Genomic DNA, 121896 nt, shown 5'->3' on the forward strand with positions numbered 1-121896 from the left:
CACTATCCCACTTTTCCATCCTACCATCTGTTTTTCTCCTTCCAATGCTCTCCTCATTTTCTACATTGTTATATGCTTCTCCAAACAGAGGAATATCCCTCCCACTCCACTCTCACCACTCCATCGTTATTTTTAAAGTCTTCTCACCTCACTTTTTTAATATTTTCCACCCCTCCTCATCCAGTTGCACATAGCCTTTCAAAGTGCTCATTTCATCCTTCCTCACGATGTATTTCCACGAAGCTCACCGACAAAACAGTAATTTTTCATTTCATTCTTGCCTTTCTTGCTTGCCAACCTCAAATGAGCAGTATACGTAAACATCTGCCCACTCTTCAGCTCTGAAACGTGAATTGGCTCCCCAAAGACCATTACCTGTTAACGCTAACAAATAATGAGGCCATGGTATTTAGAACGTGCTTAATTATGGAAATACATAAACCTCTAGCTCCTCACCGTTACTTCATACAAATATTATATTATCGCATCAAGGCGGACTCTTTCTCACAGATAAACTCAAGTATAAAGTTTGAAGCCTTTCTCTCTCATTCATTCCAAATATGAGAGCTTGGAATAAAATTATCTTCTTGTTTTACTATCAAATAAAACTTGTCAAAAAAGGATATAAAATGGTTCATTGAACATTTGGTATCATATTCGCCCGTTCCATACGGAAATTCATCTGAAATTGCTATTGGAATCAAAAATCCAACAATAAATTCATTATGTCTCCAAGCACCTTTTCCTTCCCACCCCCAAATTATAATAAATCAACATAAGTCAACTGAAGGCTTCAATGAAACTTGTTACAAGGACAGTCAATATTTCTGTTAAAATAAGTATGAGTATGTTGGAAAATGCTGATAATTTTCCAAATGGAGAATATTACACATGTCATTCACATTACACATCCATTATATTGATTCACACTCAATAATTATTCAGATTCAACACTGCTGTTCCAAAATCAATTTATTTTAATTATGATTAAATTTTGATATGATTGACTGAATCTTTATGGATCATGATTTGATACATTGAGATTACAATGAGAATATCAGAAGGAAAATGAAAGGGAAGATGATAGTAATCTTGGAAGAATACATAATTTTGAATGGAGCAAAGAAAATTATTGTGGTACACAGAGAATTCCCTTTCTCATCAATTGCAGCTGAGCTCAAATTTAACGGGTGAAGATGCAGAAAGCATTGCTTATTGTTTTGGCTGTCATTAGTGTCTTTATGGTAAATCACGAGTCACAAGCTACAGGGTGAAACCAGGTGTGGCTTTTTCAATGAGTCGTTGTTTATTTTGGAAAAGGGAATGAAGTTTGTAAGGGGCTGGGCCGGGCTCTGGATTAGAGACATCCGTGGGCTGTTTCCGGTGCAGGAAAAAGCTTTGGCAGAACCAACTGGCCCGCTCACGAGAATTACGTGTCACTTATAGTACTTCTTTCTTTTGTATCTCTTTTTCCTCTTTCATCCAATCTGATCAGATCATGCCTTTCCCCGGTTTTATTTCGAAATATTCATTATATTCCCATCATATTGTGCTCTTTCTCTTAAATAATGGCATGTTCTTTGTTGCATCTGCCAGCTCGAAAATATAACAAAATCCCTTGATCTCTTTAACATTGTTCCTATCAATGTAAATTTACATTGCTAATTGAAATTGGATTACTTATCAGTCATTATTAACTTCATAATAAATGGATCAGAATACATTTTTTAGGAAACAGATAAACTGTCAAACAAGATTCCTCCATATTCCATAAAATCAACGATATAGGAACAAATACACTCTTAGTGCCTCCATTACTTACATATTACCTTTCCTAGTTAACTTTAATACATTAAAGTAATGATAGAAATCATTTCTTGGTCCAAAATTTCCCTACTTCCTTATTGAAAAATAGTTTCCCTTGTATACATGCCTTGGATATTATTACCAATAATAATATTATTATTTATCAACTATACTCCGTACAAAATTACTTCTGACTTGGGAGGGACATATGCGCAGCAGAGAAGGAATACAGAGGTAGGGATACAACAGCAGTGATGTTATCGTTCTGAACAGGTACAGCATTCTTTAATTTCTAGTGACTATTCAAGCGCTCATGTTAAACTTATGGAGTTCTCTCTCTGAAACCCTCCAGTCGACTGACTCTAATCGACAAATTTAATTTGTATTTAACAATATTATTGGCAACTGCGCTTCTACCTATGACTATTTATCACTGTAATTGGCTGATATTATAGATATATGCTCAGCGCCGCATATTCGTCCAGGCCAAAAGCTATTTTGTACAGAGTATATGAGTTATTTTTAGGCTCATATCAATGGTCACAGGCATTGTATTGGAATGCAAGAGCGATTTTAAACACATACTCTTCAAACTAAAGGCTACTATTACAGTATGAGTTCTATGAATAATAATATTCTATAATTTCTAATTTTCTCGTTCAGGTGGTTTAGAATCCACCTGAAAGGTGGTTTGGAATCCACCTGAAATTCACTGATCGCATTATCATTAACCAGGCTCAAGACTTATGAGGATAACTTCATCAGCAAAAAATAATAGAAATAGCCAAACCAAAACCAATTGAATTATTCGTTCAGGTTAATAATCAACAACAAAAAGTCATGAGACGTGAGTGATAAGAAATGTAACTTCCAAAAATGTGTTAGGAAATATTATAAAATACAAGAGTTAGCTCCCATAGATATCAGCTGTTATCGATTCTCATGAGTAAATTGAGCAAGAATTCTCCCACACTTTACACTCTTCCTAATCACAAAAGCATACAAAGTGGAATGTATTTCAATGAGAGAAGTGAATTTATTTACTGATTATTACCCACTTTCATAGCTATTTACTGATAGCAAGTCGCTCGGGGCTTGGTGTCAGCGATATATTACTGAGTTTGAGGATGTAACTAACCAGTCCTCCCACGAGATCTAGATGTTTCATGTTTTCTCCATCTTGGTGGCCTCTTTACTTAGAGCTAAGCTCAAACCTGAACCACATTATAGTGAAAACAACATTGAGATCACCTGTTTTTTCCAATCCACAAGCTTGGATTTTATATATAATGTTCCTTGTTACTATCTGATACTATTACTGATCTATTGATATATCTATTGATATATATGATCTATCTGATACTATTACTGTTACTATTCCTGATCTATCTTATTCTTGGAGGTATCAGTCCTTATCTTGTCAGTTTTTTCACCGGATTTTGTTAGAATGAAAAGATCAAGATGAATTAAAAACATGATTTTGGAACGGAATGATGGTTGGATGATTATCGATACGAATAATAAAGAGCAGCAGGACACACGTGGCGGGGTGGGGTGGATTAGTGTGTTAATGGTGCACGCCAAAAGAGACCCATTAGGATGGTTCAAATAGTAAGAGGATACCGCACATCCATTTTTCATCTTTTTGCGTAAGAGATTATTATATTCATAATTAACAATAAGCAAACGTTTCGAGAGGTTACATACTCAGTCTACAATGATCAGATTAATGATAGTGATTTTTTAAAAAGCAATTATCCTTTTTCAGCATTTCACTGTTCTTAACATTCTAATTCTCCTGAATCCTAATGATCTCGTCATGAGCTACTAGTTTAACAGAGATCTTAGATCTCTAGTATTCTTAGATTGAGCAATAGATATTTTTTGATTATTATGTATGTTTTGAATAATTCCCACAGAAATAGTATCAAAAAAAAATTGCATATGATATATATATGAATACGAAATAATAATATGGGAAAGTGCATGAAAAGAGAGTTCCCAAATTGAGTAGAAACTAGGGGGAAAACCGTTTTCAACCCGAATACGCGTTATGTAATAGATTCCAAAATAACAAATTGATTTGAGAAATCAGATAGCATGTTATTGTCAGCTCGATACTATCATAAACACAATAGAATTTATGGATAAGCAATGTTTAAATTTTGTCCAAACGACAAATTAATAGTGATCGATAAGAACTTGCCTATCACATTCTTTTTCTAGCACCTTATGTCTCTTGATACGTTTTTCCTTCATTGTCTGTCTTTTGAATAGACTATTGAGCTTTCTCTCTCTCTCTCTCTTTCCCCATCTTCTTAAATATTCTGATAAGTCTCCTACTTTATAACTTACAAGCTTTCTCGCGCACACCCATGTGCTGTACTCTCCACATCTTACAGGTTCCACTTGAAATGGTGCCGTCTCAGATTGTATCAGCAGTGGCGAACCACCCAATATTTCAATCTTTCGGGAGTTTAAAAAGCGGGGAATTTAAATAAGAAACAAATACGACAGAGAACCTTCCAAACATTCTTACTGGACGGCCGAGTCAATAGTTGTCGAGATCAAACCTCCCAGATAATAGAGTAATTTCAAAGCAAGATACTAAGACCGAGAAGGCCACCAGGTTTTAATGGCCGCTAGGCTGTATGGCAATTTGTCGATCAGGCTGGGATTGAATTATCAAACTTTTCGAATATTTTTATTACCTTAATAATATTCTCAGGTATTTGAAGCCGACCGTCAATTATAATGCATGTCTAACAACTGCCAAGACCAGATTACGAGTTTATTCAATCCTCTTCCCAGCTTGAAAATCATTACAGAAACGGCCTACCACAAACAAGAGGAGGTTATTCATTTATTATTTACCTTTAGGATAGCAGGAGGAAGAAATTGATTCGTCTTACCTGCAAAAATGAAAAGATTTTGTTACTATGAGTATAAGACATCAATTTAATTTCTTTAAAAGTTCAATTGCAGACAACATATATGTTACAAGTTTAACAAATTATACCAACACTAACCAATCACAATAAATGTATCCTTTACATCTACAACTATTAATCATATCAATAATCTCTCACGAAACATAGTTTTGCGTTTATTAGTTTGGAACGTTACTACAAACAACAGACTCCACAATGAAATTGGGGATGATTCATTGTGAACAGCTAATTGGCTCCATTCATTGATTATCTAATTTCATTAGGGGCGTAGTGGGAAGAATACTGTAGTTGAACGTGTGAGGTCTTCTCTGTTTAGTCGGCTGGTGGTAGCTTTACTACTTCGACTGAAAATGATTTGAAACATCATTAACGCCATCGCGTGCGTGGGAGGAGATTAAGCCACGTGATTTCGGCTGAGAACAATCACAAAACCTTTGACGAGAGAACAATTCCATCTAGGGAGCGATTCCATCAACTTTGATCACATTTCACCATCACCAATAACAGATACTCAAAGACAGTGGATGAGAGAGTTTCAGACGAGGTAATTGGAATTTGACTGAGATATGTCATGTAATACTTTGAACATCAGGGACATGCAGTTCAGGGATAAGCTCAGTGTTCTTATTGAAAGACGTTAATTTTTTCTGTTGGGTGCTCTACTACAAAAATGTTAGTGAATAGTTATGATTATTCAGTTCTATCCTTATGTTTCATTATCAAGAAATTCATCCCCAAACTACTCTTTACAAATTCCCTAATACTTAATTTCTTCCACGCAATAATAAATCCGGAGACCTGTAAATGTCAACAACATTTGAATGGAAGGTCTTCAAATATTGGGGGTGATTGTTTTTTTCTGCTTCCAATCATTCAACGATTATTTGTGAATGTCGTTGATAAATGAATGAATAATTAATATTCAAAAAACTCCTTTTGTGGAAGAGTTCTCTATAATTCACATGTTAAGATACAAACAACGGGTGCACTGTGACTGTCCTTGAATTCATCGTGCAAATGTGGAGCTGTTTTTATAGAATATGCTTATATTCAATATATTGATATTAATACATATATTTTTCTATTGAAACTTGTATGTGAATGGGAATATGGATAGGAGAATCGTGAATAATGACATTTAATGGAACATTTCTCTTTCAAAATAAATAATAGCCAAATAAATTATTCCTCTTTAATGATTTCAAAAGAGTAGGTAGTGACGAATTCAATTCCTATCACTGTGCCCATACAATATTCAATGAATGAAAATTGATTTTATAATTTCATGAGCAAGATAAGAGAGTCACAGAGAGTGGCTCTGAAAAGTTATAGCAGTAATACGGGCTGAGCGTTAATACTCGTATAGATCAACTCCTCTTACATTTCCGCATTCAAGTGTTATTTTGAAGAAAGAGAGATGAGACCAGTTAAATAAACAGTAATTGTTAAACCAGTTAAATAACAGTAACCTATTTATTGTGAAAAAATATGCTCTTCTTATAGAAGACACGCATAAATATGAGACTTTTTAGAGGGAACTGTCGCTTGTAAAAGAAATGTGGATATTAGAGGTAACCTCGTAAAAGATGTTCAATCGTCACCTGTTTTTCGGTCAATAGATTGTGGATGATTACAAGGTAGGAAGGACACAACTAGTGATTGGTTTCATTCCAACACACTCCACCTAGGTGTAAAAAATTAAAAATCATGACTAGGCTTTTTGAATGCCGGGACAAGATTTCACCACACTGGCTGCTCGGTAAAATGGAATCGAAGGCTCACGCGCCAAGCTGAGAAGGAGAATAAACAATAAAGAATATTCCGACCAGGATTTGTTTACTGTCAGAGAAACGGATCATCTTCATCAGCAGCATCAGCATCGTCGCCGTCGTCGTCATCAGGTGAAACATGCATCTGATTCGTTTACCTCTTTTTTCAGGACACACAACAGATGGCCGACTCTACTGCGCTAGCTTCCGTGGGCGTACGATGATATTCCAAGAATGTCCGGCGCTCTGCACTCACTCCTTTACTCTCCAACTCCTATCTTCAACTCACTTCCACCCCTTCACTTGCTACTCCTCACTCTCATTATGTGAGTGAACCAAATCTCCAAACAACACTGCATTTGTACAACGAGTGTATTGTACGACCAGCTTTACCGTTGCCAAGGAAACTCACACATCACACCAAACAAATAATAACGAAGAGAACAATGTATTGAGACATGCTGTTGTTTCCTAGATGAAACGAGGTAGATAACTCCGCTACTCTCGAGAAAATAGAACAAATAACAGACACTATTCTTATCGAGAAAAGTTCTTGTTTCCCAGTTGTAACAAGAGTGGAAACGGAATGATACAAGAATGTTGAGGGATATATGAATGTGTTTATTTAAATGCAATTCTCAAGCTTTTCGGTGACCAACATACTGATATTTGAGACTCAAGCTACAATATCTGGTATAAAAACGAACGGGAAACTCATTTATCCATTTAACGCTTTAGAACAGTAAAATTAATGACTTGACTCTGCATTTATGAGATTTCTCATGTATAATTGAAATGCATCAATATAATACAGTAATGATAATAATAGTAGCGTAATAAATTACACCTTGATAGCAGTATCCTTGAAGTTATTGGAAAAAAATTAAAAAATACTCACTCAACGATCATTTCAATGATAAATCTCATAATTTTAGAACCGATTTCTTGTTCTTGGGAATCGTTAATATAAACACACAATCAGGATTTGTTAGCAAAAGACCACTTTTATCGTCCTCACACATTCTCAAATATTGTCTGTTAATAAATTTCACCCATAAATATATTATATTTTTTGCCACATTTGGAGAGGAGTTGTAAATTTGTTTTTAGCGAACCTGTCACACTTCTCATTCAATTTTATAGTTGCAGCCTGCCGGTTTCAGTGTTTTTCAATCAATCGCCTTTGGCTTATTTATCACACTGTCCTGTGAGCTGATCAATTCATTGATAATGAGTTCAGCTATATAAAATTTGCATTCAGTCTTGAATGTTTGAAGAATGTAGGTCTGTGAATGTGCTCTTTCTATGAGGTGGTTGAACAACTTGACTAATAAATTGAACCTGTAAATGCATGCTAATTGAGTTTTACTGTTCTATTTTTCACAAAACATTTTATCACTTTCGGGCCACCTTCGAGAACCTGTTCAACAATAAACTTGCCACGTTCATCCAACTCACGAAACATATATTATATGTCAGCATTGTGGAAGCCTCTCTTTGAAAATTCAAATCATAATTATTTTTCTTGTAACTTAGATCGTTACGAAGTTATACTTTCCAAGCAGTAGACTATATTGAAATTTTTGTTTATAGCGTGAAGAGCAACTGAACCTGTCAAATCCCTTGAGCTCGGTAGCCCTTTTTACAGTCCAGTAAAAGAGATTCTCCAATAATTCTGTTTGTATGTTTTTGTGATTGTGTCCGGGGCTATTAAATGTTCCACATAATAAATAAATAAATAAATAGATAAATGAATAATATATTTATTACCATTTGGTTTACAATAAACATTGGTCATTGTCACGAGTATACAATCAACAATACAAAAGTCTACACAGCTAAAACACAATTACATCTAAAATTTACTTCTTAAACAAGATATAGATTGAACATATGTAGATTCTGAATTTGAATTTACTGCTTTTATGTGCTCATTGTACCTTATTTTGAAGCTACAGCCGGTCCGTCCAATATAGAATTTTGGGCATGTATTACATTTTAGTTTATAAATTCCTGTTTTTTCAAATTGTGAGCTGTCTATTTTTCGTGTTTTTAGGGTTTCAAGTTGTTGTTGGTTCTAAATGCTGTTTTGTAGCCTAATTTTTTGAATATGTTTGCTATGGATTGTGATTTTTGATTGAAATAGGTTAGTGTGACGTGTTTGTTGGGATTTGGGGGTTTCTGTTTCTTGTTTTTCATTTTATGAAGTATTTTGTCTATTACATTGGATGAGTAGCCATTGTTTTGTGCCAGATATTTTATACTGTTCAATTCTGTCTGGTAATCTTCTTTTGTAAATGGAATGCTTATCAGTCTATGAATCATGGAGTTAAAGGCGGCAAGTTTATGTTGTGGTGGATGATTTGATGTTTCATGTATGAGTGTATCAGTCATTGTGGGCTTTCTGAAAATACTAAATCTTGGTTTGTTGTCCTGTTTTGATATTGAGAGGTCCAGAAAGTTTAGGGCATTGTTGGTTTCATATTCTGCAGTGAAATGTATGTTTTTGTGTATTTTGTTCAATTCAGAGAGGAGTTGATCACGTTGTCTGACATTTCCTTTGTAGAGTAGTATTATGTCATCAACATATCTTTTCCAATAAATGATTTTTTCTGCATGTTTATTTTTGAATATTTTTGTTTCTTCCATGTGTTGCAGGAAAATTTCAGCTAGTATACAGGAGATTGGGCTTCCCATTGGAAGGCCCTCTTTTGACTAAAGTATTTTTGATCATGAGTGAAGTAATTTTGTGATGTAATGATTTTTAATATTTCTATTGGCTCTCTGGTGTGCTCTGGTTTTTTGGTGTGTTCGGGATTTTTCCAATAATAGCTATGGTTTCTTTTACTGGGATGTTGGTGTAGAGGTTCTTGATATCAAATGATGCTGGAGTGGAATTATATGGAATGTGAATGCCTTTAATTTTATCTACTAGGTCCAAGTTGTTTTTAAATATGCAGGATGCTGGTCTACTGGTATTAGTTTCCTTAGCTGTGAATCCATTTGTTTAGCTAATTTGTATGCTGGAGCTTTTTTGTAGTCTATGATAGGTCTTACTGGTGTGTTCTCTTTGTGGAGTTTGGGAAGTGCTTGAAGAGTAGGTGCAGAAGGGTGAATTTCTTTTAAATATTCAAGCACTTCCCAAACTCCACAAAGAGAACACACCAGTAAGACCTGTCATAGACTACAAGATAGAAAACTGGGTCTTAGAGATTGAAGATATGAATTTCTTTTGAAGCTTTTAAATAATTATTAGATGATATCCAAGATATATCAGTGAATCTCCACCTATTGAGAAATACTCATGTCTTTCTTCTATTTTTTGGGATTCGGGATGAATGATGAGTAGCCTAGTCTCGGAGTTTGGTCAAGCTTATCTAAAAAAGGAGTCTCACTATTATAAAACCGAACTAATGTTTGAAGAAGCGTGAAGAGGGCCGTTTTGTAGGAATATCATCTCCTAATTGATAGTAAGAGTCTTGGAGCTAGTAAAGTATACATTCCGATAGGAAAGGGGTAAAAGGGTTTATACTATGTTGAATTAGCCCTCCAATAAATTCCATCCCCATGCCAACAGATGAAGGCTCTTTAGCTGACTAAATCTAATCTAAAAGTTTTGATAGCTGTTTTCGAATCGTCGATAAAATGGCCGTACGCCGTACATGGCTTCTACATCTTTTATCGGCACCCATAAATACAGATAACACGTTGAACCTATAACAGGCTTTGTGACAGACCTTTGCGGGGAGGGCCGGCTGTCCCATTGTCGCTTACAGCACCAGATCACGGCGGGAGACAAAGAAACATTTTTCCAACCGTGAGAAATTTATCGAGCTCCCACCAGCTATTATCCCCAATATATCGCCCCCTCTCAGGCTTTACTCGATCCTGGAAGATTTTATCGCTGTCACCTCTAGGAAAAAGTCCAGGCTTTCTCCGATCCTACGATCGCTTTTTAATACAAATTCTCGAAGATCTTATCATAACTGAAAACTTGGAAAGATAACGTCAGGATTGCTTGCAGCTTGTATCTGTGCACTGTGCAACTCCTGCGAACAGAATCATTGCCAGCTGTATTGTTTACGACACTTGTCGCCAACAAATTTCTGGATGTGTACCAGGCTATGTATGTTCATAATGTTCAGATATTTATCTTATAAGTGCCGCTGGAGAGCAAAGGATATGAGGCAATTACAACATTCTATTATCATATAGCATCATGGTAGCATGTAGCAAATTGAGACTTATTTAAAGTACTGCAATACTGAACTAGAATATACTCCAATGAAGTGATGTATCATGATCCTTATCTTTTCAAGTCTGACTATCTGATAAGTTCATTCTACGAAAATCATATAGTTTCAAGACCATTGAATACTACTAGAGATGATAAGGCGATAGTAAGATTAAATTCGATTTCCTACATTCCTATACTAACTTAAAAAATAATTATTAATTAGAAGAGAACCTGAGAAATATATTAGTAACAAGTATACAAGTAACAGTTTTAAAGAGTGAAATAGATAATTGAGTTATTGCCAAAAATTGAAAAAAAAATAGTTTTTCCTCCAAAATGATCTATAAACAGAGGCTGTTTCCCTGCAAAGTGCAAACTGTGCTAAGTTCCAATTTTGATTCATTTAGTTGCCATGAGTTCCGTAAGATGACGTGGTCTGTATCTCCAAGTATGATGGTCATGCTAGTTACTTTCCTTACCCTATTACCATAGGTAAGGAAAGTATTGCTTTCCGAAAAAAATTAAGGTACCCCAATTTCTAAATTTCTATATGTTTCAAGGTCCCCTGAGTCCAAAAAAGTGGTTTTTGGGTATTGGTCTGTATGTATGTGTGTGTGTGTGTGTGTGTGTGTGTATCAGTGTATGTGCGTCTGTGTACACGATATCTCATCTCCCAATTAATGGAATGACTTGAAATTTTGAACTTAAGGTCCTTACAATATAAGGATCCGACACGAACAATTTTGATCAAATGCAATTCAAGATGGCGGCTGAAATGGCGAAAATGTTGTCAAAAACAGGGTTTTTCGCGATTTTCTCGAAAACGGCTCCAACGATTTTGATCAAATCTATACCTGAAATGTTCATCGATAAGCTCTATCAACTGCCACAAGTCCCATATCTATAAAAATTCCAGGAGCTCCGCCCCATCTATGCAGAGATTGATTTTAGATTCTCAATTATAAGGCTTCAGATACAATTTAAACAAAAAATCTCGAGTGGAATAGATTGAACATGAAAATCTCTACAATTAATGTTCAGTAACATTTTCACCTAAAATTAAAAATAAGCTCGTAATTCGAGAAAATGTGATTATCCAATCGCAATCTGTTGGCAACTGTTGATTCTAATGATTCACTATGAAGAGATAGCAATGTTATAGCAGTAAAATGTTTTCAAGACACTTTGAGATCTGCACTTGTTCTTGCGATACACGAAACTGCTATAATCAATTCAATTTCTTCCGAGAAACCAAAACCACCAATATACTATTTTTAACAACTCACTGTAATCAAGTTGCTCAAACTTCTAGAATTCCAAACAAGAATATTATAGAGTTCAAATTTTATTGACAAAAAAACATCTTCTTGAATACATTTTATCCATGCTAGCGGGATTTTTCGATCTGGAGGCGTCAGATACCCCTTGAACTTGATCAACATAAAAACAAAACAATTGGAAATTATCCTCTCATGATATACTTAACGTATAACATTGTCATCCACTACAAAGCGTTTCTTTATAATAATTGCTGATTACCGTGGAAACAATGCTGGAGCCGAGGAAGAATCAAACCTATTACGAGGGTATTTATAATCTATTTACCCAGTTGTGGGCGTTCAACACCATTATGACAACTGAATTAATTCCGAGGATGAGCCAAGAAGCTCACAAAATCGGCTTTGTTGAAGTTCTAGCCGCGCTGGAGCTTAGGAGAAATTTGAAAGTAAATGAAGGCCATCGAAGAGGGCGTGGATCGTTACTATTCAGAAAATAGTTGAGATCTTGGCGCCTATTCCAATAAAAAACTGTGTGTAGGAATACCTGGAACGACATTACTAATCCGACAAGCTTATTTACACCTAAAGACTTTGTACTGAGTCATTCTCCCACTCTATATTTCTTCATATATTATTTACTAGCAGATGGAACTTGGAGCATGTATGGTGTTGATCTGAATGTTTTTGTTTACCATTATAAAACAAGGATTCTCTCTTCATATATTTCTTTAAATATTATTTACTAGCAGATGGAACATGGAGCATGTATGATCTTGATTTTTCGTTCACCATCATAGAAAAGGATTTTTCTGGGTTATCTGTTGATGATCATTAAAAAAACTTAGAAACATTAGGTAATAATTTCAGGAAAAAGTTACCAGATTTGAAATGGTTTTCATGAATGCTAGTCTTCTCGAACATATATCAAGTTGTTAAAGATTAGAGATAAATTTACCTCTGAAAGGAATAACATGATGTTGAGATTTTGAAAAAAGAGAAAAATTTGTTCAATTCTCTAATCTAAACATTCTTCTACATAAAGAAGTGAAAATACGTTTATGCGATCCATTTAATGTCTTCATCTACTCTTATGTGGAAGTTTTGAAAATATAGTCTCTCAAGTGTCTATTATATTGTTGTTTCGATCGGTTATCAGTTTTCTACTCTATATCAGAACTTTAGTATTTTGCTATTCAAGGAAAGAAGTGATATTGGTTGGCTCACTCAGAAATTTGGTTATATCCTTTAATTGCTTCTAGTTTCGAAAGTATAGAATGAGAGAGTACAATCGTTCGAAGATAAGTTATGTAGCTAGGCACCTCGAATCTACATGTAAAAAATTCTATCATAGGTGTGTCATACAAACCATTAGAAATATGTTATACGTTTTAACAAGCTCATAAATGAATGAGTCCATTAGCAAGCGAAGGATTCTGAATCCATCAGGTCTGTTTGAGGAGATTGTAGCTGCCTAACTATCAATTGCATTGAACGCGCCTCTTTTGAAAAGTTACTCAAGCCAGGTGAGAGAGCCCAACAACTTCACTTTGAACTGAGCTTTTCAAATGAGCCTGTTACGAAATTCCATCACAATTAACGGTACAGTTTACTGCTGTGGGATTACTGGTAGCCGAAAGCCGTCCGCCCCATTATTAACCGATTTTGTTTCAGGAATATTTAAAAAACCCGGTTGATCAGTGTAGAAACGATGATAGCCTCTCATTTTACATGCACCTTGGGTGTAGCCGCTTGTCTGATTTGGATGATTGATTTCTCAGCTCGAACTGGATAAACCTAGTAGCCGATCAATTCAAATTAGGCAACGCTCATAACACAATATTATTACATGATATAAACACTAAACAGTAGCGTAGTGTTAATGTGGGATGCTACTCAGGTTCAAGACTGGATGCGACATACATATTAAACTAAACAAGGAAAGAGTGAATGTTGACTTGTTAACCGTTTCAAGTTCTTAAAGCTTCAACCCTTTCTATAGTTACCAAGTTAGTCTACTATAGTCTGTCTATAGGAAAACTTACTAGGATATATACTATTTCAATCGAAAAAATCCAATCCATTCCTCCGTTGAACTGAAAGCTGATAAAAATTGTTTTGCTTCAAGGCATTGCCAACTTTCTTATTGACAATTGAATTCCCATGATTATAGTTTTATGATCCATGATTACTACTCTTCAGTTGCTCCCGATTGACATGAATAGTCTCAAAAGCTCTCAGTTCAGATCCTGGACTGACCAAAATAACAGTCAGCCACATCGATGGAAGATGTGACTTTCTCTTATAATAAGTAGAGTGGAATTTTCTTGTTAAATTCACATTTCTCATTTCTGAACTTCTTACTTCGTATAATAGAGTGAGTATTTTTGTTTTCCATAATCTGTATTCTAGAGTCTAGTAATTCTGCTACAATTTCCGGGTTTTCAGAAATTACCAGCATACCATACCTCCATGTAGCATTCAAGTCCATAATGATTGGAGATTAACTTACTTTTTTTTTACTTGATGGTGAATTTAACGTTACCTACAGTGGATCAGATTAACTTTCAATAGTCGATATCAATAACTAAGCTTCAGACTGATTTTATTAGATTTTTACTTTCCTTGCCCTATTACCATAGGTAAGGAAAGTATTGCTTTCCGAAAAAAATTAAGGTACCCCAATTTCTAAATTTCTATACGTTTCAAGGTCCCCTGAGTCCAAAAAACTGGTTTTTGGGTATTGGTCTATATGTGTGTGTGTGTGTGTGTTGTGTGTGTGTGTGTGTGTGTGTGTGGTGTGTGTGTGTGTGTATGAGTGTATGTGCGTCTGTGTACACGATATCTCATCTCCCAATTAACGGAATGACTTGAAATTTGGAACTTAAAATCCTTTCACTATAAGGATCCGACACGAACAATTTCGATCAAATGCAATTCAAGATGGCGGCTAAAATGGCCAAAATGTTGTCAAAAACAGGGTTTTTCGTGATTTTCTAGGAAACGGCACCAACGATTTTGATCAAATTCATACCTAAAATAGTCATCGATAAGCTCTATCAACTGCCGCAAGTCCCATATCTGTAAAAATTTCAGGAGCTCCGCCCCATCAATGCAGATAGATTTCCAATTATCAGGCTTCAGATACAATTGAAACAAAAAAAATCAAGTGGAGTAGATTTAGCATGTAAATCTCTACAATTAATGTTCAGTAACATTTTCACCTAAAATTGAAAATAAGCTTTAAATTCGAGAAAAAGTGATTATTCAATTGCAAATTATTGTTGATTCTATTAAATCATTCACTATGAAGAGATAGCAGACCTCATGTGTGTCTCCAGCGTTATTACCCTGTCACCAGCTGGCTCAAATCTTTGAATAGTGGACTTGAGATGCGCGGGAACACTAGCGTCAGGTGATCAATTTTCATAACGGCAAAGAAAGTTGTGTGAGTGCGCCACACCAGATTTTTTCAATCGTAATAAGGAATCAGCTATTAGCGTGTAGATCGATGTTGAATATCTGTTATCATTTTTATCAGGCAGCAATATCAGATGAATCAATCCTAATGACTAGAACTCTTACTAGAAAACTTATATCAGTATATCAAAAATGATCAGCTGTGCTGAATAGTGAGTTGTGTTTTTTCTGGCTCTAAATTTTGTAAAAAAACTCAAAAGTTTCTCAATTAATGATGATTTGAGTGTGATATTTTTGTTTTTTATTCTGTCTTCAACCGTCAAAATTTAAAAATCTTAGTTTTCGTTGTTTTTGAGTGAAAATGGATTAAATTTTAGTAAAGTGAAATCATAACTCGATCTATTTTGGACTTTTAGTGTTATCTAAATTTGGGAAAGAAATAGTACAAGGAGTATCCTTAGTTTTTCTCTCCCAATCAGTGCTTCTTTGTAAAAAATATTAATAAGTATTTTACCTTTTACAGCAGCAGAAATCCTGTCGAGATTAGCCAATGTGACAGGAAAAGGGTCGCACTGGAGTCGGTGATTGGGCAGAAAGTCATTCCAGTTGTTGGACAGTTTGGGTGAGTATTCAACCAGCGGAGCAAGAAAGAAAAGCTTTGTGTCGAGAACTGTGGGCGCTGGGAGCTGTGTGAAGATGCCGAAGCAAGCCAACAGTTCTTCGGATGAGTTGGACGCCGGATACTTCAGTTGGACGCGGATCAAAGCACCGCGCTGGACGTCCATGGTGTCCAGACTGCGGAAAACTCGCTTCACCCGGACTTCGGCAATTCCGGAGTCGCAATCCGTCATTGAAACTATTTTGCCCGTGAAAACTACTCCGGAACTTTTCATGGCACCCGATATAAGTTCACTGCAGTCTTCTGACGCTCCAAGCGCCAGTAGCGCCAGTACAATAAATCTTTGTACCAGAGGCCGAGCCATTTTATATATTTCAACTTCACAAAATTCTCTAATAATGAAGGATTCACTTACAGCCTACATTTTTATTGGCTCTGCACATTTGTCTATACAGAAAGTACTGTATTCAATAATCAAACTGACACTAGATGTACATGATACTTTAGGATCAATGGTATTCTATAATACGTTCATAATTGGTTTTATTCTCATCAAATTCATAGAATAACAGAAAATTCTTCAAAATTACTATATAGATCATCTAAGTATATTATAGTGATATTATAATTATTAAGATCATTTCAAGACCTGTTCAACGCGAACGAATATGAAGAGGGAGTAAATCAAAACCTAGACCACTTAACCATATTGAGTAGTTAACCAGTACAGCGGAAATTCATCTCTGTTACTGTTTTAGGGAGTATTACTGTTTTGAGAATAACGAGTTCTGAAAATTGCATGAAATCATTGAAAGACGAGAATAATTTTGTTTAAGAACAATGATATTGTCAACTCAGACTCATGACCATAATTAGAAAGAATAGAAAATAATATAATAAAAACGTTTTATTTGAGCATTTGAAATGATTAATTGCCATTGATTTTTCATTCAAGAAATTTTATTGGAAAAATTTTCATAAAGAAACATTTGATCAACAAAATCTTGATCAAAAGAGTATCGAGTACCATACGTATAACCTTTACAAAAGTAAAGAGTACCATGTACATCCAGCTACCTTACTACTACTAGTAAGTTTTAGTAGAATAAAATCATATACAACATAGGCTCTATTATAAACACTTGAATACTTTCAAATTAAGAGGCAAACACTCTTTCACAAAAGCACACGCGCACGATTTGAATGGAGAACAAAGTTGAACACGTAACGACGAAGCGTCCGTTAACATCGAGGAGCGACGCGATATGCGTTTCACCGATTTCCCGCGGTTTGCGACACGCGATCTGAGAGACGTTCGGTCAGGAGGCGATTTGTCGATTATCGAGTCGATAATTATTCGGTTGATTGATTTGAGTCGGTTTTGACGGTGGTATCGAGCGGTTTGTGGTCCATCTGCGATCGGCGTCTGTGTGTAAACAGCAAGAGTCTGTCTGGACCGACCAGAAGAGAGGACATTGAGCGCCCACGTGGGTTGGCAGGCCGGCTCGCGCCCACACGTGTTCTTTATAACCTTACTTTTCAAGGGTGGGGGAGTGTCGTTCTCATACTCGTACTCGAATCATTTCTTTTTCTTTTCTCCGTCCTGTCTTCTGCCCTTTATTAGGACACCTTACTTACGTTACAGCCGTTGGCGGTATAGGCCTACATGGGAAGATAGGTAACGTTGTGAGGCTAGCTGACATGTGATCCACGACTGTATCTAATTGAACTGATTGGATTAATCAAACAGAAACGCATTACGATGTAACCATGATTTATGGTATGACTGTTCTTGTTCTATCAGAATTTCAGACCTAAGATACGTATAGTTGCCTCCAGAAACAAAAAGAATCTATCTGAGATGAGTTTTTAGCTCCAATAACAGCCTAACTTACCTACAATCCATCATCCATGGACTGTCCTTGCAGTTTATCAGAATTTTAGGTCGCACACATATTAAAGTAGAACATTCAATGAACTGTAATCCATCTGAAAAAAAGTTTCCATCAGCTACAAAAAGAAAAGCTATGCAAGATTCGCCAATAAGTGAACGTGATTGCATTTTATTGGCAATGGGAAGCTCTTTTTTTGGTATGCACTCAGCTCAACATCACTAAAAACCGCAAGCAATATCAATCATATAGGCCTAAGCACACCCAGCCTGTACACCGCGTCCCACGGAGAGGTTTACACGTTTGATTTTATATTACGTGCACCGTATCATTCACCGAACTTTTTTAATTCTACACAGTTTACAAAGTAGGTTCTAGAAATATTCTGGGAAAATTTCAACTCCTTAGAAACTTCGTAGAAAAAAAAGGCGGCATATTGAAAAACGACACTTCAAGAACATTAAATAGGTGTTTTTGGTTTTATAAAATATTTTTATTGTTGCACTTTGGGACAATATTTTTCCAAATAAAAAAACTAGAGCATAGCCTTATGAAAAACCTTCAAGTCCAAAATTATTCAAATTAAATTCCATCCACAGCAACACATTGATAACAGCGCTTAAGAGATGATTCGTAAGCTCTTACAAAGAAACTCGGAGACTTACAGGAAACTCAAAGCGGTATCCGGAGAAGTTCCTCTTCTATTGATCGTTTTGGTTTTAGTTCCGCATCATTATATTGAACCTATGGGTATAAACTTTTTATTTCAAGTAACCTTATGAAAAAAAAGTCACAAACGGTTAAAGCTGATGATCGGGGTGGCCAATCTGAAGAATCACTTCCACGACCAATCCTACTTTGTAAACTGTGTAAAATTTGAAAAAAGTTCGGTACATGAAAGGACACATAATATAAAATTTAACGTGTAAACCTCTTCGTGGGACACGGTGTGTATATGATTGATCAGATTATGAATTTTTTATTCAATAGTTGTTTCATATTTCATACAATCAATACCGTATGCCCACTGCATGAGCACTCATTACCAAAAGTTTTTTAACCAGATCATCCACATAACCAGATCTTATCGGATGGGCACCTTAAACTGTCAGTTTCGGCTCAAGTATGACAGTCCTAAGGCCCATTGACGGCTTAAATAATTTAAGCAATTATTATATTCAGGCGGTGGGACCTCCCCGCAAGGGACTCCCCACCAACAAAAGCCATTCGAATTTACTTTTTCACTGCATGAACAGAAGCCAAGGTAGGCTTGGCTACTAATAATATCATTGATTAAAAATATTGATTGATCAAATAATAAATTATTATATCTATCAAAATACAATGTGAAAATTAATGTATGAATAACACTTTATATGCATCATCGTGTAATGATGGTGGATATTTTAGTCATGAATACTGAAAAAGAGCGCTGGTAATAAACTTGCTATAACCAGTGAAACATGGATGTAACAAGAATGGCTCGTTGCCGATTATGCAGCAAATGCATCATCGATGCATTTGTAACATCAGGATGTTACAGGCCAGTGGGTTCGGTTTCAGTCTTCATGAAGATTCTTGAGCATTTCATAGGTGCACAATTGCAACAACATCTAAACATACATAGAATAATAAATGAGAGTCAATTTGGTTTTATCCCCGGAAAATCAACAATTGATTTATTAGAGAATATGACAGGTGACATCAATAGAACTTTAAATGAAAATAAATCTGTTATAGCTGTAACAACCGACCTGACAAGAGCTTTGAACCTTGAAAATTATGAAAGCATGATTCAGAAATTAATAAGAATAGGTGTTGGAAGCAAACTACTAAGGTTATTCAGTAATTATTTCGTGGATAGAACTCTGCAAATTGGAATAGGTACCTACATTACTAGCAGTTATGAACAATCATGCGGATTGATTCAGGGTAGCATACTATCACCGATTTCATTCAATATTTGTGTAAATGATTTCGCAAGCCTGAAATTTAAAAGTAAAGTTATGCAATATGCTGATGATAATATTTTATATATAATACATAAAGATTCAGGAGAAGGGTTAGGTTTAATGCAGAAAGATCTGGACTTGGCAATTAAATATTTCTTTAATAATAGTTTAAAAATAAATTCACAAAAGACTAAAGTAATAGTATTCAGAAATCAGAGACTTAATGTCAATGAGAATGAATATGTTAAGTTAATTGGTCATGAAGCAGAATGTCTAGATAATCCACACATGAACGGATGTGATTGTCAAAAACTTGATTTTTGTGACAGCTTAAAACATTTAGGAATAATGTTTGATGATGATATGAGATTCAGATCCCATAATAAATCACTTTTGAAAATAATGAGAGCTGCTCTTTATAAATGTTCAAGAATTAGCTATCACTTTCCCATTACTACTAAAAGAATGATCTACTACTCAATGGTGCAGAGCATTCTCTTCTACGGAATCACCATCCATTATTTAGCACCCAAATATATAAAACAGCCACTGCATAGGGCCGTAGAAAGATTAATAAAAACACTTTTTAATGGTGTTGAACGTCACTTGTTCGGAATTATGTCGGTGGAAGCTTTAGCCAGGTTCACAGATTTGTCACGAAACTACTATAAGAACGAATATAGAGAAATGAACGAAATAGAATATACATTGAGACATAGGAATTATAGAACCCAGAGATATAGTAATGCCTATGGTAAAAGAGCTCCAGAATTCAGAATACCATTTCTGTTAAATTCATTGCCATTAGAGCTGACAATGTTACAGAGTAAGAATGAGATTCAAACAAAACTCAAAGTGCACTTCATAAGGATAAATCATTTTGATTAGTTTCAGGAAATGAGTTGTGTTTTGTTTGTTGTGTTTATTCGAGTTTATGTATTTTTTATTAACTATCTATCATATTTTTTGAGTTAAGAATAATTTTAGTTTTTCAATGAAGATATATTATGATTTAATAAATATTTATGTTCAGAGTGAGTAACATTAGGTAATATCCCAGAGTGCTTATCTTGTTAATTGTCGCTTACCAAGTAAAGTCTTTTTCTATAAGTCTTATTTCGTTTAGTTAACTCAGTTTAAGTTAAGTTAATTTATGGTGCAATGGACAAAAGAGAACAATCAGTTACAAAAATGAAGAAATATAATCAGGTTAATTAAGAAATATAATTATTGTTATTGATTGTTTTTATTGTATGTAAAGGATTATTTTTATATATCCCTCAAATAGCTTACAGCTAGAGGGATACTATCGCACTATTGTAATACTCAAATAAATAAATAAAATAAAATAGAATATTATGTATTTCTCTGAGTGCCGGTTGCACAAAAGCCGGCACATCGTGATCAATTTCACAAGATTGTGAAATTAATCTCGACTGGAATTCAACCGGCTTTTGTGCAACCACGATCTTGTGAAATTGATCACGATTAAAATTTAACCGGCTTTTGTGCAGCCGGACCTGAATGTGTCAAAAATGCTCCTCTCCCAATGCTGAATTTAGTCATGTATTTTTCTAAGAAATGTGCATCCGTATCGAAATCATAATATATTTCGCATGACCACCTTAAAAACTAAGTTGCATTCAAAATGGCGGACCAGATTTTTAAAGTTATAGTAAAGTAGTATTTTCAATTTGATTAGAATCCTCAATGACACCCACCTTGAAATCACATTTTTTTATGAGATACTAAGCCGTTCTCATACTTTTTCTTTACTTTCTGCTTCAAATAGTATTGATTAATAATGTGAATATGTTCGGAACGGTTTGAGATATCGATATGCGGTTTTCGTCATCCATTTTTTCTTGAAATTCCGTACTGAAATTATGTATTGCATGACCACCTTCCCATTTAAAAAATAAAGTTGCATTCAAAATTACGGATCCAAGATGGCGGACCAGATTTTTAAAGTCATAGTAAAGTAGTATTTTCAATTTGAGTAGGATCCCCAAACACATCCACCGTCAAATTATCTTTTTGTATGATTAGCCGATCTCGGACTTTTCACCCACTCTGTATATTTGGCACTATACACAAATAATCAAAACGTTATACAATCCACGATGAATTCAACTCCGCATTACCACAATCACGATACAAATATCGACAGCTTCTCCGGGTCTCGGGTCCGAACGAAGCCTACTGAGCCCCGGGGATTTCCAGGCTGAAGAAAGAATAGAATAAATAAAATAGTTTGTGGAGAATAGGAAATGAAAAGTCAGTGGAATATGGATAATCAACACCCTCCTCCCCACACTCAAAGATAGGCTGTGTCCCAATTCCTAGAACTAGCAATTCCTATTGATTGAAATACGTTCAAATAGTTATTTTCAAGATTTGTAGAGAAATATTGTTCTGATATAAATATTTGTTTAAAGTGATGTACAATAATTTTCTATATGCAGAAGTCATTATAATTCAATGTATTTAAGGTTTCGGCATTCAATTTATTTGGAGAAATGGTATTAATATTAATATTATAGACAGATGTTCACTGAATTCTTCCTACCTGAATTAAGAAGGAAACGTATTCCTTTCTATCGGGCAAGTATGGTTTCAGCAGGACGGGGCGACAGCTCACACAGCAAGAAATTCAATTATTATTATTGTTATTTGTTACATGAAGCCACAAATCTGAGCAGAGCTCAAGTGGCATGTAACATGTCATGAACATTTTCCTATGCAAATTGTATGCATCTGTATCAACTCAAAGTGTAAAGGCACCACAACATTCCTCCATTGTATAGGGACACGCTTCCACAAGTGCATTAGTAATTGAAGACAAGAAAAGCCTATGACTACCACACAACCGTATTCCTTCAGGTAGACAATTGAAGAGCTTGAGTCCCGAATAATATGGTCCTTTTTCCAAAAGTGTCAGTCTGTGAGCGGGGTAATGATATACAGCTGAACTCTTTGCTCTTGTGCTATAGCCTTGGCAAACTACATTTCCTTCAAATCTCTCTGAATTTCTGAAGACAAAATTTACAGTCTCAAGGAAGTGCAATGCTGGGACCGTGAGAAACCTGTATTTTCTAAAAATGGGCCTACATGAATTGGATGGCCGCAAGCCCTCCAAAACACGAACAGCTTTCTTTTGCATCTTGAATATTGTATATAAGTTATTTTTAATATTCCCCCAAAAGAAGATGCTGTAGCGTATTAGGGCTGAAAAATATCCATGATACACCTTCTGAGCTGTCTTTATAGTGGATGCAGTCCTCACAGTTCTCAGCGCAAAAAGTGCAGGATAGAGCTGTTTTATAAGTTTTTCCAAGTGTTTATCCCATTTCATATTTTTTTGCAATTCCACTCCAAGAAAACTAGTCACTTCAACAGACAAGCATTCCCTCTCATTTGAAGCATTCAGGTTTGAAGGTTCAGCATGATGTCCCGTCACGACAAACCTGATATAGTGTTGGATTTAGTCATATTCAACTTTAATGCATTATGACCAAACCAATTGTTGAGTTGATGCATAGCCGTTTCAGCCCTAATCATAACTTCGCTATCATCCTTACCAGTAACCAGAACCGTTGTATCGTCAGCATATTAAATGAGCTTGCCATCTACATTATTCGGCAGGTCGTTTATAAATAAATTGAAAAGAGTCGGTCTAAGCACAGAGCCCTGTGGCACACCTTGCTTTACTCTTTCGCATGCTGAAAATACCAGTGAATTCCCATTACTCAATTTAACTGGCTGGTATCTATTTTCCAAATAGGACACGAAAAATTTCCCTGCACTACCAACAAATCCATAGAATCCAACTTATCCAACAACAGCTCATGGTCTACCATATCAAACGCCCTGGATAAATCGCAGAAAAGCCCTAAAGCCTTCCGCGATCCATCCAGAGCATCCAACACATCTGATACAAATTCAAATATAGCAGACTTAGTTGACAACCCCCTCCTAAATCCAGATTGTTTGTTATGAAAAATGTTATTCTCATCCAAGTGAACCATCATCTGCTCAAACACAATCTTCTCAAATATCTTGGAGAATACAGTTAAGAGGGCAATCGGTCGATAATTTTTAAGATCCTTCCTATCTCCCTTCTTGTGAATTGGTTTGATTAGAGCATACTTCGATTTTTGGGGAAAGATTCCTTCCTTCAAACACCTATTGATAATAAATGTTAGAGGCTCCAAGATAATGGGACTAACCTTCGTTATCACTCGTGATGAAATCTCGTCCCACCCAGTTGAGCCAGAATTTTTCAAGCTATTTATTCCTAACTACACTTATTGAGACACTTCTGAACTTGAAAGGAGGATACTGCCTATTTATTTGCTTGAGGTACTCTCTGCTCTCACATGTTCTTGCAGAGCCGGACATTTCAGATGCACATTCAACAAAATACTCATTGAACAAGGAAGCTATGAATTGTGTATTAGAGTACCTCCTATTGTCAGCTGTAGTCAACTCTATCTTCTGCTCATCCCTATTTGATAGCCCAGTTCATTTCTGACGATTGTCCAAGTGCCTCTATTAATATTGTTGGACTGTGCAATGAACATTTCATTGGTTTTTTTCTTAGCTAATAGCATTGTCTTCTTTAAAGTTTTCTTATATTTGGCAAAATAGGACAGAAATTCAGGATGTCTGTTAGTCTTACTCTCAATGTGTAACTCTCTTTTCCTTCTACACGAAATCTTGATGCCAGTGGTTTAACTGTTTTTCAACGAATCATTCTCTGTAACCTTAAACTTTCTCAGGGGGAAGCAAATGGAGAAACAATTGTAAAACAATGAGTGAAAAGTATTAAATAATTTCTCGCCACCATCATTAGTCATACATAGGGACCAATCCACAGATCTCAATGTGTCATAAAATAATTTCAAGGACTCTTCATTAATACATCTTCCTAATCTGCAACTATTATTGTGTTCAACGTTGAGGATTAATAGAAAACGACGAGTACCGTGGATGACTGAAGACATACTTAAGATGATGGGACATAGAGACAAAGCACATAGAAAATTTAAAAAGACATTTGACTTGGACAGTTTGATAGAGTATAGGAGCCTTAGAAATAGGGTTAAACAGGAATTATGGAACTCAAAGATTAGGTACTTGAATTCGTTATGACAGACAATAGACAAGACTCTAAATCACTTTGGCAGGGAATAAAAGAATTCGGGCTTGGCAAACAGAAATCGAATCCACAAATTGACTTACCATTGAATAATATAAATGACCATTTCGTTTCACACTCTAACCAACGCGACGAAGTTGTCATTGCTAATCATATAGATGATCTTGAAGAGCAGGTTACAAACTTAGATTTACCAATCACTGATCAATTTCATTTCCATCCAATCTCAGAAGAAGACACTTTCAGAGCAATTCAACGTATTCATAGTAATGCTACGGGTGTAGACAAAATTCCTATTAAATTTATCAAGAATATGTTATTTGCTGTTTTACCAACCATTACATACATTTTCAACAAGTCACTTGAAGAAGGCATTTTCCCTGAAAACTGGAAGTTTGCTCTGGTTCGCCCTCTAAATAAAGTTCCATCACCCAATAAAGTTGAGGATTTCAGACCAATCAGTATTTTACCTGCATTGTCCAAAGTGCTAGAAAGACTCATTCATGCTCAAGTTGTAAAATTTCTAGACAACAATAGTAAGCTTCATAACTTTCAATCAGGCTTTAGAAAATTCCATTCAACTGAGACAGCTCTGCTTTGTGTCACTGATGATATAAGGTTAGCTATGGACCAAAGAAAATGCACCATCCTCACCCTATTTGATTTTTCCAAAGCATTCGATACTGTTGATCATACAGTCCTTCTGAATAAGTTGGCTATTCTTGGTTTCAGTCGCAACTCGTTAGTTTGGTTTAAATCCTATCTATTAGGTAGGAAACAATGTGTATCTGTCGGTGACAAAAAGTCAACTTGGAAAAACGTTATGCATGGAGTACCACAAGGTTCAATTTTAGGCCCTCTCCTCTTCACTTTGTATGCTAATGACCTTTCTTCCATTATCAAATTCTCCAGTTTCCATACTTATGCAGACGACCTTCAAATCTATTTAAGCTGTCCCATAACAAAAATTAATGAAACAGTTGGAATAATGAATCAGGATATCAATTCGATAGTGGAATGGACAAAGAAAAATGGCCTTAAGCTTAATCCCATCAAAACACAACCCATTATAATTGGATATCTCGTCTTATAAACAATATTGACCTTGAATCGATTCACAAAATTAGTGTAGACGGTAACGACATTCCTTACTGTAGCTTAGTTAAAAATTTAGGCATTATTATGAATAATACTCTTGACTGGTCAGAACAAGTGAACAAAACTTGTAAAAAGGTATTCTCAGCCATGCATGCATTGAAGAAAATGCACGATATCCTCACTAGAAACATTAAATTATTATTGGTTCAATCTCTCATCTTCCCACATTTAATGTATTGTAATTCTGTTCTTAACGATATGCAAGTCACTCTGAATGATAAACTACAGCGTTGCCAAAATTATTGTCTACGTTTCGTCTACTCTCTCCAACGCCATGATCATATCACCTCAGCCCACATTGCTAGTTCAACATTGAAGCTTCCCGATCAGAGGCTTTTTCGAATAGTCAAGCTTGTTAGAGATATCTTGAAATACGGTAATCCGAACTATTTTAAAGATGATTTCAAATTTGTCTCTGAAGGTAGGAGGATAGATGCTTCACATACTAGAACCGGAGGAAGTACTTTAAGGATACCCAATCATCGAACTACTATTTTCACAAAATCCTTCTTGTCAGTGCCTGTCGTGCATGGAATACACTTCCTGTTTCTATCAGGTCTATCGAGAGCCGAGCGAGCTTCAACCTGACTTTAAAAAACATATTTGGAGCAAATGACTGAAACTGTCCGGCCCTAGAACGATCACATGACAACCATCCCTCACCCATTCCACCAATATAAACCTTTAAACCATGTTATAGAACGAATTGTATATATATATATATATATATATATATATATATTATTAAACTCATGTTATTTCAATTATCCACTGCATACTGCTGTATATTACTGAAATTTGATAACCCTGATCTACTTTCAGCCTACTTCATTTTATTAATCAATTATTTGATCTTATCTACCTATATAATTATTTTACTTTATCAATTTTCTGTTTTTTTTCTCTTCAATATTCATATTGATTAAAACTTTTACAATATTTCCATTAATAAATAAATCCTTAGTTTAAATAACGAAATTAACGTTTTGGTAGAGAGTTAGTGGGGAGGATATTTTTATTATTCTTCCCAAAGAATGGACATTGATATGTCCAAAGCTCCGCCAATTTATGTAGATGCATAACAATATGATTATTATCTATAGTTATTATATTACAAATTGCTTTTTCATATCATATACAGTTCTATAGTTATTTTCCTAGTCTTATTATGTAAATTCATCTATAATTTTGCTGTATTGTAAGCTATTGTATATAAGTGTAGAAGCCAGTATATATTGTAATCTACATAAATAAAGTACTCAATCAATCAATCAATCAATCAATCCCTATTTGATAGCCCCAGTTCATTTCTGACGATTGTCCAAGTGCCTCTATTAATATTGTTGGACTGTGCAATGAGCATTTCATTGGTTTTTTGCTTAGCTAATAGCATTGTCTTCTTTAAAGTTTTCTTATATTTGGCAAAATAGGACAGAAATTCAGGATGTCTGTTAGTCTTACTCTCAATGTGTAACTCTCTTTTCCTTCTACACGAAATCTTGATGCCAGTGGTTTAACTGTTTTTCAACGAATCATTCTCTGTAACCTTAAACTTTCTCAGGGGGAAGCAAATGGAGAAACAATTGTAAAACAATGAGTGAAAAGTATTAAAATAATAATTTCTCGCCACCATCATTAGTCATACATAGGGACCAATCCACAGAGCTCAATGTGTCATAAAAGAATTTCAAGGACATTTTAATACATCTTCAAGAATTAATACATCTTCCTAATCTGCAACTATTATTGTGTTCAACGTTGGGATTATTGGCTAATTCTATTGTTAGAGCCTAGTGATCTGATAATCCTGGGTCAAAAATCTGTGCAAGAATACTATCCACATTATAATAATTGGTCACAATATTGTCAATGCAGGTTGACGACAATGAGGTTATTCTAGTTGGCCTGTCAAAGATAAATGAAAAACAGCTGGATTCAATGATATTCCGGAAAGTACTGCTATTAGAGTTCCTCTTAAGAAGATCAATATTATAATCATCACATAGAAATATAACTTTTCTCCTATAATCTCGTTTAAGCAGACATAAGAGCTTGTCAAAAATATTGAAAAAATCTTCTATCTCTTCACAGTGAATGATTTAATAGAATCAACAGTTGCCAACAGTTTGCAATTGAAATAATAACATTTTCTCGAATTTCGAGGTTATTTAAAATTTTAGGTGAAAATGTTACTGGACATTAATTGTAGAGATTTTCATGTTCAATCTTTTCCACTTAGAATTTTTTGTTTAAATTGTATCTGCAGCCTTATAATTGAGAATCTAAAATCAAACTTTGCATAGATGGGGCGGAGCTCCTGGAGTTTTTATAGATATGGGACTTGTGGCAGTTGATAGAGCTTATCGATGACCATTTCAGGTACAGATTTGATCAAATCGTTGGAGCCGTTTCGAGAAAATCGCGAAAAACCCTGTTTTGACAACATTTTCGCCATTTCAGCTGCCATCTTGAATTGCATTCGATCGAAATTGTTCGTGTCGGATCCTTATATTGTGGGGACCTTACGTTCCAAATTTCAAGCCATTCCGTTCATTGGGAGATGAGATATCGTGTACACAGACGCACATCCACTCATACCACACACACACACACACACACACACACACACACACACACACACACACACACACACACACACACACACACACACACAAAACCACACTTTTTTGGACTCAGGGGACCTTGAAACGTATAGAAATTTAGAAATTGGGGTACCTTAATTTTTTTCGGAAAGCAATACTTTCCTTACCTATGGTATAGGGCAAGGAAAGTAAAAACTAACTAATCCGGTAGATAGTTATTTTGAATCATTTGTAAGCCTATGTAACACCAATGATTGAAAAGCTTGCTAGTTTCTAGCAAAACAGTGTTGATGTCATACTCGAAAAAATTGAAGGGATTTCAAACTAGCAAGTAATAATAATTTATTGATCGTTGGATGTGACATAAGCTTTGATGATCAAAATATGAAGACTTCTTTTATATAAAGCAATTGCAATACATATTAAAACAAGGTACATCATTTGTTAAAGTAGTAAAAAAATCTCAAAATCCAAGTCATTTTGGGTGGCCCAAAAATATGTTTGCGGGGGGGCCCGAAAAAAACTGTTATGCCACTGGGTATGCCATACTTACTAAGCTCAAGTAGTTCATTTTATTATCTACCCTTACCTTAGTAGAGTAAAATTTAATAGCAATCTTTAGTAGGACAATGTAACAGTAATTTCCCATTCAATACACAGTTCACAAACAAAAATATAAATTACATTTATTGAAAAAAAATGTAGGTACCTAGTTCAATGCTCTAGTAGTGAAAATGTGTAGTAAAATGTTTTATATTTATAGTAAATTAGTTCTGCTAGAAAAAAATAACAATGCGGGAAGCAAAGTTAATATTTTTCTTTATCAAACTTCAAAGAAAATATTATTTTCATAGAACTCAATAATGAAATAAATTCATTTTTTATTCATTTTTTGTAGTTTATTACATAGTGGTAGTTTACTATAGTAAATTATCAGACTACTTCTGATAATGTCTTGAATCTTATTGAGGGAGTCATCAGTAGCTTAGAGCACAAGAGACTTGTGAACCTCAGAGCATTTGACTTTTCTAAAGCTTTTGAGTCAGTGAAGCATAATATTCTATCTGAAAAGCTTTCTTTTTATGGCCTTGACAAGTTAGCTGTGGATCTAATTGGTTCATACTTGGGTCGCAGAATGCAATTTGTCTATAGAAACGGCAAATTCTCAAGTGGTAAGCTGGTTAGATATGGTGTCCCCCAGGGTTCAATACTTGGTCCACTGTTGTTTATCATTTACATAAATGATTTGTCAGGTGTGATAAGGAACTGCTGTGATCAAACCCAACCCTATCTTTTTGCCGATGACCTGGGCTTATTGGTGAATGGGACGGGAAAACAAAATGTTGACACAGTTGTTGAATTGAGCACATCAAATATAATCACTTTTTGCTTTTGGAAAAAACGCTTTTCAAATATAATGGATTGGTGTGCTTCAAACAATTTGTGTCTAAACCTCCTGAAAACCTGTGACCTACAGTTTAGCTTTAACCCTAGGTTTACTGGAACAGATTCCCTCAAATTGCTGGGTATCATGCTTGACTCGAATTTAAATTGGAAAAAGCACATTGATTATACAGCTGGTAAACTAAGTAAGGGTTTGTTTGCCCTACGTAGATTAACTCACATAGTTAATCATGAAGTTTTAATGAGTGTCTTTTATGCTCTCATCCATAGCCATTTAGCCTATGGAATTCAGCTCTGGGGAAATTGTTCGGCATCTGTTAAACTTTTCAGACTCCAGAAGAAGGCCATTCGAATAATTTGTCAGGCACCACCCCTAGCAACATGTAGGCCGCTTTTTCGTAAACTAGGCGTCTTGACTCTCCCATCTTTATATGTTTTTATTTGTCTGATGTACATGAAAAAAACCCTTAATGAATATAGTCGAAATGGTACATAATTATCAAACCAGAAGAAGGTTGAATCTCAGAATTGATTCTCACCAATATGCGAGTACCCATAGGAATTGGAGAAACATGTCCATTAAGTTATTCAATGAGCTTGCCTCTGAAGTAAGACTGTTTGAGTACCTCACTATTCAAGTCACACATAAAAGGCTTACTTACAGAAAGATGTATTTTTTCTGTTGGAGAATTTTTTGAATAGCTTCAGTGTTCATCTGTTTAACTGTAACAGCTTTGTTGTGACTTGTGTTGAATCCCGTTTTAATACCTGCTATTTATCAATTGCTGTTGTTTATTACTATTTGCCAATTTAGTTGTAATTTTTTTTTACAAAAATACTACTTTGACTATATTATTATAATTTTTAAAATATTTTGACTGTTTTTAATTTTATTCTATATTGACGTTTGTCACAACACTTTGTGTTTTATGACAAAGGATTATTGATTGATTGATTGAGGTCCACGTTATAATGACAGTGGATGAAGATAGAAGAATAGCGATGCCGATTCTCTGCATTAATTAATCATATTTATACACTGTCAAAAACATAATTGGCACTGTTGTGGACCTAGAAAAGGATAGTACCACCGGCTTTGTCAAATGATAGACAAGGATAGCAAAACCAAAGTTGATCAAATACTGTCATTATACTGTGGACCTCACTATAGATAGGTAGATTTTTAACTTAGACGATATGCAAATATAGTTACTATAATAATAGTAAACGTGGGCGGTGGTTGGATTATATGTAAATTACCTATATTATAATATAATATTATATCAAAATAATGCCAATATTTTGATAATTTAACTCCTACGTGTGTTTGAACTAGCATGCAAAAACATGGTACCTATTTTAAATACAGTTGATTTTGAAATAATTTTCCAACTACCGCCCAAGTTATACCATGTTACCAACTCAACAGTGAAACTTGATTGAATGTGAGCCAAAATAATGGTTCATAGAGCAATTTTTCAAATAGTTCATAGTTTTTTGATCAATAATATATTTACTACAATTATAATTTAATATAATATTCTACAACATTATTTTTAAATTATAAGCATTGGAATCAGCTGTGGGATGCGTAGTGTGGACTCAGTGAACTCTATACTAACTGGAACGGGCTGTCCAATGCTAAGCTACAGCTGAAAGTGTGTAAGGCGGAGTGAGTGAGACAGGCATACCGTGTGGGATTCCTTTCTCTCTCTCGTACTCATGCATTTAAGCAGGTTGTTGCAGCTCTTGAGTACGATTTTTCATTTTTAAAGTTGAAAAATGGATTTGAATGAGTATTAGGGCTATCAGTATTAGATTACAACCTTTTCTCTTAAATATTGTGATGTATTTGTTGTAAAATGCGTAGAATTGAATGAAAATAATTTTCATTCAATTTACAATAATATTATAATAATTATTTAGCATATTCTACTGTTTGCTTATCATATGGTCATAATAAATTATAATACAATTAATATAAATGTTTCTTCATAGATTTCTTTGCATCATTTCTGAAACTCTCACACTTACATGATTTGAAATGTTATCAGAATACCTAATGCATTGCTATCATTATATATTTAATAATCCTGTGTTAATAATCATCATATTTGATAATCATCATGAGTCAACATAATTCATTTTATTTACCTACTTCTATTGTGAAAAATATGAGATTGTTATCAGCTGAATTGTAATTGATTTTTGAAACCTTTCAATTTCAAATTGTTCATTTTACTCTGGTAATTATGTAGCATATTTTACTGTTTGCTTATCATAGTCATATAATGTAATAAAGTGTTTCTTCGTTATTTGCTTCATTCCTGAGACTCCCACTCTTACATGATTTGAAATTACACCAATGCACACCTACATAATTCTTCATTTATAGCCTGCTGTAAGTAGGCCTATATTATTAAATTGAGATATTTCCTTGAACAATAAATCATAAATCTTCCCTTTAATAATAACAATAAATAATATAATCCAAAAAAACAATAGTATATCCTATCAAAATAAACATAAGACTGTGTTCAATAGTTACAATTAAACACAGCCCTCCTTTGGACTGTGTACAAACAAAATTCGGGATTGGAATAATAAGGACTATGAGCCTGTTTTTTCATTCCCAATCATTTCATGACAGTTGATATTTGTCCTTGTTAAATAAATAAAAATAAATAGATGATACGCTTCTCTGAAATCTGGCCCAAAGTTATTCCCTTGCTTGTGAAAAGTTGACAATACTAAAACTACTGCAGTCAGAAATGAAAAAATATTTTCTTTATTCATATTCAACCTATTTCATTACTTTTGCTCTCAAAAAGTTAACAATGAACTGCTTAATAAAGGAAAAATAACGCTTCCATGGAATAAGACATACAATATTAGTTATTTGTATATCTAGAGTGAAAAGTACGACTTTTTCTCCGTGAGGGAAAAGTTTGAAGCCCGAGGGGAAGCCGAGGGCAACAATTTTCCTGAGGGAGAAAAAGTATTTTTCACTCGTGATGTACACAACATTTTTCCTCCATCTACAATTTTCATAGAAACTGCAAATAAAATCATTTTAATAACTTATGCATTGGTGACAATGTTTCCTAACAACATAACCTAAAATCTAAAACTTTAAAACCGGCCATCTGATTGGCACTGCCGATTGCGCTATCTATCGGCTAAAGTTGTAACAATCAGCTGGGTGTTTACCAAAAATGGCTGACTCCAGATCACGCGGTTCAGATTTGAATTGCAGATCAAAAATATTTGTTGGCTGGTATTTTGAATAGAATAAGATATTTTTAAAATTGTATAAATTTCTATCGTCTACTTATATTAAGAATATAATATCATACAAACATATATTTCATGAGTTGATCAAATTTCTGGTTGTGGTATTGAATTCAGTTGACTCAATGACAGACACCTCTTTATGCTTTCTCATCTGAGCTTAGACCTTCTAACCTATTATAATGTAAGTTTTTGAAATAGAGATGCTTCCCATGTTATTTAAATGGAGTCACTTTTACTCCCTAGGGAGTTTTTCTGTTTTTTACTACCGAGGGCGAAAAAGTGACACTTTAGTATTATGTTTCAGGGAGTAAAGTAAGTACTTTAGCCAGTAGGTGGAGGAAAAAAAATTGCATGGCTGCCTGTAAAGTCGGTATACGGGCGAAAGTTTTACGTGACAACGACTTTGAGTGGTAAAATAATTTTAATGTGAATATTCATTTGTATAGTAGGAAGAAGGATGAAATAATAGTAACAATTTAAAACATTTATTTATACAAAGAATTATATTGAAATCATTTATTTATACAAAGAATCTCGCACTGAACCACAACATTGTGATTACTACAACATAACCTATTCACTTATGCATGATTATGTGATTATGCATTATTTTGATTACTACAACATAACCTATTCACTTATTCACCTAAGCAGTCGCAGGAGATTGCTTGCAGCGCCTGCGCAGGTTGACTGCTCTGTTTCACTCTCTCTACAGGTGAATGCCTTCGGGTTGCTCGCCACTGCTCCTATTCGTGCTCTTTCCAGACGACCGTGAACCGAAACGAACGCTCTCACTCATTCTCATTGTGAGCGCATAACGTGGGAACGTAACGCAGTTTCTTGAAGTGTCACCCGGCAAACCAATTTATAAGACGTTGTCACGTCAAAAATAAAATAGAAATTGAAACTGTGCAATGTATTTTTCCATAAGAGCCAATGTGTTACAAAATGACGAATCCCACAGCAATGCGGGTTGCCTATCTTTACCAGCTGCCTCACTTTCTTTGTGTTGCTAGTCCATTCCAGTTAGTATAGACACGGAATAAGCATAAAGTGTTTCTTTCCTCTGTGGTATAGAGTTCAGTGTGTGGGCTGACAAACCACTCTCTGTCTCAGACAGCACCGTATCGCGCATGCGTTAGCAACGGGTTTTTCCCGTTCCATTCAGTCAGTTCTTTGAATGTAACGTTCTTTGTGATGATTGTTATCAGCTGAATTGTGATTAATGTTCGAAACATTTCCATTTCAAATAAATAATCGTTCAATTTACAATAATATTATAATAATTATTTAGCATATTCTACTGTTTGCTTATCATAATGGTCATAACAAATTATAATACAATTAATATAAACGTTTCTTCATAGATTTCTTTGCATCATTTCTGAAACTCCCACACTTACATGATTTGAAATGTTATCAGAATACCTAACTTAATGCATTGCTATCATTATATATTTAATAATCCTGTGTTAATAATCATCATATTTAATAATCATCATGAGTCAACATATTCATTTTATTTACGGTACCTACTTCTATTGTGAAAAATATGAGATTGTTATCAGCTGAATTGTAATTGATTTTTGAAACCTTTCAATTTCAAATTGTTCATTTTACTCTGGTAATTATGTAGCATATTTTACTGTTTGCTTATCATAGTCATATAATGTAATAAAATGTTTCTTCGTTATTTGCTTCATTTCTGAAACTCCCACTCTTACATGATTTGAAATTACACCAATGCACACCTACATAATTCTACATTATTATAGCCTGCTGTAAGTAGGCCTATATTATTAAATTGAGATATTTCCTTGGACAATAAATCATAAATCTTTCCTTTAATAATAACAATAAATCATATAATCCAAAAAAACAATAGTATATCCTATCAAAATAAACATAAGACTGTGTTCAATAGTTACAATTAAACACAGCCCTCCTTTGGACTGTGTACAAACAAAATTCGGGATTGGAATAATAAGGACTAGGAGCCTGTTTTTTCATTCCCAATCATTTCATGACAGTTGATATTTGTCTTTGTTGAATAAATAAAAATAAATAGATGATACGCTTCTCTGAAATCTGACCCAAAGTTATTCCCTTGCTTGTGAAAAGTTGACAATACTAAAACTACTGCAGTCAGAAATGAAAAAAATATTTTCATTATTCATATTCAACCTATTTCATTACTTTTGCTCTCAAAAAGTTAACAATGAACTGCTTAATAAAGGAAAAATAACGCTTCCATGGAATAAGACATACAATATAAAAATAAAATAGAAATTGAAACTGTGCAATGTATTTTTCCATAAGAGCCAATGTGTTACAAAATGACGAATCCCACAGCAATGCGGGTTGCCTATCTTTAACAGCCTCACTTTCTTTGTGTTGCTAGTCCATTCCAGTTGGTATAAAGTTTAGTGTGTGGACTGCGGAGATTTTGTTTTGATAAGAGGTTAGGTTAATAGGTTTACTTTTAGAGGTTAGCTCGTTAGCTGCCTGCAGGTTTTCATATATATATATATATATATATATATATATATATATATATATATATATATATATATATATATATATATATATATATATATATATATATATATATATATATATATATATATATATATATATATATATATATATATATATATATATATATATATATATATATATATATATATATATATATATATATATATATATATATATATATATATATATATATATATATATATATATATATATATATATATATATATATATATATATATATATATATATATATATATATATATATATATATATATATATATATATATATATATATATATATATATATATATATATATATATATATATATATATATATATATATATATATATATATATATATATATATATATATATATATATATATATATATATATATATATATATATATATATATATATATATATATATATATATATATATATATATATATATATATATATATATATATATATATATATATATATATATATATATATATATATATATATATATATATATATATATATATATATATATATATATATATATATATATATATATATATATATATATATATATATATATATATATATATATATATATATATATATATATATATATATATATATATATATATATATATATATATATATATATATATATATATATATATATATATATATATATATATATATATATATATATATATATATATATATATATATATATATATATATATATATATATATATATATATATATATATATATATATATATATATATATATATATATATATATATATATATATATATATATATATATATATATATATATATATATATATATATATATATATATATATATATATATATATATATATATATATATATATATATATATATATATATATATATATATATATATATATATATATATATATATATATATATATATATATATATATATATATATATATATATATATATATATATATATATATATAATGGCCAAGTCGGGTACACACTTTACAAGTGTAGGCTACACTGGAATTTTTGACAGTAACAATCACTATAAAAATCATATAGGTATAGCCTATGTTCCTGTGCACTCCTTGTACCTGACTAGACCATGCTCAAGGCCCCAAATATACGGGTATCTTAGAGAAAACACACTGATTTTTTTCACTCGTTAACCGGATGTATTGTTTCTTATGAGGTAAGGTATAGCGTGATAGATGCTCTACATAAGAGGCCATGCATTCTGAAGATGCACGAAATAAAGTCAGCGCCTCTCAGACGCCCATATAGCCTAGTTGGGATCTAATTGTCTTGACTGAGCTTTACCGGGAAAAGGCCTATGTGGCGCATAACTGAGTCAAATAAATGATTATATATCTAATCGTAGGTTTCATGATAGATATTTTTATTTTTTTCATAGTCATCATCCCATTATGATATGCACAAAAGCCTGTTGAATTTTGATCAAGATTAAATACGGTACCGCGAACACCAATCAATGAAATCTTTTTTCTCAGTTTGTTTTTCGTGGCATTTAATCATGGTTAAAATTGGACAGGCTTTCGTACAACATAGCCATAAACCATTTTATTGCTTCAACACAGGTATGTATGTTCATAATGAGTTATACTATTTGACTATTATAATCATAGATAATTACATAAGATATACTACAAAGAAGAGTTTGATCAGGAAGACACTGCAAGGGTAGAGGAGGAAGGACAAGATCAAGTGGTCCAGCCTGAGCAAGAGGTGAAACCTCCATCCTATGAAGAGATCATGAATACCATAGGTAAACTTAAAAATAATAAAGCAGCAGGAGCAGACAATATTCCAGCAGAAATGATCAAACATGGTGGTGAGAGCCTCTGGATAAGTATAGCCCACCTAATCAAAAAGATGTGGAGGTAAGAAATTTTACCAGTAGAATGGAAGGAGGGACTTATATGTCCTATCTACAAAAAAGGAGACAAGTTTGAGTGCCACAATTATAGAACAATTAATTACCTTAGTAAATATTGTATATAAAGTTATGGCTCAAGTTATTGGTGAAAGATTAAAACCCTATGTAGAGGAAATAATAGGAGATTATCAATGCGGGTTCCGTTTTCAGCGATCCACAATAGATCAAATATTTGTCCTGCGCCAAATGCTTGAAAAGTGTGTAGAGCATCAGATAGAGACATACCACCTGTTTATTGACTTTACAAGCGCCTATTATAGTGTGGATAGACGGAAGCTGTTGGAGGCAATATATGAGTTAGGAGTTCCAGCTAAATATGTTCGCCTTGTGAAGGCTACTCTTGCTGGGACATATTGTAAAGTAAAGCTAAGGGGTGAAGTACACGAGTCTTTCGATGTAAAAAAAGGCCTAAGGCAAGTAGATCCATTGTCCCCTATCCTGTTCAATTTTGTACTGCAAAAAGTTATAAAGGATTCAGAAGTAAATGAAAGAGGCAAAATTTTCAATAGGATGCATCAAGTATTGGCTTTTGCAGATGACATTGATCTGGTCACGCGAAGGAAAGAGGATATGAAAAGGCTTTTTCTGAAAGTAGAGGGGAATGCCAAAAGAATGGGGCTTCCAATCAGTCAGGACAAAACAAAAATAATGGTTGTGGCACCACGGAGAACATAGGCAGGAGATTTTATGGTGAATGACTATGTTTTTGAAAAAGTAGACGAGTTCGTTTATCTAGGCTCCCTGATTTCCTCCAGTAATGACACCAATATAGAAGTTAAGAGAAGGATCTCCCTGGGAAATAGAGCATTTTTTGGAGTCTCCAGGGTCCTGCGATCAAGACTTTTATCCAGGAAGGCAAAACTCCAAATATATAAAACAACAATTCGACCTCTATTGACGTATGGTAGCGAAACCTGGACGCTCACTAGAGAGGATTGCAGACTTTAGCCACATTTGACAGAAAAATTCTACGTAGGATACTGAGACCAGTTAGAGAAGAAGATGGTTATAGAAGGAGATACAATCAGGAACTCTATACCATTTTCAGGGAACCTGACATTATTGGTGTAATTAAAGAAATAGAAAAAGATGGGCAGGACATGTCCAGAGAATGGATCCGGCAAGGGCACCAAAGAATGTACTGTACTGCACAGTACAAGGAAAAAGGAAAGTGGGACGCCCAAAACTCAGATGGCTGGATGAACTGGAGAAGGACTTGAGAGAGCTGGGAATACGACAATGGAAGACGACTGCACTGGATAGGGAGAGGTGGAGACTGATTGTAGAGAAGGCCAAAACTCGACTATCGAGTTGTAGTGCCACATAATGATGATGAATTATGATAGACTGTGCAATGGAGGATGAATGTGCAATATAAGGGAATAAAATCTGATAGAAGTTGGTAAGATAAAAATGACTAAACATGTATTCCATACCTACAGAAATAATAATATAAATGATTGGTAAAGGCTCAACAGGCTCAGCTCAAAAACTATCCCATGCACAATTTTTTATCATAGAATCCATATAACTCAAAAATAGTTCTTATAGTTCCATGAGATGAGTTATGTTCTATTACTAAATAAATTCATTATAAGGTAGGCCTAATATTAGTTACTAATGAGATACTTTGTCCATTTTAAAAACATTACGGTATTAACTTGTTTAATAGTTATTATTTTAATATTCATTCAGTATACAAATAAATAAAATTGGAATCATCTCCCACTTTTTTCAAAAATGAAATAAAATTTGTCACTCGATCTTCACCTGAAGTCACTTGTTTTCTCACAAAACTTGAATTTTCTGAAGTTTTTATTAAAGTTGACTAGATCAGTCATCATAATAAATTATTTTGATAAACAATAAAATATTTTTCATCATGACTGGTACTATATTTGAGTACGAACATTAAGAATTACATTTCTTTTCAGAAGCGAAAAATTAGTGACTGGTATGGGAGTGCATACGATATTGAATTGGATATAAACTTGAAGATGACTGACTATGAAGAAACTGTTCATCAACTCGATGTCTTCTATGGAATTGGTGAGATGCAAAAATATTCACTTATAGTATTATCAACTATTTTTGACAAAGTTATAATATATTTAGGAATTGTTTTAGAGTCGTACATGATAAATCGAATAATATAAAAAGACGTTAAACAAATGATCAATTTTCAATAAAATCATTATTCGTTTAAAAGTAAATCTGATGCAGGTCTTGAAGTTCAACAACCTTATTACCATGAATTTCTATCAATTCAGTTGTTGGAATATGCAGAAATATTAGAATTTTCATTCGGTTCTTACATGTGAAATTAAACATTTTATTGAGCACATTTACAGGGAGCTCAAATTATTGACAAATTTCAATGATTTTTTATTGATTTTTAGTTCATGATAACTTCCCAGCAATGTTCCAAGTGCTAAAAAGTGTTCCCATGGTAACTTTCCATGGTGATGGTCCTAGGGAGGAGATGAGATGGATAAATCACCTTTCCCGAAGTATTGATATTAACCCCCCCCCCTGAATACAAGGAAAACTTTTTATTAGCTAACAAAATATTAGCTTCAGCATGTATTAGAGCTCAAATACGAATAATAAGTTTTTAGGCATCACATTTTTCAGAGGCTTGGGGGTGTGTTGGGCGCACAAACTCTATTCTGGGGGTAGGCTATTCCATACAGGGTTCAAATTATCACAATGCTGCAGATTACTATCAATAGTGAAACTATTTAAGTAAATTTATAGAATTCAGTAAAATTAAGAATAAATCCATCATTCTCCAAAGGAATTTGCGGTAGGTCATTGAATTTGAAGGAATTCGGTGTGCTCTACCTCATCAACTATGGATTATTATCACATTCTAAGCAACAACTGAAATGTTTTAACCAACTACAAATTAAAGAAGAATATTTATACTCTCCCGTTATACGAAGAGGGAGTAAAGCGCAAATAACTATCAGAGAGTTTCATTTCAATCATATTTTGTTTGAAACATTTAATTGTACCAATTCACATTTAAATGGAAGTAATATTAGGTAGTGCACTTTAGTAGTTGAATTGTTAATGAGTACATGAGAGAATGAATTTCTCTTCACCTCTCAAAAAACTTTACTTGGAAAAAATCACGAATATTTTTTTCGGGAATTGACTGATAATTTTCCAAGTAATTGAAACTTTCCAAGTTGATACTCTAATTTTGAAAATGTATTCTCTATATTTTTGTAGTTTACTCTATACTCGTACTTATAAATGGTCTATAATCCCTATCTAGGAGAATATATTAACATTATTGAATGATAATTAGCATTTCCAGACTAATTAAATTAATTTATTGTTGAAGACGAATTGACGATGACCGAGGCAAATCGTACGAGCTGGGCCAGTCTGCTGTGAAGTGCATGCGAGGCATACTAGAATGTTGGATCAAGCAGGCTGACAGAATAGAGCTGTTCAAGAAAAACCAGAGTGAAAAACATGCCTTGCATTGTAAATTTCATTTGGTTACGGGCGACAGTGTCTACGAAGATGATGAATATTCACATCTGCAGGTGAGACTTAATTTAACGAAATAATAAACTCTTCAAAATCTTGAACTACATCTAATCAACTTAAATCTGTTCAAAAGGTAGTCTCAAATCTGCTGTTAAAAGTAAAAAGGATAAAAAATTATTCACCAACGATGTTTTTGATTAGCAAGTTTTTTATGCTGTAGTGAAACATGTAAGTCCCCTAAATCTTTCAAACCATTTATTAGCACTCATATCAGCATCTCTATTATTAGATATCAGTATTAATGCATCATTTACGCACCAGTAGCCTACTATCACGTAAAAAGTCTTGAGACAAAAAAATGTTGATCATAATAGCATCAAGGTTTTTTGATGAGTCATGACACTGTCATAATACAGGTATATAGTATTCATTCAATCAAATATATAATTCATAATACAAAATGTTACAGTGATATGAAAAATGCACTGATTTTACAGTTCATTCTATCACGTACACCCTGGCGTACCTTCAGAGGTAGGTGATTGATACCCAGGTGTTGCTCCTGGACGACTTAGCTCAGTCGTAATGTGGGCGGGGAAAGGAGGCAAGTCAAAGTTCCTCTTCTTTCTTCTTTGTGCCTCAGCTGGTGTGGACAGCACCTCCTGGTGCTTCTGACGGCGTGAAGGTCGCTCTCTTCTCTGATGGCACCACTTCGAGGTAATTTTGTATTGGCCTTATGGCCTCGGTTCCGTTCCAGTATACTAGGAAGAGGAAGGATAGACAGGAGGGACGGCAGCCAACGGGCCGCTGTGCCAGGAGAGGATAGAAGGATAGGGACGGCAGCCAACGGGCCGCTATGCCCTGGGAGGATGGGAGAATAGGGACGGCAGCCAACGGACCGCTGTGCCCTGGGAGGATGGAAGGATAGGGACGGCAGCCAACGGGCCGCTGTGCCCTGGGAGAATGGAAGGCTAGGGACGGCAGCCAACGGGCCGCTGTGCCCTGGGGAGAATAGAAGGTTAGGGACGGCAGACGACGGTCCGCTGTGCCCTGGGGAGATGGAAGGATAGGGACGGCAGACGACGGTCCGCTGTGCCCTGGGGAGATGGAAGGATAGGGACGGCAGACGACAGTCCGCTGTGCCCTGGGGAGATGGAAGGATAGGGACGGCAGCCAACGGGCCGCTGTGTCCTGGGGAGAATAGAAGGTTAGGGACGGCAGACGACGGTCCGCTGTGCCCTGGGGAGATGGAAGGATAGGGACGGCAGACGACGGTCCGCTGTGCCCTGGGGAGATGGAAGGATAGGGACGGCAGACGACAGTCCGCTGTGCCCTAAGGAGATGGAAGGATAGGGACGGCAGCCAACGGGCCGCTGTGCCCTGGGAGGATGGAAGATTAGGGACGGCAGCCAACGGGCCGCTGTGCCCTGGGAGGGTGAGAGGGTACAGCGGACCTGGGAGGATGGAAGGTTAGGGACGGCAGCCGACGGGCCGCTGTGCCCTGGGAGGATGGAAGGTTAGGGACGGCAGCCAACGGGCCGCTGTGCCCTGGGATGGTGAGAGGATAGGGACGGCAGCCAACGGCCGCTGTGCCCTGGGAGGGTGAGAGGATAGGGACGGCAGCCAACGGGCCGCTGTGCCCTGGGAGGATGGAAGGTAGGGACGGCAGCCACGGGCCGCTGTGCCCTGGGAGGATGGAAGATTAGGGACGGCAGCCAACGGGCCGCTGTGCCCTGGGAGGGTGAGAGGGTACAGCGGACCTGGGAGGATGGAAGGTTAGGGACGGCAGCCGACGGGCCGCTGTGCCCTGGGAGGATGGAAGGTTAGGGACGGCAGCCAACGGGCCGCTGTGCCCTGGGATGGTGAGAGGATAGGGACGGCAGCCAACGGGCCGCTGTGCCCTGGGAGGGTGAGAGGATAGGGACGGCAGCCAACGGGCCGCTGTGCCCTGGGAGGATGGAAGGTTAGGGACGGCAGCCAACGGGCCGCTGTGCCCTGGGAGGGTGAGAGGATAGGGACGGCAGCCAACGGGCCGCTGTGCCCTGGGAGGATGGAAGGTTAGGGACGGCAGCCAACGGGCCGCTGTGCCCTGGGAGGATGGAAGGTTAGGGACGTACGGCAGCCAACGGGACGCTGTACAAGGACAGGAGGTCAGGGCCGCTGTACAGGAGATGAAGGTTGGGAGCGGAATGCTCTGGTCTGGGGCTCGACCGGCGTTTATATACTCTCCCAAAGTGGAGGGGATGGAGTTTCGCCGCCGCCAGAGGCGGTAAGAATCGTCTCGATGCGCGAAAGATGGTGCGCCATCGGTACCCTCTTTATCTCCGCGGTCAGCTAGCTTTGCTGATAGCCGAGCGTCTTTCAATAATATTATTAATTATTTTCTCGTCACAATTTTACTTTGTGAAAATTCAAATAAATATTCCTTAATACTAAAAAATGTAAACTAAATGGATCAATTACTCTGGCAAGAATTCATTATTCAATACACTTCATAACAAAAACCTAGCGGAAATCTTACAGTAGCGCTCGTAGAGTAAACATCTTAGTAGTTTAGTTTCACCGTAGTGATAGTTTTCAAAACAATCATCGTTCATCAATAAGTGGGTCACTGGAACATAACCATACAGCAGCTATCTTCATACGTCATCGTCGTCGGATAGATGAGGTCACCAACCAAACCACCGGATGGACTGATCCCGCAATTCGAGGAGGAGGAAGAAGAGGATAACTTTCCAGGGAACCAAGGACTCAAAGTACGAGAACAACCAGGTAAAATGGAAACTGTTGAACAATTATTGCTGAGTGAATTCAACACAGACATAATGAACATGAAGAGTATCTCTTCGGAATTCAAGGAATGGGCTTCGTCAGAATTTAAAAAAAACAAGGTTTCCAGAGCCGAATATGATAATTTCTTAGAATTAGTTCAAAAATTAGCATTGGTAATCGTGAAAGTAGAAACGAGAGCAGTTACTATTAGCCAAATAAGTGATACTTTAGGGCATCCGAAAATTCATGACTCATTACAGGACATAAGCAAATCTGTTCAGGAAATTAAAAATAAAGACAGGCCTATTACTTACGCAGACATGATACAACTACCGAAAAAAGCTACTTCAAGCGATCCCCAGTCCAATAATCAAGTCAGGAAAATCCTTCCAAAAGAACAGGTAGTCTTAATTAAACCCTCAAATTCCACCGGTAATGAGAAACAAGACAGTGAAAAAATAAAAGGAACACTGAAAACCAACATCGCGAGAAAGGATAACATTAGAATAAAAAAGACAGTACCCGTTAGAGGAGGAGGTTTACTCATTGTTCTGGATTCTCTAGAGGACAAAAAGAAATTATTGAAGAATAAAGCTGTGAATAATGATCAAATCAAGATAACTGAGCCCCAAAATAAAAAACCCAGGATAATTGTTTATGATGTTCCATCTGATCTCACTAACAAAGAGGTAACTGAAGAAATATATAACAAAAATTTTGTCAATTCAGGAATAGAAAAACAAAAATTTGAAGAAGGTTGCAAGCCATCATTCAAATTAGGGCCGAAAAACAAGGATTCCGTGCATTGGGTAGTAGAATGTGAACCCGAAATTAGGAAAGCAATAATTAATAAGAAAAAAATATTTATAGATATGACATCATGTAGAGTTAATGATTATCATGCAGTGCAAAGGTGCTATAAATGTCAAGTCTATGGGCACATCACAAAACATTGTAAAAAGGAAGAAGATATCTGTGGTCATTGCTCCATCACAGGGCACAACATCAAAACCTGCCCTTCAATCGATAAACCTCCAGTATGTTTTAACTGCAAAAGAGCTGATAAACCCTCAGACCACAAAGTAAACTATCTAAAGTGTCCCAGCTATGTGAAAGCATTGCAACAATCAATTGATCGAACAAATTATGGAAGTGCTTAAAAAGATTAAAAATAGAATTTCCAGCTCAAAATCATCAAATAAATTCACAGCATCAAATATAAAAATAGATATTCAAGATTTCCTATCATCTATTAAAAAAACAGAATTAATAAAACAGTCAGCGAAAAGTAGGACGTCTTTGATTTTCAGCTTTGGTCAATATACAGATTTTAATTTATCATTAGCTCGCTGGAATAAAAATTGTTTACGTATTTCAGAAGGCGTTGCACATTCAATCAAGAAGAAAACGCTGAGTCAAGATGAATACAATAGCTTACCTACTGTTTATTTACGGAACGTAAATAATAGCTCAATTCGTTTTCATCTTGTTAAAAATTCATTGACATTGATATTAGCGCAAAATAATAACAATGAGGCTCAATTAGGTATCCGTGACCTCTTACTGGTAATAGACGAATATGCATCGATAAATAAATACAACATTACGATTGGAATAGATTCTTTTGATATTGACTCCGAGTTTACATGCTTGGACATTTTAAGTTTAGTAATTAAAACTAAAAACCTGAATTATGTATTCTATTACAGAGGAATAAACAATCTAAAGTTCTTGGATATACCACATGAAAACGATGGCTCTGAAGATTGTCCAAAAGGATACCTACCGTATGATTCTATTCTTTATGCTTATTTGAACAGTATGATAGAACTCAGGAACTTTATTCAACAGTATGATGTTCTGAATGCGGATTTATATAGGGGAGTACTATCATCACTGAATAGTAATATCTCTTCTTCAGCAGCATGTATTCAAGAGATAAGGCGAAACGAGATGAACATCTACGACAATCGACTTAAGACTTTCCTGTGGCCGACATCCACTACATATCGAATGGGCTTCTGTTTAGAAAATGAAGGAAAATACGTACCCTACAATGAAACAACAAAGTCATTCTTAACTAAGGAAAAGTATATTCTAGTCAGTAGAGACACCCAAATCATGCTGAATGCTGAGCTGCTGAAGAATATTCTAAAAGTTGACATCACAAATTGTAAGATGCCAAAAATAACTTGGATGGATGGAGTTCCAGGGTGTGGTAAAACTCACTTTATCCTTCAGCAACATACACCAGGTAAAGATCTCATTTTGTGTCAGACAAGAGCTGGAATAAATGAAATTAGGCAAGAGGTGAATAGAATTCACAAAAATAAATATGAAAGAATAATTAAACAGGATTATAGAACAGTTTCATCTTTTATAATAAACGGATCAAAAAAGCAGTACAAACGTGTTTTCATAGATGAAGCAGTATTAATGCATGCAGGTTTCGTGGGATTTGTCTCATCTCTCGCTGGTGCTTCTGAGATTATTCTGCTAGGAGATTCAAACCAAATACCTTACATAGAGAGAAGTAAATTAACAGCTGAATGGTCACACATTTCATCTCTCTGTGAGAAGAGAATCCATCAAACAGTAACTAGAAGGTGTCCAATAGACGTCTGCTACATCCTTTCCAGCTACTACCAGGACATTAGTACGAAAAATGAGGTCCTGTTATCCGTCAGACCTCCAATAACAAATGGAGAACTTGGACCACTTGAACCTAACACTCTGATTCTTACATTCACTCAGCTCGAGAAGAAAACAGTGCTAGAAGAGCTGCAATCAAAACTTCACCCTTCAGTTAAAGTCCATACAATTCATGAAGCACAGGGCTTAACTCACAAGAATGTAGTTCTGATAAGGAACAATAAAAAACAACTTGGAATATATAACAGCACACAACATGTAATAGTAGCAATGAGCAGACACACACAAACCTTCAGATATATCACAACAGGGCAAGAAGATTTAGTGCTGACCCTAATTCGAAAACTAAAGGATGTTAGTGAAGAGTTTCTCTTAAGCTGGAATGAAAGAAACATGGAAGGGATTAATGAGAGTTTAAATAATGAGTAACAACAACTTATCAAATTTGCTCAGCTTCGAGGATCTTGATTATTTTGAAGAAATAAACGATGAAGTGATCAACAACAGTCAACAACTTTGTGCAGCATTGAGTTCTTGTGATTTGAGCATCTTCTGTCTCAATATAAGGAGTATCAGAAGAAATTTTGATGAGCTGATGATTCAATTGTGCGACATTAATTTTTCTTTTGATGTTATTATTCTAACCGAATGCTGGATTAGGACTGAATTTGTACTCCAGTCCATTCGAGGATATGATGTATTTTCCACCATAAACAACCCATTACAAAATGATGGTGTAGTTGTTTATGTTAAAGATAGTATAAATGTACAATGTGTTGAGCTACATATTAACCAGGTAAATGTCCTACATATTCGGTTGGATGCAGCAGACAAAAAGTGGAACATCCTTGCAATATACAGATCACCGTCCTTCAATGATATTACAGATTTCCTGAGTGACTTGGAATCGATCCTGAATGAATTAAGAGGGCAACAAGTCATATGTGCCGGAGACATGAATATTAACACCCTTCAAATTCGTCCACATCATCAATTGAATGACTACTGCGATCTTCTAAGCGAGCATGGGCTCAGACTCTGCATTAAACAAGCAACCAGAACTACAACAGAAACTGCTTCTTGCATAGATCACATTGCTACCAACTCCAGAGATAATCTTTTTCCAATCATTTATGAATCAACAATAACTGACCACTTCACCACAATTCTAGGAGTGCAACATATTTCGAGAAATAGTGCAAATGAAACTGGAACACATGAAATAAACGAGAAAATAGACATTAATAGCTTGAAGAATGAACTACTGAATGAGGAGTGGATTCATGTTTTAGAAGATAATAATCCAGATACATCTTATGACACCTTATCAACTCTGAGACAACATATACAAAATAATATCAAGCAGCATCGGCGGCAGAAGAAGTACAAACCCATCAAACCATGGATCACCAGAGGTATAGTAGCAGCAATAAGAACCAGAAATCTACTCAACAAAAGAAGAAAGGAAGACCCAAACAACATTAACTTAATCAACTATTTATTTTGAACCAACTATTATTGTGACTATTATTTGGCTACACAATTACCAGCGAGTTTTTATATTATTTCTAAGTTCTGGCTGGCTGAAATTCTATTTTTCTCATTGTTGACACTGCCGCCTGCCTCAGCGATGAAATGTTTTATCAAGATAGTGTGAAACAATCCTTCTTTCTATTTTTCTTCTTCTTTTTCATACTTTTCAGTTGATTTTTTCTTATTCAACAAACTTTGTAAAGTTATTTTTTAGTTTATACTTTCTTGTTTTTATTACATTACATATTGTCTTTTTCTTTATTTATTTCGAACTTCGAATGTCATAAAAATTCCTAGTAAACTTACCTAATTATGTTCTTAATATTGTTTTTGTGATTGGGCACTCGCCGAAAAACCTACAGGTTTGGCAGGACCCTAAATTGTTTTTTTTTTGAAATTGTGAATAAAATTTGATTTGAATTTGAAATTTGAATTTGATTTGAATTTGAATTTTTGAACCAACTTCTATCGTCGGTATAGGAATACACTCACAGCTTTAATTCATGAAACAAAGGACCAATACTATAGAGAGAAATTGTATGAAGCTGGAAAGGATAATAAAAAAATGTGGAAAGTAATCAAAGATGCTACTGACTCTAAATCAAAAACAAAAATGAAATTGAATGCTATTAAAATAGATGATAGGATTTTCAATCTAAAGGAAAATCCAGAAACTGTGCTCAACCACATGAATAACTTTTTCACAAATGTAGGTGAAGAAATGGCGGAGACAATAATAGATTCCTTAAGAAAACCACTAGACCAAATCATATCCCAATATAAACCTGTTACAAGAACTCTACACTCCATCTACTTTCACCCAGTAACTGAAGATGAGCTTCTTGAAGCTATTAGTAGTTTGCGAAATGTCAGTGCTCCAGGACTTGATGGAATCAATAATAGAACATTGAAGTCGATAAAAAATGTAATTGTAAAACCATTAATTCACATATTTAATTTAAGTCTGTCAAAAGGAATTTTTCCAAAAGCTATGAAAGAGACATGTGTTAGACCATTACATAAAGGAGGCGACAAAACAAATGCCACCAATTACAGGCCTATTTCACTTATAAGCAATATTTCTAAGATTTTGGAGAAAACTGGTAAAGAAACGTCTTGTGAATTACATGGAAAAAAACAACTTACTATCTAGGAATCAATTTGGTTTCGTGAGGGGAGGAGTACAGAAGATGCGGTATTAGAATTGTCAAATTTTGTCACAGATAAGCTAGAAAATAACAAAAAATGTGCAGCAGTGTTCCTGGACCTAGCAAAAGCTTTTGACACTGTTAATCACAGTTTGCTGCTGAAGAAATTAGAAGCCATGGGAATTAGAGGAGTTCCTCTAGCATGGTTTAGATCATACCTCTGTGACCGGCGTCAAAAAGTCAAAGTTGAAGAACATCTCAGTTCAGAGGAAACGATAAAGTTTGGGATTCCCCAAGGAACAGTTCTTGGGCCAATTCTGTATTTGGCATATGCAAATGAGCTATGTTCAATTAAGATAAGAGGAAGAGTAATAGCTTTTGCTGATGATACGTGTATACTATTTGAAGGAAACACCTGGGAGGAAGTTTTTAATCTGGCACAGGAAGAATTGATCAAAGTCGATAAATGGTTAAGAGAAAATTTGCTTACAGTAATGCAACAAAAACGAAATTTTTAGCCTTTTCTCTGACAGAACGGACGAGACCACCGGATTCTTCAATAATCCTGCATCACTGTGGAAGCACCAACAACCCGTGTGATTGCCCTTCAATTCAACAAGTCAATGAAATAAAATATTTAGGAACAATAGTGGACAACAAATTCAAATGGGACAAGCACATTAATCTATCAATTACCCGGATCAGGAAGCTTCTCTACAAATTCTATCAACTCCGTAAAATCCTCAACTATGAGACATTAAAAACTGTTTATTTTTCTTTAGTGCAATCAATTTTAAGATACGTCATAATTATCTGGGGAGCTACGAATTTTACACATGTTGAACCTCTCTATAAACTTCAAAAACGAATACTAAAAATAATAGGCTTCAAGGAGAATCAATTCCCCACGAACATTCTTTTCAAGGACAGTAAAGTACTGAGTGTAAGACAACTCTACATCCAGGCTATCATCACGCGAATGAGGAGAAACAACGAACACATAAGACTGGCAGATCATAACCATCAAACAAGGCAGAGAAACACGTATTCAATAGTACCAAGGATGAACACTACATTTGGGCAAAGAAACTACACATATTTGGGACCAAAAATTTATAATTCAATACCAAGTTACATTAGGGAAGAATTCAATAGACACAGGTTCAAGAAAAGTTTATTTTCCTGGTTGGTTGATATTGGAGTGGAAAATTGTGAAAATTTAGTTAGACTGTAAATATTGAAACTATTTATTCTTCATTCCACTCTTTACTGTTTTTCATTTTTCTAAAAATAACCTTTCTTATTATTATCCTTAATAGAACATTAATATTTATTTACTAATTCCATAATTTTGTTTGTTTGTATTATACAGTTTTACTAATTTTATTATACAAAACTTTAATCCCATATCAGTGAATGAAGTTTGTAAATAGTAATTATTACACGCAATAAGCAACTAATTACTTATACCCCAACACATATAATATATAGTGGGGTGTATATTTATTCATTGAAATTATCATTTATTCATTGTTGAAACACCGCTGATTTATGTAGTTATATTACAATACTATATTATCAATATTCTAATGTTGCATTCAATCTTCATTGTAATTAATAAGTTTTCATAATATGTGAAATTTGCTGCATAATTGGCTGTTGTACTGTAATTTATTGTAGATTCGTGTATGAACCAGAATGTATTGTAACTAACTTACTTGAATCTGCTGTCATAAGTTGGACCAGACTAATCAAGTTGATCGAGTTAAATTAAGACTGCCACAACTTTTCACCTTCAAGGCAAGTTAATCACCTCTTTTATGATGTAATTGTCATCTTTCTGTTTTTTAGATTGATGCAGTATCATTGTACCTCTTATTTCTTGTACAAATGATCACATCTGGCCTGCAAATAATATACACACAAGATGAGGTTGCTTTTGTGCAGAATCTTGTATACTATGTGGAAAGAGCTTACCGAACACCTGACTTTGGAATGTGGGAGAGAGGCAGTAAATACAATGTTGGAGTACCAGAAATACATGCAAGGTACTCGTCGATTCAATACGTCAAATTTTGTTTCAGATTCAATGACACGTAATTATTAATTTTCATCTATTATATTTGTTTCGCCCTTTAGCCCATTCTAAATTATTTATTTCAGTAGTTATTATCATTTTTATTGCAGCTCTAGCATAGAAAAGGTTTTCTTCACTGCTCCACTTGATTCCCATGAGAGAGGTCAGTTTATAATTGTACGGTGAAGTAATCAATGGTGCAATTCTCTATTGAATCTATCTAATGCGATAATATAAGTTCAACCTTTCAAAATAAATTTAGTTATAAGTTGTTAGTCATGCTGAATATTTTTTAAGAACTTTTAATTAACTTTTTTGTAATTTATTCTATTTCAATTAAGAATAACTGAAAAAAGTATCTCCTGATTATAAGACACTTCTTGTCCTACACATGCCTCTTCTACATTCAATATCAAGACCTTATTGTGAGTCGTATTTCAATACAATAATTGTTCAGTTCTGATTATTAGTATTGTTATTATCAATAAATTATAAATTATGTAATCAATTTTCAATTTTGATGTAATTCCAATAGATGCTCAAAGTTACCATGTCACTGATCTATACAAGCTCTATGAATAGATTCAGTAAACTTTTCAAATTCACTAGCCCAATAATTGAATTATATAAAATACATATTTTCGGTATGTCCTGATTTCGTTAATATTTGTCAACTATTGATAATATCTGATGTTTAGTTCCATAGGAATGGCGAAGAGCGCATTGGAAGCCATCAATGGATGTAACCTGTTCGGTGAGAAGGGGGCCTCGTGGTCGGTCATTTATGTTGATATTGATGCTCATAACAGAAATCGAAGCATTTTTGAGACACTCTTGCCTCGAGAATCAAGCTCCAAGGTAAATATCTTATTCCTAATTTCTGATAAGATTTCCACTAGCAAATTGAATGAAGTTCCGGATTGTCTGTTAACTTTTAGTTGTCTATCTTCTTATATTATTTTTCCAATTTTTGAAACTTGGATTTAGACGGAGAATTTCTACTTTTCAGGGGTTGGATGCTTCTCTGTTACCTACCATCTCATTTCCTGCGTTCGCAACACATGATGAAAGTTTAACAGCAAAGACGAAGGAAAATGTGACTAAGAAGCTGAAAGGGAACTATGGATTTATTAGATTTGAGAGAGATGGGTACAAGTGCTCTATAGAAGATACCAGTCGACGTTATTACAAGACAGGAGAGACCAAGGTGAGTGGGGTTCGACAAACGTTTTGTAGGACACCAAGTGTGCGAGCGAGTCGAAGGACATTAGTTGTTCATTACACTAGGGACACCAACCGGAACACCACATTTTGGCGGCTGGTCACTGGAGACTGGTGTCTCATCTGGGTTGTCAAATCGGCCACCATATTGGTGTCCCAGCTTCCTCTACACACAGCCACCATTGGCGACCCAGTCTGGTATCCTCATTTAATACAGGCTCAAACTGAATACCATCTAAAATTCTATAGCACCAGAGTCGTCACTGATAGCTAGCAAATAACAGAGAGCAGATAAGCCTACATTATATTGCAATCAATTGTTTTTTCTTTTCAGCTCTACAGCCCAGTGTGGGCTTTAGCCTCTTCCGCAACATTCCTCCAAGCATCTCTATCTTCTATCAATCTTCTCCATCCTATTATAACCCATCCTTATTGCATCATCCCTGATGCATCTTCCCATCGTATTCTTAGTCTGCCCTTTTTCCTTCTCGAGTAGTTTTTCCTTGAGCACTATTTTTACTTTCCTTGCCCTAAAACCATAGGTAAGGAAAGTATTGCTTTCCGAAAAAAATTAAGGTACCCCAATTTCTAAATTTCTATACGTTTCAAGGTCCCCTGTGTGTGTGTGTGTGTGTGTGTGTGTGTGTACACGATATCTCATCTCCCAGTTAGCGGAGTGACTTGAAATTTGGAACGTAAGGACCTTACACTATAAGGATCCGACACGAACAATTTCGATCAAATGCAATCCAAGATGGCGGCTAAAATGGCAAAAATGTTGTCAAAAACAGGGTTTTTCGCGATTTTCTCGAGAACGGCTCCAACGATTTTGATCAAATTTATGCCTGGAATAGTCATTGATAAGCTCTATCAACTGCAACAAGTCCTACACCTGTAAAAATTTCAGGAGCTTTGCCCCATCTATGCAAAGTTTGATTTTAGATTCTCGATTATCAGCCTTCATATACAATTTAAACAAAAAAATTCAGGTGGAAAAGATTGAGCATGAAAATCTCTGCAATTAATGTCCAGTAACATTTCCACCTAGAATTGAAAATAAGCTTGAAATCCGAGAAAATGTGATTATTAAATTGCAAACTGTTGGCAACTGTTGATTCTATTAAATCATTCACTACGAAGAGATAGCAGACCTCGTGTGTTTCCAGCATTATTGACCTATCACCAGCTGTCTCATATCTTTGAATAGTAGACTTGAGATGTGCGAGTACACTAGCGTCAGGTGATCAATTTTCATAACAGAAGGAAAGTTGTGTGAGTGCGCCACACCAGATTTTTATATCTGGTTACTTTTCAATAGCTGTATCGAGGACTCTAGTGAAGTAAATGTTCCGAAAAAGAATTATTCTCCACCCCTAAATAAACCCTGGTTAACTCCTCAGCTGCTGAGTAGTATGGAAACAAAAAATAATCTTTATAGAAATACATTAGCACAACCTTTTAATGAAAGCCTTATCAAGACATACAGGAAGCTTCGCGATAAAATCAAAATTCAAATTCAAAACTCCAAATGTATTTATTTTCAAAAACCTAAACCAATTTAAGAGGTAATGTGAAAGAAGACTGGAGAATCGTTAATAATCTGATCGGCGAAACGAACACAAAGAAAGAAGTAAATCAAATAAAATCAATGACTAAAAGTGAATATTGCTCATGTTTGCGGCGCGTATATCTGTACGCACCATAACATTCTTAAAATGTAAAATAACAAAGATCTGTTGGGAAATAAATACAACATTTAAGATGGAATGATAGGATCAAAGGAGCAAAAAGAGCAATATGGCTACAAACCTTACGAGCAAGATGAGGAAATAAGGAAACTAATATATACTTCTAGCATGAAATTAATTTTGAGAAAGAGAAAGAGTGCTTTTTATATCTGTCTTTGGAGTTCACTTTGAAAGTTGAACTTGATTCTCTTAAAATTACTCTAAAGAAATTAATTTTGAGACTGAATAAATGAATGTATCAGAACTATGAAAAGTATGAAAGCATGAAAAGAAAGCTCACACACACACCCAATGATGCACCCCCCGCTAAGCTCAGCCACCCCTACCACCCTGATCCACCGGAAGACAGCCGCGCCGAACCGACGATGAACCTCAATGCGCTTCAATTCAGCCGGCAATGAATTCCACAATCCACAAGCAAGGATGTGAATGACAAGCCTGTCACAAAAAAAGGACTTGTTGAACATGACTGTCCTGTGAGTTGGGACAGCCAGCAGATGGGAACCATGCCGTGTACCACCCTGACCAATATCACTCAAATATTGAAAATCCTCTGCAATTTACTGAGGTGTTCCAGTTTTTAATGTCTTATGCAGAAAAATAAAAGCATGGAGTGCCCTACAATCATCCAGCCTCATGAGATTGAGTCTGTGAAAGTATTCAATTATAATTCTATTATTCTCAATAAAATCTATTTAATAATATTTTTGTAATATTTACAGTTGGAATGTCCATCTTTTACGTATTTTTATTGCAACCACATATCCCACCCAATATCAAGTAAATGCAACGATGCTATCTTTTATACTAGAACCAATAACTATGAAGCAATGATTTACTCACTTGAATAAATAAATTAACTCTTATTTCGTTATAATTTTTAAAAAATAACACCAGACTTGGTAATAGCTAATACCTTAGCTATTTATAAGGTTTCCAACCATGACATGCACTGCACACGCTAACCGCCAATTATGAACTTCACTTCGAATAAGATTGTTTTAGTATTTCACATTGAAAATTGATTAAATATATTTCACATACAAATGATGCTTGAGTTTTGATTGTTGAATAAACTCTATTCTATTCTTATAGCACATTTTTGATCGATACTTGGTGAGGTGGGTACCTTAAAGCCGCGTTTACACCAAAGTTATTAACAAAATGTTAATAACATAATCCTTATAGATTCTATTAGATTGAACGGAGCTTGACCAACACATATTATGTTCATCATGTGTATGATAAGTTATGTTCAATTTAATAGAATCTATGAGGATTATGTTATTAACATTTTGTTAATAACTTTGTTGTAAACGCAGCTTTATATTCAAATAAAATACCATATCTATAAATAGCCTACTATGTTGACATTTCTGAAAATAACTTTGAAAACAAGAAAAAGTAAGAATAATGATTTAATCTTTTTAATTTCTGTAATAATTATTATTAACATTCTTGGCGATATAGTCATCAAAATCATGTATCTATCTACAAAATATCAGCATAATATTATAAATCCTACCCTGAAGTGGACCAAACATAAATTTCATGGATTGGGTGTTATTTCCTAGGCTTAGGCTATACCGGTATTGGCAATGGTCATTCACACGCCTTTTCTCAACACAATCAGAGATTTTCATAAAAATTTCTATCAAACTACCTACTAGGTTCACAACGAAGTTTGAATGTAAAAAACATTTTAAATAAAAGTTTAAAAGAGACAATAATGCTATAAATAGTGTTACCGTATATAAAGGTTGGTCATAATGTTTCCCTGTCTAAAAAACGCTACACAGCCAATCTCAATCAGTCCAACCAAAGACTGAATAAATATAATCTTGAATCTGTGGTTCAACTAATCATAGCGGATTGCAGTACGCACATTCACACTGGTGCAAATAAACAGAACTGATTGAGTTGCTTCTCCACTTGATTATGATTTTTACTTTCCTTGCCTTATTACAATAGGTGAGGAAAGTATTGCTTTCCGGAAAAAATGAAGGTACCCCAACTTCTTATTGTAAGTTCTTTGCAATAAAATAATATTATGACGAATCGAAACCCAGATTTCGATTTGTAAACACTTTGTACTTCTGTACGATATAATGCAATATTCCAGTAGCCCACTCATAATAAATCATGCTATATTTATTATGTGTATTTAATTCACTGACACAGTTAACTTATATTTATTGATGTACTGTTTTCCAATCACAAAATTATTCATTGATAGAGTTAATTATGTTTCATTCACTCTCTGCAATCATTACTTCAATTACATGAATTCAATCACTAATTATGATAGAGGGACAACTAGCGATCACATCACAGCGGAGACCCAATAGTTAGGCGATCAATCAAGGAAGGGATGGAATTCAAGATTGACAATTAGATGGGATGCTTGTAAGGGGGAGGCGGCGGTTGCCGATCTCGCCCAGGGCGGCGAAGTCCCTAGGGCCGTGCCTGGTCATAAATTTTGTTACAGCATGCAATAATATTTTCAGTGTTTCTTTTAAACACTTGATTGAATTGAAATAAAGTAAAAAAAGAACTTTTCTTTGAACGATGCTTTTAGTGTTGATTGGACTGGTTAAATACCAATAATTTCTTCAGATTTTTATTTGAATCCTTGTATGATTCAAATAATTCTTGATTATTGTATGATTCATACAGTTCACAATTTTATGCGTAGTCTATTTATTTATTTCTATTTCAATCAATTATTTTTGTTTTTCTTTATTGAATATCCATTATTTTTCTACTTGTTGAATACATCACAGATGTAAACTTGAAAGTATAAATACCGTATTTAAAAACTCATGGCTGAGTTCAATTCCCCCACCACAACCCTCAAATTCTGAGAGTCTACTGTTTGAACATAATTTAGTTTGATGATGCAGCACACAACGAAACGGTCGTCACTAACATGAGTTTTAAAAATATTTCTACTTTAAAGTTTAGATGTGTGATATATAATAATAAAATCAATGTATTTAGATTGAAATGTTGATATATTATTGGGTGAGGTTGCCCTTTGTATTTACTGTACATCGTCATAAGCCTTATCTACACCAAGTGCGCAGCGCAATGCAAAATGTTACTGTGAAAACGACATTATAAACAATCAAGTACGGTACAGCAATAGGCTACCTACGAAGGCTAGTCAATATGCAAGGTTTATTGCGATAGACTCTTCATACCTTGGTCAATAAGAGTAATAGGGTTTTTGAAACTCAATTATTATTCTGAGTTTTTATTTAAATCCTCAGTAAATTCTATACCTACAAAAAGTTATTGTAAAATTCTATAGGGCTAATAAAAGTTATTGAATGTCAAAATTTCAGGTTCGATTTCTATTTATATAGATTATAGGTAACTGTAAATAAAACAGCTCAGTCATTGAATAACTAAAATTTATTGCAAATGCTCTCTATAAAACAACATCAATAAACATAATTTATATTCATTTAGAAATGAAACTCACTTTATCAATTATCACATTGGTAAGTATATCTTGTTTATTAAAAACCAAATATAAAAGCTCATTTTATAAAATGACATTATAGTTACCCTTTCTTTGAGAAGTTTTTATATTTTAACATAAAATAATAGACAGAGACAGATGAAATTTTGTGTGTAGTAGTGGAGGTAATATTGTGGTAGATGATATTCATATCAAATAAAAAGACTAGAAATTATCACAACCACTTATTTCAAATAAGTTAAAATGAATGGTTGTGAAATTTCTACAACTGCAAAATATTGATAGAATGACAAAATCCATCTATATAAATAGAAATCGAGCCTCAAATTTTGACATTCAATAACTTTTTTATGTGTGCACCGAATTTGATGATTTTTGTTTAGTTGTGTTTGTTATGTTCAGTAGCAGGTTTATGGCCTATCAAATTTATGATCAGACTTCAGGACTCTTTCCTACTAGTCCAGTCAAATGGTCGTTTTTCAGGAAACAGCCCCGAAAGAATTTTTCTCGACGGTTCTATATGTATTTTGGGGCGCTGGATTCGAATCTGAAATTTGCTGACACGCCAGAGAGCGGTTTCACCCCCAAAACCCCCAAAATTTCTGACTTTTTTCAATTTTCCCATTTTATCTCGTAAACGTTGAGTTTCTCAAGAAAAATCATTCCTGACAAAATTAAAGAGAATAAAATCCCCAATAAATTGAGTGGTCGCGCAGGATTCTACCATTTTTGGTTCCGGAGCTACGAATTTTCAAAAAAGGGGTATTTTTGAGGGGTTTTCAAAATTATGCAAACCTATCACTTCCACCCTATACAACTTGGATATTTTTCTAGTATAGATAAAATTCCACACATCACTTGAATAAAGAACAGTTCATTATGAACAGGATTCCTTAGGAATTTTCGAATTTAGTAGTGGGGGGAGGGTGATTCAAAGTTGCGTATCTTGTGAAACACTTCAGTTAAAAAAACGAAAAAGTAGTCAAGGTTGTAGAGAATTTTCTCCTCTTTCCGCTCCCATAAATCTTTCTAATTTCAATACCGTTCAAAAGTTACAGCTAATTGAAAAAATGATTATTTTCATTTTCTCATTTTTCTGCGATTTTACTGTTATTCAAGAGTCTCTAAAACGAGTAAGATACATGATAGTACTTGCGATTGGTCTCAAATGAAAGAGAATTACATGCTCTATAAGCTACGTTGCCTTAAACGTCGTCTTGCATGACTGTTTATTATCGAAAAACAGTCAAGGTTGTGGAAATGAGGAAAATATCGCAAATTTCTCGATTTTTTTAATCAAACGTATCTTACCTCACGATTATATTTTTACAAAATTCATTTACCTCACACGAAAGAGGAGATTCTGTTCTTCAAATCAAGACCAAGTACCATTTTTTAACATTCCGGATTACCGAAATACACAGTTTTGAATATAGAAATTGGTCATTTTTCTGTGTATTTGAATAGGGGCTAAAATACACTAGAAGAGGATTTTTTAGTTATGATACATGATTTTGAACCGCCTTAACGAGCTGAGAAGAATGAGATGTAGTACGAGGAGATCTGATCATTCTGTCAAAAGTTATAAGTGTTTAAAGTTTTGATCCTTGACGTATTCTTATGACGTACCCCCCACTAGGAAATACTGAAATCAAATGTTTCTAACGGGTGATTCTCATAGAAAATAACCCTCGTGAGATGATTTCAGCCGAAATATGTACTTTTTTGTTAAGAAGGCCTTGAAATGGTATTATAATGAAAAATTTGTATTTTTGCTGAAGGACATGATTTTATATTTTTGGGTATATTCACCCTCCCCCCACTACTAAATTCGAAAATTCCTAAGGAATCCTGTTCATAATGAATTGTTCTTTCACGTGATGTGTGGTTTTTTATCTATACTAGGAAAATATCCAAGTTGTATAGGGTGGAAGTGATAGGTTTGCATAATTTTGAAAACCCCTCAAAAATACCCCTTTTTTGAAAATTCGTAGCTCCGGAACCAAAAATGGTAGAATCCTGCGCGACCACTCAATTTATTGAGGATTTTATTCTCTTTGATTTTGTCAGGAATGATTTTTCTTGAGAAACTCAACGTTTACGAGATAAAATGGGAAAATTGAAAAAAGTCAGAAATTTTGGGGGTGAAACGCCCTCTGGCGTGTTAGCAAATTTCAGATTCGAATTCAGCGCCCCAAAATACATATAGAACCTTCGAGAAAAATTCTTTCGGGGCTGTTTCCTGAAAAACGACCATATGACTGGACTATACGGTCCTTCAAAGTTTACATGTAGTCCTTATGGAAGAAGATTTGTGAGATGGCCACACACAGAAATAAAAATCAGCTATTATAATCATTGCGTCATCCAACTGCCGTCGGTGGATCTGTTTTTCTATTTTTTTTCTACTGATTCACAAAATTTTAATTCTAAAAAAATCTGGTGTGGTGCACTCACACAACTTTCCTTGCCGTTATGAAAATTGATCAACTGACGCTAGTGTTCCCGCGCATCTCAAGTCTACTTTTCTAAGATTTGAGCCAGCTGGTGACAGGGCAATAGCGCTGCAGACACACGAAGTCTGCTATATCTTCATAATGAATGATTTAATAGAATCAACAGTTGCCAACAGTTTGCAATAATTGAATAATCTTATTTTCTCGAATTTCGAGCTTATTTCCAATTTTAGGTGAAAATGCTACTGAACATTAATTGTAGAGATTTTTATGATCAATCTTTTCCACTTGAAATTTTTTGTTTAAATTGTATCTGAAGCCTGATAATATTGAGAATCTAAAATCAAACATTGCATAGATGGTGCAGTGCTCCTGAAATTTTTACAGATATGAGACTTGTGGCAGTTGATAGAGCTTATCAATGACTTTTCTAGGTATGATTTGATCAGAGTCGTTGGAGCCGTTTTCGAGAAAATCGCGAAAAACCCTGTTTTTGACAACATTTTCGCCATTTTAGCCGCCATCTTGAATTGCATTTGATCGAAAATGTTCGTGTCGGATCCTTATAGTGTAAGGACCTTAAGTTCCAAATTTCAAGTCATTCCGTTAATTGGGAGATGAGATATCGTGTACACAGACGCACATACACTCATACACAAACACATACAGACCAATACCTAAAAACCACTTTTTTGGACTCAGGGGACCTCGAAACGTATAGAAATTTAGAAATTGGGGTACCTTAAATTTTTTTCGGAAAGCAATACTTTCCTTACCTATGGTTTTAGGGCAAGTAAAGTAATTGAATGAAAAAAGACTAAGAAATTGTCAAAAAACCACTGATTTATTGATAATTAGAAAGACCGGTTTCGGTTATTACACCATTGTCAATCTCTGATAAACTAAAAAGGTTTAGTTTAAAGGCTAAAAGGCTTTTTAGTTTATCAGAGATTGACAATGGTGTAATAACCGAAACCGGTCTTTCTAATTATCAATAAATCAGTGGTTTTTTGACAATTTCTTAGTCTTTTTTCTTTTTTCATTCAATATGAATAATTACCACAATATCAACTTCTCAACTACACAACAAGTAAAGTAATAATGCCGCGGTGCGAACGACGCCCAAACTTGGTAAATTTAGAATATGCTCGGGAAAAGCAGCAAGGAGATATACCATTCAATTCCCAGCAAGATGCATTCAACTATATCTACAAATACAAACTGCTGTACAACTGAAGCTGCGTTTACACCGGAGTTCATAACACGAGTTATTAACAAAAAGTTATTAACTTGACTGAATCGTCAAACATTTCTCTTGACAAAAGTTAATAACTCATGTTTCTAACAGAAAATTCCTTGTTATTAACAAGATCTTGTTATCAATATAATTGACTTCTATATGATTTCATTTAACGAGAGTATTCATATGATATAACAGCCGGAATAAAAAGCAAAAAATTGTCTTCAAAATACTTTAAATTGAAACATGTGTGATCATTAACATAATGATCTTCATCTGATCTAATGTAAATAAATTATAATGCGTTTACACCAGAGTTTAAAACAAAAGTTTTCAACATAAGTTAATAACATTTTCTTTTGGCTTCTAGTTTTGTTATCAACAAAAGTTAATAACTTTGTCACGTGTTTCGACTGCAGCTGTAGTCATTAGGGAACAGCCGTAGTTGTAGGGTAGGGATGCTGGGCGAGGGGGTTGCGGGGAAGATAGTAACCTGTTATTACAAAAGTTAATGTGATAAAAGAGGCTTTTGTTATTAACATAACACATTTCCTTTGATCTTTACCGACTCTCGATGGATAACATAAATCTTGTTAATAACAAGGAATTTTCTGTTAAAAACATGAGTTATTAACTTTTGTTAAGAGAAATTTCTGTCGATTCAGTCAAGTTGACAACTTTTTATTAATAACTCATGTTATCAACTCCGGTGTAAACGCAACTCAACATTATGTTATTGACTTTTGTAATTAACATCAGTTGATAACAAAAATGTTAAAAACTTGTGTTATCAACTCCGGTGTAAACGCAGTTCAACTAAGCACATAGGAAGTCCATGAGATATAAAATACTGATCATCATGATTAAAGATCATGTTGTGATAATATGATTTAGCATATGATCTTACCAGCTGTAATAAACTCGTCGCTCTGTGATTAAATTGTTTACTGGTATGCAAACGAAAGTTTTAAGCACATAGGAAGTCCGTATTGAGATGTAAATAAAAATATTGATTGTCAAAATAAAGTCAAGTGTGACATGAGATACATTGACTTTTTGGCGGTACGAAGTTCGCCGGGTAACCTAGTCAATAAATAAAAATAACGAGCGAAGCTCGGTGCCCCGACATTAAATGTAAATACTGAGTGTTGGATAATTTTCATAAAAATATATTGCATCAGATTAAGCTAAAGCTGCGTTTACACCAAAGTTATTAATAAAATGTTAATAACTTAATCCTTGTAGATTCTATTAGATTGAACGGAACTTGACAAACACATATGTTCATCATGTGTATGAAAGTTTTGTTCAATCTAATAGAATCTATTAGGATAAAGTTATCAACATTTTGTTAATAACTTTGGTGTAACGCAGCTTAAGACTAAGCACACGTGAGGAGGCGCGGCTTGGTGATACAAAGTGTTGATCTTATGGAGATTGCCTTATCACACCGTTCCACGCCATGTCCGATTCAGTGTGTGTGAGTTGTTCCATTCAAACCAATATAAGCAAGAAGCACCCGGATGCAAGATGCCGCATAGCGCCTCCTAAGGTGTGCATCCAGCTAAAGTTTGTCATGAGATGCATTAACTATTTGGCGGTACGAAGTTCGCCGGGCCAGCTAGTATAAAATAATTATCCAATGAAGTACATAATACCTTTTAATTTTTTTCAAAACATATGAAACATTGCAAAAGTAACTATAAATTGTTAATTTACATAAACACATTATTATTCATGACAGAACACATGTTTTGTAATGTACAAAATTATACAATGGAAGTGGAATATACTATGGTAATGGTAAAACGATGTGTACGGTGTCAAACTAAAGGATTACATGTTCACTGTCTTGGCAGAATGAGAAACAACATACACGATGAACTGTTTTTGCGGCCTTTGTGATATATGTTGGTGCCTGAAATGGAAGATAAAATAAATTATTTTCAAAATCTGCAATCGATTGGAATAAAAGGAATACCACTTAATAACAAAAGTAATGAGTTATACAGAAATGTTGTCACACAATAGTCCAGTCACTATATACATTGGTGCTTGCAATTAATATTGTAGTTCTGATTTTTTAATATATCATTTGGATACATGAGAGAAGACCAGAACCAATTTCTTCATGCAAAATTTCCTTGTGCTAGATACAGAATGGCCCAAGAACCTCGTATTTTCGGTTCATTTTTCTGTTTTCAGCTATTTCTGCCAAATCCAGTAATCAGACAGAAAAATTGGCTCTCGCCTTTTTACAGATAAAATGAGATCATTCGGAACTCTCTATCTCCAATGAGTACTGAGTTATTATTTTTTCAAAAATGAGTAAAATTGAAAGAAAAATCAATTCTGATGAATTTTAGTTTTTGATCAACAATATCTTCCGATTGTTACCATTTACATGTATAATTCAAAATCCCTCTAGGAGCATTTTTGTGCTTTATAATCTTAGATCAGGTAGAGCGCTTCATCTCATATAGATTTCCAGGTAAACCTGACAACAATGCTCCTTGAATTGTGAAAAACACCTAATTTTCAGCTTCATCCATCATCACCAACTACATTGTCCTGCACAATGACAGAAGTTCATGAGATTATGTTCTATGAGAATCATCCGTTGGATGCACTTCATTTCATCATTTCCTAGTGGAGAGGCGCGCATAAGGACACCTCAAGGATCAAAATTTCAAACTCTTATATCTTTTGACACAATGCTCAGATTTCATCTTACTACACTTCATTCTTCTCGACTCGTTAAGGCGGTCCAAAAACATGCATCAAAAGTCAAATTCGGTTAAGAAATGGAAAAATTGCTGTTGAGTGTACTTAGCCCATATTCCAATACACAAAATTGCCAATTTCTATATTTTATTTCTATCTTTTATTGCAAAAAAGAGCAGATAGAACAATTTGAAATGAACCACCTCTCACTCATTGCAAGCTTTTATTCATAAGACTGGGAATTATGAATTTACCATGTATTTTTATATACGCAAGCTTGTTGTTTGTGAAGTCTAATTTAAATGTATTTTCCAGTTATAATAATGTCTACTCTCATTACACACTGAATTGATTACAGATCTGAAATGAATTTTACTATTATAGATCTAGTCATACTAGTTTTAAGGCCTGAGCAAGCATATTTTATAATCACCTACCGTCAGGGAATTACCTGAGAAAGAATACAAGAGAAAAATTAAAAAGTTCCTATTGAAGAAATGTTTTTATAGTCTTGAACAGTATTTTAGCATTAGGTTGAATTGAATGATGTGATAGTTTTTTATGTTAAGTGTTAAGTTGTGATTTTTATGTAAATTCACCGTGCCTGTACAATATCCTTTTATATAATGTGTCTTGGGCAATAAATAGGCCTAAAATTTGAATTTGAGCGCGACCAGCTTTGTTAGTAGTTCTACAATGAACGTTTTTTGAGTCTGATTAATGACTTCTTAGTTGTTAAGTGTGGTTTCTAATACTGACTCCACGGAATGGAAGTCGTTCAACTAATCGAAATTAATGGCCTACCGGCCCGTGTGTACCCAGGCTAACAAACAAAATCAGTAGGGAACATCTACAGAACCAACCAATGAAGAACGGTCCTGTTTCAAAAATTTGTTTTGGAAACACCAACAATAATTATGAATGTTCCCGGCGGCCTCCAATTATAGGAGATCAAGGCAGTATTGTAATGTTAGAATGCTAAACTCTAAAAATGTAGATTCGTGTGGCTTTTGTTGGTGGGGAGTCTCTTGCGGGAAGGTCTCACCGCCTGAATATATTTAAGCCGTCAATGGGCCTTACGACTGCCATACTTCAGCCAAGACCGACAGTTTAGCGTGCCCATCTGATAACACGATAATGCGAAACTCTATTATTATTGGTATTGAAAGCAATTTGTAATTTTTATACAGCATCGACAGGAAAACAAACATGATTTGATAGGTTGATAATTACAAGAAAGCTCACCTGATACTTGATACGGTGATCTCCAGCCATAAACTAGCAAGATAGACCCAGCAGAAAGTTTCAACCATAGCTCAATCAGCCTGTTATTCTCTGAAAAAAGAAAAATAACTGTTTCTAGACCTGCTAAGAGTTTATATGACAATACAGTAGGCTACATGTATCATACATATTCCAATAATTCTTTTAAAAATCCGTTCTCAAAACCTATTTTTTGGATTCGATTTGAGGTGTTCAATCCTGAGTGAGACAGGAGTCAGGTGTTATATCGTGAAGCTTTTTATGCAACTTAAAGCATGCTATACAATGCAAAACTTATAACGAGGAAAAAAGGAAAGATTGATTCTTTATAGATTGATACACTAAGTACATCATCAAAATGATAGGAGAAGAAAAAATAAGTTAACCTTGTGCTATATTCCTCTCCCAGATTTAGTTAAGGTTAGATACATAGTCCAAAATAGGTTAAGTCTTGTAGTTGTTCACTACAAGATAATAGGTAACGTGTATTATTCAATATTCTGACCAAATTCTACTCCTCCATCAACTCCTTAAATGCAACGGGCTACTTGCCCTACTTCAATAAACTCTATTGAGATAATAGAAGATGCATATAGATTACATTTTGATCTTGTTCAATGGCTATTAAATATGTTTGTATCAATTTTGTTTATCTTTAGATTGACTAATAACTATTGTATTCCTAACTCCACCTTTCTTTCTGTAGGATGAAAAGTACAGCAGATTCTAATAATCCTAATTTTATTATTTACATGTTTTATCAATAACATTTTTTAGTGGGTAGGTAGCCTATTCAATATTACAATATCTAAGTTTCCTAATCAGGTCCCGATTTGTTGTAGCCTACCTGAGTATGGATAGGCAAAATTTATAAGTGACAAGCATTTACGTTATTACTTATCCAGTGTAAGTTATTCGCCACGGTTCATAGATCGGGGAATCGTTTGGTTTTATTAAAATTAAAAGTGACTGTTCTGTATAATTAGCAATACTTGTTTTGAAGGTACATTTTAGATTTTAAAATCTAAAAATTATTTCAAATAGGGCCAAGGCAATATTATTTTAATCTTACCTGGTACAGTGATGAATAGCCTAATCATAGCCTACTATTAACCGTTTCAACTTTCTGTTTTAAACGAATTTATCAATATTATGTATTTGTGTTTGATTAGTCTTCTGCTAAAGAAGGACTTATTTATAAGAATAAACCTACCAAGTTATGAATAATTTTGTATCTACTGTACTTTGTTACAGTTCATAATGTTGATAAAACATAACCTAATCTCCTTACAATCCCACTAAACATAACCTAAAAAATGATCAGTAGAAGTTTTAAACCGTTATGTTGGTCAAGCTGGTTACGTTTGGTCTATTTGCGTTTTCTCTTTCGTTAAGATCATTCATGTGAATGACAAGCCTTTCACAAAAAAAGGACTTGTTGAACATGACTGTCCTGTGAGTTGGGACAGCCAGCAGATGGGAACCATGCCGTGTACCACCCTGACCAATATCACTCAAATATTGAAAATCCTCTGCAATTTACTGAGGTGTTCCAGTTTTTAATGTCTTATGCAGAAAAATAAAAGCATGGAGTGCCCTACAATCATGCAGCCTCATGAGATTGAGTCTGTCAAAGTATTCAATCACATGGTCATCACGTCTGAGGTTGAAGATGAAGCGTACACAGTAATTGTGGGCACGCTGCATCCTCTGTAAAAGTTGAACTGTCATATCAAGAGTCACAATGTCACAGTAGTTAAAAATTGGAAAAATCAAAGTCTTGACTAACATAATCCTTGTGGAGAAAGGGATACAGTCAGCAATCTTCTTCCAAGTCATAATGCCCGCAATGACTCTATTGAAAGTCAAGGTCACATGATTTGTCCAGTCCAAAGTCTTGGTCATAGTAAGTCCTCAATTTTTAACATCTGAACTGTACTGCAATTGAACGTTGTTGATTCTAATGTATGGTCCATTTGAAAAGTCTCATGCGTTCAAGAGTTTTGAGTAGCCAACCATAGTTACCTTTGACTTTGTCCCATTAACTTCGAGTCCATTACTTGTAGACCATTCAATAACCCTGGCCAAGTCAGCATTGACCTCCTCAACGACAATGCTGAATTCAGTTTTGTTGAAGTGTTTGTAGATTTGTAGGTCGTCTGCATAAAGGTAGTATTTAGAAGTAAGTAAAGTAGTAGTCACGTCATTTATGTAGATGCTGAACAGCAGAGGACCCAAGACCAAACCTTGAGGAACGCCTCTATTTACCTCACTCCCCGACCCTCACACACTGACATCGACCCTGCAAATAAGACCTTATCCATGCCACAGTGGAGTTGGAAAACCCTAAGCTCCTTAGCTTATACAATAGAGTAGGGTGGAAAATGCTATCAAAAGCCTTGCTAAAATCCATTAGAACTAAAACGGCTAGCTACCTTTTATCCAAAGCCCTGCGGATATCATCAGTCACTCTCAGAAGGGCAGATGTGGTGCTGTGACCGCTTCGGAAACCTGATTAAAAATCTCTAATCAAACCGGATCTATGAATATATCCGCTCATCTGACAGTGAAATCAAGCCCGTGCCCACTTCAATTCCCTCCTTACATCCATCCAAATGATAATTTCTACTCCTCTGCAGTCTCTCAGCAAGAGGTATTTCTTGCAATCAGTAAAATAAAAAGTAATGCTATTGGCGCAGATGGCATCCCAGTCAAGTTCCTGAAAATCCTCTTACCTTTGATCCTTCCTTTCCTCACCCATTTGATCAACACTTCCCTCATGACATCTGTTTTTCCTGATGAGTGGAAGCTCTTAATTGTGATTCCCTTAAACAAGGTCCCAACCCCATCTCTCCTTCTGATTACAGGCCCATTAGTTTATTGTCTGTCTTGTCTAAGGTTCTTGAGATCATTGTTCACCATGGTTCCTTTGATGAAAGGATGGACTACTTCATGAGTAAGTATGGTGATGCCTTCATCTGTGCTTTTCCATTGGTGAGGATGAGAGCAAAAAATCATACAAGGAAGCTAGCTTGGTTAAATCTTGAATTAGAGAGTCTCTGTGATATGAAGAGGGATTTGGAGTTATTCACCAGGACCTATCCTCAGAGTGAGTCTTAGAATTTTGTTTAAACTTGTCTCATGGAAGATTAGAGCCATCATCCATTCCCTCAAGGCTGACTTCTCAAAGCGACGAGGCAATCTACTGAGTCTTGTAGAATCTTACTTGAGGGGTAGAAATCAGGTGGTTGAGGTGAGGGCTTCTCAGGGGCAGCTGATTGACCAGATTTTTGAATCAAATCCACGTTCCCTCTCTAAGCGAGTACCGCAGGGATCAATCTTGGGCCCTTTGTTGTTCCTTTGTTGTTTCCATGAACGATTTCCCTTGTAATGTGTCAGGAAGGTCTGTTTTATTTGCTGATGATGCAAATTTCTTAGTTTCGGCGAATAATGTCGTTGAATTGCAAGCTATTGGTGATGCTGTTCTTGCTGAAATTACAAGGTGGTGCTCTGCAAATAAGCTTGAAGTCAATATAGGCAAGACAACCTTCATTGAATTCTCAATCCACAGACTTCCTGTGAATCAGTTGGAGTTTGAGGTTGAGGCAAAAGGGTTACTACCCTCTGATGCAACGGGTTTTTTGGGGGTTTCTGTGGATCAGGGATTAACATGGTCCTCTCATGTTCAATCTCTTTCTAGGAGATTAAACTCAGCTGCGTATGCATTGTCCAGGCTCAGGAGGGTATTAGTTCATGAGGTAGTGATCTCTGCTTACTATGGATATTATGAGTCATTACTGTCTTATGGGATATTGCTGTGGGGAGGATCAAAATTCTCTGCCTCTATCTTCCGTGCCCAAAAGAGAGTCCTAAGAATAATATTTTAAAAACCACCCCATTTCTCGTGTAGATCGCTATTCAAAGATAATAGAATTTTGACGGTTCCTAGTCTCTATTTGTGTCATCTGGCAATCTTTGCTTATAAAATGAAAGATGATTGGCTGACAGGTGTGGATGTTCATCAACACAATACAAGATATAGGGGCTTAGTCAGAGTTGAACATCACAGGACAGGGTTTTATGAGCACAACCCAGATTACATTGGCAAAAAAGTGTTTAACTGTTTACCCCAGAATATTAAAGCTGCCCTAACCCTAAACTCTTTCAAGACTAATCTTAAATGTTGGCTATTAGAGAAATGTTTTTATGAGTGGCGAAGTATCTTCGACCAATGAATGATTATGTTGCATTAGTTATAAATGTTGTATGGTCTTAGATATAGGTTATTTGTTATTTTGTTATTTGTGTTATGATGTACAAAATTGTTCTATCATGTACAAAATTGTTGTTTTTTGTGTCAATATCTTGTTTTCTCTTCATTGTTTGACTATTGTCAATATGGTGCTTGTCACTATCCATGACAGTATAATAAACCAATAAACTCCCCGAAAGTGTCTCTCTTTTTGTTAATAGGGTGTACGTGTACCCACAGCTATCTCTTCTTCTCCTTCTCTTCTGATAGCATCAGGGAAAATAAAAAAAATCCCCATCTTCAGAGCTACTCGTTATAACAAACATTCCTTTTCTATTGGACTCCAAAAGTGTTCCATTGATTCAGCTCTACTTGTGACAAATTTTGAAATCATGAATACATCGAATTTCCAGCTCTGACAGTATGTTTACAAGGTTGACGACCGGGAATCCCTTGGTTTGTCAAAACCACACCACTCCATCAACTTTTCTATAATAAGCACATTATTGACTTATTCCAGGCTGTCACCATGAATGAGAAAATGAGCAGTCATTAAAACAAAATTCAGAAATGGAAAGTCAAAACATTAGAATGAATGTTTGAGACAATGTGTCTGCTAGAACCAATTTGACCGAGATTATTCATTCAAGATGACTCTATCTCAATGAATGATTGAATATATATAAATGTTTATATCTCAAGAAAAAAAACTAAAACTACACTATCAATTATACAAAATATTAGATAAATTACAATTACATACAATAGTTAGTTACAAAAAATTGTTATAATGTGTCCTCTACTTGTTTAGTTTTTTCTGTGTGGAAATTGACCAACTCCTCTATGGCGTACCATGTTCTAGAGTAGTTTTGTTTGCTTTTTTTTTGTGCGTATTATTAATTAGTTAGTGTTTGGTAAGTCATTAGGTGGTTAGTTGTTGTTTGAAATAATGTTTTCTATGTTCTGTCTTCCTTTGCTCATCAACCAATTGTGTACTATTGTTTTGAGATTTCTAGGATGATTAATCTGTGTAAAGTTTGCAGGAAGTAGATTATATAGTTTTGATGCTAAATGATTGAAATGTCTCTGGTATAGTGCCTTCCTTGCAACACTGGTGATAAGAAGATTCCTGTATCTGGTGTTGTGGTTGTGGTTTCTGGTTTGAAATGTTGTTGGGCTCTTGTGTAATCTGCATAGTATCTCCTTGGATTAAAGCTGTCTTGGATCCATCACGTCAAACTCATTGAATAGCTGGTCTAATGAATAGCGTGGAGGCTTCTGGTTGATGACCCTCATGATCAGCTTCTGTACCCTGAGGAGCGGTTCTATGTGCAAGAAGCTTGCACCTCCCCATCCCACAATCCCATACAGCATGAGAGACTGTGCTAGAGAGAAGTAGATAGCTCTTAGACATCTCTTGTCGACCAGTGTCCTCAGAATCCTGAATCTGTGGATGGTCTTCCTCAGTTTCCCACATAATTCATTGGGATGATGATCTCAGCGCAGAAAAGAGTCCATTGTAACTCCCAGGTATTCCTGTGAACTGTGTATGAAGTGTTATTCCGTTGATTATTGATTACTATCTCATCTCCTGTTGGCTGTCTAGTTGAGTCGCTGAAAAGGTCAGAAAGAAGGTTTTCCCATGGTTCAATGTTAGCAGAATTTTCGTATTGTTCGATTTATTAGCATATTGTTCGTACAATCATGGTTCTAGCTCAATCTTTCAATATCACTTAAAATGTAATTATAGGATGGAAATATGTATCTCATTGACTTGGCTAATATGTTGTCATAATACAGTAGTGTTTTGCTTGAAGCTTCCTTAGGATACTGGAGTGAATTTGGATCTCGCTCCTTCAGTCGGAACGTAATGTCGGCTGCTAGTGAGAGTGAAATGGCATCATTTGTGATGACGTCACGGACGTTCTCTTTGTTACGTTCAATCTGTGAGTGCCCAAATACATTCTGATCGCTGGGCGCAATTTGCAGATTCCCGTTCTAGGAAGTGGAACATTGTCTCCAGCTGAATGACATCAGCCAAACCCTCTCTCTGTCCGTCTCACTCTATCCCTCTCCTACTCATTCATCACTAGAAGGTTCTGGACTTCTGGATGATACGAGAACAAAGCTTCATTGACAGGAGTGGTAAACAAGGAAGCGTCTCTGGAATAGTCTAGAAAGTTCGACTCTAGTCTTATAATCTATCAATTATTATTGTATTCTATGTCTCTGTAAATATTCGTCTGTGCCATTGAGGTTTACATTTAAATCATTTCAATAAATTTCGGTATAATTTTTGTTTGTAGTTTCACTCAAATAAAATCCGAACCAAGATTAGATTTATTGATTCATTGGATTTATTGTAACATACATAAACTAGTAGTTTTGTGAACAGTAGACCTCACGCAGAATTCTCATCCACAAGTACCTGATTGAAACTATAGACCTTATGGAAATACAGCAATAGACTGGCTTCTCCATACATCTGTGTAATCATTTGCCAGCTGATTTATGATGAATAATTCTATAGTCTGATTTTTACTTTCCTTGCCCTATTACCATATGTAAGGAAAGTATTGCTTTCTGAAAAAAAATAAGGTACACCAATTTCTATATTTCTATACGTTTCAAGGTCCCCTGAGTCCAAAAAAGTGGTTTTCGGGTATTGGTCTGTATGTGCGTCTGTGTACACGATATCTCATCTCTTAAAAAATTAACGGAATATCTTGAAATTTGGAACTTAAGGTCCTACCCCTATAAGGATCCGACACAAACAATTTCGATCAAATGCAATTCAAGATGGCGGCTAAAATGGCGAAAATGTTGTCAAAAACAGGGTTTTTCGCGATTTTCTCGAGAACGGCTCCAACGATTTTGATCAAATTTATACCTAAAAAAGTCATTGATAAGCTCTATCAACTGCCACTAGTCCTATATATGTGAAAATTTCAGGAGCTCCGCCCCATCTACTCAAAGTTTGATTCTAGATTCCCAATTATTAGGCTTCAGATACAATTTAAACAAAAAATTCCAAGTGGAATAGATTGGGCATGAAAATCTCTAGAATTAATGTCCAGTAACATTTTCACCAAAAATTGGAAATAAGCTCGAAGTTCGAGAAAATAAGATTATTTAATTTGCAAACTGTTGGCAAGTGTTGATTCTATTAAATCATTCACTATGAACAGATAGCAGACTTCATGTGTCTGCAGCGTTATTGTCCTGTCACCAGCTGGCTTAGATTTTCGAATAGTAGACTAATTCAGATGCGCGGGAACACTAGCTTCAGTTGATCAATTTCCATAACGGCAAGGAAAGTTGTGTGAGTGCGCCACACCAGATTTTTGGCTTCTGCTTTCATTCATTCATTTTGCAATCAATTAGTGAATGAAAATGAAATTAATATGTATTTTGAGTTGGTTTATGCAAAACATGATAGCCTATATGCTGAAGTGTTTTACCTATCACACCATCACTTCCGAATGATAATGTTAAGAAATTTGTTCACAGAATACTGAGTCACATTAATAAAATTATTTATGTCATTGTATTGAGTAGCATTATAACAGGATCATGAAATACTGACTTTGAAGCTGATCACCAACAAAATAAATTGAAAAAATAGAAATTTCAACTTGGCTATTCTTCCTGACTGTTCAAATAACGAGTATGATAAATGAGTTGCGACTTAAGTAGGCCTTCACTTAATACAATGTTATTGTTACAAAAAACATGTGGAAGAAAACTTTCACGAATTTCTTATGTTACATAAATTATGTAGGAATATCTAATGAAGTGTGGGCAAAGTCTCATCGATTTGGACTCAAATCGATTTAAAAATCACTATCCACCAATTTTATTATTCTTTTAATGCAGCTATCTTATGATTTACAATAATTATTTGTTTTCAGGAGTTTGAAAATGTTGAATGTGAGTGGCCAGTTTTCTTCCTCTTCATGATAATCGATGGGGTTTTCAAATCGCTTCCTGATCAAGTTGAAGAATACAAAGGTCTCTTGAAAAACCTTATTTGTAAAGATCAGAATGGCGGTAAGTTCTATTCAAATGTTTCTTTTAATTTAAATCTATTGAAATAATGAACATAATTTATCTTTTTGTGATCATCTATGCTTCCAAAGAGTGTAATAAACCACAGATTGTTTGGAAAGGCAGAAACCCGAGTCATAATCGCATGTATGAAGGCCAATATCCGATTCAGATAGGTACTAGAAGAGGCAGGTACCATGTAGGCCATGTCCATTACAGATTTTCTTCCCTTTTTGACCAGAGTCAAATAAACACTGTGCTAGGCAGATAAACCCTGGAGCCCTTGAGTTGAGCTTGAAAAGGTGAAAAATCAAGCAGTCAAGACATCCTTTCTATAATAATCAACTCTGATATTCAAAATACGTCTTCAATCAATCAATCAATCAAATTTCATTTATTCAAGTAGTTGCATATAAAAGACAAGCTTCACAACATTGAATCGTCACAATCAATAAAAAAAAAACACAGAAAAATACAATTAGTGCAAAGAGGAGACGTCAAAGAAAAACACTGTCCTAAAGAACACCCCCTGGAAGAAATCGATTAATTTCAGTTGATTTAAAGGAAATTTTTATTCTGTAATAATTCTATGACATGTAATTTTCTTCCCTCAAGACATCCACACATTCATCCACTGTGTATGGCGCTCTTTTTATCAGAACCTTCCTTATCCTTCCGGTCATCTTTGAAAAGTTGGAAAAATCTTTAATGTTATGGGGGAGTCTATTTATGATTTTTATTGCGCAATAGTGTGGGCCTTTCTCCAGAAGGGTTAGTCTATGTGCCGGGTAACCGAGGATTGAGCCACCACTCCTCGTATTGTAGGAATGATCAAGTAGAACGGATGAGAATGCCCTCCAATTTTTACTAACGTACGTGATGATCTCCAGAAAGTACATGGCTGGCAAAGTTAATATACTCTCTCTCACAAAATAAGGCCTACAGGATGTTCGGGAACTGAGGTTGAAGATTATTCTCAGAGCTCTTTTCTGCCTCCTGAAAATTACCCCAAGGTGTGTGTCATAGCCACCCCAGAATATCAAACTGTAACGAATGACAGACATGAGATAGCCATGATAGATCGCAAGCAGGGAATTATACCCTACTGCTCCCCTCACACACCTCAGCGAGAACAGAATAGCAGATATCCTATGCAAGAGACGCTGCACCTGATCACCCCATTTCAAGTCATCCTGCAGCTCGACCCCGAGAAACCTCGTCACTTTTGACTGATCGTATCCTGATAGGTCTACGTTAGGTATATTGTTGTTTAAAGTTCGACGGGATGCTGTAAATTGAAGAATTTTTGTTTTGTTGGTATTTAGTTTAAGGTGATTCTCATTGAGCCAGTGATTTAAGTCTGAAATTGCCGTTTGAGTCTTGATTTGGATATCCCCTTTTGAGCCCTCAACTAGAATTGTTGTATCATCGGCGAATAGAATGACCTTGGAATCTAGTTTTTTGGGAGATCATTCACATAAATGTTGAAAAGTATTGGACCCAGTATTGTTCCCTGGGGAATTCCATTGGGTTGAAACAACCAGTCCGAATCAATAATAACCCCTTTATTGTTAATAACTCTTACCGCTTGGCGTCTCCCTGTCAAGTAAGATTCAAAAAAGTCGAATGCTTTGGCTGTAACCCCATAATAAGCAAGTTTTTTTAGTAGAATTTTGTGATTAACTCTGTCATAGGCCTTGGATAAATCGCAGAAGATACCCACTATACTCCGCGAACCATCCAATGCTCGGAGGCTGCTATCAACCACTTCAGATATTGCTTGCATTGTTGATCTACTTTTACGGAAGCCAAATTGTCTATTGTAAAGTAAGTTGTTACTTTCAAAGTAATTGTTGAGTTGGAGGAAAACTGCTAGTTCTATAATTTTAGAGAATATAGTCTGAATTGCTATGAGGCGGAAATTTACAGGACAAGTGGGACTCCCTTTTCTAAATATTGGTTTAACAATAGAGTATTTGAGTTTTTCTGGGAAAATTCCTTTTTTAAACACCAGATTTATTATGTGAGTGAGAGGTTTACCGATTAAAAACCCAACTGATTTTACTACTTTAGGTGTGATTCCATCCCATCCACCAGTGACTGAGGTTTCAAGATTATTTATAATTTGTAATACTTCTTTTTCTGAGATTGTAGAAAATTCAAATTGAGATAGCATTGGGCTGTTGGGTTCAAATACCTGTTGATTGGATCCAGAGAAAGTATTATCTGCCTCTTCGCTTTGTCCTATTGATATAAAAAAATTGTTAAAAGCTTGAGCAACCAGAAGTGGTTCTGAAATTTTTCTATTATCTATTGACAGTTCTATAGGTTGGGAGGATATGTGAGCATGACCGATTTCATCCTTTATTACCTTCCATGTAGCTTTATTTATATTTCGACTGGAGTTAATATAAGTATCATTGCTTTTTCTCTTAGAGGCATCAATGATCTTTCGCAGTAATTTTTTGTATTTTTTGAAGTAAATTAAGAACTCTGGATCCCTATTTGTTCTGGACTCAACAAGTAATTCTCTTTTTCTAATTATTGAGGTTTTAATGCCATTTGTTAACCATTTTTTGTTCTTCTCATTTTTAACCTGAATACATTTTAGAGGGAAAGAAGAGATAAAAATTTTATAGAAATTTGAGAAAAAATAGTTAAAAGATTCTTCACAGCATCCGCTTTTAAGACAACCTTCCCAAGAGACTAGTGCTAGGTCGCGACAGAAATTTTGGAGAGCAGGCTTGGTAATGACTCTTCTGAGGGAGAACACATTTTTCCTTTCTATGGGACATTTATCGATTTCAATTAATAAAGCTTTGTGGTCTGATATTTTCAAATCTAGAATAAATTGTTTCAACTTATATGAGAGTGTATTTGTAATAATGTTGTCGATGCATGTGGCTGAGTATGTTGTTTCCCTAGTCACTCGGTCAAACAACAACTCAAGCCCATAGGAGTTAATTAAATCTTTGAAATCGATCGTCTGCGGGGTGTTTCTCAGGATATCAACATTGAAGTCTCCTCCAATTAAAATAAGCTTATTTCTTGAGTCCTTCTTAATTATATCAAATAATCTTTCAAGTTTTTGAAAGAAAAATTCAACATTACTGTCAGGTGTTCTATACAGTGAGATAGCAACACATACTAAAGACTTGCACCCAATTTGTAGTGTAAGTTCAATCCCGATGCACTCGAATAGTTTTTCGACTGACAACACTTTTATATCTTCGCGCAGCTTGACACGAGAGAAGTTATAACGATTGTTTATTAAAATACATACACCACATCGAGCTGTCTCTTCGCGACCGTAGAAAGCACCAAGATTATATTCACTTAGTTTGTTTAATACTTGGCTATTATTCAACGGAAGCCAATGTTCACTAAGAGTCACAATTAATGGCTTGTGTTCCTGAAGTATGAGATCGAAGTCCTCTATTTTCTTTGCAACACCAGCAATGTTTAAACTGAGCATTAAAGTTGTCTTCATTGGAGATTCCGAACAGTTAATCAACTTTGGTTCATTGTTAACCTCGGCCGAATTATGTTCATTGTCGAGCGATTTTAGTTTAAAGAGTGCTCTTGTGTAGATGGGACATTGCTGGAGTGGAGCGGCTGTTGAATTCTCAGAAATTGATTAATGATTTTCTCGGCGATCACGTGTTTCCCTATTGAGTTTAGATGCAGTCCATGGTGGGTATGGAATCTTCTTCCCAATTTTTGCATTTCCAACATTTCCACATTTTTAAACTGTCTGGCTATTAATTCGATTTTTTTATTGGTCTCTGTTACTATCTTATTTATAAGAGATGTAGGATGGAGATCGTGTCGATGTGGAACATTAGAGAGTAGAACTCGAGTATGAGTTAGCTTTGGAAGTAGATTTTTTATAGAGTTCAATAGGTTATTCTGTGGATTCTTATCTATATCGTTTGTTCCTGCCATTAGAATTATCATGTCATTTGGAGATAGTTCTTTACTTTCCTTTAGACATTCGGAAGTTACCGCACTGAAGTTAGCTCCCGGCTTCAAGATACTTGAGGCATGAGAATTAGATTTATTTGATATTCTATCTCCTATTCCTCTCCCGTGGCTGTCTGCGAATATTTTAATGATGACAGGTGTGCTCTGATTGTGACCGCGGATGTTTGAGAAGATTGGTTTCTTTGCTTTTGTCAACTGCCGTACCAAAGACTCACAAGTTAAAGGGCGTCTACAGTTTGAATTCATAGGATCCCTGCTTTGCTTGGTGTTTATTTCCTTAATCTGATTTTCAAGGCGCAATACAGTGTCCTTCAATTGATCACATTCTCTCAATAAATCGTTGATTCTGTCATAATTCTTTATTATCTCCTCTTCCAAATCTTCGATCTCTTTATGAAGGGAATTGTTATTTTCATTTAATGTTCTTATTGTTTGTTCTCGGATTTGAATGATATCCAAACCATCACAATCTGGCCTGCATTTTGTAGTTGACAACCCGTAGAACGATTCTGTTTGAGTGTAGATGCTTTGAGAATCGGTTATTTGTATAAATTCACCTGTTTGATCCTCTCCAACATCAAGCCCAGTCTGGGTCTCAGCATCAACGACGCACCTACCAGTCGCTTTTTCTGTTCCAGACCGAACTTCATACTCATTTAAATACGTCATTGAATGCTCAGTCTGAGTACTCGCAATGCAAACAGTTAAAGTTTTGTCTAATTCACGTAAATCATTAGCTATAGATGTATTCATAGCTGCATCATCCCATTGATCCCGCAACGTATCTATCTCCTTTCTCAGCTTTACATTTTCTGTCATTAATTCTTGAGATGTAGTTTGAGACTGAATAATGAGACTGTCGTCATTGTTGCAATATCGGTCTAAATCAGAAATAAAAGTGTAATTTGTTGGTGTTGAACAAATCCCATTACAGTTTGAAATCGCTTCCATGCTCGTAAGGGGATCGCATGAAGGGGAATGAGAATGATTATTTTTAATCTCAATGATATCCTTGATCAGCTCGTCCGTAACTAGTGTCACTTTACATGTCTTCTTCAAGCAGCGCCATACAATTTCCCCAGAAGACTTGACATTACATTTTCTTAAAGAATACCCTTTATAAAAAATCTTTTGGTTTCCTTTGTTGGTTTGGCCCAATATAATGTCATCCATAATAATTTTCTTTATATGATACGACTTGGAAATAATGAGGTATATTCTTAGATTGACTCAGTCAACTTATTTATCATGTGATGTCTAGCCCAGTATTTTCATTACAAGGGTAAAAGGAAAGTATAAGGAAAGAGAGAGTGCTAAGAGAGCGGTCAAAGCGGGAGATATGGAAGCTCCTGAAAAGAAAAGGAATATAGGAAGAGGGGGAGAGAATCAAGTTAAAATAGGTGAAACGTAGATTCTCATCACAGCCGTTCAGACATATAGCCACAAGCCACAGCCACAAGTAGTTTTCAAAAACTGGCGCCACGTCTGCGCCACTGCCGCCGAACAGCTGCTTTTGATGGAAGCGATCAAGTAAACAATGCTCCGTTACTATGGTAACCAACGACGCCAGTAAACCGTTCAAAGAAGTAAGGAATGCTCTCTAACTCAGTACGAGGAACTGTACCGATAAGCTTATCTGGAGCGATAAGTTCACAACACCCGAATTCCAATATCCCAGATTTTGACAGACGTAAACACCGTTCCCGTTATTTCACAGGAAATTGCCTGCCTGCAACACCACACAGCTGATCTTTTGAGAGCCGGCAGTATAACAATTTTTAGGTTAACCGTAACGTAACAGAAGAACAGATGATTACAATATTAAAACTGAAATCAGTATGAACACCAAAGCATCACACATCAGGATACGCATTCACTATTCACATAAAACTCTTGAAAATGACGAGATGGGTAGATTAATTTCGCAAAATGAAAAAACAAAGGCACTGTAACTCGGAACCGCGTAACAGGCAGAAACAGTCCTGCCAACATCAATCCCGCCAATCTGCCATCTTCAATTCTGTAGATTAATAATATTCTTTTTTGAAAGAAATGAATATAATAATTTCTCCATTCCTGATGAATGTGTTGATCTGTCTGTCCAGATCTATGCACTCTTTTCCTCTACGTATTTTTTTCCTCTTCAGCATCTTCAAGGTTACTGGTTTTCCACAGGCTGGACAAGCTTATGTTTCTTTGCATAAGCTGTACAAGAGGAAAATAATTGAGGCTAAAAATCTACATATGGTGAACTCATAGCAAATTCTTCTAATAAATGTCGGACTGTCTGGAAACTAGTTAGACAGGAAACAAAAGCCTACAACTGTAATAAAATAGAGTTACACCCTAACGATCTAAATGTCTTTTTCTTAGACTTTGTAGCAGCAATTACTGGAAACATTCCACAGATAACTGATGTGCCAGGCAATAATATAAAAGTTGAGTGTCATTTCAGATGGTGTGAAGTAAGTGAGAATGATGTTTTAAGGGCTATGAGTACTTTTTCAAACTCAAAAAGTGTAGACATTTATGGGTTTTCAAATTTTATTTTGAAGAAAATAATTTGTTTTATTGTTTCACCTCTTACAATATTATTCAATCAATGTATAAAGGAGGGTCACTACCCTCTTGACTCAGTTGTAACAAACTTAGATCCGGATTGTTTCACTGTGAATGTTAGCAAGGATCAAATATCAGACCACAAACATATCCTTCTGAGAGCTCGGTTGGCTTGCTATAGACGGGGTAAAACACTCAAAACTATCCAGTATCGATCATTTAATGAGAATTGTCTTCAGATTTTTTGTGCTTCACTACAGGATCGAATTGAGCCCTGGTCTAATATGATTTCAATGTTGTCAGCAAGGGAGGGGTTTACGTTTTTCTTTTGTAGTTTTAAGGAACTTTTTGATTCTTTGTTTCCTGTGAAGACTAAAAGGGTTTTCTCATCATCGGGGAGGGATGCTGGTCGACTGGGGGGTGGTCCAACCCGTCCAAGTTGCGATTGGTTCACTCCAGAACTTGAAGAACTGAGAGAGCTTATTCTGTTGGTAAGTGACATGTGTAAAACAAACCCTAATCTGAACATTGTATTGAAGAATCTTAGACATGGGTATCGCAATAAAATTAGGGAAACAAAATTGGAAGCAAACGCAAAACTCATTATGGAGTCTAGTAATAAAATAAAAGCTGCCTGGACCCTTATAAACAAAATAAGACCATCATCAAAAGAGACCAACAACTCATTTGCCACAGCAGATGACTTCAACAATTATTTTCTTGAGTCAGTTGAGAAGATTGTGAATGATATACCAAATGACGGTGAACCTATTCAGTTTACTCACATGCCTGCCATAGTTTCTGAATTCACCTGGAGTCCTGTATGTGCTCAAGATGTAATTGAAGCGGTTTTAGGTTTCAGAAGTTCCAATTGTAAGGATATTTATGGCATGACCCCAAATTTGCTCAAGCAGATGATAGTTATTATTGCACCCATATTAGCATTGTGTATAAACAACTGTTTAGCTAGCGGTACTTTCCCTGAACAACTCAAAATCTCCAGAACAGTTCCAGTCTACAAGAAGGGTCCATATTGTGACACCTCAAGTTTTAGACCAATTTCTATAATTCCTGTTTTTGCTAAGATATTTGAGGCAATCATATTTTCACAACTGTATAAATACCTTGAGGAGCATGACCTCCTGGCTCCTTCTCAGTTTGGTTTCAGGAAGGGAAAATCTACTGTCATGGCTGTGGAATCACTGTTAGAATCGATTATCAATTCTTTTGAGGAGCGGAAATCAACTTTTTCAATGCTATGTGATCTCTCACGAGCATTTGACTGTATTCCTCATACAGTTCTTTTAAAGAAATTGGAGCATTATGGCTTACAGGAATGCGCAATTCGGGTGTTTGAGTCTTACCTTTCTGAGAGAAAACAGATTGTACATTGGAATGATCAGCGCTCAATTCCTCTTCTGGTAAAACGGGGTGTGCCACAGGGCTCATTGTTAGGCCCATTACTCTTTCTTGTAGCAATAAATGATTTGCACTACTATCTAGCGGGAAATGTGCTGTTCTATGCAGATAACACTTCCTTGTTCTCTGCAAATAAGAGTGTCACCCAAGCTAAAGCAGATGTGATGGAGCTGTATGATAAAGCTCGTGATTGGTTCTCACAAAACAGATTGTCTCTGAATGAGGCAAAAACCCAAAGTATATTGTTCTCTCTATCTGATGTCAGTGAGTATTTGCAGCCGGTCCGACTATTGGGGTTCACTCTTGATGCCAAGTTACTCTGGGAACCTCATATAGACATGGTGTGCTCCAGTCTCAGCAGCATTGTCTATCTACTGAGAAGGCTGATGTCTGAACTGCCAATTTCGGTGGTCAGACAGGCCTATTTTGCTTTTTTTCATTCGAGGATGAGTTACGGTTTGAAATTGTGGGGTCATGCATCTAGCACTTCTAAAGTTCTGTTAATTCAGAAGAGAGCGGTCCGGGTGATTTCTGGGGCGGGCTATCTAGATCACTGTAAGCCCCTTCTATCTAAGAATGGCATTCTATCCGTCATTAATGAGTTCATCTATCAATGTTTGAAGGATATACATCAGATGCAGGATAGGCTACCAAAGAGCAATGACATTCACAGTCACTTCACAAGAAACCGTGAGAGTATATATATACCAAGATGCAGACTTGAAAAGTCCAAGTCGAGCTACCCTGTGATAGGCTACAAATTCCATAACTTGCTACCAACTCAAGTTAGATCCTTGCCGAATAAACGTTTTCTCCAAGTACTTAGATCCTGGTTGATTGTGAATCAATTTTACTCAGTGGAGGAATTCATTACTGCTGATCACAACACCCTAGTCAATTTAATATAATGCTTTTTTTTTGTCTATTGATACCCAAGTACAGGAGAAATTATCTGATCTAATTGTAAATTTGCTTTTACTGATCTGTTTTATTTTATTTATTATTGTCTATTGTATGTATTGTATCTGTGCAATTTATTGTATGTTTCTCTAATGTGAATTGTGACTTGGCTATATGTAACTTATATGTTCAACTGGCCCAATAAAAACTTGAAACTTGAAACTTGAAACTACCCTGATTGCCTTAAAATATCAAAAGTGATTCCAGTTCACAAGAAGGGTGCCAGATCCATGGTTGAGAATTACACACCTATTAGCATAGTCCCAATTATTTTAAAATTATTTGAGTATCTATTGTGTCTGCAACTGGTTGATTATTTTGAAACGAATAACCTGTTATCAGAAAGTCAGTTTGGTTTTCGACGAGGGAAATGTACAACAATGGCTGTTTAGGAAATTGTCAAGTGTATTTTGTCATCATTTGAAAGTAGTGAATTCACTCAACTGACTCTGTGCGATCTAACAAAGGCTTTTGACTGCGTATCACATCGTATTTTACTGTCCAAACTGAGGAGAAATGGTATTCGGAAGGAATCACGGAGGCTACTTGAATCATATCTAAGTGGTAGACAACAGTTCGTATGCTGCAGCAACACAACATCGGATACAAGGGCAGTTGAATTCGGCGTTCCGCAGGGTTCTGTCTTGGGGCCTTTTATCTTCCTCTGTATGATTAATGACCTGTCATCAAGTATCCCATGCAGAACAGTACTCTACTCTGATGACACTACGCTAGTCTCGAGTCATGCTGATCTGCAGATTTTGAAGCAGATTGAAAATGAGTCCTTCCAACAAACAGCAGCTTGCTTTTCTGAAAATGGACTGCTCCTTAATTAAAATAAGACTCAACGTATTGTCTGTGGTCTAAGGGGTGGACTTACAAATCCTGTATCATCTGTTAAACTTCTTGGGATCCATCTTGACTCGCGACTGGACTGGAAATCCCATGTGAACGGTGTTTGTACTAAACTGTCTAGAGTCACTTATGCTCTCCGGAAACTTGGAGACACAATTCCTGTGGATAAATTGAGAACTGTGTACTTGGCTCTGTTTCAATGCCACATAGAATATGGCCTCAAACTATGGGGTCATGCTTCCTCAGTAAAAGATATACTTTTGTGTCAAAAGCAAGCTCTCAGAGCTATGTTAGGAAAAAGTCCCAGAGAATCTTGTCGACCTCTTTATATCCAATTAAAATTATTGACTGTTTACAGCCTGTACATATTAAATGTTCTAATACGTGTTAAGCAAACCATATCAAACTATGATGAACAAGGTTCTTTGCACAGCCTTAATGTAAGATCTAGTCATATTATTAATGTTACTCTGTGTAGACTGAAAAAGACACAAGACCACGGGCTTGTGGGTGGTATAAAATTATATAATAGTTTACCTCTCCATGTAAGAATAGCTCCTTTCAATAAATATAAGTGTAGACTTCAAAGGTGGTTTGAGAAGAAACCTTTCTACTGTGTGCCTCACCTTTTAAAAGATGATAAACAAAGATAATTTGGAATGAAATTTAGAATTTGGAAGTAGGCCGGCACATCTAGAAAATGAATCTGAGTCTATACTATTTCAATTCATGCAGGCGAACGGGTTAGAGTCAGGAAAACTACAATAAGTTTTTGCCATGCCTGATTTAATCGCCTGATTTTAACACTACAATATTTTAAAACAAACAAAATATCAACAATACTGACACGAAAGAGAATAAGAATCATATTAAATTTAACACGTTACATTACCTTTATCCTCTGATCTGGGAGCGCATTTCTATCCTTAAGTTAGATATTAATACGTCACCAAACCAAATAATATCAGTTGCAAATATTAATTTCAGAACAAAACTCAAAACAGAAAACCCCAAATTTCGTCGATAACCCCATACACTAATTTCAAACCCGCACTTTGATTGACATTTTTGTATGACCCTTTGTTTCACTGAACTGCACTTTGTTGATGATTTCCGTCGTGTTTCCTTTCGATGTTATTTTGTTATTTCGGAGTTTTCTTCTAAGAGTTGAGTTGATGATGTCGGGAAGTCATCTTACGATGTGGAACCTCCGTCTCCCGAAACGGCCTTACGTCAATTCTGGTCAGGTATCATCCTCGGGACCTCTTACGACATGCCTTGCTCGTGGAGTCCATGATGGTATGAAGTTGTGTCTTAAAGCTGGATTTTGAAAGGGTGAAACATGAAGTTGGTTTGGGGCCACACATGAACCGCTGTAAAGAAATGTATTACAGCATTTATTTCTAACTCTTCTTACAATTCATTAAAAGCTAAAACTTGAGTTATCTGTTGATTATAGATTATTTAAATTCTTTCATTCTATTTGGATCCTCATGTTATATAGATTTTTATCTTTAAACTACTGATTCTTTGTATCAGAATTAATGGATCTTCCTTCACAGATAATTCAAAAATTCTGGTATAATTTAATAAATTAGCGTTCAGTTAAAAGCCTTAACACCATAAGAAAACACAGTCAGAAAAAATATAAAACTTTAGCAAGTCTCAAACTTGACATAGCATTAAAATTTACATTCCAATTTAAAGATTATCTTCCTATTTTCAGGGAAAATACTTTACGATAATATATCTCCAGAAACAATAACTCAAATGTACTTCGTTAGAAAAAAATATAATTAATTATCTTCCATCACTAATCAAATCAAAAGGACTATTCTCAATCAATATTATCAACTTGAACAATAACAGGCTTTGTTGATAAAATACTCTCTGGTGGAAGTTTCAATTAATTAAATTCCCTAAATTATATTTTTACCTTATTTTACGTAACTTAGCGGTTATTTGAGAAACAATTATTCCTACATGATGGAGAAACACAATCAAACTTTTCAGGACATGGCACTACTAGAAAATTTAAACTTTAATAAAAATAAAACTAACTCCTACATTAATTAATAGTCTAATATTATAAACTTGCCCAAAAAGGGCGAAACATAATGACTACATCTTTACTCTCTCGTAGTGCTCCTAGCAAAGTGTCCTCCGAAACGTAATCTGGTCTCTCGGCAGGGGAATCGCCCCACTACTGAATCTAGAAACAGGTCCCCTATTGGGCGAAGGGAATCAATCTGACCAATCGTCGCGTGGCTTCAAATCATTAGTTTGTTATAATTGTAATACTTGCTGTTTTCCAACTTATCGTACTCTATGTCGCGACAGGAAGGCTAAGTTTTAAAGATAATTCCATAATCTACATTCCTCGACGACTCGGAGCCACAATTTTTAAATATCTATCATGGGAAACTCGAAGTCATGGCCGTTCATAATTGACAGAGAAAATAATTATTTCGCTAACTCACTTACAATAATGGCTCTAGTCTATTGCGTATTAAATTTACTATTATAACTTGGGAAAAGGCCTGAATTAAAAGTAGTGCTCGGCACACTAATCTATTGATGAGTTCTTGAATGAAACTGAGTTTGACATGTAGGCTGTGACTCTTGATTTGAACTGTGATATGGATGTTTCTGAATGTATGTTTCTTGTTTGCTGTGTTTTGTTTTCTGTCGGTATTTGTCTGTTTACAATATTATTTTAGCTGTTGACTTTGTTTTGTAACACCCAACTGTTGATCTCGACTAGAGATTTAATTAAAATGTGATGTTTCTAAAACTGTAAGACTGGAAAACTGAACTGAAATTAAGTAAACAATAACTACAGTAAGGACTGAAACTGTAAATAATTAATTGATTGATATTGTTTCTATGCCTAACAATATGTAATTATTTTTTTCTTTCTATTGACAATACTCTATGTTTGAACAAAATTCTTGAGTTAATAAATTTATTTATTTATTTATTCCGATGTACCTACTTGTCTATGTGACCGAAGTGAATTATTGTGCGGTAAATCAATTTCCTTACGTGAATATTGAGAGCTCTTTCTCTCAATTATATTTTTTTGATTCTCTGTGCAGATCCTTGCATTCCGTTGTACTTGTACATGTGGCAGAGGACAATTATTTTGTGAAACTTTAATTTTCAAATTCGAATACGATTAATTCTCTTTCTTCATGAATGTTTTAATCTCCCTGTATTCATACATTCCGATCTCTTTCCCAATGAATGTTTTGATATTCCTGTTTAGATCCATGCATTCCGATGTACTTCTACGTGGCGGAGGAGAACGTGGAGGCGGAACGCGCCGAGCCGGGCACACAGGGCCGCTGCAACAGCAGCGAGGGATCAGGTGGCAGCGAGCCGCTCTACCTCTGGAATCAGGCCATGTTTGTGATGGCACAGCTGCTCACCTCTGGTCTGCTGCACATCAACGAGCTCGATCCAATCAGGCGCTATCTGCCCAGCTACAGCAGGCCCAGGCGAGGTGGCAGATATTCTGCTTTTCAGGTACATATTTTCACTTATTCAGCTATTTTACACATGCATAAAATATACAAAATAACAATACAAAGATATAAGTGGAAAATTCAAGTGATTCCTATTTTTTATTTATTCATTTTACACACACATACAAAATACAAGATAAAGATAGAATTGGAAACATGTAATAACTATAGAAGCAATTATTAATTTAGAATCTTTGGAACAAAATACATATAAGTACACATATAAGATGTAAAATACAAATAAGAGAAGTGAAAAAGTGAAGTAATTTTTAATCATTTTGCACCCACATACAAAATAATAGATAAAGATGCAAAGATTGAATTGAAAACATGCAATAACTATAACAGCAATCATAATATATTAATTTAGGATTCTTGGTACAAAATTCATATAAGTACAAATATAAGACGCAAGATAAAAACACAAAGATAGAAGTGAAAAAGAGAAGTGATTTTTATTTATTATTTTTTTATTTCACACAAACATACAAAATGTAAGATGATAAAAATAGGCTACAAAGATAAAAATGAAAACAAGCAATAAGTATAAGAGCAATCATAATATAGGCTACTAAATTAGGATTTTTAGTGCTAAATAGGGGAAGATTGTGAAATTTTTCAACTATGGTTACCCATGCTTCTAGGAAAACCTCCAATCCTTGAGAGTGTATAAAGGGATCAGGAAAAGTGAAGGGAAAGTATGATAGGGAAGGGAAGGTATAAAGAATAAGGGAAGGTACGATAGGATGGGATGAAGGAGGATGTGATAGAACAGCGAAAACGATAGGACCAGGACCAGGTGGTAGAATATCATCTCTTCAATCATGCATGCTGAGATTCGCTTTGAACTGTCAGCGAATAACATCACTGCCACCCATTCAACCAAAGTTGAAATTAAATGTGAATCTTACTTTACCACCATAATATTTTGTAGATCTTGTATAGCCTAATGAAACTTAATTTGAAAAAAATGGGGAAGGTGGTATCTTTGATCAATTTTTCACGAGCAATTAAATTGATGTAATTTCTCATGACTCCTCGTAGTTTTGACTCATTTTCTTGAATTGATTAGATAGAACGTTTCTAAATCATTGATTTAATAATATTTAAATAAATTTCAAAACACTTATTTAGTGAAAAATGCACTTACTATTAGCAGTGATTATATTTTCGACCTGGTATTGGTAATCATCAGAGTCTGGATATGCAACTCAGTAATAATTTTAGTATAATACTTCACTTGTGACATTTGTTCAAATTACAATCAATATATTTTTTAAATAGGTAACAATGTATATAATCACAATTCTGTTTGTTTTTAAAAGGTAAGATGTGGTAATTGTTATTGATTTTTCTAAAATTATTTAGTTTAATTTGAATTTTATGTCTTTCGTTGTTCAAAATATATAAACAGTTCAACTATTTATTCATATTCTTGAGTGAAATCTGCTGTTCAAGTATCAAACGGACTTTCCCGTATAAAATTTATCGAAATGTTGCAGGGCAGAGCCCCTAGTACTCTTTCTTTAGTAGGGGAATATATTCATCCTCTGGGACCTCTGGTGAGCCATTAAGCAAAGTTTTGTAAGAATTATGTCATGGTATTCCACATTTTAGACGCAAGGCATGTGCTCTTGCATAAATCCTATTGACCCTAGTTGTGACTTGGTAGTTTTGAAAAATGTTATTGTATTATCCAATGCCATTTCATTCCCCAAAAAATCTATTACATCCCATTCTCAAAGCAAAATTCATGATGATAACATTCAGTCTACTTGATGGAACAAATTATAAAACCAACCCTATTCTGTACTGTACCATCACCTTAATTTCGGAAAACAGTAAGACAAGGATTGATTTAGTATTTTATCTATCACTGCTATTTCATCAGTGTCATCTGTAACATGAATAAATGCTTCATATTACACGGAAAAAGTATATCTTATACTTAACATTTACTCCTATTGTTTGACAATATGAAGGATTGAGAATTGTTGATCACTATTACAATGGAATATAACAAAAACTATTTAAAATTTGCACAGTAATGATGATAAAAATAAACTATAGTTTATTGTTTCCTCTTTTACTTAGATGAAAGTATTTCTGGTTTTTTGCAGTGTCTATTTTCCTGTGTAATTACTGTAATGAATCTTATCCTGTTGATTTTATTCCCCAAACTTTGAAAATTATTGCACGTTCCATGAAAACTCCTACTATATTCGTCTCAAGTTATCAAGCTTTCTTTTCTACATTCAACAGGCTAGGCGATTGAAAGTGAGTATTTTAAAACTGATTATTGTATTGAATTGATTCTGGAATGCAGTATGATTATTTTTCCTGCTTTTCCTTATAATTCTTAGTTGCATTTTCAATTGAGTGGAATATTTTGTTCCAATTCCTTGGACCTTTTCCCCCTGTAGCATGCCTCACGATGAAAGCCTTGAATTTGTAGCCTTGAACACAATTCCCATATTAATTGAGAAGATCTATCCTGATTGACAGCATTGTAAAAGTTATCAGAATGGTGTCCTAAAAAACCTTTACACCTTGGAGTAGGTAGGCCTACTCTATATACAATAGAAACATACTATTTCCAACTACCTTTACACAAAGATATTTTTACCAAAAGGCTTTTAACTGCCGTGACCGACCAGCCCAGAATCAGGCTACAGAACTCCTGATCACTAGCAATTGTAGCGAGTACTTAATTTTTGTTTGTGGCTTGTTTATTTGTTTTGATTTGTGAGTGACCATGTAATATTACCTTTATTTGAAATCCAGTCCTCAAACAATAAATTCTCAACTGTTTTATTATTGCAACTGTTGTACTTCCAATTATATTCAGAATTTGAGGTGACAATCAAAACAATGTAATTTGTCGATTATATATCCAGGATCTAGTCTATAATAACCATGCAATAAATTGAATCATGTGCTTCAAAAAGAAGCATATTTCATTCTTCTATCCATCAATTCATATCATTATGTATTATTGTATTAATTATGGTACATTTTTGTAATTCTTCTAAATTAAATTTTTGTTAATTCCAAAATATTGTTTTTAAATCCATTGAATCACAAGTCACTCACTAACAAAGGCGCATGAAATTTCATTTTCAGGGAACAGCCACTGATCTGGTTGTTCAAATAGTTCTGATAGCTGAATCTATGAGACTGCAAGCAATGATGGCAACATACGGCATTCAAACGCAAACTCCGCACGAAGTGGAGCCAGTACAGATCTGGTCTTCCAATCAGTTGGTCAAAGTCTACCAACATCTCGGAGTCAATTCTAAATTGAATCTTAACGGCAGGCCTAGTCGTCCCATTGGAGCACTTGGTACAAGCAAGGTACATTTTATTGATTTTATTTCTAAATGCTACTCTTACAAATCAAGAATGTGTTTCAAGTCTTGGATTGCAATAAGAGTGTCGTATTATTGATTGCCTAATTGATTCTCAACTATTTCTCATCGGATATTATTTCTTTCCTCATCTATTGTGAATGTTAACAGCAATAAGAACTGTTTTTACAATCATTAGATCGAACATTTTTGAGCCAATATTCTCTTAGCTTAAATACAACTTTGGTCAGCTTTCAGCTTTATTAGTAGCATTGATTCTTTTCTCATCTATCAGTAGAATATTCATCTTCCTCCTCACCTAATTACTAACGCACAAATCATCACCTATTTGGGTATCGTAAGTAAAAGAGGAATTGATGGATTAATATATTAATAATCGAAGCATACTCATTTTTATGAATATCCACATTGTTGCCTTGTCTTACAGTGGATTTAGAACGCTCTACATTGGTTTTACACGCATTTGATAAATTCAAAAACTTTAAAATTTTCATAAGTAGATCACATTGATTGGGTAATATACTCTTATCGATTTTTGGTAGCTACTTCTTTTATACTATACAGAATGCTTCAATTAAGCATTTAAGTTTTTTTAGATGTTCAATTTATCTATTTTACAGAGATCGTTGTACCATCGCATTATTTCATAAATTCTAGTTTAGTTTATTTCTGCATGTTGTAGTTGTTAAGTAATACGTTAGTTCAAATTTAGTATCATATTTGGTAATAGACTATAGTACCATATTTTTCAATTCTATTGCTTTGTAACGGAATCTCAACTTGATTTTTCTACTTTCTAGGTGTACAGAGTCTGTGGTATGACTGTTCTATGTTACCCATTGATATTTGAAGTTTCACAGTTCTATTTATATCGTGACATGGCTCTTCTAATAGATGATATCAAAACTGAATTGTGCTTTGTCAGCAAATACTGGCGACTATCAGGTAGACCGACTGTCTGCCTTCTAATTCGAGAAGAGCATATGAGGTAAGACATTATAATTTCTATTACAAATGTGAAGCATTTTCCATTTTACATTGTACACATTCTCAATGTCTAGAGGCACTATTGACTGTTCTAACTATTTAGTTGTTCAATTTATCTTCACACATTGTATTTATTTTACAGAGATCGTTGTACCATCGCATTATTTCATAAATTCTAGTTTAAATTATGTAGTTATTAAGCAATACGTCAAATTTAGTATCATATTTGGTAGTAGACTATAGTACCATACTTTTTCCATTTTCAAATACCATATTGAAAAAAATATTATTGTGGCATTATTAAATTGTTACCTTGACCTTATATTTAAACGAGTATAGAAAAATCTTAGCTCCTACAACATTCATTCCCTACATATTCTGGTCACGCAAAATTCATAGTTTCTTGTCAATTTCTCTCAAATGTTTTGACGACATTTCAAGTTCATGGAGTCATAATCGATTTATTTGGAAGAACTATTCGCTCGTATAAAGTGATAAGAAGTTAGTCTGAGAGGGTAAACATGTTATAAATGAATAATTGATATGAAGATTTCTCACAAAACGTCTGCTGTTGTGTTATTCTGATTCTAAAATTCAACTCGAAACTTCCATTACCCGTGCATTGATCGATAAAGAAATTCTGTGTCGTCTCTAATTCATTTTGCTTGCTCTAAATAGAGATCCTCAATTCAAGCAGATGCTTGATTTAATGGCTATGCTAAAAAAAGGCTACTGTGATGGGATCAAGGTGCGAATTGGGCGTCTACAGAATCTTATTTCATCCTCATGTATTGGTGAATATTCTACCAATTTTCTTATTGCTTGTTCTCTTTGTAATTGTACCACTAACTTGCTCGTGCATTCATGATTCGTGTTGAACGTTACTAACTATTCGCTTGCGTTGTAAACCTGACAATCACTAATCCAATTCAATTGGTCATCACAACCTCAATTCTAATCAATAAATATAAATGAGCATCTATCGAGTACTTCCACCTGCATAACATCTACCGAGTACTACTTGATCATAAATATTTAATTCCAAATTTCACATTTCATTATTTTGGATGAAGATACTGTTTGCTATAGGCCTAACAAAGTCACTATTCATTAGCTTACTTCCATGTTTAAATGCTCTACTTTGATTTTTTCGTTGCTGAGAAACAAAAGGTGTGAAATATTGGCAATTTATAGACAACTTATTCAGTAACTAACTCCCGATCTCACAAGATGAAACTCAAGTTTGCGTGCTCCAATGTACTATGAATGCATGTGCACAGATGTACCTTAATCATAAATTTAAATTTCCACTATATCTTGAGTAAAGATCATTCTTCTCAAATCTGATTGAATTATAATTTAATATAACCTGGACTACGCTACAATGTAATGTTTAGATATGTGATTTATCACATTGTGTACAAATACTTGACATGAGGAAAGGCACAACAGGCTCATGTCCAAAACTGTCCCATTTACATTTTAGACTATACAGTTAAAATAAAATTTAGGCTATACCTCTTCCACTTTTCAAAATCAATTCACACTCTTCAAAGCTCAGAAAAACATTTTAAATAAATGTTAATTTATTATTAACATATGCATTGGAGTAGTTATGCAACGGAGATAAATAAGGCAAATTCATCCTGAATATGAAAGACTATTATTAAACCGAAACAAAACAATAAAATAGGTAATCCACAAAGCAAAATCCATTATATGAGGCTTGAGAGAGTATTCATGTAATATATTATTAGGAGTGATGGTAATTTACCGATGAATATTGAGCCAAACCATTCAAACGTGTTATATTCCTTTAATAGGATTTCAGTCGTTTTTTTAAAGTCGAAAAAGACCTTTCACTCGTTGAATTTGTTACGGTCAGAGTAGCAAATATTCTGAGTAATGTGTGAACTGCTGGGAAATTTATTTTGTTTCATATACCCAACGCTTCAACGGCACAGTCCTGTTTTTTCATGAAACTATGCCAAACAAGAAACTCTTCTAATGCAGCATCCCCACTGCAGTCCAAATCGATGTAATATTTCTCATCAAGTTTCTTGAAATTTGTTTCATCCTCTTCAGATTTCGTTTCATATTATCTAGGCAGGAGGCACTGGTATGTGTTCGTGGCTTGTAAATCCTAATCAAAACAGTTCTACAAAAGCATAAAAAAATTGTATAAGTATTGAAATTCTGAAATATTTTTCAGCATTCTCAACTTGAACATTATAACTTCATGTTTGTTGATTTGATAATCGAGGTATTTTAATTTCCAATTCAAGAGTATCTGCCTTTGCCTCTATTCCCTTATAATTATTTCAAATTCATCATCCACTTTCCCTCGCTTTTCCAAAAGTATCTCTCTCCAATGGCAGTAGCATAGCTCATGGCATTTGCTAAATCAAAATACTCAGATTGTAAGAACCTACTTAAAGTAGCACTGATGCTGATTATCATCTTTACAACATAAATCGAGACTATAAATTCAGAATTTTGAATAGAATTGAGTAGGAGGTTCACATTACAAGCAGCTTCACGATCAGGCCAATTCGAGATTTTATAGAGGCTGTCAACCACTGCATTGAACAGCTCCATAAATAATGGCGATGTACAATCGTAGCCCTCAACCCATCGGGTAGGACATACAACTTTGAGACATGTCTTCTTGCTCTCAGGAACTTTGTGTTCAATACATTCTTGTAGAGTGTTCAACCTCTTTGCCGACAAATAAAAATTATAAACAATATTAACGACTCCCAAACAATTTCGTAACACTTTTTATACTGCATGAACTTAAAACAGCCAAATTCAATATGTGTGAGTTCCAGTGAATGTATAAAGAGGACATGTTTCTCTTATAACTGCTTGAGCGCCATTGAAAGCTTCACTCATACTGCTTGCATATAACTTCCATCTACTTCTATTTTATAGAGCGTTCAATATCTCATTTGCCATACCCCTTCTAGTGACATCTTTTATTGGAATAAATTGAACAAAAACTTCCCTAATTCTTCCTGTCTCCATACCAAAATACCTAAGACCAACAGACATTTGCTGAACTCCTGCATTGTCTGTTGTTTCATCAGCTTATATTGTGAAACATCTAGCCTGATTCTTTATTCTTTATTGATTCTTTATCACTTTATGAATTTGTTAACAATTTCTTTCTTTTTTGTAATGTAATCATTACAACAAGAAATCAGCACGTTCTGAGTATGAGGACTAATATATAGTGAGGTCCACGTTATAATGACAGTGGATGAAGATAGAAGAATAGCGATGCCGATTCTCTGCATTAATTAATTATATTTCTACACTGTCAAAAAAATAATTGGCATCGTTGTGGACCTAGAAAAGGATAGTACCACCGGCTTTGTCGAATGATAGACAAGGATAGCAAAATCAGAGTTGATCAAATACTGTAATTATAACGTGGACCTCACTATAGGCCTACAGCATTTTCCCTACTCTTTCCAGATGACTCCTCAAGCTCTCATCTCCACTGTTACATTTGAAAAGAAGCAGAGCTCTAAAATTGCGTAATCGCTCTTCAACTGGCTCTCAACACAAACCTATTGGTATATGGTCACGATTCCCTCTAAGAGGAATATTTTGGCGACCACATAAGATAATTGTTTCATTTATGAACTTTTTTGCTCTTTTCAACCAACCTTTTCAATCCCAAGTCGACTTGCAAATTGACTGGAGCTTTCTTTTGATGTTTTGAATACCAATCCTTTGAAACATGATTGATTACTGAACAGTTCGATCAATATACTTTTTTGTAATTTCAGTAACTCATCCAATCTGATATTAATTATTTGTTTTTATTTCAGAACACCTAGATTTCATGAATATGGTTGACCCTGGTGAAGTAAGTTTCAATCAAATCAAACAGCTACAGCACGACTATATTGGTTATCAAAGCTTGACTGATGTGCCCAAAGCAACTGCCTATACTGAACAACCAACAGACCTAATAGTGAGTTGTTGAAAATTGTAATGCTTTTTCTTATCAAATTTATTCTTTGTCAAAGAATTTATTCTTAAAATTAAAGTAAAATTAATAAGAAAATTTTTCATAATTCTAGATACAGTAATCTAGCAGTACTTTTTCTTTCAATAGTATTTGCTTAAAAACCTGGATTATGTGATTTCTAATTGCTTATAAGATCTCACAAATAAGTACGTATTCTTTTCATCAAGATGAAACACCAAAATGTATTGTCTTTGCTATATCATTATTGTGTATAATATTATGCTGTATTTCTATATAACGATATGCAACAGACTCTTTCATTCATTTATTCATTTATTCATTTATACAATAAGTACATTATCAAAATGATAGGGTACTTAGTCTTTTACTCCAAATGGAGATAATAATATATTTAGTCTTATCGTTTGTATTGTAGGATTATGAAAACAGACCTCTTCATGAATTACTCGACGCAATAAGAAATTCAAGCGGGTTACATGTGAAGTGTCAATTGTATGGGATCCTTATGAATCGAAAAGGAGCTGATTATGAGTTTAATGGATTGACAGGTTAGTATGTAGTTTTTCATCCATATATTAAAATACTGCATCGTAATTTATTCTAGAAAAATTATTGAATTAATCCAACCCAAGTTGGAAAATTATAAATTTGAATAACATTTTATTTTACATTTTATGATGTTTGAAACTGATGTGATTCTCATTTGGTCAAATTCTGAATTAATTCTCCATTTTAAAACTCCATTGTCTAGTTCAGTATTTCCTTGAATATTCTATTCATATGGTTTTCTTATGAATGAAGAGTGCTGTCTTTACAGCATTTAATACCCTCTTGAATACAACAAGCAAATAGTATCCAAACTTATTCATCATAGCCTCGATAAAATGATGATATCTTGTGATCAACCATCAACCATTTCTCATCTTATTAATTTTGCAAAACAGTGGAAGAACATCTGAGAGGACTCTACCACACTGCCGGTTGTCTGCATTACTGGATAGTTGTGAGATATTGCAGTGCTTTACTGCACCACACAGTCGACAGTATAAGTCCGTTCATCACAACAGTACTAGTCAATGGTAAACAGGTGAATCAACCAACGTTCAATATATTTTTTTTCAATTCTGATTAGTACTCATTGAGTTGTTGCTCTGAACTAATATGTATCTCTGCACGATTTATACTATCATGATATACGCTGATTCATGGTAATTGTTTGTTCACAGCGACTGGAGCGAGATAATTTTCAACTTGCGCTTAAATGTTTGAAATCATAGTAGTCATGAATGTTCTGCATAAGGCTTAAGTATGATGAAAATAGAAATGATTCCCGTATTGCTCTTTGTTTATGCCTTATTCATCACATTCTTGGTCTCATCAACTAGATGCAAATATTCCATAGAAATTTTCCAAATTTCATAACTTCTGGGGTTTATCATTATAGTTCTATTTTATTTTTAGAAAACTTTATTTAATAAATGCAAATAGCTCAAACAGCTCATTAACAGATTAATCGTATAAAAGATATCATAAAAAATGAATTTACGATTCAATTGAAAATTTCTACGAATAAAGTGTGACAAATGAGAAACACAAATATATAATACTCTACATGAAATTATGTTTCGTCTATACATTTGCTTTCTGTAAATCACAGTCCATGCTAAACTGAGAACCCATCTGTTATTTCTCTATAAATTCTACCAATCGTAATTTATTGCTGTATGGATCAGATAAAAAATTAGAAATAGTTTTTAATTGCATTTGAAATGTCAATCATTAAGTTAAATTGATCCAATTATGAATTTCACTTATTGTTACAAAGAATTGTATTTTACAGCTCTCAGTTGGTGTTATTGGACGAGAAGAAACAGTGTTTGATAAGCCATTGACACCTGCAGAAATAAGATCAGCATTCTACAAGCGCATACAACCCTACGATAAAATCCAAGCTGTACTTCAGCAAGAGATAGTTCTTTATTGTGGGAGGCTCATTGCTACAAATCCAGACATGTTCAAAGGAATATTGAAAATTCGAGTTGGGTGAGTATTTTCTTCAAAATACTCGTAAACAATATTTACCTTCAAATCTTTTCAAACACTGATTTGTATAATGCTTTCACACTCCCTGAAGTTAAATTAGTATCAATCGGGAAATTAAAAATTTATATTGTTTCAATCATAATTATGAATTTTGTATCACAATGACCCTAAAATGTTAAGGTTGATGTTTCAAAACGCTTTTACTTTCTTTCTTTTTCTTTAATTTTTCATTTAATTCTATTATTAGAACATCTGATACCGAAATCTGCAAATAACTCCAATAATCTTAAGTGAAAACTCAACCCTTCTGTACTATCAACAATAGTGTATTCCACTAGTGTATTTTTCAATGATAGTGACTGCTCTGAAACTAAATCTGATCTTTTCTGGTGACTTTTTACAGTTGGGTTCTGGAAGCGATGAAAATCTATCTGGAGATGAATGGTAAGGCTGCCAACAGTTTGGCCAATCACAGTCCTTATCAAGTGCGCAAACTGCTTTACAAAGTGTTGTCAGTTCACAAGGATAGCAACTGTGGACAGTAAGTATGCCAGTAGCAGCTAGATAGGTATTATATGCAAAATAGATCATTATTACATACTGTTTTTCTCATAGAATTTCTCTCTTACCGCCCAACTACAATTTCAATTATATTCTCAAGGGAATTATAATACCCTTTTTATTGATTGTAATCTTTTTAATTAGTACTTTTTTATTGATTGAAGATTACTAATTTGTGTTAGATAGGAGTGTGCTAATCACTATAAGTTTGGTGAAAATGAAGTTTTGATATCATTCCTAGCTTTTAATGCTCTTCAATCATAAAACTCATGAAAAAAAGTGTTTCTTTATATCAATGTTGCCTTCCAACTAAATGGCAGACTGTTCTCTCATTCTCTCCATTTATTCTCTTGTAAAATGGACTTACTTGTTTTAATACCTATTTTTACCTGATTTTTACGGACATACTGTTGACTTTTATTGATGAATTGAGTCTTCAATAAACTATTTCTTAATTGTTCTATAGGCCTACATTACATACTATTAATTATTTCGTTTTCAAAGATTTCTGGAGTTCCTCAGGTCAGCCTCTAGCTTTACATTCCACCAGACATTTTTTGTCAGATACACTACCAGTCTGACATTTTTTGTCAGATACACTACCACTTGCAAGAACGCACAAACAGCGGCCCGTTCAGGTTTTCGATTGTCCAATCGAAAATATCCGGTAAAAATTTCGTTAGTGACTGGTCTTACATCTTACTGGGTTTTATTTTAATTATGGACTTATTTTCAAAACGTATCACAATTACCATAATAGCAAATGAACAATCTTTTTATCGAAAACAATCGAAAGAGATTCAATTCCTAACTAGAAATCAATGTGGCCTCCGGCTGTTGAAACAGTGGTTGTGAACATTACAGCATTTAGGAACGCATCATCCTGCATCATTTGTTGCACAAAACCAAAAAACACGAGACTCTTCTCTTTGACATTAGGGCCCATTCCACAGTCATATATTCAAAAAATTCGAATGTATGTGTCAAAATAAAACAATATTATGTTTTCAAATTATGTATATGATCAAATATATATCTTGTCAAATCTTTGGTCGTTGATCGTTTATAGTCATCAAATATGTTATATGCCAAAACAGATATCTTACGGAATCAAATATTTTATACAGGAGTCGATGTTGACTGTATTTGAGCAAAGACTAAGTGAAATAGAAATAAACCAAAGTCATTCAATTTCTAAGAATAAATGAACCAGCAATTGAGAATAATGACATGGAATGCAATGGCCTGCAACAGAAACAAGCAGAATTAATAGCAGTACTTCAAATTAAGAAAATAGATATATTATGTTTAATCTCTGAGTCTCACTCCACAACCCAGTCATACCTGAGATTCAGAGGCTACAAGTTGTATCATACTTCTCATCCCCAAAATAAAGCTAGAGGTGGAAGTGCAATAATAATCAGAGAGGGTCTGAAGCATTATGAAAACTCACCTATTCAAACAGAAGAAATGCAAGTGACAACAGTTACAGTGAAAACTAGAAGATTTCAATTTATTGTAGCAGTCATTTACAGTCCTCCAAGACACAATATAACCAATGAAGATTATAAGAATTTATTCGACCACCTAGGAAACAGATTCATCATAGGTGGGGATTTCAATGCGAAACATATAAGTTGGGGCTCAAGATTGAACTCTCGAAAAGGCATACAGCAATCTTCGGAGCCTCTGCTTTATAAACTGTATGTGTGGACTCCAATTTAAGTTGTAATCAATTACTATGCCCAGATACTTGTATTGGTTTACTCTTTCTAAGATTTCACAGTTGCACACGGTAGAAGTTGGGTCTCCACATGAGTGAAGTTTCATGACTCTGGGGCCTGGATCTTGCTGACCACGGGTTACAATAGGCATGTACTTGGACTTACTCGTATTTATGGTCAAACAGTTATGGTCGAACCAGCTTTTTATCATAGCTAGGTCGGTTGTTGCATTTTTGAACGCCTCATCCCACTGCCTACCTGTAGAAACCACCGCTGTGTCATCAGCAAATAAAAAAAGTTTACTGCTGATGTTCAGCAGCGGTAGGTTATTGACATAGATCAAAAAGAGTAGAGGCCCTAGAGTACTTCCCTGAACAACTCCGTAATCAACCTTTTCCAGGCCACTCATATTATCATTAATTTGGACATATTGAAACCTGTCCTGTAGATAACTCTTGAACCACTGTAAGGAGGTCTGTTTGAGTCCAATCATTTCCAGTTTTATCATGAGTTTCTCCCTATCAACAGAATCAAAGGCTTTTGCCAAATCAAGGTAAGTAATTATCAATTTATTTTTATTTTAATATTTTCAGTAATATGTTTAGATAGGTCAAAAAACGCGTCTGAACAATTTTTTGATTTTTGGAAACCATATTGTGATGTTGATAAAATATTATTCTCGGTCAAATATTGCATTAATTGGTTTTTCACACATCTTTCTAGTATTTTTGAAATTATTGCCAGAAGAGAGATTGGACGGTAATTACTGTAATTGGTTTTGGGGCCAGATTTGTAGATAGGGATAACTTTGGAGATTTTGAGTACATCTGGAAATTTGCCTGTTTGTAAACTCAAATTAATTAAATAGTGAATAGGGTGTATGAGTGAGAGCACGTTTTCTTTAATAACTCTTGCAGGAATCCGGTCATGGCCTGGTGCGCTGTTTCCTCTCATGCTGCCAACCACCTGCTTGAGTTCTTCTTGTGTGACACATTGAAACTCAAACCGAGACTCGACAGCATGATAAGAATCGTTTACTGCTGGCTCACCCCTGGGAGTAATACTATCAGCCAAACACCTCCCCACAGAGGAGAAGAATTTGTTGAAGCCATTACTAACATCTGAAACACTATGTTGTCCTGTGGCTTGCCCATCCTGTATAAGCACATTTATAGGGAAAGAATTTTTCTGAGTAGGTCCTCCAGATATTTCATTTACAGTTGACCAGAATTTTTTGGGATTGTGGGAGGCTTCATCTATTTTGTTTTTATAATAATTGTATTTTGCAAGTTTAATCAAAGAGTGGAGTCTATTCCTGTATTGGAGAAATTCGTTTTTCAAGCTGATACAGAAGGGTTGTCTATTCAATTTCTTTTTTAATTTATCCCGGTGCCTGATAGATTGAATTAGACCAATGCTGATCCATGGCTTCAATTTTGTATATTTTGCAGTAACCTGAATTCTTTTAGTGTTGGTTTCTATAGTTTTCTGGATAGTTTCAGTAAACAGACGTGTTGCCACATTCACGTCAGTTTCGCTAGTAATTGAGTCCCAGTTCTGCAAAGAAAGAGAATTATTGATTGATTGCCAATCAACCTTTGAAAAATACTCATCCTTATTTGTGTGCTGTGTTTTCTTATTAGAGAATATATTCATACATATTGCGTAGTGGTCAGTGACAGCTGTTTGAACTATTATTGTAGAGGCTTGAAAGGATTGTGGTAGTCTTATAAAATAGTGGTCTATACAAGTACCGCTGGCCGGCCTAGTCACCTTGTCTATACTAGCTGTTAGTCCTACTTCGTTCAACACATCAATGTATTTCTCTTCCAGCGAACCCGGAAACACATTTAAAATGTCACAATTCAGATCTCCGGCTATAATTAGCATTTTCCTATTTGTTAAAGAATTGAGATGATTTTCGAGAGCTACTAAGAATCGAGGTAAGCTGGAGTTTGGACTCCGATATACAGCAAGAAGTTGACAGGGAGTTCCCTCCCAGTCAAAATCTATAGACAGACAGGTGGCCAGACCACCCAGTTGGAGCTCATCACATGTTACTGTGAGATTACTATCTATGCATACGACTATACCATCGCACTGATTTAGGCTATTGTAAGATCTGAGTAGCTTATACCCTGGGATTTCCAAGAGATCACTCTCGTCATTCAGCCATGCTTCAGTCAGTACAATACAGCTAAAACGATGTTTGATACCTTCTAAGATAACCATAAACTCGTCTATGTTTTTCTTATAACTTCTGATATTTTTATGAATCACTGAGAAATCTGCACAGTCTCCATTCCTTGAAAAATTAAATGTAGGATTGTAGAAAGAAAAATTATTAATGTCTGCACACTCTATGCACTCGATCGGCGACGCATCAATCGGCGCCATCAAATCACTATCAACCAAACGATTGTTGTAACAAGCCGAGCCGCCTGACTAACTCAGTTATTTAGCGAGAGACAGAACATGCTTTTAATTGAAAATAAAAATATCATCTTAGGAGAACATTAGGCTAATGAATACTAATATAAATGAAAACTTATTTTAGTTCAACTGCTACTTGGATTCAGTTATATTGATACCACAATTGAATACTCAAGTGCCCTAATATACTACAGTAACTATATAATATACCAGTAAATGTAATAAAAGTTTTAAAAATAAATGATTACACTATTAAAAAACTATTTCAACGAGATTTTAACAAATATTTTCTCAAATTTGTTTCAAAATAAAGTAGGTTGTTTCTCAATAAGATTTTAATTGATAAGACTGTGGTAAACAGAATTTTTAATTGATAAGATTGTGATATTAGAATTTAAATTTCAGCATAGTATAGCATAATAATAGATAAGTGGAAAGCTCAGAGAATGTGCAAAGATATTCTTATGAAGGATGGGCACCGATAGACAAAACACAGATGCTCCGGAAACCGATGCTCCTCTTATCTAACCAACGCTAAAGAGAACAACGCATCTTAAAAACGATTTGTGATAGGTACATTTGTCAATGATACATAGGATCATTTTCCTGGGTTATAGATAATTCATGGAAAATGACATAAAATATGGAAACCGCTGCAATATCCATGAATAATCTTATTATCATTATTCTTTGCTTATTTTTCAAATTGTTATAAAATTGATAGTTATTATGTCAAACTTATATGGAATTTAATATTGTTTAAATTTGAGAAGAATATCGAGTAAGAGTGATTCTGAAAGAAACAGTGCATGGGCATTGCTCACTTAGACTGTGAAGGAGTGAATACCCCTTTAATGTCAAACTTTAACGTATTAATTTAAGCTAGAATTGAACTGTTTATTAACCAAAGTGTTAGATTGCAGTCAAATTACAATGATTTTTTTTTATAAAAAGGTCTTTGACCAGATATAAGCTCATATAATATATCCAACTATGTAATGGGACCCTTAGGTCCCTTAGCTTAAGGAACCATTAGCACCTACCACAAACTTTCAATCTTTCTTTCCATTCTTATAAATATTGTTAATTTCGGATTGGAACTTGAGTGAATATGAATATTTGAAAGTCGGAACACCAATTGAAGCTGGAGTACCTCAAGGAAGTGTATTGGGCCCTACTCTGTACCTGCTCTACACCAGCGATCTTCCTGTGCCAGAAAATGACACTATTGCAACCTTTGCAGATGACACAGCTGTCTTAGCAGTTGGAGAAACTAATGAAGAAGCTACAAGTAAAGCGCAAGAAGCCATCAAGAAAATTGAGAAATGGGCTAGAACCTGGCGGATTAAGTTGAATGAAAGCAAGTCCACACACGTTGTCTTCACAAATAGGCATTATGTGTACATTCCAATAAGATTAAACAACAAAGAAGTTCCGATTGCAAATGAAGCTAAGTATCTTGGAATGACACTAGATGCAAAACTACGATGGAAGTCACACGTCAAGAAAAAGAAAGAAGAACTGGATTTCAAATACTCGAAAATGTACTGGTTATTGGGGAGAAATTCAAGCCTTTCAACCTACAATAAATTACTATTGTATAGACAAATTCTTCGGCCTGTGTGGTTGTATGGCATCCAGCTGTGGGGCTGTGCAAGAAAAAGTAACATCAACACCATCCAGAAATTCCAGAACAAGGTTTTGAGGAATGCTGTCAATGCTCCATACTTTGTCAGAAACTCGGATCTCCACAGGGACCTGCAGATGGAAGATGTCGATGTCATGATTACAAAGGCTGCCAGAAACCATGAATAGAATCTACATAGTCATCAGAACATTCAAGCTCTACACCTCATTGACAACTCTAATACAGTGAGAAGACTGAAAAGGAAGCAGCCTACAGATCTCGTTTAAATGTAGTAAGGGTGATTCTGAAAGAAACAGTGCATGGGCATTGCTCACTTAGACTGTGAAGGAGTGAACACCCCTTTAATGTCAAACTCTAACCTATTAATTTAAGCTAGAATTGAACTGTTTATTAACCAAAGTGTTAGGTTGCAGTCAAATTACAATAAAAAAATATAAAAAGGTCTTTGACCAGGTTTAAGATCATATAATATATCCAACTATTTAATGGGACCCTTAGGTCCCTTAGCTTAAGGAACCATTAGCACCCACCACAAACTTTGAATCTTTCTTTCCATTCTTATAAATATTGTTAATTTCGGATTGGAACTTGAGTGAATATGAATATTTGAAAGTCGGAACATCATTTAGATTTGGAATAGCCTCGTATTTCGTATGTATGGTATTAGTCTATAGTCTGACAATGATATAGTCTGAGTATGATATAGTCTGTCAATTCTATTATTGGAGAGCGGTGTGACTCAGTGGTCGCGCTATCGCTTAGATAAGCTAAGAATCATGCGCCTGCTACTCCCGGTGAAAGGGTGACCGCTTGAGACAACTCCTCAGAATATGAGTCATGAGTTGTAAAATCGCTTCCCGGTGGTTCGGAACCCACCTAAAACTGTAGGTCTATTCATCTCTCATTATCATCCGCCTCATTACCCACGCACAAGCCTAGAGCTCATTTGGGCATCACCCTCAACAAAAATAAGTTCCCAGTGAATCGACTGTGGTGTAGGATAAATTAAATTAAACTATTCATAAAATAATATCATAGTAGCCTACCCTTTTTTTCAAGAGTTTTTAATATAAATTAGTTTTTTTATAATTTGCGTTATTTTATTGTAAACCCTTTCAAAAAAGGGTACTATATGTAATTTCATAAATAAAAAATAAGTAGCCCTGAATACACATACATTTCAAATTAAACTAATCAATATTTCGTGAAGCATCTCTCTATTATCAGTATTTTAAAACTCTTACTCAGAACAAGGAACATCTAGCTCTACTCTTGTTCGATTCTCCAAAGGCGGTGATAAGAAGGAATAGTAATTGGCAACCATCCCGTCCTGTCATTTCCACTTTCTCACTATAGTGAATATTCTAGAATGTTTAGTATTATAATATTAGTAGTAGTTAATATTGTATTAGTCTGAGTTATATTTTACTAAATTAAATTAAGTTCAAGTGTTATATTAGTTTCATATTATTAAGTGTAATTGAGCTTTAAATTATGAATGTATAATTTTGAATGCTGATATTTTATTGTGTTTTTTGAGGAAATAAACTTGTTTGTTTTTCAGATTAAGCGTGCTGGAGAAGCGCCGTATCGAGGGCTGCCTGTGCCGGGTGCCGTCTTCGTTCTACAACCACGTGTGGGACGTGATGGAGCGAACGCCGGGCGGACTGCGCGTGCGCGGGTACATCTTGCCGCAGCAACCCACCCTCTCCGAGATGACTCGCTCCGAACTCACCTTCGCGCTCCTAGTCGAGCAGACGCTCAACCGCATACACCAGCCCGAGTACCGCCAGATCATTGTCGAAGTGAGTTCACCAACTAATAAAATAACAAATTGTATCAATTTAATGTATTTTATATTATTTTAAATTAATTAAAATGTGATAAATTATATTCAATATATTATATTGAACACAATATCATATAGTTCAGCTAATTATATTGATCAACTAATATAACCCTATCGGGCTTATGCATAGGGTTGTCCACTTATATTTCACATTTTTATATATTTCTTTGTTATGTTGTATTAAGTTTGTTTGTGGAATAAATTAATTGATTGATTGACTAGTAATACTGTTCTAGATTAATACATTTCATTGGGATTTGGAGCTGCCAAATTCAAGAGATTCCAATTTATTCATGTAAATATAACTCGTAATGAAAATAAATGATGAAATATCCATGCCTACCGGCGGGATTCGAACCCACAACCAGGCAGTGCTCAAGAATAGTATATAGAAGGTAGCCTTGATCACATAAGACGCGTGGAGAACGCGGCCAGCTATGGTGTGACGTCATGCTCCGACCTCTCGGCCCGGCTTAACATGCATTCAAACGTAAAAATGCCCAACTTTGAGCCCTCATAGCAAATTAACCATCAACACTACATAGAAGAGAGTGACATAAAATTGTTCAGCATTTTATGCTCTTTGAAACAATATCAAAACCAATTTTTAATAAAAATCCTATAAATGTTACCGGCAAGTCTAAAGCAAATCTTTTGAGTACACGATTCGATTCAATACACATACCATTTCAAATACGTTTTTTTTGTATTTTCTCTTAGTTTTTTTGCGTCGTTCTAGTTCTTTCTCTTGTTTAGATTCTCATTTAGAAATTTCATCCTTACGAAAGTCCTTAGTCTGTGGAAAAAAATAACAACTTCTTCAGGAATTTCAGGATATTTTTCTGATGATGGTAACGATTTTTTATCAGCAACTCCTGAAACAATGCGTATCCATCAACGGTTGCCTAACATTATCACAAAATAAACAGTGTAGATCAGCTCTGAAAATGTATGAACATCATTTAAAATGTATATAGATTTTTATTTATCCTAATTATGAACGTCTTTCAATGACTTCAATACTGTTATTTTATAAAGACATAAAGTGAATTTCACTACCGTAAGGTAGTTGAAAAATGTTATGGTATTTGAAGTTATAATTAGTTAAAGTATTTGAATTATAATTAAGATCTATTCTTGCTTTACACAAGTGTTCTTTGCTCTCATAAGTATCCCATGGACACATTCAAATAAAAAATAACATTCTGCCTTGAATAATATGATATTTCCTTTGTATATTTGTGTACCATGAAAAGAATCAATAAAATGTACATCATCATTAACAATCATCATTAATAATAATAATAATAATAATACTGCACTGAGTAGAAACAAAAACACCATAAAAGAGCAAAGTGTTGGCACTATGCTTTCCTGTAGACAACTGAATAATTATTAGTAACCAGACAGTTCAACGATCTAAAAGTAGCTTGTAACCATGGTGAACAGTTCCATGTATTCGCTAAACTAATATTCCAGGTATTCGTCAATAAATATAGTCCTAAACAAACAGTCATATTATACAAAAAGTTTGCGACTAGCATTCCGGGCGACGATACTATCAAATTTCACAAATGATTGTCAAATAAAAAACAATAATTTTTAAATGTATAATTGGATGAATAGCATAAAATTATATTTGTTCTCTTTATTTTGTCGTATTATTCTTCAAAATAAGTCCAAAACAAGTAAATTGCCAGCCTTTTCACAAATGAATCGGTTTTACTGATTGAATATAGTGATAGATTCAAGGGCTTTCTATACTTTTCGAAATTAATCAATGTTTTCAAAAGACATATTGATGTGAAGCTAGTTTCTTTATGAATCGCATATTCATATATTTTATCAATACAGCGGTTTTTATGTGAGGAATTGATATTTGACGCTGTGTTGTGTATGTAATTTATATGGGAAGCCGGTGTTTGCCGGCCGAAAGGTCGAAGTCTGACGTATGCTCATAGCATCTCTTGCGCGTACGTAAACGCGATCGACGCAACCTGCCATATACTATTTATCCTTCGGCAGCGCTAGCAGACTGAAAGGTGTAACACATTAGTTAACTATGGCTAACCTTAATTCGTAATTTCTGAAACCAATCATACCTTATCAATTCTGTTTTTTATCACAGTTGTTGTGCATCGTCTTCACGATATTGAACCGAAATCCAGAGTTGAGCTTCCGGAATCAATTAGATCTTGACCAGCTGGTTACTGATGCCTACACCATGTTTTGTAAGGTGAGTTGAACATAACGATCTTGAAATTTCTACAATTTAGTTTGTCACTAGTCAAAATAGTGACACAATATAGTTATCTTATTAATTTATCGTAATGATATACGAAGGTCATTTTTTCAACCTCCGATTGGCCATAAATAAAAGACAAATGTATATAGAAGAATTTTTTTCCACCAAAAGTTACTTACACTTTGGGCCGGTTTCCGAGCTCGGGATTTAGCTAAGTCCTAGACTTTAAAACAGCTGGAGTCAAAAAATTGGCTTTCCAAAACGGGGCGTAGTCGCAGCTTTTATAACAGTAGTCATAGTTTTATTTTCTCATTTCTATAATTGGAAACGTTTTTCCTTGCCGAAATTAGACATTCCTAAATAATTCAAAATAGCTGAAACTTTACACTATTTTCTCTTTATTTTATTTTGTGTACAATTTTCTAGTTTTTCGAAATAAAACGTGACTATGGCAATGACTGCGACTACGCCCCGTTTTGGAAAACCAATTTTCTGACTCCAGCTGTTTAAAGTCTAGGACTTAGCTAAATCCCGAGCTCGGAAACCCGGCCCTTATAATATTATTATTCTTCAACATAATTGCCGTAAAGATTGAGGCATTTGTCATACCAGTCGACCAGCCTACCAAAGCCCTCTTCATAAAATGCTGCCGCCAAATGAGTTTAAGTGGGCTATGATGTTGTTTTGGAGCTCATCGTTAGTTCGGGCGCTCTGCCCTCAAAGTCAAGTCTTGAGTATGGGGAAAATGTATAAGTTACTGGTGACCAAGTAGATTTGTATGGTGGGTAATTTAATTTACCGAGACTATTCACGACATCACCACTCATAAACGTTTCCTGTGTGAACTTGAATCATTCTTCGTTAAGTTTATACTGAACTATTGTCTTCTGCTTTCAAAACCAAATAATGCTACGTAATTAGCACTTGGCGGGAGACTCAAGTGAGACGGCCATGTTTGTTGATCTACAACTCGACAACAATTGACGATTTGGTCGCAGGGCGTTTGCTGAGGATGACAAGCTTTTCAGCTCTGTGAAAGTCGCCCTCCCAACCTCTTATCTGTGTCTTATGATATGTAATCGGAGGTTGAAAATAGATCCTCGTACAATAGAAGTGAGTAAACGCACCACTTCTTCTCTATAATTAAGAATTCTTGAATAATCGGTTTGTTAGACGGTAACTCAAATTGATAAATAGTTAAATTATTGAAATTCTCAAGACTATGCGACAATCTGACAATCGATAGTTAACATATTTATACAATATTTCTAATGTAACTTCCAACTCTGTGTAACACATATGAGATAGGGATTGCCATTTATTCCAATATTTATTATTCATTTACAATGCAAATAACACTATTTAATAACATTGAAAGATAAAATAGTAAGGTAGTCCTTGTGCTATTTTTCTTCCAAATTTATAAATGACAAAGTCCAAGATAAGGTTAGAATTTCACGTGTACAATTTTTATAAAATTTTGGTCCAAAATAAACATTAAAACTATAAATTTTGAATTTAGATGGCTTAAATTGATAAATTAATTAGAAATATTCCACTCAATTACCACTTTTAACGAATAATATTGAGTTATTTAAGAAATCTGGAACTATTCAAGAAACACAAACTCGTAAACACCAAAGCTCAGCTGAAAAGTGATTTTGATTGATTCCAATTCAAAAGTTACATCATAGTATAGATGTCCATATACATAGCCTGATACATCTATCTTCTATCTATATCTATAAGAAACTAAGCCCCGACAGACTGAAATCACACCACAGCCCAAACTTCTGAGCCCAAAAAACTTGAAATTTTGCACAATTGTTTATGGTAGCCTCAAAGTGGTTGATTATGGGGTAAAATGATGGCTGAAATCCATCAAATGTTTGTCTGTATAACTTTGTTATAAATAATAACTTTCATTTATTTTAAAATTGATAATCCAATTGGAAATTAATAATCAATCATTTTTTCAAATTAAAAATTAACTTAATCCAATTATTTGAAAATTTCAATAATTTTTTGTAAATTTTAATTTCTAAATAATTTTTCAACCATTTATGAATGAAAAAAATATTATTGAAATAATGAATATTATTTCAAATAATAATATTTCATGATAATATTTTAATATATTCTCATTTTTATTTATTTGAAAATCAGAAAAAAATTTATAGATTCGCATTCAAAATGCAAATATATATATAATATATATATATATATATAATATATATATATATATATATATATATATATAGATTATAATATATATATGGTCTGGCCAGAGAATTCGAACTGTAGTGCCAAAATCCCAGACTGCAGTTCTGCCAATAGCAGGCTTGTTTGCGCCAGCGCAGATCGTCCTGCTGTTTTGACCTTGTCGAGTTAAAAAGCCCCAGTCGTTCTTGTCTTGTCAGCCCGTTGTCTTGTTGCAAGATCGAATTTGTATTTTTGTCATGTAATTTCGATCGGAAATTTCTTGTAAATAATTGTTTGAGTGTAGTGTGTGTGAATTATGAATATAACAGCGTAAATAGTGTTGAATTGAATTAATTTGAATCGGATTTGAATTTATAAAGAATCCAGTTTGAGCTTTGTTCAAAACACAGTGCAGAGCCTGCAAATCGAACAACAGAACAACGATTTCATGTTACGTTGGTGACATTCTCATCTGATTCGGGGGCGCATTACTATCCCCGATTAGATAGCAATACGTCACAAAACCAAACAATATCAGTCATCAAATAACAAGTTCATTTCAACATGGAATTACTCAAGAAAGAAAAGCCCGTTCAACCCAAGTTTCGTCGATAGTAACCCATATAACCCATTTCATAATAATTTTGAATCCCCACTTTTGATTGACATTCTCGAATGAACCTTTGTTTCACTACACTGCACTTTCGTGGTCTGTACGTTGCTTTATCGTCGGGGTTACAGTACCTTGTTTTTGGCGGTGAGCTTTTACCGGTTGAATTTGGCTTGACGGCGACGTCCTCTTACGTCCCTAGACCTGTCGTCTGAACGGGTGTCTTGAAGCGGTGTTACATAAAGTTGCGGAACCAAAGGGGTGGTAGTACAAGAAGTTGGTTTGGGGACACACATGAACCGCTGTAAATAAATGTATTACAGCATTAATTTCTAACTCTTCCTACAATTCATCAAAAGCTAAAACAGGAGTTTATTCTGTTATTCAATTAGATTTTATCTTGACGTTCTGATTTCATTCTCAAAATTTAACAGATTTAAAACAAATTTACTTGCCAGAGTGTCATTAATATACAATGCAACATTTGTGAAAACACCCGTAATAAATTAATATAATGCTTTTAGAAAATGAATACTTCATTAATTATGATGTTAACCTAAATTGATATAATACTCTTAGAAAAGGAATAATTCAGATTGAAATGATGCTAACTTATATGATATTTTTCGTTTGGTTTGCAAAATCAAATATAATTTTTCATATAGTAGCTCGACTAGTATTATTGGAAACTTGTGCGCTAGCCAACATTTATTAATATTAATTTCATGGAAAAGAAAAACTTTCTTCTTTGTCTATTAAGATTTCTATCTTAAAAATTTACTAAATTATTCGAAAGCCTTAATGACATAAGAAAACAGAGTCTGAAAAATATAAAATTATAAAATGTCATGAACTCAATATGAACATAATCTTAAAAATTTCATTCCAATTTAAAGGCTATCTTCCTGACTTTCAGCAATACTCTACGATAATATATTTCCAGAAACAATAACTCAAATGTAACGTAACTGAAAACTTTCTATACTTCTTTAGAAAAAATTTATAAGTATCTTCCATCACTAATAAAATCAAAAGGATTATTCTCAATCAATATTATTAACTTGAAAAATAACAGACTTAATAATTCAATACTCTTATGGAAGTTTCAATCAATTAAATTCCCTAAATTATATTTTAACCTTAATTTACGTACCTTAGCGGTTATTGAAGAAACAATTATTCGTACATGATGAAGAAACACAATTAAACTTTTCAGGACATGGCACTACTAGAAAATTTAAACTTTAATAAAAATAAAACTAACTAATGATATAAACTTGTAAACTTGCCCAAAAAGGGCGAAACATAATGACTACATCTTTACTCTCGTAGTGCTCCTAGCAAAGTGTCCTCCGGAACGTAATCTGGTCTCGCGGTTGGGGAATCCCCCACTACTGTATTTAGAAACAGGTCTCCTATTGGGCGAAAGGAATCAATTGACCAATCGTCGCGTGGCTTCTAGAGCCTTTGGACCAAATAGTAACTGCAAAATCGGTAGTTTGTTATAATTTCAATGCTTGCTGTTTTCCAACTTATCGCACTTTATGTCGCGACAAGAAGGCTAAGTTTTAGAGATAATTCCATAATCTACATTCCTCGACGACTCGGAGCCACAATTTTTAAATATCTATCATGGGAAACTCGAAGTCATGGCCGTTCATAATAGAGAGAGAAAATAATTTATTTCGATAACTCACTTACAATAATGGCTCTAGTCTATAGCGTATTAAATTTACTATTATAACTTGGGAAAAGGCCTGAATTAAACTTAGTGCTCGGCACATGAGATAGGGATTGCCATGTATTCCAATATTTATTTATTTACAATGCAAATAACACTATTTAATAACATTGAAAGATAAAATAATAAGGTAGTCCTTGTGCTATTTTTCTTCCAAATTTATAAATGACAAAGTCCAAGATAAGGTTAGAATTTCATGTGTACAATTTTTATAAAATTTTGGTCCAAAATAAACATTAAAACTATAAATTTTGAATTTAGATGGCTTAAATTGATAAATTAATCAGAAATATTCCACTCAATTACCACTTTTAACGAATAATATTGAGTTATTTAAGAAATCTGGAACTATTCAAGAAACACAAACTCGTAAACACCAAAGCTCAGCTGAAAAATGATTTTGATTGATTCCAATTCAAAAGCTACATCATAGTATAGATGTCCATATACATAGCCTGATACATCTATCTTCTATCTATATCTATAAGAAACTAAGCCCCGACAGACTGAAATCACACCACAGCCCAAACTTCTGAGCCCAAAAACTTGAAATTTTGCACAATTGTTTATGGTAGCCTCAAAACATTCACTAAGAAAGGATTTTCAGAAATTTACCCCCCTGAGGGAGCTGGGCCCCCCCAATTTTTTTTACTTTTTAACCGCTCATTGCACAGCAAAGTCATGAGGAACTTTTTTGTTCAGCTACGAAATAGTTATTTGTGCAACTAGTGCGCAAAGTGACAGTTTGCTGCACCAAAAGAAACATTTACGCACGAGCCGTAGGTGAGGGCGGAATGGTTTCTTGAGTGCAGCAGAGGAACTTTGCGCACATATTTCACATTACATTTTTCCTACAGTTACCATTGAATAAGAGAAGTGGTTGATTATGGGGTAAAATGATGGCTGAAATCCATCAAATGTTTGTCTGTATAACTTTGTTATAAATAATAACTTTCATTTATTTTAAAATTGATAATCCAATTGAAAATTAATAATCGATCATTTTTTCAAATTAAAATTAACTTAATCCAATTAATTTGAAAATTTCAATAATTTTGAGTAAATTTTCATTTCTAAATAATTTTTCAACCATTTATGAATGAAAAAAATATTATTTGAAATAATGAATATTATTTCAAATAATAATATTTTAATATTATTCTCATTTTTATTTATTTGAAAATCAGAAAAAATATAGATTCACATTCAAAATGCATATATATATATATATATATATATATATTATATATATATATATATATATATATGCATTAAAATAAAAAAATTGCAATAAAATGCAATAAAAAAATTCTAAAATATAACAATAAACGTTAAAAGTCATCACCGTCATATCGTAATATATATAGATTCGCATTTTGGGACAGGAAATGCCAACAATGTGAACAGCTGATTGGGATTGCAAGATAATACTCAAAGTATTAAGAGTAGGCAAAGTGATACTTTGAGAGCGTAAAAGTGATTCTTTGCGTTCTGTAATCAATGCAGGAATGGTCACTTTCCAAGGTAACTGTAGTAAAAAAATTATATCTATGCAGAAAAATTCCTATCAGGAGCACAGGGGTTAAAGAGAGGGCATTTTTCGGAATTTGTTGTAAAATCACACTACAGCTCAAACTAATTGGCCTACAGACTTGAAACTTTGCACAAATATTCTTCAAACATGCTAGATGCGCATTAAGAATGGATTTTGAGATATTTTGCCTCTAAGGGTTTCAAAGGATGAAAAAGGATTCTATTAAGTAAGGTTATGAACATGGTAAGGTGAACGCCATATGGAACTGAAATAATTGACACATGATATTCTAACATATGTTGTAATCATTGGAAAGCTTAAAATAATCTTATCAATAAGCTGATCCAATTAATTTTGTGTTTATCGAGAGCGCGAACTTGCCACGTGTTTGTTCCATTGTTGTATGCTTGGCCAGTTTGGTTTGCATCTTCTATCAGCTGTATATGGAGTCTCATACATTCCTATTAGAACAGAGCACAGAGATTTTTTTTTGGTTAGGAGTTTGTTGATAATTCTTTTTTCAAATTCAAATTTTATTGCCTTAAAAAATTACATTGGAAACGTTCTTAATTAATAGACAATAAGATTACAAAAACAAAATGTCAAACATATACCTACATTTATTTGTAGCATGGCCAGAAAAAGACAAAATTGAGTACTAACCGTGAGTTCATTTAATATAACTTATATTTTTTTTTTTTGTAATATTTTTTTAATAAAAAGTACGAGTTGATGAGAGATGTGAGTAATTCCTAATATTGATCCAAATGTTTATTCATATTGTAGTAATCGGGATCACTGCTATCAAAGTTTTTTATTCTGTAGCTAATAAATAATTTCATATGTAGTTATGATTGTCCATAATGTATCCAGTGTCCATAATGGAAGTGATTGAACTACTCAAAATTAATGGCTTACTGGTCCCTCATAGAATTTATAGTATTACTGGTGATTGAGCCTGTCTTTTTTCAGCGTTGACTATTAATAATAAAGCTTATTTAAAACTAGCTCACCTGGCGAACTTTGTACTGCCAAAAGTTAATGTATCTCATGTCACATTTGACTGTATTTGTGAATCATGAAATTTATCTGACAATCAATATTTTCATTTACATCTCAATACGGCTTCCTATGTGCTAGTCTTTATGTGCAGCATTCATTATTCCAGAAACATATTCTTCTCAATCAATTGGTTAGAATTTCATGTGTACAATTTTTATAAAATTTTGGTCCAAAATAAACATTAAAACTATAAATTTTGAATTTAGATGGCTTAAATTGATAAATTAATCAGAAATATTCCACTCAATACCACTTTTAACGAATAATATGAGTTATTTAAGAAATCTGGAACTATTCAAGAAACACAAACTCGTAAACACCAAAGCTCAGCTGAAAAATGATTTTGATTGATTCCAATTCAAAAGCTACATCATAGTATAGATGTCCATATACATAGCCTGATACATCTATCTTCTATCTATATCTATAAGAAACTAAGCCCCGACAGACTGAAATCACACCACAGCCCAAACTTCTGAGCCCAAAAACTTGAAATTTTGCACAATTGTTTATGGTAGCCTCAAAACATTCACTAAGAAAGGATTTTCAGAAATTTACCCCCCTGAGGGAGCTGGGCCCCCCCAATTTTTTTTACTTTTTAACCGCTCATTGCACAGCAAGTCATGAGGAACTTTTTTGTTCAGCTACGAAATAGTTATTTGTGCAACTAGTGCGCAAAGTGACAGTTTGCTGCACCAAAAGAAACATTTACGCACGAGCCGTAGGTGAGGGCGGAATGGTTTCTTGAGTGCAGCAGAGGAACTTTGCGCACATATTTCACATTACATTTTTCCTACAGTTACCATTGATAAGAGAAGTGGTTGATTATGGGGTAAAATGATGGCTGAAATCCATCAAATGTTTGTCTGTATAACTTTGTTATAAATAATAACTTTCATTTATTTTAAAATTGATAACCAATTGAAAATTAATAATCGATCATTTTTTCAAATTAAAAATTAACTTAATCCAATTAATTTGAAAATTTCAATAATTTTGAGTAATTTTCATTTCTAAATAATTTTTCAACCATTTATGAATGAAAAAAATATTATTTGAAATAATGAATATTATTTCAAATAATAATATTTTAATATTATTCTCATTTTTATTTATTTGAAAATCAGAAAAAATATAGATTCACATTCAAAATGCATATATATATATATATATATATATATATATATATATATATATATATATATGCATTAAAATAAAAAAATTGCAATAAAATGCAATAAAAAATTCTAAAATATAACAATAAACGTTAAAAGTCATCACAGTCATATCGTAATATATATAGATTCGCATTTTGGGACAGGAAATGCCAACAATGTCAACAGCTGATTGGGATGGCTGCAAGATAATACTCAAAGTATTAAGAGTAGGCAAAGTGATACTTTGAGAGCGTAAAAGTGATTCTTTGCGTTCTGTAATCAATGCAGGAATGGTCACTTTCCAAGGTAACTGTAGTAAAAAAATTATATCTATGCAGAAAAATTCCTATCAGGAGCACAGGGGGTTAAAGAGAGGGCATTTTTCGAAAATTTTGTTGTAAAATCACACTACAGCTCAAACTAATTGGCCTACAGACTTGAAACTTTGCACAAATATTCTTCAAACATGCTAGATGCACATTAAGAACGGATTTTGAGATATTTTGCCTCTAAGGGTTTCAAAGGATGAAAAAGGATTCTATTAAGTAAGGTATGAACATGGTAAGGTGAACGCCATATGGAACTGAAATAATTGACACATGATATTCTAACATAGTTGTAATCATTGGAAAGCTTAAAATAATCTTATCAATAAGCTGATCCAATTAATTTGTGTTTATCGAGAGCGCGAACTTGCCACGTGTTGTTCCATTGTTGTATGCTTGGCCAGTTTGGTTTGCATCTTCTATCAGCTGTATATGGAGTCTCATACATTCCTATTAGAACAGAGCACAGAGATTTTTTTTGGTTAGGAGTTTGTTGATAATTCTTTTTTCAAATTCAAATTTTATTGCCTTAAAAAATTACATTGGAAACGTTCTTAATTAATAGACAATAAGATTACGAAAACAAAATGTCAAACATATACCTACATTTATTTGTAGCATGGCCAGAAAAAGACAAAATTGAGTACTAACCGTGAGTTCATTTAATATAACTTATATTTTTTTTTTGTTAATATTTTTTTAATAAAAAGTACGAGTTGATGAGAGATGTGAGTAATTCCTAATATTTGATCCAAATGTTTATTCATATTGTAGTAATCGGGATCACTGCTATCAAAAGTTTTTTATTCTGTAGCTAATAAATAATTTCATATGTAGTTATTGATTGTCCATAATGTATCCAGTGTCCATAATGGAAGTGATTGAACTACTCAAAATTAATGGCTTACTGGTCCCTCATAGAATTTATAGTATTACTGGTGATTGAGCCTGTCTTTTTTCAGCGTTGACTATTAATAATAAAGCTTTATTTAAAACTAGCTCACCTGGCGAACTTTGTACTGCCAAAAAGTTAATGTATCTCATGTCACATTTGACTGTATTTGGTGAATCATGAAATTTATCTGACAATCAATATTTTCATTTACATCTCAATACGGACTTCCTATGTGCTAGTCTTCAGCATTCATTATTCCGGAAACATATTCTTCTCAATCAATTGGTTATAATATCTATTAGTAAAGTGTTGAATTAAAAAAAATGGATAGGTTAAATCAGTATTTCAACGATTAATTCAATATTTTCATAGTTGTTGATTGTCAATAGATGGTCCAGGAAACATGCGATGTACGATGAATCACACAGAATTCCATATTCTTTTCATCTTCCATTTTAGGATGAATCTAAGCTGAGCTACATTAAAAAAAAGTAAATTATTCTGTCATTCTTCAGTAATTAAGAATTGCAATATGAACAAAACTCTCTTTTCATGAGGTGGATTATGAACAACTCTCTTTTGCAGGTGAATAATTTTTTTCTCAACATTTTCCAGTTTCTCAATAATAGGGGAGTGATAATTATTTGTATAGGTCTTCTAAGGAACCATTATCTACAGCTGGTACCAATCAACTACACTTAAACTCCAAACTACCGTTTTAATACCAGTAAACAATTTATCACAGGGTGACGTGTTTATTACAGCTGGTATCTTTAGATGCTAAATCATATTATCACAATATGATCTTGAATCATGATCATCTTTTCGTTCTTCGGTAGCCGCTCGGCCGACAATTTAGAAAACATAGGTCTGTAAAATGGATTAATAAATAATTATTGTTGGCCCCTCCCTTTTAAAATTTTTGTTCATAAACCATCCCCAATATTCACACAACATATTCCCAAAGTTTGATGCCGTTATGTCAAATAGTTTTCAAGTCTACAGGGAACAAACACACAAACAGACATTCATTTTTATATATCATAGATTTACATTCGGCTCAAACAAAAGCCTCTCTAAATGGAGGTAGAATGATAAGGTTGATAACTTTCATTTCTGTTGTTTTAACCTTTTTGTTTTCAAATCACTTCCAAAAAGTTCATGTCGTACCTACTATTGTGTTTGAGACACTTCTGGCGCTATCATAGTTTCACCACTACTCTGTTCCACAGTCCTATCTCTTGCAGTCGTTAACTATTATCTTCTATATAATAAGAGAGAGTAGGGTTGTCTTTGTTCGTGTGTTCGTTTGTTCGCATCAAAACATGTCAACTTGTGAATTCCGGAAAAACGGGAATGATTTAGATCTCCAAATTTTGCACATAGATTCTAAAAATATCAATCTCATAGACCTCGAAGCCCAAATTTCAATTTTCCTTCTAGATTTTTCATAATTAATGTTCAAATTTAATTTATGGGAGATACGATTTCATACAGCGAATTCACCAAATCATATGATTTTCTATTATTGCTTTCTACCTGATTCCACTTAACCTCAATAATAATTGTTTTAGAAATATTGATAAATATTTTAGATAATAATATTATTATTATCATTATTATTATTATTATTAATATAATAATAGTATTGTTTTGATAATTAATGAATATTTTCAATTTTACAAACTCTGTATAATAATATAGTGAATGTGAAAGAGCTGCATCAAAGAAATTATCTCAAAAACATCTGTTTAAGCTGGGTATTCCTTTGTGCGTAAATGCCGTCTCGACCACGACAGGGAGAAAATCTCAGATTGGGTAGATTTCAATTTGTCTACATAACCTAAAAGATTACTTTCAATTATGTTTTAATGGGGCAGGTTGAGCTTAAACTTTTTTAAACTTTTAAATGACAATATGTTGATATTATTAGAAATTTTTGATTCTTCAATAATAAAGACAAAAAAAGAAAAGTTATTTGATCAGCTGTTTTAGCACACTTGAAATTTGGACAATATGAATGTCAACAATGCTTGCCGTCGTCGACTGCGGAAATTTACGCACAAACGAAAATGCACCTTTAGAAAAATAGTATATTTCGCACCTAGAGCAGAAAATGAGACTTTTCCGGCTCGAAATCGGTTTTCAAGTCCGATGCCGTAGGCCGAGGACTAGAAAAGATTGAGAGCCGGAAAAACATTTTTGCCCATGGTGAGAACGTTATTTTTTGCCACACAGAAAAATAAACAATATATATACAATGTATATGAGAATAGTTGTTTCTGCTAGTCTCACTATTCTGCTAGTAAGTCCCATATCTGTGAAAAATTCAGGAGCTCCGCCTCATCTATGCAAAGTTCGACTTTAGATTCCCAATTATCAGGCTTCAGAAACAATTTAAACGAAAAATTTCAGGTGGAAAGGATTGAGCATTAAAATCTCTACAATTAATGTTCATTTTTCAATTAATTAAACAATTAATGTTTAATTTTCAATTTTCACCTAAAATTGAAAATAAGCTCGGAATTTGAGAAAATGTGATTATTCAATTGCAAACTGTTGGCAACTGTTGATTCTATTACATCATCCACTATGAAGAGATAGCAGACCTCGTGTGTCTCCAGCGTTATTGATCTGTCACCAACTGGCTCAGATCTTTGAATAGACTTGAGATGCGCGTGAACACTAGTGTCAGGTGATCAATTTTCATAACGGAAAGGAAAGCTGTGTGAGTGCGGCACACCAGATTTTTCATTGAGTTTTCAAATTTCTTGATCAAATTCGTACTTGGTATGGATGTTTGTTGAATTCTCCACATCATTCCTGTTTCAAATTTCAAAGAACTATTAAACTGAAATAAAATAATTCTCATAATATCCCAAGCAAGTCTTGAGAAATAGAATCATATTTACAAATTCTGATAATAATTGAATATTTACAAATTTTGAATCGAGCCTGTAAGTCTCTTGTGACTTTTGACGGAAGGAAGGAAGCTCAAATGAAGCTCGCGAGCGAAGCGAGCCTGCTAATCCTATTTCTGGATGATCCAACCGGGGATCCAGGGGGAGGAGCCCCCTGGCCAGACGGATAAGGCGAACGAAGCGAGCCTGCCAGCTAGTGTTATAATAATAAGAAAGAACAATTTTTAAATAGTTGGAATATAATATTGTTTTAAACAAACAATTGGTTGAAAAATTGAAATCGACCAGGATAACTTAAAAATAATACGAAATTAGGTAGGAGGTAGTAAGCCTACTTTTTGGAAATTATTGAAAAAAAGGAAAATTTATATTCTAATCTATGGTCTGCATAATTTTTCCGTCTCCGTACTCCGTATTTCTCTTTTGTATTTTTCTGATCCATTCACAAACCTAAATCCCATGATAAATTTTGAAAAATCTAAATTTGATGAATGATTTGTTCAGGATGGTGACTTGAAAGAGCCAAGCATCGAGGTGTTCTTCTCATCAGAGCAATCCATCACCACCGGTTACTTGGCACGAGCAGTTGTCAACAATGTCCTGAAAGGAGGTCAACTGCTGCAGAGCACCGCCACCTCTGATGCTATCGCGTCAAGGAAGGGCAATGCTGACCAATGTAGATTGCAGTAATTTATATTCCTATGACTGTGGGTATGTCTTGTCAGACCCCATTTATAGACCGGTTGTTTATAGATTTATTTATGTTTGTAACTTGTTTATTTTTGACTGAAATAAAGTTTATTTATTAGTAGATGGTTTTATTCATTCATCTCATGGTATAACATCTGTTCTGTTATAAAGAAAAGAATTGGCTTATACATGTACGGGATAGGAAATACACGATTGACGCATCAACACGCCTGAACTACTGAACTGATTCACTTGAAATTCTTCTTTTAGATTTTGAATTCACTGAAGTTGGATATAGGCTTATTCTTATTGATATAAATAATTTAAATTTAATAAATGAAACAAATTTATTAAATTTGTGATTCAAAGTTCACTTGACAATAGAAGCCCAACCAAACAGAGCTATC

General features: G+C 34.5%; 1 protein-coding gene across 2 annotated transcripts; it reads left to right on the forward strand.

Annotated features, from left to right (window-relative positions):
* The first annotated feature begins 41383 nt into the window (after nucleotides 1–41383).
* LOC111054652 (probable phosphorylase b kinase regulatory subunit beta) lies at nucleotides 41384–121610 on the forward strand. Of its 2 annotated transcripts, XM_039423658.1 has the most exons (18): nucleotides 41384–41622; nucleotides 51523–51719; nucleotides 52447–52606; nucleotides 52758–52955; nucleotides 74051–74189; nucleotides 87232–87491; nucleotides 89753–89767; nucleotides 90614–90844; nucleotides 91659–91846; nucleotides 92524–92639; nucleotides 95685–95830; nucleotides 96264–96396; nucleotides 96793–96935; nucleotides 97689–97891; nucleotides 98295–98432; nucleotides 105822–106062; nucleotides 108235–108342; nucleotides 121304–121610. In XM_039423658.1, exons 1-18 carry the CDS (start codon nucleotides 41473–41475, stop codon nucleotides 121487–121489), a joined length of 2952 nt encoding a protein of 983 aa, XP_039279592.1. In that variant the 5' UTR covers nucleotides 41384–41472; the 3' UTR covers nucleotides 121490–121610. The 2 variants fall into 2 exon arrangements, with proteins under 2 accessions (XP_039279592.1, XP_039279593.1); XM_039423659.1 differs by lacking the exon at nucleotides 89753–89767 and having other exon boundaries at nucleotides 41400–41622.
* The last annotated feature ends 286 nt before the right edge of the window (nucleotides 121611–121896 follow it).

This window comes from Nilaparvata lugens, chromosome 3 (genome assembly GCF_014356525.2).
Source record: "Nilaparvata lugens isolate BPH chromosome 3, ASM1435652v1, whole genome shotgun sequence".
NCBI classification, from domain to species: domain Eukaryota; kingdom Metazoa; phylum Arthropoda; class Insecta; order Hemiptera; family Delphacidae; genus Nilaparvata; species Nilaparvata lugens.

What these genes read in the sequence shown, in the direction of transcription:
- LOC111054652 (XM_039423658.1), top strand. Translation starts at nt 41,473, where the DNA reads ATGCGAGGCATACTAGAATGTTGGATCAAGCAGGCTGACAGAATAGAG. An exon ending in ACAAGACAGGAGAGACCAAG is followed by an intron (nt 52,956 to 74,050) that starts GTGAGTGGGGTT and finishes ATTTGTTTTCAG; the next exon opens with GAGTTTGAAAATGTTGAATG. An exon ending in GAGCACTTGGTACAAGCAAG is followed by an intron (nt 90,845 to 91,658) that starts GTACATTTTATT and finishes TCTACTTTCTAG; the next exon opens with GTGTACAGAGTCTGTGGTAT.